This window comes from Perissodus microlepis, chromosome 3 (assembly GCF_051167445.1).
Source record: "Perissodus microlepis isolate ML-2025 ecotype Zambia chromosome 3, ASM5116744v1, whole genome shotgun sequence".
Classification (NCBI taxonomy): domain Eukaryota; kingdom Metazoa; phylum Chordata; class Actinopteri; order Cichliformes; family Cichlidae; genus Perissodus; species Perissodus microlepis.
Genome location: NC_140463.1, coordinates 15449437 through 15593615, shown reverse-complemented (window position 1 = coordinate 15593615; position 144179 = coordinate 15449437). Strand labels below are relative to the sequence as shown.

The window sequence follows — 144179 nt, the reverse complement described above, 5'->3', positions numbered from 1 at the left end:
TAAAAACTACATTAAAAAAAAAACAAAAAAAACTCCAAGCCACTTCTTACAGAATTTGTCACAGATTTGCTGTGTGGCAGGCAGGATGTGGACCAAAATACAGGACTCGAACGCAAAAGGTTAACCCAGTGGTTCCCAAACTTTTTTTGCTGGGCCCCCTTTGTTTTACAAGAAAAATGTTCGCGCCCCCCCCCCCCCCCTCCCTCCCGCGCGTGCACACGCACAAACATCCTCCTACCACACACACCCTTATTTTGCTCCATTTCGGTTTATTTCACACCTCAAACATTTAGTAAACAATTAAGCAAATACAAGTAATCTGCAATAAATTACAGGTAGTAATAAAATAAACTACTAACTCTTTTATGCTACATCCACACCTACATGAGTATTTTTGACAACGCAGCTGTTTCGTCCACACGTAAACGGCGTTTCGAATCACCGAAAACGGAGAAATTTTTTAAAACTCCTTTTTTGCGTCACAGGTATGTGCCTTTTTTCACGTCACGCTGTGCGCCACGTTATTGTTTACATGAGATGAATTGCAGAATGGCAGATAGAGACAAAATACTGTTAATCTGACTATCCTCAGGTTTTACACGCTTACATATACACACACAGTTACTGTCCCTCCATTTAGAAAGGCAGAGGCATCACGGTGTGATTATTTTACGTGTAGTTGTTTTTTTCCTGTGTAATAATATTCAACATTGCTATCAATACACTTTCAAAAAATGCCTCTGTGTGCAAAATGGGTTGAAAAACATAAACAACTGTGAGATACTGTTAGTCCGTGATTTAGACAGGGGGAACAAATCGTGGCAGGATCAGCCTGATATTATTTGTATCCTGCTGTAACTTTACTGTATAAAGAGCTAACATCTCCAAAATGTCAGGAGTAGTTAGTCATTACAACAAGTGTTTGTGAACTAAAACTCAAGAATGTGGGATACTGTTTGACCGTGATTTGAAGAGCCCAGCGAAAACCAATTCTGCAGGGGAGACCTACCTTGGCACTTGTGCAGGTGAAACCAAAGGGCAGATATGCTTCACCATATTTTCTAGTCTTTTTCTAAGAACGAAGTTGGTTTGGAAACATATTCAGCTATGCTTCATCTCCTGCTTTGCGTTTCTGTGGCCACCCCGTGCTAGCAGTGTCCAAGCATTTTGTTTTTTTCTCCCCCTTTTCATAACGCGCCCCCCTGCAATGGCTCTGCGCCCCCCCCTAGGGGACACACAAGGTCTGGGCTAACCTAAAGCAGCAGTTTTATTTCCTGGAAAACATCCTTCATAATATAAAATAAAGAAAAGAAACCAAAACCTAGAGCATAAAACTAAAGACAACACTGGGAAACTGGAAATGTGTAAAGCCCAGAAGCACAAGGAAACACACAGCCCTTGGAGTGGCGATGGTACAACATGACAAAGAGCAAACACAGGGCTTAAACACACAAGGGAGTAAAGAAGGAATGGGAAACAAGAGGGAAATACAGCTGGGACTAATTAGACATAATGAGACAAGGGGAGGCAAAGCTAGATACACTGAGGCTACGTCCACACGTACACGGGTATTTTTGAAAACGTTTGGGCCTTTCATCCACACATAAATGGCGTTTTGGGTCACTGAAAACAGATTTTTAAAAACCCCTGCCAGGGTGGAGTTTTTCAAAAACTCAGTTTTTACCTTTAGGTATGGACGAGGGAAACTGAGATTTACCCATGCAGCATCAAAGGTTTGTGTGCCTTTTTGATGTCACACCCCATATGGAAAAGAAATAGGAAAAACTTAAAAGACTTGCATCAACTTTAGCTTGCTTCATATAGTGAATCATATAAGGCTTATATGATTTACTCATGAAAGTGGCCACTTTCATATATTGTTTAAGTAAATATCCAAAACATACAAGTTTCATTTATATAATTTTTCAAGGGATCTTAAATCTGTTTTCATTTTTGTATGCTTTTCATGCAAGCTTCACACAAGACAGATACAAACTTTATAAGATTTACATATAGCATTTCCATATGGGACTGTGCACCACGTTATTGTTTACATCAGATAAATTTCTAATACTGTTGCCCTTAATCTTACAGTTAATCTGGAGTTTTTACACAGTTACACACACACACACACGCAGTTACTGTCCCTCCATTTAGAAAGACAGAGGCGACAGAGTGAACTTCGGACGTGACTTCTACATTCATCACAGACGCCGTCACAACCGAAATCCCGACGTCGGTTTTGAGTAAATTTAGTTGTGTGTGTTTTTCTTTTTTTTAAAATTTATGTATGCTGTATGTTGCTCATTCCTAAATTGAGAGTCTACATCAACTAAAGTACTGTCTTTAGTTATTAACATTTGAAATTTTGAAGGCACTTGAAAAGTAAAACAAAATTAGCTGCCTCCAGAGAAACAAAAACTTTTCAGAAGTACGGAAAGGTTTTGTGAGGGTACAAAAGCCTCTTTACTCTTTCACTCCCAGGCTCCCAGACTTGTACCAGCGTTTTTTACCAGCTGTAGACATGAGAGGGAAGCCTGGTTAAATCCAATCAACAGAGAATTACAATAATCCAGACAAGAGGTGATAAATCAGGGGTCTTGAACGCCAGTCCTCGAGGGCCAGTGTCCTGAAACTTTTCCATGTGTCCTTGTTGCAGCACACCTGAATACAATTAGTAGGTCATTAGGCAAGACTCTATAGAACTTGGCTGCATGCTAAGGTGGCTACCCCTAACCTTACTCAAGTAAATTTAAGTGTTTGGAAAAAAAAAAGAAAAAAAAAAAAAAAGTACTTTTATTGCACCATGCTCATTTACTCATGAGCTGCTGTAACAATCAAATGGCTGAATTGCCTCCTCAGCATGCAGTGAAATTCTATAGAGTCTAGCTAATGACCTACTAATTATATTAATGGGTCTTTAAAAAAAAAAAAAAAAAATGTACGGCCAAATAAGAAAAGTCAAAGGCTGGAGGCACTGAATTTAAAAAGCATGATCTCAGTCTTTTTTTCATTAACATTTTGAAAATATAGTGCCATCCATGCCCTGATCTCATTGAGACAATCAAGGAGAGGCTGAACACAACCACTATGCTTTAAAGCAGGGGTGTCAAACTCCAGTCCTGGAGGGCTGAAACTTTTCCATGTGTCCCTGCTGCAGCACACCTGAATAAAATTAGAAGGTCATTATTAAGACTATAGAATTTGACTGCATGCTGAAGTGGCAACCTCTAACCTTACTCGAGTAAATTCAAGAAAAAATGTACTAAAAGTACTTTCATTGCACCATGTTCATTCAATCATTTTTGTAAAATCTTTTTCTTGACAAGATTTAATTTTATTTTGAGCTATGATTTTTCACTATGTCCTTTTAACTTAGTGCAGTCATTTAAAGCAATTTGATGTCTTCTGATTTCTAACAGTTGTTCACCCATTTCAACTTGCATTGTGGACACTAGTGCAGTTTTAATGGCTTCACAACACAACCTCAACGCTTGATACTGAATTTTATCCAAGTTATTTAACAATGTTTTAGCCGCTGAACCATAATCCAGAACTGATCTAATGAGACCTATATATAAAGCTTTTAATGCTGCCCGATCTGCACCCCACTTGCTGCCTTTTAAACATCTTAAAATATTCAAAACCTTTTTACATTTCTCAGTTATTTCGCCAATATGCGTTTTCCATGTAAGCCTTTTATCAAACCAGGTACCTAATATTTAAAGCAATCAACCTTTTCTATTTCATTCCCATACAATTTTAATTTTATTTTCCTTTTCTAAAACCACTCTGATAATATTTGATCTTGCCATTAGTTTCTAAGGAGTAAATTAATCTTTCATTCATCATTTTTTCATAACTTTAACATCTCATTTACAGAAAGTAATCAATCTATATCTTTCAGCTAAGCTTGAATCGTTTCCTGGTTTACAGATGGGAATAACAGCTTCTTTCCACTGATTAGGTAGCAATATTTTCTTAAATCATTTACTATTATACTCTTACTAAAGTTACTTAAGTTTTTAATCATGCAATACTTTCTTTCTTTCATGCATTATTTACCTCTGCTATTAAAAAGATTATATTTATCAGTCCTTCGTGTTCACTCGTATCTTGTAGGGCTTCCAGATTTTTTGGGGTTTTTTTGTGCTTTTCCCCTGATTTCTGCATTATTTAAATTTTCTATGCTGTGAACTTTTGCAAATGTTCTTGCCAATAGTTCAGCTTTACTTTTATTATCAACTATTATTCTTTCATTATTGGATAACCATATACTTTCCTATTAACAGACATTTTTGATAGTTGTCCAGACTCTCTCCAAAGGTGTTGATCTCTCCAAAGTGTTACAGTATTTCGTCTAATATTCCCTCTAGCTGATTTAAATATTCCTCTAACAACTTCTTCCGGTTTCCTTTTATAACACATTAGAATTTTACTGGTGAACTAGTGTGTGTTTTTGGGTTAAGCTATACTCCTTAAATTATAGTTTTCTGTTAGTTCCTGGTTTTTATTGATTTTTTTCTGTGCTTCATGTTCCCTCTGTTCCAGAGTCTGTCACGTTTCCATGTCTCTGTCTCCTTGTGAATGTAATGATCACTACCAACTGTACTCTAACTCTTGTTAGGAAATCAGTTTCACCCCGGTTCGTTTTATTCCTCGAAGCTTCCAGAGACGGCACCGGACTCAGTAGTCATTTCACAAAACCTTTATTCATCTTCATTTAAGCATGCATTCTTCTAGAAGGGAAGACTTGCCAGGCCGGTGTCCCTCTGCAAAATCTTTACTCCTTTGTCTGTGAAACACAGTTTTGTAGGAGCGACCCTATCATACAACCCCCATGGTGTGCTGCAAACTCTGTGTCTATGTGCACGAGCATGTGAGTGCCTGTGTGTGCGCGTACCCGTATGTCTATGTGAGTGCACATGAGTGAGTGTGCGTAACAGTTAAAGCACTATGTGCGTATATCTCTATGTACGTGCCTTCCTGAGGGTCATAAAAGTCCATCTCCCTTCCAAACCAAAGTTATTTAGTTACAAACTTTGAGACTCCCACCCAGGCATGCCCTGAGGAATTTCCACTCAACATTAACCTCTCTGTCTCATTTTCACAGTTCAAACTGGGGGAGGGTCTCCTAGAAATCTACTCCTAAGTTTATGACACACTCAGGCCTTTATTACATCAAGGGCAGTATCTCTATAATAATTCTACATTCTAACACATTTCTAAACTCTAAAATAGGTATGCATATCTTCACTCTTTCCATGTGCTTCTACTTGCCAAACATTGTGAAACCACTGTAATTTCAAGACATGACTCCGTACTTCTTACCAAATCCACCCTTGTACCAGATCCATCGTTTAAAATGACTAAATCCTTCTCCTCAATATTCTCAACACTTGAACATAATGACACCAATGGGAAAGTTGTAGTGTGCATTAAAGTCACCACACCAAACTATTTTCTCTCTCCAATCCCTAAGAATTCCACTTTTCCTCTTCATCAAATTTTTACATGGATTATAAAAATTTATTTTGCTGCTTCCTTCCTTAGACCATACCTACACAATCATTACTTCTAATTCTACTGCAATGGTTAGTTGGGGGCCACTTGCTTAACACATGTTTCTTGTATACATATAACATGTGGTTTTGAATTTAATGCACAAATAAATCCCTTAAGCTCTTGTCAGTTTGCAGTTAAGCTCCTGGCGTTCCATTGAAGAATTAGCATGTGTTGTTTTTAAAGTGCTATACAAATAAATTATGGTATAGTATAATGCTTTAGCCAGAGCGGGGTAGAAGACAGGCTGTCTTCGGTCTCCTCAGTGGGTAGAGGTGTTGCCGGGCCATCTTATCAGACAGGAGCTAAATGGACATCCATTCCAGATGGAATTGTCTGCTTTTGTAGGACTACTTTAGTCCTATTTCAGTTCTTTGGTCTTTGTAACATAAAGGTCACGGTTTTTCTTGGAACGTGATGTCACCAGATGTTGGATCTTCTCTCTGTAGGCGGTCTCAAAGTATCCTTGTGCCACTAAGGCAAATATAATAATGTGTAGTGAGTAAGAATGTCCACATCCATGACTAAACTTGACAAAACCACATATGTTGTTCAACTGAATTGGCTTACATGATATTTTTTTTGGAGTGCACTGGCATACAGGAATCTGGGTGGGAGGGTGGGGAAACATCAATGTACTTTAGTTACCTTTAAGGTCCCCATTATGGGTTAAGCTCTAATAAAGATCCCATCATCCAATCAAACATTATAAGGTCCCGAAGAGTCGCAAAGATGTTCAATAGCCAGTAATTTAAATATAATGGTCCACTGCTAATCTCCCGCCTGGCTCCTTGAGTTGCTTGATCTCTGTCATTGGCCTCCGGAATATCCCCCTTAACAACTTGACCTCCTCAACTGGCCATTAGGTTGGCATCTCAGAAGAGCACTCTCCCTGCTGCTGGTCACCAAGTCCTCTGGTGACTGTTTTTATTTTTTGGTTCTAATTTTCCAAAATACTGGTAAAACTCTGAGGAAAACATATCAGGTGGTATTTTGCAAGGAAGTAATTTAACAATTTTTTATAGAGGCAGAAATTTCTAAAGACTTCTACAAGGTGCTAATTCTCATTCCCACAGCTTCACACTAGGATGTGAACCGGTCCGGTGTGAGCTAGAGACGATCATCTGATGGAGCCACCAGAACCACATCATCTTCAAAAAGCAGAGATGAGATTCTGCGGCCACCAAAGTGGCGATGCCTCGAGGCCTGAGTCCAACACCCACTGGAAACAAGCCCAACTTAGTGCCGGCAATGCAGACCAAGCTCTTGCAAAAGTTGTACTGGGATCGAATGTTCTGTAACAACAAGCAATTCACCCCATACTCCTACAGCACCCCCCACAGGAGACTCTGGGGGAAACAGTTCAATGCCTTCTCCAAATTCACAAAACACACGTAGAGTGATTGGGCAAACTCTCACAACCCTCCAAGAGCTGGAAAAAGATAAAGAGTCGGTACAGTGTTACACGACCAGGAAAAAAACCTATTGTTCCTCCTATGTCCGAGGTTCGACTAACAGATGAACTTTCCAGCATCCTGGCATAGACGTTCCCAAGGAGGCTAAGGGAATATGATCCTTCTGGAGCAAGAGCACACATTTCAGGCCCCTTCTTAAAGATGGGAAAAGTGGGGCATGTTTGGGAGTAATCTCCTTGTGACACATTGAGAAAGGTTAGATGCACACATTACATCTGCCTCCAGGAAACAGTACAGCTTTTTTTTTTTTTAATACATTTGATTGTTTGGGGTATAGCTAGCTTCCACGCTCCTTATTCCTGAAACTCCATCCCTGGGAGGAAGAGTAGGTAAATGGGCAAATTCCAAGTTTGACCTTAAGAAAAATAATATATTTTGGTGTGTTTTTGTTGGTGAGAGTTTTTCCAAACAATTTACAAACTTTTTTTAATACTGTGACAGAAGGACCCACACACATACCTTAAGCATATGCCCTCTCCATGCTTTAAGGAAGCTGTAGTGATAAATCTGTGTGACTTCTCCCCTGATCATACATGCAATACTTCCCAATTTTTCTGGGACAATCCTGAATTTCAGTGCCCCTCCTGAAAATCTCCCAGAGCCACCATTCTCCCAAATTTCTCCCAATTTTTCCACCTGGACAACAAAATTGAAAAACCATATCCCAGAATTCATAGCCTGGCCCAGCCAATTCCAGTTTCCAACAATGGTGGCAGCTACTTAATTTTAATATTACTCTTTCTGGGTCACAAAATAAACTTTTAACATATTTTCAGGCGAGTATGTAGCTGTGTAAACAGCAAACTCCCAGCACATCGTTTTCAAACCCCCGCAGTCTTTCACTACTCAGGTTAAACATGATATACAAGTCACTTAGATAACTTAAAACACTGAAAAAAACCAAACAATAACATTTTTATTTGTTCTTGAGTAAATCGGTTCCTCCTTGGTTTTCACACAGGTGAATAAACGTCAAACAACGAACTTTTTAAACAGAAGTGTGAGATGGTTGAGAATTTACGCCAGCGTCCTGTTATATTTTAGATAGCAAGGAGCAGACGGCTGAGTTCATATTCATAAAAGTATGATATTCATCCAAAATATGCTAGTTCATAGCTCATTGCTTCCCCCCCCCAAAAAAGAACTAATTGATTCTTTTTTTTTTTTTTAAAAAAAAAAAAAAAAAAAAAAAAAAAAAAAAGTTTTTATACCTAATAGCATTATTTTATTTTTAAGCCATTAAAAAAAGTTTTTTACTTTTTATGCTTATAAAAACGCCATCTGGTGGTGGGTCAGCGCGTGTGTCTGCGCGGGGCGCACGCCCGCGCCTGTTTGTCTGTGCGCGCTTGGGCGCGCGCCTGTGTCTGGGACCGTGCTTGTGTGTTTAAATATGTGTTAAACCAGAGTAAAAGTGCTTAGTTAAACTTGTGCTTTTGTAACGTTCAGTATGGCCAGACATACAGGTTTGCATGCCTCGGGGGAAAACTTTATTTCAATTTATTTGCATTTGCTTAATCTGAACAAAGAGATTTAGAATCAGAATCACGAAAAACTACCACAAGCATAAGCGCACCACAGCTCCCAACATAAAACACTTTTTTTTTTTTTTCCCAGAAACTCTTTTCTCCAAAAAACGCACAACAAAAAAAAAAAAAAAAAACCCTAGAATAACTCTATAAAATCTCTCGCGGTTTCCCACCCCAACCCTTAGGCAAATGAGCAGGAAAAAACCTCAGTATTTCTCCAAAAACGCACAAAAAAACCCCTAGAATAACTTGTAGGGAACCCTCCTATACCCAAAAACCTTTTATTCAAAAACAGGGGAAAAATCCTGAAAAATCCTTAGTCTTTTTTTCTTCAGAACGATCCCTCTTACTAGCTCCGTCTCAAATTCAGCGCACAGCCTAAGTTCTACCTCGCTCTTACTCGCATAGAACTGCAGCCAGCGCACAATTTTTTCCCTTGTTAATCGCACCGCGGCTCAGCTCCGGAATGCTTGCTTACCTCGGTCGAAATTTGCACCGGAGACCAACTCCGCCTTACTTCGCCCCGCTGCCAATCACATAACAAAGGGGCGGCTCCCCTCGCACCCCGGTTGGCCAATCGGATCCAGGTCCGATTTACCTTCTCAGCGATAGGTTTATTCTCTTGCTGGCATTCAGAATAAATAATCTAACATTTCAGCTTAAATTTAACTTTTTTTTTCTCTCAGAAAAAAACATTAAGTTTTCTCTTTTGTTCACATACAACATGGCCGCCAGACCTACCAACCTCACTGTGGTCTCTCAGACCCCCGTAACCAGCTACAGAGCCTCCGCCACGCCGGCAGAACTCAGACGATTGCATCTTTGCAGAGTGCAGCCAGCAGCTGCTAACCGGTTGGAGGAAAGATTCCGTCTCAACACTGGGGGGGTTTGGGGTTATGCTTTCAGCCTCCCAGAGAGCAAAATCTATTTCTACCAGCTCAAAGCGGGTGAAAGTTTTGGTCCACTCACACCGCGGATTGCTTTTACTTGCTCTGACTGGGCTATTCTGACCCTCATCACGACCCCTGAAATCCAGAGGAGCCTGCGGGAAATGAGCGAACCAGGGACCAGCAGACGCATCCGGTTTTCAAAGAGGCCCACGCGTTTCCACCATTCAACCAAGAACCCAATTAGCACCGGTCTTTAAACATGGTGAGAAAAACCGTGACATACACCCAGTGGGAGACCAACACCACTCCGTTTTGCAGGTGGATCTGCAGAGCTAGTCGTCAAACAACCGATGATTCTCACAGATGATTTTATGTTGGACCTTACAAACACCCACTCCGGTGTTTTCAACACATTGCTTCGGATTCCCACTCAGGACTGGTTGAAGATGGTGGGTGAGAAGAATGCAAGAATATTAGAGCTTTTTAAGATGAGTAAAAGTACAATTGAGTTGGTCCTGGTTGGAAATAACCCGCAACGCTCTACATAGCCCCCTGCCTCCTCCTCACCCTGTCCTTTTAAAAACTGCAACCGCTCTCTCCTCCACATCGTCTAAAAACAACCATGACTCACCACAGCTTCGGAACCCTCTGTGCTCTTTCTCCATCATCCCTCCGACCATCAGCTGCTTCTACGCCACCCTCGAGCCCTCCGATGGATCTTGCTACTCCACCACCGAGTCCACTGATGGAGAGCCCCCATCAGGCCTCAGCGTCTCCGGCCTCATCACCTCAAGGATGGAACTCGCCCAGCCACCCCCAACTAGCCGCTCTTGGCTGGCAATCAGCGGAGCAGACCCCCTCAAACACCGCAGTCTCCGGTGCATCGCTGTGGGCTTTGGGCGACCCTGTGTGCCGGGCTCTTTTCTGAGAGTCTGAAGACAATGACCCCCACCCCGGCAAGAGCCGCGGACAGCCTTCGCCCGTGTACAACGATGAGGCCGCGACTCTACTCCCCACCACTGTTTTTGAACTTATAAAATTAACTCTCAAGTACCTTATTAACTCGCTGCTCCAGAAACATAGACAGGATGTCTGTCAAGGACGTGAGGTCTCCCACCCCTCACAGAAACTACATTCTTGCCTTTTCCCGCTGGAAAAATATTACTTTTTCAAGTACTATGATGAACTCTGCAAAAGATTATGGAATGGACATTTCACCAACACATTATTACAAATTTTACGGTTAGAGGGTTTTTCACCACCAGCGGCGTGGCCCAAGCGTATCTCTTTGAACTCAGAGATGTCCGCGATATAGAGACCGCGCTGCAAGAAATTGACGCAAGCGTTACAGAAGTTACCCGGACCATAATTGATAAAGTACTAGACGAGAATTACTCCCTTTGGCTCTCCTAGTAATCGTTTTTTTCTTCTCTTGCCATTTTTCTTAAGAGCGCGGCCTTCAAATTCGGCTTCCAACGGATGGAGGATAGAGCATGGAGTAACCACAGCCGCCGCCGCCCCAGGAGCCGCAGCTGCCGCCCCAGCAAGGGATGAAGAAGAAAACCCGCCGGAGTCGACGGGGCAAAAACAGAGCTCCTATTTCAAGCGATGCTGTGCAAACAGCTGCAGCTGCTCCGCCCCGTAGCAGCGAAGAAGAAAAGAAAAATTAAAGAAGTTTTAAAAAACATTGCCAAAGAAGTAAATGAGCTGGCAGAAATAATTAATTAAAATATGAAAAATACAAAAAAAAACAAAAAAAAAAACAGAAGTTACCCGGACCATAATTGATAAAGTACTAGACGAGAATTACTCCCTTTCGCAATAGGGGAGAGAAGAAAAAACGAATACTAGGAGAGCCATTTTTCTTAAGAGCGCGGCCTTCAAATTCGGCTTCCAACGGATGGAGGATAGAGCATGGAGCAACCACAGCCGCCCCAGGAGCCGCCGCCCCAGCAAGGGATAAAGAAGAAAACCCGCCGGAGTCGAAGGGGCAAAAACAGAGTTCCTATTTCAAGCGATGCTGTGCAAACAGCTGCAGCTGCTCCGCCCCGTAGCAGCGAAGAAGATAAAAAACATTGCCAAAGAAGTAAATGAGCTGGCAGAAATAATTAATTAAAATATGAAAAATACAAAAAAACAAAAAAAAAAACAGAAGTTACCCGGACCATAATTGATAAAGTACTAGACGAGAATTACTCCCTTTGGCTCTCTTAGTAATCGTTTTTTCTTCTCTCCCCTATTGCCATTTTTCTTAACATGTTTTATTTTTCTTGTTTTTAGCTTTGTTGTTTTTCTCTGTTTGTTTTTCTTACTTTTGAGTTTTTTGTTTTTTACTCGCTCATGTGTATTGTTTTTCATTACATCAAATAAAACCTGTTTGGAAAAGCATTGCAAGAATCAATCTCATTACTACGGTACGGTATTATGAAACGCAGGCTGGTAACGGCCTGCCCAGCTTTTCAGGCGCGCCTATTGCTAGATGCTATTCCTCGCGCCTGGACGAGGAATAGCATCTATTTTCTCAAAACTGTTTAGATTTGTAACCTCGTTCATAAAGCGGGGTGTGAGCATCGCAAAACCTCATCTGAAAGCTGCTGTCAAAGGCTTTGCTTCAGATGTTGTCACCTCCTCACTCTCAAATTTGACTTGTTTGAACACACCAGAACAACAAGAGGGCTCGGGGTTGAGCATAATTTCACGCAGACCCTTAAAACAGCCTCCAGGTCGGAGGCTGACAGAGTTTAAAAAGCGGAGGAAAACGGTCAAAAAGAGACAGACTGGGAAAACCGTCAGACGGACAGGACACAAGTCTAAAGCTGATATATTCTAAAAACAACAACTAAGAAACAAACAGCAATGTCTTTACTTCACGAGAGATCAAGCGAATTGGATCTGTTTACAGCACCGCTAACGCAGTTTTCGATCGAGGACAAATGTTATTCAGAAATTCTACCAGTAACAGCGCTCACAGATCGGGGACCTCTGGAATTTTATGTGCCTGGAAATGGGTTGCATTACCTGGACTTAAATGACACACTGCTGAGTTTAAGGTTAAAAATAACAAACCCAGATGGTAGCGACATTGAAGCGGACGCTAATGTTGGAATTATAAATGACCCTTTAAACACCATTTTCTCGCAATGTGACGTCACATTGGGCGACAGACTGATTTCACAAGCCAGCTCAACTCACCCCTATAGGGGTATAATAGAGACATATTTAAATTACTCAGAAGAAAAGTCTGAAAACTCAATTTAGTGCAGGTCTGTTTTACAAAGATACTGCTGGCCCACACGATTCCCATGTCGTGAATAACGGGCCGAACAGAGGATTAGTCTGGTGGGCCGTTTACAGTGAACGTTCGCGAGAGTTCCACGTCATGGGCCCGTTACATTCTGATATTTTTTTCTGCGAAAGATTATTACTCAATAACGTAGATTTGAGGGTTAAGCTCACGAGAGCCAACGATGCTTTCACCCTCATGGCGCCTCAAAATGCCAATTACCATCTCAATATTCTCGGGGCGTCATTGTTCATAAGGAAAGTCACAGTGTCCCCCGCTGTGCGCATAGGCCACGCGTCTGCTCTCATGCAAGCGAATGCATTGTATCCCATATCCCAGATTAATGTAAAAACATTTTCAATACCCGAGAATTCACGGATATCACATCATGAGAATCTGTTTCTGGGCTCACTTCCCCGTTACTAAGTCATAGTCATGGTTATCCATGAGGCTTTTACAGGTCGATATGATTTATGCCCTTTCAATTTCCAGCATAACAATCTAGAGTTTTTGGCTTTGTGTCATGAGAGTAAGCAAATGCCAGCCAAAGCGTTTCAACCCAATTTTGCTGAGAATCACTCCGTAAGAGAGTTTTACAGCCTGTACACTGCTACCGGGAGAAACCTGAACGATCTGTCCTTGTGCATTGACAGACAGGAGTTTGAACAAGGGTATACATCGTCATCTGAAGGATTCATATTGAACACAAACAGTCAGGCCTTGTCACCGGTGATAAATGGCAACTTGAGACTTCAAATGCGCTTCAGAGTCCCTCTACCTCACACAACCACATTGATCGTTTATGCTTGTTATGATTCCATTCTCGAGATCAATTCCAAAAGACAAGTTTTGGTTGATTATTACTGTGGTTTCACCTTTTTTTTTTTTTTTTTATTGACTTATGAACAATCACCAATTGGACAGTATTATGAGACTGCTAGTGGGCGATAGTTTTTTTTTTTGGAGTATATGCAGAAGATGAATTATTAACATTACTCAAATGCTCGTTTAAACGGCCTACATATATGATCATAAATACAGATCCAAGGAACAAACCTGGAACTCACTGGCTGGCTATTTCTTTAGATGAAGATGAAGGTGCTACTTTTTATGATTCGTTTGGATTCCCACCAGATTATCCTTTTTACCCCAAAAGCATTGTAACGTTTTTGAAAAAGCATGCTAAACGAGTATCTTTCCATCAAAGACAGCTACAAGCCACACTGTCTACAGTGGGCAGCATTGTATATTTTTTCTAGCCCAGAAATCGCGTGGAAAGACTTATGATGATGTACTTGCTTTATATAGCTCTAATCAAAACAAAAATGATAGCATGGTCTCGTGTTTTGTAAAATGATTTATCAGATGTGTATTAATATGTAAAGCTAGCAATTTTAATCAAACTTCGTGTTCTCTGAAAGCTTTTAATGATTGTCATTTGCGCTAAAAAATTATTTCAATAAAACTAAAAAACGTTTCTGGGGAAAAAAGTGGTGTATTGTGCTTTTTTGTTAAATAAAAACATGAGACAATTAACTTTAAAAAACAAAACAAACTTAATAACGTTTTATTTTTGGTTTTTGATTACATCAGAAATTTAACCATGTGGGTGATAAGGCAAATGTCTTTTCTTCTTTTTTTTCTTAACAATAACATCATCCTCAGATGATGTGTGGTATTCTCCTGTTTCTCTTGAATCTTTTAACTCTGCTATTTCCCTTCTGGCCGACAAGTTTGTAATAGTGGACAGGGGTATTTTTAGATCCGCCAACGTTCTTACAAGCGAGCTCCAGCCTGTTGGTTTCACACTTGCCCGTGAATTTGCTAAAAACTTCATCAAGTCGAGCATATGACTTCCTGGTATTGGGTTTTGTCTATGCATCAATTCGCCGTCCTCAGTCCATCCGATGTGACCTTTTCATGCTAATATTCTACGCATTAGATATTCAGTGTTTCTCTTTGAACGTGGATTTATGTGGGTTAAAACATCGTCTAAAACCTTATTCACACTTCCCATCTTCCCCCCCTCCTCGCTTTCTTCCTGCTGGTAGTCATCTGATCTCTCACTCTGCCCACCTTCATGCTCTGCGGGGAGCCTTAGTGTTATTTGTTTGCTTTCATCTGATTTCTGTCTCTCAAGTACGAGGTACTTTTGTAAAAGCATGTTATACTTTTTAATTTTCTCATCGGGGTTAGACCTTGAGTCACCAATACACGTCCCATTTGACTATCCAGTTCATCCTCGGCCTTGTCTCTGATATTTACTCGAGAAGCATTTGCATGTGTTTCATTTAAGCGTTTGATCTGCTCAGGCGAGATCAGATACATTTTCGTTTCAACTTCTTATGTTGGCATTGTGTGATTGAAATATTTCCTTTTAAAAGATTCATACAAATCTCGCAAACAGACTGAATAAAATCAGGTGAGCATTCTTCTAAAATAACCGTACGAATTTTAGGGGAGCTTGTGGTTAGTGTTTTCAGCAAAGCAAATTTTCTTCTCAATCTTACAGACATTGTTTCTCTTAATTTTTCCTGGGTAAGAAAACACACAGCTGTTCTGAGGGTAGTATCCCTGTTCTCAGTCTTAGTTGCTCTGGACAGGTGGGGGTTAAATCTATCAATAAATATCCGTGTGGCTCTCTCGTTGCCTCTTCAAAACTCTCCAAGAAGTATTGCACACGTCCTGGGCATATTTGTCTAGCTAGTGTATTAACTTGTAATTTATCAAGAGGGTTTTTAAATAACACCATATAAGTACTGTTCAGACTGATCGTCCTGCTATGTTTACCTTGTAAAAACACGTTTTGACTCAACATCATCACACTCATATTTTTATGCTGTCTGTATTGAGTGAAAATCCAGACCACTTCTGGATGATTAGCTGCTTGAAAAATAACATCATCCAGTACAATGAGATGACTTTGGTGTGAGGGAAACAAGCTCTTATCTTCAAAAGATTCAGGGAGACCTTCAATGAATTTAATGCTTTTATTTTTCTCTTGAAGCTCAGAATACAGAGGCTGAAAGGATGTATAAACCCACACAACATTGTCAATAAGGTTGTTCAAAACATTTACACAGTTTTCCAATACAGATTTCACAAAAAAGGTCTTTCCCGAGCCACTTGGCCCAACAACCATACAGGAAAATGGCACATGAAGTCTGGGATCAAACTCGATTAAAGCAGGCTGAAACATTTTTTAAAAACCAAACAAAAAACAAAAATAATCAATAACCAAAGGGTTAAGTCAGACCTCCTGGCAGCAATCTACGCTTGTCATAAACAACCCGGAAGTTTTTGGGGAATGATGAATTTTCTAGTGAAAAGCCTGCTTTATTACGGACGATACTGTGGTGAGGGGCCTCAAGTGTAGACCCTCCTTCACAGTTATCAATGTAATTGTCAACAAGGTTCTTTACAGATTCAAAGTTGACCCTTTCGCAGACATGTGTTTGTGTGATACCTTTTGCTTTCAAAACAACTTTACCTTTTCTGGTCATGTAGCCATAACTTTTAGGTCCAGCTGCTACAAACTCTGTAATGAAATCATCCTGATCTAACTCATTTGTTAGATCGCCTAAATATCTACCCAATTCTAGTTCAGATTGATTTTGTTTGGTGAGATAAACAACACTATCAGTATCATAGTAAATAGCTCTTTCCTGCAACGGATCCAAGTAACTGTAGAGTTTCATACGCCCATATGAAGTAGTGAATGTAGTAGTGAAATGAAGTAGTGAAAGTGCTGCAATGAAGATGTTATCTGTGAAGTTTGGGAGTGGAGTACAGAGGTCACCATAACACCATTGAACAAGAGCCACATCATCACTGACAAAAGAGAAATAGCTCACTTTGTATTTTTGAGAGAACATGAGGTTAAAGAATTCCTCGGGGGTCACTCACGAGTTTGTCTGTGTGAGATTATTTCTCTGACCAAATTTTCCCCAAAAGGAGTTTAAACACAGTTTGGCCATTTGTCTTTTAACAGGGTTTAGTTTTATGTTTTCAGGGTATAAAGTGATGCCTTGCTTAGCCTGGTAGTCTTTAATTTAAAGCCGTTTAGCCTCCTCAGTTACAGCATCTGACGGGTAGCCTGAAGCTTCTTGTTTTGTGAGCAGGAAATATGTACATTGTCTGTGAATATTGTGTTACTCTGTTTCTCAAAGTGCCATACCTCGGTGATTCGACTTATTTGATAGCCCTTTTCTAATGCCAGGTTAAATTCAGGAGTGGTCCACACCCCTCTGAGAGCTCTCTCCTCGTTGCTATGGTTACACGCCCCCTCTTGGTTGTTCATTTCAGCACAAGTGCGACAGAGTGAAGAGAGGCTTACCTGATTTTGTTTTATAGGGTAAAACGGAAAAATAGAGCCCTCTGGGTGGGTAAACAACCGCTTTGATAAACCCAAAGTAGTTTTTACGGTCCTGAAAATCTCGAAAGATTATTTGAGGATGACCTAAGGGGTAACTACAGGTGCTATTTACAAATGGATACAGCGAGGTGACATCCACATAACTGATTTTCTCACCAGGCCCAGTACTACAACGCAGCTGTGCTGGGCTTGTACGGCCTCCAAAGAGGGCATGGCGAGGGTTCAAAGGCTGTGGTGGATCATAACGTCTGAGAAAGCTGATTACACTCTCATCAGTACGTTTTAACTCTGTCCACTCATGCTCCCAGATTATAACAAGACACACATTATGCTCAGCTCTCAATCTAGCGAACCTGTCTTGAGTGGCGCTGTTTATGTGTGCAAAAGAGGAGCCTAGCAGGGGATTAATATCGGTTTGATTCGAAAAACATTTAACACACCCGTGGAAGTAGCAGCCCAAAAATTCCCAAACATATGTTTTACCCATAATATGACCATACCCATCGACATAAAAACTACTGAGCTGTTTTTCTCCTTGATTGAGCGCATGTCTGATAAAAACACCTTGTGTGTACGAGAGATATTCGAGCCATTGAATTGAGGATGAGGAAAATGATTTGACCTGATTACGGTAATTTACAGGGCATGGTAATGCTAAAGAATTCGCTGGCATGAAGTTTGTTAAATAAGTTTTCAGGCACGCGCTTGCAAGCGTGCTGCGGCTGAAAGGATCTACTCCTGTCTCTTCAATAAACCCGTTTCTGAACAATGTGTTGAGCTAGAATTTCAACATAGTTTTCACAGTATAAAAGGGCCTCTTTCATGAAATTAAAGGTGCCGGAGCTGACTGAATGATGCCATTCGTAAAATTCCTGCCTGCCTTGGGTCGTCATCCGTTCCAGACTATAAGCGGAGGGGGGAGGGTAAGGGCCTGAATAAGTTAGGTTTTGTTTCGAACTGAAACAATGGGGAAAAAAAAAGCCTTTAATGCTGTCTGAAAAACCCATTGCTTTCGGTATAGCTGTCAGTGGCATAGGGAGAAAGCAGGAGGAGTCAATATAGCGCTGATTAAAGTCTGGGTCTGTAAAGCTGATCACTTTCGAGCCTTGCATGATCAAGTTTGGTTTTAAACCTTGCTTAACCATAACCCTGAGAATAATGTACGCGTCAAACCCCTTAGCATTATTAGCGGGGCGTCTAAAATGTGCGAGAAATTTTTCAGCACAATCCTCACTCTGACAGCTCCAAGATTTACCATCTGATGTTTTTGTACAGACCAGAAAAGGAGCGTGTTCGCCGTGATAGTTTACAAACATTTCAAAATCATAAAAAATCTACTTGTTATGTTTTGTTTCGCGTTCTAAAACCTGCATGTAGCACTCATGTGTTTGATGATCACTAGAGATTTCTTGGCGACAGATTTGGCATTTGTGAGGTTTTTCGTTTGCTGCTAAACAATAAAGCCGCGAACACTTGACACATTTTTCATAGAGCTCGCAGTTGCTGGCGGATCTTTGACGCCTCTCAATGACTTTTTTATGGCTCTCGAAACAATGCGGAGACCTACAGGTGCGATTACAATCATCACAAACAATAGGAAATGTTGGCCGCAGTCAGGCTGCATACAGACTGAGCAGCGAGCAGGGCAGAAATGGGATAACACATGGTTAAACCCTGTGTAACAATGATTACAGACATAGTCTGTCCCCAAAAATCCTTTTAGATTTTTGATAGCGCAGTAATGATTCTCAAATAAAAATAAACAGGGTTTTTTCACTAGTTGCTGTACTAGTTTGAAATTTACAAAGGCTGTGATCATGCTCGTTACGGTAAAATACTATAATTTTACATCCGAGTAACCTTTCAAAATGTAATTATTTGATTAAAGCCCACAGGCGTTTGATCATTTAGAACAGCTTTTTGTTGAATTTCTCTAGCGAATGCTTCTGCTTGATAGTCATTAAAAGTGGGGTGCAGAAGGTGGGCAAGACTTATAGCAAAACATAACTTATTCGCTGGGTTATGGACCACGTATAAAAAACGCCTTTTCTTTTTCACAATTTCGCTGTTGAGTATGTGTCTAAGCAATCTCTTTCCACTACTGTTTGGGGGTCTAACGATCTGAGCTACGAGCTCAAGCGAGCCATCACACACCAGCGACCAGTTTGACTGTACCGCTCTCAAGAATACATTTTCAAATTCACTCAAATCACGATTGTCCCGTAAAATGGCTGAAACATTATTCTGTAGGTGTTGTCCTATCAGCTCTAACTGTACAACATCGCCTGGACCTGCACGGGAGAAAACCCTGCTTGATATTTCACGGGCACTCGCTATTACGCCTTGGTAATAATGTGCATAATCGGGGATATCGTTTGGAGGCGGGAAATTCAAAATCTGCCTAATTTGAAGATTATTAAATTTATTTCTAACAACTAAAGAGGGTTGCGGTGAATTATCAGCGCAACTCTGGTCTGGATTACCACCTTGTTGAAAGGAGTGATCGCGATCATTGTTTACTGGGTTAAGTGGCTTGTTAGCAGACACATTGTATGGGGAAAAGCTGGACGATTGTTGTTGATGAGGCTCATTGAAACAGGTTAACAACTGTAGGGGTGGGCTGTGGTTGAGTGGCTCATTAGCAGAATATAAGTTTTTTGGGTATAGGGGGGTTCCCTGTGCGTTTTTTGGAGAAATACGGAGGTTTTTTCCTGCTTATTTGCCTAAGGGTTGGGGTGGGAAACTGCGAGAGATTTTATCGAGTTATTTTAGGGTTTTTTTGTTGTGCGTCTTTGGAGAAGAGGTTTTTTTCCCAGTAAGGTTTTTATGTTGGGAGCCGCGGTGCGCTTATGCTTGTGGTAGTTTTTCGGGGATTGCGAGAGTTTTTTGTGATTCTGAGTTTGATTCTAAATCTTTGTTCGGATTAAACAAATGCAAATAAATTGAAATAAAGTTTTCCCCCGAGGCATGCAGCCTGTATGTCTGGCCATACTGAACGTTACAAAAGCACAAGTTTAACTAAGCACTTTTACTCTGGTTTAACACATTTTTAAACACACAAGCACGGACCCGAGACACACGCGCTGTCCCACCACCAGATGGCGTTTTTTTAAGCATAAAAAGTAAAAAACTTTTAATGGCTTAAAAATAAAATAATGCTATTAGATAAAAAGTTTTTTTTAAAATAATCAATTAGTTCTTTTTTTTGGGGGGGGGGGGAGAGCAATGAGCTATGAACTAGCATATTTTGATGAATATCATGTTTTTGTTACTTCCTTTATTACTTCCTAGGGTCACAAATCATTTTATTGGGGCCACAAATCACTCTGTTTGACATAAGGGGCCTAATATCTCTCTCGCACATATTACTATAAAACTGTTCCTTATGTTCTACGGGTCAACTTAAAATTTACATTTAAAAAAAATAAATAGACAAATGGACATAACAACTAGGAAAGATTTCTCTGTTCTGTAAAAAGAAGAGTGTAAAAAATAATTTTTCAAGAAACTAACTAAAAATGCTGATTCTACATTTTGGTCTAAACAATGGGAAGATGAATTTTACTTTAGTCATGGTATCTCAAGGTCAGCAGGGGTCGCCGTCCTCCTGGAAAAACTCCCATGCTCAGATTATATTGCATATGGCAGACGAACATGGTCACTGGCTAATCCTGATTCTAACCACTGACAGTCAAACATGTACCATAAGAAAGAGATACGGATATAATGATATAAGAGAGATTCAGAAACTATTGGGACTTACTGCCTTCCATTTAGACAGTCTCAAAACCTTACATTCAACCAACAATATATTCAGTAGGGGGGTGATCGTCAATCGGGGGTCACTAAAATCAATATTGAATCTGTGTGTAACTTTGCCAAAACAATGTTGGACTCTGTAGTTTTCTCTGGTCCCCTCCCCAATTGGACCAGGAAATTGCTGTCTGTCTAAGTGGTGTCCAAAAAATGATGTGGGGCAGCCCTGTGTGGGGAAACATTGCCAACCCCACACCAATTGAAGAATTTTTTTTTTTAAATTAAAAAAAAAAAAAAAAAAAAAGAAACAGACAAGAAGACTATTCGTAAAATCTATAACGCAGTCTCATCAATGAGTAAGCATAATTCCCCAGGGATGAGGGGAAGGTGGGAGGCAGAAATACATGGAAAAGATACCAGATGATAACTGGTGGGGAAATATGTACTGAAGCATACCAGACCACTAATTCAAACACATAGACAGAGTTTAAATGGAAATTATCACCAGATTCTGCAGAACACCAGAAATAACTGCAAAGGGCCCAACACATCTGAGTTCACGCTGGAGCAACTGTGGGACACTCTGCCAACCAAACCTGTACATTTTGGCGCAGCCCTAAACTCTTGTGTATTCTAGAGGCAGATATTTGATGCTCTCAAAGAATATAATATATGGATCCAAAAAGTGTATGATGTCTATCTCATGGAACAAATTGCATATTGACTCAGACTACAGAAACCTTTTTTTTGAGAAACTGTGGGGACCCATGCTAACCTATTCTTAAAACAACATAACCTGGATCTAGCAGTTTTATCCAACTACAGACCAATTTCTAAATTGCCTTTTCTTTCTAAAGTCCTAGAGAAAGTTGTCCTTCTCCAGCTCCAGACCTTTCTAGATAAAAATGGCATTAGTGAAGTATTTCAGTCTGGTTTTAAAATGGACCACAGCACTGAAACTGCTCTTTTAAAAGTTTTTAAATTACCTTTTAACTTTTACTGACTTGGGAGATTCTGCCATTTTAATACTATTAGACCTCAGTGCCGCCTTTGATACCATAGATCATAGGATTCTTATCGCTCGGCTTGAGCACTGTGACAGAATCAAAGGGACTGCACTGGAGTGGTTTAAATCTTACCCATCTAACCGAAGTTTTTCAGTTAGATTGGGGGATGCATCATCCTCAAAAACTCAAAAGCCTCACTTTCTTGTGGTGTCCCCCAGGGGTCCATTCTTGGTCCCTATGGGTTTGATTTTTAAAAAGCATGGCATCTCATTCCATTGTTATGCAGACGACTCAGATTTACCTGCCACTGAAACAAATCTGTGAGTCCTCTGAAGGTTTTGCTAGATTGTTTGGAGGATGTTAAGGCATGGATGGCTTTAAACTTCCTTAACCTAAATTAACAGAAAACAGAGGTGATTGTGTTTGGTTCCTGTGACCACTGCGGCTTTGGCCCTTTAGAAATTTATAAAAAACCCTTTGCGAGGAACCTAGGAGTGATTTTTGACTCTAATCTAACGTTTGATAAACAGATTAATGCTGTAATCTTCGACTACTTGCTAAAGTAAAGCCATTTCTCAGTTTTAGAGACTTTGAGAGAGCCTTCATTTCATCTCTCCTCGACTACTGTAATAGTCTTTACTCTGGTGTTAGTCTTTCATCAGTTAGCCGTCTACAGCTGGTCCAAAAATGCTGCATCACGGTTACTAACTGGCACATGTGAGACCACATAACCCCCATACCGGACTCATTACACTGGCTGCCAGTTAGTTTCAGAATTAATTTTAAGATTTTATTATTTGTTTTTAAGGCATTGCACGGGTTAGCACCCTCATACCTTTCTGATCTTTTAAATTGGTACATTCCTGCAAGATCACTGAGGTCTGCGGATCAATTGCTCCTGGCTTTGCCGAGGTCCAGATTAAAGCACAGAGGAGATCGGAGGAGCCTTTGCTGCGACTGCTCCTAAACTGTGGAATGAACTGCCCCTTCACATCAGGACCTCCCAAACATTGGACACTTTTAAAACCCGTCTGAAAACCCACTTATATTCCGTGGCTTTTAAATCAGAATGAGTTTGTATTACTTTTATGATTCTTTTTCTTAACTTTTATCATATCTCCCCATGTTTTTATTTCTTTTAATTATCTTAATTGTACAACACCTTGGTCAACGGTTGTTGTTTTAAATGTGCTATATAAATAAATTTGACATTGACTTTGACTACTCTTAAAATAAGGTGGAGTTCCTAATTGTATTAGTAAGAGCTCTCTTACTCAACTCACACTTATTTATGGATGGCACGGAATAAGGAGACAAAAAAAACAAAAAACAAAAAAAACAAAACGCCTTATACGAGGTCAGAGAGTGCTTATGTATAATTTTCTTTTATATGCATGTATCCTTGCTTTCTGTAACTTTCTGTCCCTGGACATTCATACCTGCTGTGTGTAGTTCTGATACGACTATATGCTTGTACATATGGGCACAGTTGTATAGAAGCAGTGTGGGATGTATCACTGCTGATTTAAAAAAAAAAAAAAAAAAAAAATCAAAAATTGAGTTAAACAAACAACAGCCCTGAAAACTATTCCTGTGCGTTGTGCAGCCACATGTGTATGTAGAGAAGCTCAAAAACATACTTTTAAGGACCCTATCCTTCTCAGAGGAGGACTTTAAGAGCAGTGGCCTCCTGCCGAAAAGCCTTGTGCAGCAGTGTACCCTTCATCCTGTACATGCTCAAAAGAATTTTTAGTTTTTGGTGATTTTTGAGGTTCAAGTTTTTCCCTCCTTTTATAGGCCTTTAGTCCACTGCCATCATAAGCACCACAAAAGCTGTAACACAACACAAGGTTCAATAAAATGTCATCTTTGTGACATTTGGATCCAGCTATATGGGGATAATCAGTTCTCACTCCAAACCTTTGGCCTGTTACCCGTTTCATGTTTGCTTCTTGCTGTAAAATATTGAAAGATAGAACACCCCTTACATAATCTGCCCTGTTCAAGCTTGTTAGGATTTAGTGATTACCAGCAAAACAATGCTCAGCCCCTACTTAATTGTACTTAAAGGCTCCTTGCCTTTTTATTTTGCTGATGAAATTAATTTTGTCTGTAGTTTATTAGAACGGCAAAGTAATTCATCACATTTGCTATGTGTTGATACATGCATTCAGTTAACTAGTTAGTCCTGTACCAAGTTAAATATCTAAAAATGTATCCTCTGTGCTTGCTATGGTATGATTGACTCTTTATTACCTTATGGTAAATAACACACTCTTGGCAAAAAGCAGTGGAAGAATTCCAGATTACAAGTTTTTAAGTTCAACATGCAAGTGACGACCTTTGACCTTCATCTGGCTTAATTTAATTGTCAGAGAAACTCATGTGCTCTTAATGCAGCTGAGTACATTCAGTGATTAAAACAAGCTGTGCAGGTCTGAGATCAGCAGTTTCCTGAAACACCAAACTGAGTTACTGTCCCTGCTGATATATAGTGACACAGTTACATGCATGACTAATCCCTTTGACTTTTTGTCTTTAGGTCTTTGTTTATCTATAAACAGTTGCAGCTTTCACTGACAGCACATGTGGTTCTTAAACTTTGTGCTGTTTTCATCACTTAATTTTGCAGTCAGCATGTGAACACGTTGGAAGATCTGTCTGCTGTCACTGGAGAGTGCTGAGGTTTTCAACATGAACAGGCCATCAGCGGGACCAGCTTCTGGTGTCCCTGCCCTGGTTCCAAAAAAAAAAAAAAAAAAAAAAAAAAAAAATTACCCATCTTGGGTTTATGTGCACTTTACATCATTGGGACATTTGGATGTTTCAGCGTAGTTTCACGTTCTTCAGGCTGGCCAAATGTGTCAGTCTTTGTTTGTTTTTTGTGTTTCATGTGACTGTCTTGGCTTTTATACTTGTCTTTGTCTCCTCCCACTTTTGTATTTTCAGCTTTTGTTTAAACTTTCTTCCTTTGTCTTTCAACTTGTTTTTGTTGTCTTACTTTTTACTTGTTTTATGTTTCTATTCATAGCGAGAGTCCCATATGAGGTGCCGTAAGGGACATTATTACTGAAATTTTAGCTCTCACGCACACACACACACACACACACACACACACACACACACACACACACACACACACACACACACACACAACTGAAATTTTAGCTCTCACGCACACACACAACTGAAACGCTCTCACACACTCCACTGAAACCAGAGGCATTTCCGCTGAACAGGAAGTTGTTTCCTGACAAGGAAACTGATGGAAAAAGTGGTATATTTCAAAACACTACAAGGATGTCTACTCAGCAACCTGCTAGTACAGCAGTCCCCAACCTTTTTTGTGCCACGTAAACGATATAAAAATAAAAAAAACGATAAATACCATGAAAACCATAAATTTCAAACTCAAGCCTCAACTCTTGCGACCCGGTACCAAACGACTCACAGACCGGTACTGGTCCAGGACCTGGGGGTTGGGGACGGCTGGTCCTTGTTTAATAAAATAGTATACAGGATTAGACTTTATTTTGAAATGTGATTTTGCGGTAAATAAAATCCCCATAAAGATATCAAACTTTCCAAAACAGACTTTGCATTTTTGGGAAAATGAGATTTACCCACAGCCTCTCCCCATAATTCAACCTTATGGAATAATAGGGTAATAACACTTAATCAAAAATCAATTTTCGAGAGTGACTGGTTTGAACAAAAAGATTATATTCATAACAGATTTGTTGGATGATAATGGTGTCATTCTAAGTTACACAGACTTTTCAGAAAAATATTGTCTAAACTGTTCTCAAAGTGAATATAACAAATTTTTGTGAACTGGTCCCACTGCCTCTGCTTCATTTGATTAAAATTTTTATGATATACAATAATTTCTCATCAGTGCTCCCAAATTTATTGCTAGGGCAATGTCAGCTGTTTGATAAAAATGCAATAAGAAATGTGTTATTAGTTTCTTCAAAGACAAAATATTTCATAGTTACAACAGAATGGTTACATTGCATGGTTCTAATTTAGTTATTTCATATACACTGGATAAAGCATACTAAAAATTTATGAAATAGCCTATTCTAGCTAAAGTTAAAGAAACACACTTTAAACAAAATTAATCCTGTGGCAGAATTTCTAAAAAAAAAAAAAAAAAAAAAAAAAGAGATTTGGCTTTGAGGTGGATCAGTGTTCTTTTTGTACTGATGAAAATGAAACCCTAGAACATCTTTTTTTTCCTATGCCCTATCACACAATGTATTTGGTGCAACTTAAAAAATTGGATTTCCCTAAATATTAATGATGTGCCAGTATTTGAATTACATCATAATTTTTTTTTATATGGATCATCTAGCATTGGGTGTCTCAGACATTAACATCATCATACTTTTGAGTAAATATCATATCCATTGTGCTAAATGGAGGAACGCTAAGCCTTCTCTCTGGTTTTATTGATGATTTTAAGATATTTTTTTCTTTGCTAAAAAAGACAAAAAGCACATATGCCAAAAAAATAACCAGGATAATGCCCGTCTCCTGCTATTCTAAATTTTGACTTATGCTGAGGCTAATATATTGTTAAGTAATGCAGCTGTCTCACTAAGGTCCAGAATCGATTTGTTCCACGATTCGATTGAATTCGATTCGATTCAATTCAATTCAATTCGATTTGATTCTGGGAAATTTTGACAGTCAGAAATATTATAATTCAGATCAGTACATTTACATATTTTTGTATCTAAAAAAAGGAAGCTGACACATGCAAGACTTTATCAAAGGTATAAGCGTCACAGCAGATGCCTTTGTGTAAAAGTAGCTGAAGATAAAACACAGAAAAACATGAAGGTGATTTTTCCTGGCCTGGGATTTTATAAAAAATATTCTGCAGTACATCAAAAACGAAACAAAACCATTAATCAACATATGAACGTTACCTCTGACGTTCCAGCGGTTTTATTAGAGACACGGCTAAGCGTTTTGCATTTTGCATAATTTTAAAAAGTTTAAATTTGTTCAGTATTGAACGGCAGAAATTAGGTTTTCTTTTCGGAAGTATGTAAAATGGAAAAAAAAAAAAAAAAAAACAAACATCGGCCGACAGCGCTGTAAACAACGGTAGACTTGTGCGTAACAAGCAAGCGAATAATGCAGAAAACAGATTTTTAGACGGGAAACTGTTCTTGAAGGGGGGAGAGAGAGAGAGAGAGAGAGAGAGAGAGAGAGAGAGAGAGAGAGAGAGAGAGAGAGAGAGAGAGAGAGAGAGAGAGAGAGAGAGAGAGAGAGAGATGTACATGAAGTGTGATTTTATTGTGGTGGAAGAAAAACAGTAAACGTCAGAGGGAATTCATGACGATGTTTATGTGAAGCTCAGTTTGGATCTTCTTTTGCTGCTGGTTCGGAGAGAGATAAAACTAACAGCTTTAGAATCGGCGCAAAAACGGCGTGAAAACAAAGCCGGACCCTCGACAGATCAGAATCAGCGAGCTGTCGGCTTTCAGCCCCGACCGTTTCCGTGCCGTCGGGTGAGAAAGGCGACATCTCACTGATTCTGATCCGCGGGTCCGCGCTGTGTGTTTACGTCTTTGTGCAGAATCCGTGTACCTGCTCGCATTTACTGTCTTAGCTGTTTGGTGGTTGTTGAAATTTTGTGAGGTTTCACCTGAGATTCTGGCATTTCGGGCAAAAGAAATTTATATTAAAAAAAAAAAATCGATTCAGGATTTTAATGAATCGATTTTAATCGATTATAAAAACCCACCCCTAACTAGCAGGTTGCTGAGTAGACATCTGTGTAGTGGTTTGTTTGAAATCTACCACTTTTTCCTTCAGTTTCCTTGTCAAGAATTAACTTCCTGTTCAACTGAAACGCCTTCCTGTTCAACTGAAACGCCTTCCTGTTCAACTGAAACGCCTTCCTGTTCAACTGAAACGCCTTCCTGTTCAACTGAAACGCCTTCCTGTTCAACTGAAACGCCTTGGTTTTTCAGTAGTGTGCGTGAGAGCTAAAATTTCAGTAGTGTGCGTGAGAGCTAAAATTTCAGTAGTGTGCGTGAGAGCTAAAATTTCAGTTGTGTGCGTGAGAGCGTTTCAGTTGTGTGTCTGAGAGCTAAAATTTCAGTAGTGTGTGTGAGAGCGTTTCAGTAGTGTGTCTGAGAGCTAAAATTTCAGTAGTGTGTGTGAGAGCGTTTCAGTAATAATGTCCCTTACGGCACCTCATAGTCCCACCCTAAAGCCTTATCCAGTATGTGATTTGTGCATTCTAGGTACCCCTCCTGAAGTATGGGCCCAAGCCTATTGAAAAAAAACAAACAAACAAACAAACAAACACAAAAAAAAAAAAAAAAAACATGATAATTGGCTCACCGGTTTTCTTTTCCTAACCTTAATTCCTATTGCCTTTCCTGTTTTTGTCTGTTGCTGAACTCATTAAATACAATTTTTGCAACAAACCTGTAATAATTTGAATTTACAAACATAACGAACTACCTTTCTGTATTTCTATTGTTCCAATATCTCAATAAGAAGTTATATAGTTACTACACCCTGCTGTGGGCTGTTATCACTGCTGTGTTGACTCTGCAGTTTTGGGTGTTGGAATTTCTTTACTGGAAGGTGAAACTAGGTATAACATGTTATGTTTGAAACAAAAATAAAATGTTTATAATGAAAATCCTTATTAGTTAATACAGCTAAATACTGACCAATTCAAAAAAAGAACAATGTGGTGTTATCTAAAATCTCAAGAAAAAGTGAGGTTCTTACTCACTTGCCTACCACACATCAGTTTTCCAGCTTCTCTTACCTTAAGTTACCAATAGTAGAAATCATGTTCATCAGTGCTGTTTGTGCTGATGGAATCTAGTTGTATGAGATTCAGTTTTAATTTTCTCATTACGACATGAAACTGCACACCTTCATACACATCACACATAACTGTAGTATGCACAGTATTAGCATTGAGTGGGATAATTTGTAAATAAGGAGCAGTTGTAAGAACATATTTTGTAGTTGTTACAATAAAAGGCTTTACAGCTGTTCTGTTTGACGTTCACATCATCTCTGGCATTTTCTTTTAGACACTGAACCCGCTAATAATTTGAGCCTCGAGGCAAACAAAGTCACAAACACACAGACACAAAAAGGTAAGATGAGTTCTGTGAACGTGTTGGTCTGCAGTCCTCTGAGGCTGCTACATGTGGTATTTATACCTAAAGAGCAATCTGCCGTTAGACCAAAATTGACCTGTGGTAACAGCTAGTGATAATTCTTAAAATAACACTCTAAAATAAATTGTTTCTGTTTCTTTTCCAGATAACGATGAACCCTTGCCTCACACTTTACACTCTACTTTCACTGACAATACTCTTTAGCCTCTTTAATATTGTGACTATTCATATTTTAAATTCTTTACTATTTTATATGAAGTTTCACACTAATTTTCAGGAGGTTTTAAGGGTTTTTGTTGATTTGAAAAGGTGAGAAAGCATTGTGAGACTACTTCATTCGTATTTTAACAACCTGAGAACACTGGTCTCCAGCCAGCCTCCACTTTGTTTTGCGTTCCCTGTGTATTCTGAGTATTATGGCAAGAGACGTAGAAACCTGATTTCAAAATGAAAGCCAACTTTAAATGAATTTTAAGGCATGTTAATTACATCTAATAGTGCCCTCTCAATATCAAGGCCATCTTATTTGGGGATTTCAAAGTAAAATCCCTCTGAATTTTCTTTTTTTGAAGAACTCTTTCAATGACTTCACAATGCTCTTAAAATGTAAATTGCCATTTCTATAGAATAATTGCAGCTTATATCGACAGTATACAACCACAGAAAGGCAAAATCAGACTGACTTGATATTGACATGGTATCACTAAGTAATGGCCCTTTCAAATTGCCCACCCATTGTTTTTCAATGATTTCAGAATGCTCTAAAAAGGAAAATTGCAGTTTCCACAGCATACCTTTACTCTTGATCAACAGTATACAACCTCACATTCATACCATCAAGTCATTTTGATTTTGCCTTTCAAAGTAATGGCCCGTTGAAGTTGCCGACTTAAGACCCAGTCTTTTAAATCCATTTCCCCCCTTTCTGTTACCTACATATGTTTTGATGTGCAATGTTATCATTTTGACTCACATCTTCAAGGTCCTTTCATTTCTAAAGTTTTTTGTTTTTCATTTTTATTGTGTTAAAGTATTCCCCAGAATCACAAAAAAGAAAATAATTAACTTTAAAATTAGTACAGATTTGGAGAATAAACCCAACCTGGGAGTCTATTGTCTTAGGTAGTCAGGGAGATAATTGAGTGTTTTCCTCTGAGGTGGGGCTGGGTGTGCTGCTAATATGGGCTCCTGTCTGGATGGGCCCGGGCCCCCTGCCCTTGGTGGATTCCATGGAACAGGGGTGCCTACTGGGGTCAGCGGGGAGCTGGCCCCATGGAGAGTGTACTTTGCCTTGACATCCCTCCCCATCTCCCTCCTTCTTCCCACTCCATCCCACCACCACACATGCAGGGCCTTGGGGTGCAGGGGAGGCATTCCTCCTATGTCCCCTTCTGACCACCTGTGCCAACCTAGATAACATTACTCACACTCTCATAATATATACACGTAGAGCCTTGGGGCTGGGCAGACTGAACAGCGTCCACGGGATGGTCTGTGTATTCAACCTCACCTCTGTTGCCGGTTCCCACCCCTCAATTCTAAATACATGTAGACTATGAGGTTTCTCGGGAGGGGCTGTGCTGACACCAATATTTATCATTTACTGTTACTTATACTTATCTAGGTTGTGGCTGTGGTCTCCCTACTGCATTGTTCTCTTTTGCTTGTTTTCTGTTTTTTCTTCCAGCAGGTAATCCAGGGAATTTCATTGTGTTTTCTCACTGTCCGTCATCCACTCTGTTTTTTCCCCTCTCTCCTTTTGTTGAACACCTCTTGTCTATGTCTTTACCTTCCTATCAAGCATTCGTGGCTGTTCCATTGATAATAACTGAAAATGTAAATATTAAAATAGAGTTATTAAATAAATACTTCCATTGGGCATTTTCTTCGTCGTCAGACAAGAAGTCTGATTGCTACAGTGCCGAACGGTACAGGGAAGAGAAAACTTTAAAAAAAAAAAAAAAAAAAAAAAAGAACAAAGTACACAAGCCTATACCACCCACTACTGGACATTACAATTACTGTATTTTTCAGGCTATAAGCCACTACTTTTTTTCTCCACACTGAAGACTGTGGCCTATACTAAGGGACGGCTAATGCATGTTTTTTTTTTTTTTTTTTTCTTCATGCTGCCAAAAACATTGCCTGGTAACTGCAGAGCAATAAAATTGATAAGTAGTTCACAGAGGTCCAAGGAAATTGTGCAATAAATCCATTGCACTTTTACAATTTTTGTAAATCAGTAATTTGTACTCGTCCTCCTCAACATGGAAAACACTCGAAGAAAAGCATCATGCAGCTTTTAAGTTAAAAGCAATCAATCTGGTGGTTCAAGAAGGAAATCTAGTTGCTGCACGTTGTCTTGGCATAAATTAATCGATGGGGAGCCAGTGGAGACGCCAGCGTGAAGAACTGAGTCAATGCAAAAAGACAACAAAAGCTTTCACAGGTAATCATAGCAGATAGCCCAACCATGAAAACTTTCATGAAGACTGGGTGAACACTCAGAGAGAAGGTGGCTGCGATGTTACAGTGCAGATCAGACTGAAGGCTAAAGCAATTGCTACCGAAGTGAAAATTGAAGATTTTAGAGGTGGGCCATCGTGGTGTTTTTGATATGAGACGAAAAGGCCTGTCCGTCGGGGCACGCACAACTTTGTGTCCCGACTACGAGGAAAAACTTGCTAACGTCTGCACATTGACTCAAACAAAGATAGTGGAGAATTCCATTGAGCCAAATGATATTATAAATATGGATGAGTACCTTTGACGTTTGACCTGCCTCACTCTGACTGTTAATAAAAACTCGTCCATCACATTGAAAACAAGTGGCCATGAGAAACGCATTTTACGTGTGTTCTGAGCTGCACAGCATCCAGACTAAAGCTTCCACCAACTGTGATTTTTAAGTGGCTGACAATGTCAAAGGAAAAATATCACCACGATTTCTTTTGGGTAAGTCAATAAGCAAGGCTGGATGATGGAGAGCCTAATGAAGGATTGGCTCAGAGTGTTACGCCAAGCATCCTGACGGATTTCACGTGTTTCATTTTATTTTGAAAAATCTCAACCGGACCTTTAGCTTTATTGCGAAAGGTTGGCGGAGCCACATGATTGTTGTTGCCAACGACAACGTATAAAAGCAGTTGCTTGCCTGTCCGTAGTGTGGTTGTTTTAAATATATGAGAAAGAACTTTAAGAAAATAAGTCACTACAGTGACCATCAAACCAATGAAACAATATTGCCGTAAACAGTTTATTTTGCATGAAACAAACGATAGCAAAATAGACGATAGATGTTTTTATATCGTCATCCGATATATATCGTCATATCGAACAGCCCTAATTGAACTCCACCGTGACAGCTGGTGACACAAATCTGAAGGCTAGACCGTCCCATTTCACAGCCTCGCACTTTTGGCCTTCTCAGTCTTAGGCTACGTTCACACTGCAGGTCTAAATGCTCAATTCCGATTTTTTGGATCAAATCCGATTTTGTCTGCTTGTTCACACTTAAAATAAAATGTGACAGCAAGCGCGCTCTAGTGTGAACCCTCAAAGCGGCCCGCATGCACATGGCGTCTGTCTTGTGTCAGTGACGTAAAAGACTGATTTAATGCGACATGACCAGTCAAACAGCAATCGCTTTCTAAAACATCAGATATGTATCGGATTCAGTACCGCATACGAAAGTGTCCCAAATCGGATTTGAGCCGTTCACACTTTCATACCATGATCGAATATGGGTCGCATAGGGTCAAAAAAGTCAGATTTGATGCGCTTTTGCCTGCAGTGTGAACGTAACCCTAGAAGCACCCGTCCCATGTAAACCAAAGGTTGGGCCCTCCGAAGGATGCGGCCTGGGAACTCAGACATAACTGATGTTTAATGACAGTTCTCAACATAAATTATTGCAATATATTCCTAACTAAAATCACTTGCTTAAAATACCTTAGTATTTCAAGCATATTTACAGATATTATAGTATATATGCAAAAAGAAAGAAAAAAGTCTCTTCACAAATTTCTCTTTTTTAGTCTAACAGCAACTTGTCTGATGATGTCCCACTTAAACCTACTTTTTTCTTTTTGTTTGTTTTTTAAGAAAGGAAAGAATGGACAAATCTAAAAAAAGAGAGATCACAAAGGATACATGGGACTAGTGGACCAGTCTTATTTCAGATGGACTGGACAGTTTCCATATTGTTCTTTTGCTTTCAAAAAGGCATAGAGTCAAGGCTTTAGACTCAAAAAGAAAGGGCCCTTTCTTCTAGTGTCTGGGTTATGCAGGTTCGAGGATTGTCCAGACACTGTTGATGATGAGGAAGATCTGAAGGCGGCAGTCAATTGCTAAGATCTGGAATGTGTGCACAACCACTACGAACTGAAAAGAAGACCAGTAAGAGTTGATAAGAGAGATCAGATTGGCTGTGAGTTGGAACTTCATTACTGCACCCCGATTGCGCAACATCATCATCATCATCCAATTTGCTCAAGTCTTGAGAATCATATCATTGAAAATACGAAAGAAAAGTCAGCTTCATCACAATGAGATTATTTGTCTCCAGGTAGTGGTAGAAAACAAGAAAAAACAACCCAAATGACGTATTACAAAAAGTGATGTTACACCCAAAAGGTGTTCTTTTATGGTTTTCAAGGAGCATTGAAATTTTTCAGAGCCGATGTCAGGAGGACATAGTTTATTTGGATGCTACAGGCAGTATCATCAAAAAAGGAAGGGTTCGCCTCCTTTCTATGTTCATGAACTTCTAGTAAGGAATCCACAGAAAACATGCTCTCCCCTACCAGTGGCTAAATATTTGACAAGCGACCATATCACTGCCTCTGTCACATATTTTCTGGAGGCACTTATGACCGATGTTACAAGGGCCTTTGGGCACAAAGCCATGCATTCACCTGTAATGCTCATTTGTGATGGATCAATGGCCCTAATAGCTGTTTAGCATTTTCCCCAAAAAAAAAAAAAATCTGTCAGACAGAATAAATCATTACTACAACACCGCTTCTGGGAAAGGAAACAAGACTTTGAGGCTCCAATTCTTCATAGATGTCCTAGTCATGTCATGAAGAATGCCAAGGAGATTTGTAAAAAGTATAATCCTGTTATTAGTGTTTGCGTGGGGTTTTTTTGGCTTGTGATATGTGACATGGCATCTCATTTTTCAATTTGGGGAAACTTTTTGCATTATTATTACGGTTTTGGAAAAGCTTAAAGATAATTTCTTCTTAAACTGAACTAACATCTCACAATACACACGGTTGGACTCTTCACTACTGCGACTTCCTTAAAAGACCTCACTGACATGGTTCGAAGTGCTGCAGCTGTTTTTGCAAGTCCTTATATTGGTGAGAATGCTGAAAAACATTTTCACAACCTGCAGTTATGGAGGCGGACATCCATTGTTGATGTTCATGCTAGTCTGTTTTATTTGTTAACAAGAGAATCAGGTTTTCTAGCCTGCTCATTTGGGGGTTGCGGTCTGGGGTGGCTTGGGCTGCATCAACCTCAGGTTTACGTTATGGTTTAACACTGACCTTTTCAAGCAAGTTAAACTTAAAAAAAAACAAAACACCACAGGCACAGACGCTCACATATTCTCTCTCTGTCAGGGCTGTTATGGAAGTCAGGAAAGGACCCAAAATGCAGACTCAATGTAGAGGTAAAATTTGAACTCAAAATGGCAGTTTTATTGCTGGACACAAGAAAGAACTAAACTGGACTAGAACCATAAACTAGGCAGGCAGGCAGAACACACAGACTTGTATGAGGGAGAGTGCAGCACTGACAAAGAGAAACATGGGGCTTAAATAAACTGAGGGATAATGAGGGAATGAGACACAGAAGGAGAGCACAGCTGGGAGTAATTAGGCCAGATGAGACAAGAAAAGCAAAACTACATACCCTGACATGAGACACGGACCTTCAAAGTAAAACAGAAAACACACCAACTGAACTCTAGACATGTAAACTTAACAGAGACCGGGGAGACAAAATATAGAGACATGAAACGTGGGACCGAAAGGCACAGAATAGACACGAGATGGAACATTTGACAAAACCTAAGAACTAAAACCTTAACAGCCATAGCTGAACCCTAGGATAATAATGATAACAACAACAATAATCAAAACAGCACAAAGTACGCAGAACATAAACCATAATATAAAATAATACCAAAACACAAGAGCTCAAAATGCTGGATCACAAATACCCAGAACCGTGACACTCTCTCTCACACAGACATACACACAGCAAAACTTGATTTGTTTTTGTGTACCAACGTCTGTTTTGTCCTTTTGGTGCTGGATATCATTTGAGTGTTTTGTTACAGATGCAGATACATATACTTCGTGTTTTTCCCAACACCCCCCATTATTGTCTTTTTTTTCCATGGGTGCCTTTTTTTTTTTTCCTTTTCCTCTACTTTCTTCTGATATCTTTCTAAAATTTGCTGATGGCTTGGCTGATTGTGACCTACATCTGTTTTCACACCTTGGCTCGTGTGATTAGGTAGAGGATCATTAGGGGGTCCATTGTGCCCCCTGGGGGGTTACTCCCACAGAGCTTAAATCTGGGACTCTCCACCATTTGATCCTAGAACTGAAGAAGCTTCTCGGATGAGAGGTTAAACGTCTACAAGCAAAATAAAGAATAATTACACATTTTAAAAAAATGACAACGACAAGCCCTATCACTAATTTGTGTACCTGGGTATGTAGTGTAGTGTTTTATTGTGAAATAAAATAAAAGTCAGCCACACTCAGGAATACATTAAAATTAGATTCTCAAAATCAGTCTTCAGATTAGACTTATGGTTTCTATTTATGATAAAACTGCATTATACACCACAGATACCGGAAGGCCACGGCAGCACATTAACACCCCCCCCCAAAAAAAAAGTTATAGCAACTGTATGTTTATTTTCTGTGGGTATAGTATTTTGTTGTTGTTCCTCTCAGATGTTTTGGGTCAGCTAAGGGGATCACGACCCCGGGAATGTCCCTGCGCTGGAGGCAGCCACACCTGCTGCTTGTTATCTGCAGCAGATTACACTCACCAGGGGTTAAGAGTGTGGTTGAGCTCCAGTTAGCGCTGGATCCTTGAGTCAAAACTAGAGATGGCACGATACCACTTTTTTTATGTCCGATACCGATATCATAAATTTGGATATCTGCCGATACCGATATGAATCCGATATAGTGTGTTTTTAATCCATAAAACTTATTTTTTAATATCTTGCTGCTTTTTGTATAAGTTCATACTCAAGTTAAAAAACAAAACAAAACACTAAAGCTATTCTGTTATACCTGTATGCAAAAAATACACTGCACCCAAAATATTTCATAGTTCAGCAAAACTGATCAATCTAATAAACTTAAACCTGCACCATCCTCCCTATTCTGGTATTTTAAAGAGTAAGCAACCTAACTAATAGGGCTCTAAAACTCCCAGCAAAAAAAAAAAAAAAAAAAAAATAGGGAACCACCCCCCACCCTCCACCTCATGATGCTTAATCGACGTAATCAACTTTAATTTGATGCAGTGTGAAAAAAATGCACAGAAATCAATTAATTTTGAAGAATAATTAAATAGATTCAACATCTTTCTTCAACAGAACTGTAGACTGCACAGAGATCATCCCTTCCCAAAGGAAAAAGTAGTATAGCTTACTAGGGTATATTAGACTTAATAGTTACTATATACAGTAATGGACTTCTATACATTTTACATCAGATTAAAACTTTGGGTGTAAGATTCAGATAATTATTTATTAAAAGCTAGACATTTTAAATGAGAATAAGAAAGAAAAGTATGTCTCTGTGCCCCCTTTTCCCTGTTCATGCCCTATCGGCCCCCCTGGCAAAACTTTGCTCGATCCGCCCCTGCACAGTTACCAGCCGTCAGCTGCGTAGAAAAAGATCCTGGTGTAGAAAGTAATATTAAATAAATTCTAACAACAGCTTATCAAGCTTAAACGTGCTGATGTTGTTCAGCCGCTGGTTTCCTCTTTCTGGCACGAAGTGGGCCAAAAACAAAGAAGAGAGACAGACTCGCGACAGAAAAGCCGATCAGCTGATCATTGATCAGTTTCATGATTGAAGTAGCAGCAGGAGAGGGAGGGAGAGAGAAGAGGCAGTCGCTCCATATATCGGTTGTTAAGCTTAACGCTGGAATGCTTTACAAACATTCAGAGATGAACTTACACACTTGCTTTACTTCTCTCTGGGATCACTTCCTCGGAGATGAAATGCGGGATTGCTAGCAAGGCTACAAATACACACAGCCGCTCTATCACGTGACACATACTGCTGCAACGTGCTATGGTTATGAGCCGAGTTACGCCATGTAGCAAGTTTTGTGAGGTTCTTTTCTGATATTTAATGGATCGGATTACATTTTTTATTTCCCTCCGATATCCGATCCAGTAATTTACGTCAGTATCGGACCGATACCGATACGTAATATCGGATCGGTCCATCTCTAGTCAAAACTAATCAGTACAGCTGTGGATTATCATTGGTGTTGTGAAAGTAACTTCACTGACTTGGGATTGCCTTTGACATGTGTGTTCTGGTGTTTCACCAGGAATCCGGAGTGGAGTGTGTTTTTCACGGAGCTGAGCCACGGTGGGGAACAGGGTTTTTTTTTTTTTTTACAAGCAGCCACTTATCTGTTCACCTTTTATGGACAGGGCGTTTTATAAGGCACAATTGCACTTTATGCTGTGGTCTAATCTATAGAAAGTTGTATACAGTCTGACATATGCACGAATTGGCCTTCAAACAAGTATCTGCCTAATTTATTTTGATCCTGTATTTTAGTTTTTGACACAAGTAGCAACTGTGTTCATTGACAAAGCCACCAGCTACTATTCCAAAATTCTGTTCTGAGGATCAGGACATTCAATGATCAACATTTAATGACGAACTGGGTGAGTTGGACAGTATTTGAATTTCTGAAAAATGTGCATTAGTCTTTGAATATAACTGTTGTTTTTGCTTTGTTTGTATTTTTGTGTTGTTTTTTTTTTAATAGATACAATATGACACATGTCAAAGGTGGTATAATGAACAGTGCCTTGACACGACTAACGATGACTTTAAGAAAGCAAGGGATGAAGCGTGGATTTCTCCTGTGCTGTTAAACCAGAGACGGATGTTTGCATCATAATCTCTGAAGATGTACTCTGTTGTCTCCAGCAACGTAATAATTTGAACAGCATAGTATGGTATAACGTTTTAACACTACTGCCAATTTCCGTGACATTTTCATTTACCCTATGTGCACCTTTAATGTTATCGTCACTGCACCTTTGGGACTTTAAAAATGTACTCTCCTGCTATTGAGCTGTTACTTTTTTGGTTTTCCAAGTTAAGTGGAGTTACCGGTGTTAAAATTAAAATTATTATATTTCATAACAGGAGAAATACAAGGAAAAATTTTTGAAAACTGCCATGGTCCTGGGTCGGTGACCCAGCGCTTTTAGTTTATTATCATTTTCTAGTTTATTATGATGATGATGATTATTATTGTTTGAGTTCTATGTGTTATATTCGGTCTGCCTCTGAGTCTGTGTCTGTGTCTCTGTCTGTCTATGGTGTCACCCCGTCTGTTTGTGAATCTGTCTTAGTTCTGTGTCTTGTTTGGTTCCCCGTGTCTGAGTTTCCTGTTTTATTGTGAAGGTCTCTGTCTGATGTGAGTGTGTTCAGTTTACGTTTCCCCTGTCCCGTCAGCTCTGATTCCTCCCAGCTGTGTTGCCCTCCTGTCTCTCATCCCCTGATTACTGGTGTGTGTATTTAAGCCCTGTGTGTTCTCCTGCCTGTTGCTGGTTCGTCTGCGTTACTCTGTGTTCCTCGGTGTCCTGCTCTTCGGCTGCCTCGCATCTCTTTGTTGTATGCTCCCGGGTCTGTTATTTTAGTTCTCCCAGTTTAGGTGTCTTCAGTTATTTTGTCATGCCCCACTGCTCGTTTGCCACTACACCACCTTGTAAATAAACTTCACTAGCATTTTCATCCATTGCTTGCATCTTGGGTCCTCCTTCCTCCACACCACACGGCTCGCCTCCTCAGCCGTGACAAAAACATTGTCTTGATTCTTTTAAGACAATAATACTATTTCAGTAAATTTTAATAACCAAAATCAGACTGACTTGAAATTGACATGATATCAGTGTTGTCATGGTCCCCGTGCCTTGCTGGCTGACTCTGTGTTAGGTGATATGTTTTGTTTTTGTTTTCGCTCTATTCAATTCAATTCAGTTTTATTTATATAGTGTCAAATCACAACAACAGTCGCCTCAAGGTGCTTTATATTGTACAGTAGATCCTACAATAATAGATACAGGAAAAAAAACCCAACAAGCATATGACCCCCTATGAGCAAGCACTTTTAACAGGAAGAAACCTCCGGCAGAACCAGGCTCAGGGAGAGGCGGCCATTGCTGCGACCGGTTGGGGTGAAAGAAGGAAAACAGAATAAAGACATGCTGTGGAAGAGAGACAGAGATTAATAACAGGTGTGATTCAATGCAGAGAGGTCTATTAACACATAGTGAGTGAGAAAGGTGACTGGAAAGGGAAAAACTCAATGCATCATGGGAATCCCCCGGCAGCCTATGTCTATTGCAGCATAACTAAGGGCGGATTCAGGGTCACCTGATCCAGCCCTAACTATATGCTTTAGCAAAAAGGAAAGTTTTAAGCCTAATCTTAAAAGTAGAGATAGTGTCTGTCTCCCGAATCCAAACTGGCTCATATGGAAAAGATATATATTGTGGCGAGCTCAGACAAGGAGGAGACGGAGGTATCGTTTGGTCTTGCTTCCCGTGAGCTAGCCAGGGAGCACAGCCGTTTATTCACATTTGCAGAAGAACACTGCCGCTAGCTAACTGCTCAGCGCGGCGACAACAACAACAACACAGGGCGCCCTCTGACCCCCGGAAGGACACACCGTCGCAGCGAGAGGGCGTCACCTGTCACTATGGCAACATAAAAAAACATAACTGTACAAACAGAACCCCGAACAGCCCTGACCCACTACATAGCCCCCACCTAAGGGGTCAGTCATCCCCGACGACCCCATTACCCCACACAAAGTCCTGCAAATGTCCAGGTGCCTTCTTTTGGCGCACCGGCCGGTCACGACCGGCGGGGGAAAAGTCACTTGGGTCAGAACATGGAGTGCCACCATCATCCCCTGCTCCGGCGTCTGCTGGAGCGAGCGGTCGGTACGGTGAGAGCCTGTCCCGGTGCAACACCACCATGCGCCCCGGGCCCGGCATGCGGATACGGTACACCACGTCTGTTAGCTGCTCCACGACCTCTGCCGGCCCTTGCCAGTGACTGCAGAGTTTGGGGGACACTCCTCTCTTGCGAACCGGGCAGTACACCCAAACCTTGTCGCCAGGCATGAAAACCCCCCCTCGGCACTTGGTGTCGTAGGCTCTTTTCTGTCGTACTCCGGTGCTGGCCTGGGCCTGGCGGGTGTAGACATGAACCACCTGCAGCCGCTCCCTGAGCCTCCTGTAGTAGTCCATCTCTGGCCCACCATCAATCTCCGGCTCGGGGGGGGACCCGAACACCAGATCCACAGGCGTCCGGAGCTCCCGTCCAAACATCAGAGCGGCAGGTGTGCACTGGCTGGACTCCTGCACCGCAGTCCGATACGACCAAAGGACCAGGGGCAGAGGTCGGTCCCAATCTCGCTCGTGGCGGCTGGTGAGAATGGCGAGCTGGGTGGCCAGCGTGCGGTTGAAGCGCTCAACCAAGCCATCGCTTTGTGGGTGGAGCGGTGTGGTTCTCGTCTTCTCCACCCCCAGTCGCCGGCAGATCTCCCCGAAGACCTTCGATTCAAAGTTACGCCCCTGGTCACTGTGGAGCTCAGCCGGGACCCCAAAACGGGTGAACATCTCTTCCACCAGCTTCTCGGCCGTCGTCGTTGCGCTCTGGTCCGGCACCGCGTAGGCCTCTGGCCACTTCGTGAAATAGTCCATAGCCACCAACACATACCGGTTCCCTGACTCTGTGACGGGGAAAGGCCCTAGGACGTCCACTCCCACTCTTTCCATTGGGGCCCCCACCAGGTACTGCTGAAGGGGGGCAGTGGAGCGTTGAGTTGGGCCCTTCTGTGCCGTGCAGGTGTCACAGCAGTGCACATGGAGTTCCACATCCCGTCGACAGCCAGGCCAGTAGAACCGTCCCCTGAGGCGGCGGAGAGTTTTGGCGTTCCCATAGTGTCCTGCCCCCACCGAGCCATGGACCAGCTCAAGCACCTGCGACCGCAGCGACCGAGGCACCAACAGCTGCAGGAGATCTCTGCCCTGACCGGGGGCCCGCCATCTCCGGTACAGGAGGCCGTCGTGGGTCTCCAGATTGTTGTGCTGGGAGTAGTAGGCCTTCACCTCGGGCTCCTGTCCCGACACCCCCGTCCAGGCGGGGCGTTGCGCCGCCTCCAGCCAGGCCCCCACCTGAACCAACGTCGCGTCGGCCTCCTGCTCCCGCTTCAGCTGCTGCGTTGTCAATGGGAGCCACCCCCCTCCGCCGGCTGTGGCCTGAGCAGTAGCCACCCCCAGCACCTCCTGGGCCCGCTCTTCCTGTCGCAGGCAGTAGCGGCACTCGACGGCTACGCAGGGCCGTCTGGAGAGGGCATCAGCGTTGCCATGCTGTCGACCTGGCCGATGCTGGATCTCGAAGTCATAGCCCTGAAGGACCTCCAGCCAGCGGGCCACCTGCCCTTCTGGGTGTTTGAAGTTCAGGAGCCAAGTCAGAGATGCATGGTCAGTGCGCAGGAGGAACCGGCAGCCGTGCAGATATGGCTGGAAGTGCCGCACTGCTAGCACTACGGCCAGCAGCTCCCGCTGGGTCACGCAGTAGTTCCTCTCGGCTCGCCCCAAGGCACGACTGAAGTACGCCACCACCCGTTCTCCAGCCTCGTCCTGCTGGGAAAGGACCGCCCCGACCCCTACATTGCTAGCATCAGTGTCCACAATGAAAGGTTGCCGGGCGTCGGGGTAGGCCAGGACTGGGGCTCTGGTGAGGGCCTCCTTCAGCTGTTCAAAAGCCGCAGCACAGGCATCCCCCCAGCCAAACAGCTGTCCCTTGTCAGTCAGGCGGTGGAGGGGACTGGCCATTGTCGCGAACCCTTTGATGAACCGACGGTAGTAGGAGGCTAGGCCCAGGAAGCTCCGCAGTTCTTGGACGTTCGAGGGAGTCGGCCAGTCCCGGACCGCAGCCACTTTTGCGGGGTCAGTGGCGACACCTCGAGCGCTGATCACATGGCCCAAAAACGTGGTCTCTCTCGCCAACAGCCGCAGCCCAGCTCGTCGGATGGCACTCAAGACCTCGCTCAGGTGAGACAGTGCACTGTCGAAGTCGCCACCGTGCACCAACAGGTCATCCAGGTACACAACGCAGCGGCTACGAGGGATATCCACGAGCACCCTCTCCATCAGCCTCTCAAACGTCGCTGGCGCATTGCAGAGCCCAAATGGCATGACCCTGAACTGCCACAGCCCCTGTCCAATGGTGAATGCAGTCTTAGGCCTTGCGTCGGGGGCTAGCTCCACCTGCCAGTAACCGCTGCGTAGGTCGAGGGAGCTGAACCAACTGGAGCCGGTAACGTAATCTAGGGCCTCGTCCATCCGCGGCAGCGGGTACGAGTCCTTCTTGGTGACTGCATTGAGACGGCGAAAGTCCACGCAGAACCTCGGGCTGCCATCCTTCTTCCCCACCAGAACCACGGGTGCCGCCCATGGGCTATTGGACGGCTCGATCACCCCAGCCGCAGCCATCTCACGGATCTTCTCTTCCGCTACCTGCCGTTTCGAGAGGGGCAGCCAGTGTGGGCGCAGACGGATGGGCTGAGCAGAGCCGGTGTCGATGGTGTGCTGGACCAGACTCGTCTGCCTGCAGTCTTTGTCACTGGCGGCAAAGATGTCCACATTCTCGTCCAGGAGGCACCTCAACCGCTGGCGCTGGTCGACGTTGAGGCCTACGCTGCTGCGCTGCCAAAGGTCATCAACAGCCTCGATGGTCTCGGTCGAAGGAGGTTTGTCAGGCTGAGAGGCTGAGGCTGAGGCGAGTGGAGATGACCCGGAGCCACCGGCATCTGAAATCTGCTGAGCGGCAGCTGCCCGACGCCTGTCTCATCTGGTCCCCGCTCCCTGCTTTTGGCCGCGCTGGAGAGCAAAAGTCTCTGCGCCAAGAGTGATAGCCAGCTTTGCGGTGTCGACACAGGCCCCCCAGCGGCTCAGCAGATCCAGGCCAATGATGCACTGGTCTTGAATGTCGGCGAGCCAGAAGTCGTGCACCAGCTCTAGATCCTTCACTCGGATCCGCAACGGTTTCTTTCCCCGCATAACAGTTTTCTCCCCCGTCACTGTCATCAGCTGGGTGTCTGTGGGCAACCAACCCTTCACCAGTGGCCCGGATGTTTCAGGGAGCACGCCAGGTCGTATCAGGGAAATGGTAGACCCCGTGTCCACCAGGGCCTGGCATGGCTGGTCCTTAACACAGCAGCTCAGGTGGAGTCCCTTGAGGTGCCCAACTCGGCCCACCACTGTGCATCGTCCTTGGAGGGGGGCAGGAAGCTGGAGCGGTGGTCCCCTCGCTACACCGCTCCCTCCTCGTTTCCCTGAGGCTGCGTAGTTCCGGTCTTCGGGGCTGGTGCTGGGCAGTCACGCGCCACGTGGCCAGGCTCATCGCACCGGTAGCAGCGGTCGGTTGGTCGACGAGGACGCCTCCGGGGCACCAAGGGTTGCAGCTGGGACATCTCGGCGACCTCCCCCTCCTCGTCGCAGTCTGCGGCTCTGATTTGGGGGTAGTTTGGGGGGGGCACCTGCTGGTTAGGTCGCGAGGTGAGCACCGGCTCGGCCCTTTCAGCCTCAAGGAGCGCCTCACGGAGGGTCTGAGGCATGGCCAGGCGGACGTGTTGGCGTAGTCGCTCTGGGAAAAGTCCTCGCAGAAAAGCATGCAGGCTTGTACAATGGTTGTAACCGCCACGATGCTTTCGACCAAAACATGCGCAGCTTGATGACATCATCAACATGCGCTATCGCGGTAGAGCGATATAGTCAAAATCTCTATCGTTGGCCAAATTTATATCGTTTCTATCGTATATCGTTTATATCGCCCACCCCTAGATATATATAAATCTTATAAAGTTTGTATCTGTCTTGTGTGAAAATTGTATGAAAAGCATACAAGAGTGAAAACAGATATAAGATCCCTTGAAAAATTATATAAATGAAACTTGTATGTTTTGGATACTTACTAAAACAATATATGAAAGTAATGAGAAAGTGGCCACTTTCATGAGTAAAACATATAAGCCTTATATGATTCACTATATGAAGTAGGCCACATCTTATGCAAGTTTTTACTATTTCTTTTCCATATGGGGGAAGCCGGTTCCATAGAAGAGGGGCCTGAAAACTGAAGGCTCTGCCTCCCATTCTACTTTTTAAATACTCTAGGAACAACAAGTAGGCCTGCAGTGTGAGAGCGAAGTGCTCTAATAGGGTGATATGGTACTTCAAGGTCATTAAGATAAGATGGGGCCTGATTATTTAAGACCTTGTATGTGAGGAGCAGGATTTGGAATTAAATTCTGGATTTAACAGGGAGCCAATGAAGGAGAATGAAGGCCAATACAGGAGAAATATGCTCTCTCTTTCTAGTCCCTGTCAGTACTCTTGCTGCAGCATTTTGGATTAACTGAACGCTTTTCAGGGACTTTTTAGGACATCCTGATATTAATGAATTACAGTAGTCCAGCCTAGAGTAATAAATATGAACTAGTTTTTCAAAGTTGCACAGGGTTTAATTTCTCAGTTTTACAGGATGTTTCTAATTTTAGAGATATCATGCAAAATCATTTAAACCCCATGTAGAAGCCTGTTTTATATTTTTTTTGATGACAGGAAAAACTTACACATACATGCACAAATGCAGTTTAGTGTCTTCTGTTGTGTTTTTTAAATTTTATTTTCCTTATTTCCTTATTTATGGGAACACAGGGCAAGTATAAGATTGGTATATCTGAATAGTACTCTTTTTGTGCCTGACATAAGTGGCAAACAGAAAATAATTGGGTGATCAAAGAAGTGAGGTAGTAAATATCTACAAATATATCAAAGCTCCTGTATAGATTTTCATTCATGTATATTAAAACTAATTATTATTGCAAAAAGAACAAAACCTAAAAATTTCAGATGACCAGCTGTTGGATTTAACACTTCATTTCCTCAATACAAAATACATTTGTGGTCAGATGTTTGGGCTACATCTTATATGTTTATATGTTAATTTTTGTATGTTATACGTTCCTACAGTATATCATAGAAACATATAAAAACAGTTATCTATAGAAAAACTGAAGCAGCAAATTGAATGAAACACAGAATTTGTGTCAGTAAAAAAGCTTGCCACACCATTATTTTAGTATTGCAGTGCGATAATATAAATATTAATAATAAAACAATAAAGAATATTAAAAGAGCAGAGATGGAAAAATTCATAAACATATGATTGTGCACCCAAACTGCCTTAAGTCATCTATGTTTAGTGTTTGCTTTAATATAGCCTAATTAAGTAATCACATAAAATAAATCATAACATATTTATGTTGTCTTCATCTGTAATTAGTTGTCCTGTAAAGATGGCGCCGGTGTGTATGGCAGGCCGTCCTCGTCTGCGCCTTGGCTTAGTACTCCTTATTGTTTTGTTTTTGGTTTTATGCTCACTAGGTGGCTGTGCACTAATAACTTATGACAGACATGCTTTTGAATCTCCGATTCTCTTACTCCCACCATCCGGATCCATGTTGGACTCTGGGTGACGCCACCCCTCTATGGCCAGACTCCCTCGCCAGTATGTCCTGCCTACCTCTCTCCAACTTGAACAGGAAACGTTACAGGAAACGGGGTAAAAGGAGTGGTTTTTGCGTCCGTTTTAAGGCTTACCTCAAAGCCAAGGTTACGGATTATCCATTTGCAAGCCGAGATATTCTACGCTTCATCCCCTCCTTCAGAGGCCGCCCTGATGCTAAACTGCTGAGCTATCGGTGGATCTGCCCCGCTGGTTTTCAAACCTACCCAGCCCTTCCAGTGGCTTGCCTCCCTGTTCGGTCCTGGATAACGTCCTCCGGTCGTGGCGTCCATCACAACAACCTCAGCGTCCTGCGACATGCCACCGCTGGTGACCTAGCTCCTCGGACACAGATGGCTTTATTTAATGTCAGCTCGCTGGCGAACAAGGCTTTTCTTTTAAATGACTTTTTCCTCGCCGCGGGACTGGGCGTTTTACTCCTGACGGAGACGTGGACTTCTCCCGGTGAGTTCATCCCCTTCTCTGAGCTTCTCCCCCCAGACTGTGTCTTTTTTAGCTCGCCGAGGCTCACTGGTGGCTTAGCTTCGGTTTTTAAAAACAAACATAAAGTTCGGCTGCTACCCTCCCCTACCTACCCTAGCTTTGAAGCACAGCTACTGGAGATGACTGGCTCTTTGACTACTCTGTGTGTTGTGGTCTATCGTCCGCCTAAATACAACAAGACTTTCATCTCTGAATTCGCTGACTTTTTAGGATCTGTTCTTTTTAAATATGGCTGTGTTCTTATTTCTGGCGATTTTAATATACATGTCTGCTGTAAGAACGACCCATTGGCTAAAGATTTTCTTGCATTAACTGACTCTTTTAACCTCACTCAGTGGGTTAATGAACCAACCCATGCTAAAGGCCATACCCTTGACCTGGTCTTCTCATATGGCTTGGACATCTGCATCAAGGATATAAACAATGCTGGGTTCTCTGACCACTCCCCAGTCATCTTTGATGTTGACTTAGGTAATACTGAATTGCACCTTGAGGCCCTCCTTCGCCCTATGCGTACAGTTAATGCTGAAACTGTGGCAAATTTTTCTGCTTCTTTTTTTAATTCTGCATCCACTACGTTTGATTGTTTTACCTCTCATATGGTTGAGGACTTTGCCAACACCTTGTTAACCATATGCTCCTCTATCCTTGACACTGTTGCACCTATTAAAATGAAGCGCCCTAGAACTTATTCTCAATGTTGGTTAAACAACTCTACACACGCCTTACGACGTGTGTGTCGACGCGATGAGAGGAGGTGGAGAAAAGATAAACTCCAGGTATCTTATGAAATCCTACGTACCAGCCGCTCAAAATTCCAAACTGCTGCCAAAATGGCCAAAGCGGCTTTTCTATCAAAAATTATCCTAGCCAATGGTCACAACCCCCGAACGCTATTTAAAATTTTTAATTCTGTGGTCAATCCCTGCCGTGTTATGCCGCTGGCGTGCTGTCCGGCTCTTTGCGAACAATTTTTAAATCACTTTTTAGATAAAGTTTCATCTCTTAAGTCTTCACTTCCTTTAATGTCAAGCCCTGTTTTTACCCCTGGTTGTTCGTCTACTTTCCATCAGTTTGAGCCCGTGTCACTTCTTACTCTCAAGCGTTTAGTTGAACAGCTGAACAATACTAATCCTATACATGATACCCTCCCATCTCGTATAGTTAAGGACTGCTTCGATGTAATTGGACCCAGTATTTTATCGCTATTGAATTCTTCCTTACTCCCTGGCTGCGTCCCGTCAGCTTTTAATCATGCTATAGTTCAGCCTGTTCTTAAAAAAAGGAACCTTGATTATAATGATTATGTGAATTACAGGCCGATCTCTAAGCTCCCGTTCCTGTCCAAAATCCTTGAGAAGATAGTTCTTTTACAACTCCAGGCGTACCTGGATGAGAACGACATTAATGATAAATTCCAGTCTGCCTTCAAACCACATCATAGCACCGAAACAGCGTTGCTTAGAGTCCTTAACGATCTTCTTCTAATTGCTGCTAATGGACGCTCTGCGGTCCTAGTTTTATTGGATTTATCCTCGGCCTTCGATATGGTAGATCACAACATCTTATTAGCGAGGCTTGAGCATACTGTAGGCATTAAAGGTGTTGCCCTTGATTGGTTTAAATCACACCTCTCCAATAGGTTCTTCTCTGTCAACCTGGGCACTTGCTCTTCCTCCGCTGCACCTGTCTGCTGTGGCGTGCCTCAAGGATCTGTGTTAGGCCCTATTCTTTTCTCACTGTATATGCTCCCTCTAAGTGCAATCTTTGAGAAATACCGCACCGCTTTCCACTGCTATGCTGACGATATACAGATCTACTTTGAACTAAATGATGATCTTGCTTTGTCCTTGCACTTTTTCCAAGACTGCATGCGCGAGGTCAAAGAATGGCTCCTAGCAAACTCTCTTATCCTAAATGATAAGAAAACTGAAATCGTGGTATTTGGCAGCAACGTTCCTCGTGGCCAACTTCGTGATGCTTTTGGTTCCCTTACCAGCTCCCTTTCTGACACTGTTAGCAATCTGGGCGTGTTGCTTGACAGCTCGTTCAAACTCGATAAACAAGTGTCTGCTGTAGTTAGATCTAGTTTCTACCAACTCCGTCTCATCTCTAAGGCTAGGCAGTATGTTCTGCATAAGGACCTGGAAAAGCTCATCCACGCCTTTGTGACCTCAAGGCTGGATTACTGCAACTCACTTTATTTTGGTCTTCATTCTGCCCTCCTTCATAGACTGCAGACAGTCCAAAATGCTGCAGCACGCATTCTGACCAGAACTGGGAAGTTTGCCTGTATCACTCCTGTTCTAGCTGACCTGCATTGGCTACCCATAAAAAACCGCATCCAATTTAAAATACTGCTGCTTACGTTTAAAATTACCAACAACACAGCACCGAGCTACCTTAAGGAACTCCTTAAATCGTATGTTCCTGCCAGAGCATTAAGATCATCTACTCAGGTACTCTTGGTGCAGCCTAGATCTCGGCTGAAGTCTAGAGGTGACCGGGCGTTTGCCCTGGCTGCACCAGAGTTGTGGAATAACCTTCCTATTGTGATCCGGGCGTCTGATTCCATCCAATCTTTTAAATCACGGTTAAAAACCTATTTGTTTAATCTCGCCTTTCCTGCTTGTTAATGCTCGCACCTGACTCTTAGACTTACTCTATTTTTCCTTATACATATTTTTTATGGCTTGTGCTTTTATTATGTTTTTATTTCAATATGCATTTTATATTACCCCTGTGTATTAGTGGCATTGACCTGTGAGTATATTTGATACTTTGCTAAGGCCTTATAATACTCGTGTTACTTCTCTGTCTCTTATGTTAAGCACTTTGGTATACCGCTGGTTTTTAAATGTGCTCTATAAATAAAGATTGTTGTTGTTGTTGTATGTCTTGTGTGCAGTAACAGTGGCTCTTCCTTCTGACAGTTCAAGAGATAGGTTGACAAAAAAAAAAATCCCCCACACGTAGCTGTGGCTTCTATGCCGCACAGAAAAAGGGAAGTACTACCCTGTCATGTTTTACTTTTATTCAGTCAAATAGTGAGGCCCATGTGAGGTACAATATGGAGCTCTGCATCAAACTGAGTGAGTACTGATCCTCATTTGCATCTGAATCAACATTCAAATAAAATCCATGGATGTGTGTGTCTGTTAAGCGGTTTGTTAATGCTTTTTTCAGAAGTCACATTTATTTATAAAGTACAGTGCATGTGAATTTACACTGAGTGATTAATACGATTTTTATATGGTGCAAGTGTTAATTCTGTTGCCTTAAAGAAACCAGATCATTTGGTAATTTTAAATTGCTTCTGCTGAACGCTGTCAGCTGGACACTGAACTAAAAGTATATAAAAGCCAGACTAGTATTATTACTTTTATTATTAGCAGCAGTAGTATTAGTATTTTTTGCTGTTGAGATTCCATGTCTTACATATAAAGACATCGGTAATGTGTCATTTTTTTTGTCTCTACAGTGGTGAAAATGCTGTTGCTGCTCATAGCTCAAGACCAGAAATATTGTATGTATGCTAAAGAATGTAAGACAAACTTTTGTTAACTGAATACACTTGCTGGTCACTTTATTAGGTACACTTTGCTTGTGCCTGGTTGAATGTAATGACAAACCTGTTGAATCGGTGATGCCTCGGTGTGAGTGCCATCATGACACTGCACATTAAACCCGATTTTCATTCCAACCTTTACTGCCTTCAAGCTGGGAAAATGTAACGGTCAGAAAAACAATACCAACATAAATTGCTATTATACTATTTGTATTGTTACTTTAAGGGTGCTATCATGAAATCAAGGGGTGCTTGAAAAAAATGTCTATCTATGATAAATCTGTGACTCACAACAACCCATTTGGCACCATGCCACATTCAAAGTCTCTCAGATCATTTTTGTTTTCTATTCTAATTGTTGATTTGACTGATTAGCCATTTTGTTAAAGAGCAGTTGAACATACGTCCCTAATAAAGTGACCGGTTAGTGTATATAACAATTACAAATACTAGACATGGCTTATCTTTCTATTTCCTAAGAAAATGATTTGGAAAAAAAAGTATATTGTACTTTTATTGTACTGTACTTGCAAGTGGGTGGTCCCTATTAAATTCACTTTTTTTGAAGAGTAGATATCAATCTCTTCATCTAGTCATTTTTTTATTTAATTTTATCCATTTACTTGTTTTTGTGTGTGTGCAGCAGAAGGAGCTTATCTTCATGTTCATCCAAACAGACTTCAGTTCTTTGAATATGACTCCATCTCATTAAACTGCTCGGGGTTTCATGGCCCAGCAGAATGGAGAGTGATCAAAAAGCTTGGCTTAAATTCTACTCAGTGGGAAACATCAACAAGAACCTTGTACATTAAACCTTCCTTTAAGTCACACAGTGGAGAATACTGGTGTGAAAATGAAGATGGAGAGAAAAGCATGACTGTCAGCATCACCATCACTAGTATGTTTACTAACCACTAACTTCACATTTTTCCAAAATTTCAACATGCTACTAAGACTCAAAAATCAAGATGGACTTGAGTTAAATGTGTTTTTACAGCCATCTTAACTTTAGTCAGGGGGGATGTCAATGTATTCATTTTATTATAAATGTTCTTGTTTTTTGAGGAGGCGATGTGATCCTGGAGATTCCCGCTTTTCCTTTTATGGAGGGAGACAATGTCACTTTGGGCTGTAGAAAAAAAGGAATGCCTTCCAATCTTCCAGCTGATTTTTACAAGGACGGTCACTACTTGGAAACTGGATATGCAGGAAAGATAACCATTCCCCATGTTTCCAAGTCTAATGAAGGACTGTACGAGTGCAGCTTTCCTGAATCTCAAGGGAAATCACCAGAGAGTTGGATGGCTGTGACAGGTGAGCTATGACATTTTTTTAGCACAATGGATGCATAATATTTTCAAATAAACTATACAGTTCTGCATTTGAGCAAATGCAATGCACAAATATACACGCAATAGTCTCTTTGCTATATTCTAAACTTTGTGTAGTGGTGCTAGAAGAAAATTAAAGTTTTAAACAGGTCTCTGCAGTCTCTGCTTGCATGTAAGAATATAAAATATCAGGCATACTAAGGAAATGCTTGAACTGAATGTTATTCAAGAATAAAGCCACACTTTGGGGTTTGTAAAGCTCTAGTTTTGTAAGGCACAGTGTTGCTTTGCGCAATATCAGCATCAGCCTTCAAACATAATTATAATTTTCACTCTTTCATGTCCTACTATATAATGTTCAGATTTAGCATAGATTATCATTGAGTAAGTGGAGATAATATTTCATCATTATTATTATTTTTTTTAACATAAGTCAGATAACTAATGTAACTAGGACAATGTTAACTTGAAGAAAGGTGTATTTAGCACATAGAGGGTGGAAAAGGTGAGTAAAGAAGAAATACTCAATGCATCATGGGAATCCCCCAGTAGCGTAGACCTATTGTAGTGTAAATAAAGGTGGATTCAGGAGCAACTGATCCAGCCCAGATCTTAAGTCTAATCTTAAAAGTAGAGAGGCTGTCTCCCCAACCTAAACTGGAAGTTGGTTCCACAAAATAGGGGACTGAAAACTGAAGGCTCTCCCTCCCCTTCTACTTTTAAATACTCTAGAAACAACAAGTAAGCCTTTAGTCCGAGAGGGAAACGCTCTAATGAGGATTTTTTAAGGACATCTTGATAATAATGAATTGCAGTACTCCAGTATAGAAGTAATAAATGCATGAACAAGTTTTTCAGCGTCACAATCCTATCTCCAGAATTATTAGAATGAATCGTCTGCTGACCATGACTGTGCAAAAGGTCATTGCAGTTTTTTTTTTGAGTTATTGATTTAGTTGATCTAGTGAGAAACTAACACTGTCTTCACTCACGTCAAGGGAATATAGATTAGATTGTTATCCATTTCATCATCTTGAAATACTTAACAAAAATTAACAAAATACTATATTGTATATTTATTGTGTTAGCAGCACATGTTGCTCCCACACCTCAGGAGACAATACCTCAAGATGATCAAGAGACTGAACAGAAGAGCTCTCCATCCAGGTCCACTGGACTCTCCATCATATTGCCTGCTATGTTGATCATTTTGGCTGTGGATGTGATAATAGTGGCTGGACTACATTACTGCCAGAAACATGCAGGTTTCTTTCTTTCTATATTTGCACTTATAATAACAATAGATTAATATGTTCAGTAGCAAAACAAGGCAGAAAGAGAAATAATTTTTGGAATTATTAAATGGATGTTTATTGAAGTAAGATTACTGGTTACTAATTTTTGATTCTAAAATTCAGCAAGATGTGCCAGTTTCCTTTTTGTTCTTTAACTTTTTATTTATTGTTCTTCTTTTTATTTTATTTTGTTCCACCTAGTAGCAAGCTCTTTCGCTGTCATGTCAGTAACAGGTGAGTAGTTTATAAATTCAAGATTCAAGGTCTTTATTGTCACAATATACAGCGTACCAAAATGCCGTTTCACCACAAACCCCCCATTTTGCATTTATGAGAATATAAAAAATAGACAGTGTTGGGGAATACATTACGTTACGTATTTAAAATACAAAATATGAGTAAGTCTATTCAGTTTAAAAAGGTGGTATTCAGAATACAGTTACTTTGTTGAAATAAAGGGATTACATGGCGGTCTTTTCTTGTTTCATATGTTAGGCTATGCCCTCTCTATTTTTGGTAATTCCACGCCGGTGGAAACCCAAACAAAACATGCATTAAGAGCCTCTAATACCTAATGTCTCAATCTCGTGGCCCATGTCACCCCTAGTTGCGGCCCGCATAATGATGTGAAGAAATTTTTTTTTTATTATTATTTAATATGAAGGCAATAGGCAGAGTGTTACAGGCATAGCCCTAAAGAATGTAGCCTCATGGGCAGTGAAGTCCAGTTGTAAGTAATTATTAAGACTCGACTGTACACTGTGTTCGTGTTTTACTCCGAAACAATACATTCCGTTGGAGCAGCCTTTCAACGCCTCTCTCTGTCTCTCACTGGCAAAGTTGACCCAGACAACAAAGTAAAGCTAGTTTTTGGCTACGAGCCCGACACAGAACCCAACGCATTAGCCAGAGGTCCCTTTACTACGGTTCAGAGCCGCGGACCTGTTTTATATATGTGCCGAATAGATTTCTATACGAGATCGCTGCAAAAAGAGCAGCCTTACCTAATGTCCACCCTACTGTTACTCATTTTATATTAAGATTTAAAGATCTAATTGGTATTGGTATGGCGAGTAGCCTTCAGTAATAGTAATAAATCACACAGCAATATGACATTCATGTAGTTGTAAAAACCATGATAATATATTAAGTAATCCAAAGTTTTCAGAATATGTTACTCTCATTGAGTAACGGAATACGTTACAAAATACATTTTGGAGCATGTATTCTGCAATCTGTAGTGGAATACATTTTAAAAGTAACCTTCTCAACACTGAAAATATATCTAGAAACTAGATATATTAAACTAGAAATGACAAATAAATAACAACTTGCTAAATTTAAGTAAAATTAAAACAATAAAAAGATACTGCCACTAACTATATCTATGTACAATAAACACAGACAGAACAACAGACAATACAACGTGCTCATGTGCAATTGCAGTAAAGTGAGATGATTGTGCAGTAGGTATTGAATACCAGGTTCAGGTTATGGTCAGGTTTTAGTAGAGAAGACAAGCCTAAGACATGTGCAAGGTGTAAAATTTGTAAATATAGCATAATGTAGATGTGTTCAGTGACCATGTGACTGAGGTGTGCGAATAAGCATATTGTTCCAAGGTCCAGTTTGTAATAGATTTGTGGAAGTTTGTGTTGTTTTTGAGTCTTTTTGGTGAGTATTGTAAAAGTGTTTGTAAGAGTGTTTATGTTTATAGAACTCAAATAGAACTTAAGTAAAAATATAATAATCTTATACTCATCTCTCCTGCATAGTTTTGAGTCTCAGTGAACTAATTGTAAAATTAGGAGGCTGTAACACAGTATCACCAAGATAGCGTTTTTATGTGAGAATTTATTTCAAATAGACTAATGAGTAAGTTATCTTTCTGTCACCACACACTACTTATTTCAAAACTTTTTTTATCTGTTTCAGTGTATAAAAATGTTCAGGTAACTCATCTACAAATGGATACCTACAACAATGAGACAAAACAGAAAAAGAAATGAGGTACTCATTTTACATTTTATTATTATTATTATTATTGTTACTTTATTTAGGAAAACCATATAGGAAAACTATATATTTTTCTATAACTTAATAGAACTATAATAGAAAAATATATATCTTAAAATATGATGATAATCATGATATCATAATTTATAGTGTTCTGTATTTGACATATATTTATATTTTTGATTTGCTTGATTGTTCACTGACAATGGGACACAAAGGGCATTATATTAGTGCTGAAATAGACACGAACCTATTCAGTGTGTACCCCACTTGCTGGGGAAGTGCAATTAGTAAGATAGCTCCTCCAGATGATGATTGTTATGAATTGACAATGAATAAAAAAAATTACATTAAATTAAAATATCCAGTGCCAAGTCAAGTCAGTTCATTTATAAGCACAAAAAAACAATACTGACCAAAATACTGTTCAACTATATCATGAAAGCAATAATAACAACACAATACACATAACCACAAGAAAAAACTAAAAAGAAATGTGAAGGCAAATTTAGGAAGGAAGGAAAGGAAAATTAGTGTTGAAACAGATTTTGAAAAGTGTTACTGAGTGTTGGTGAGGTCCTAATAGGAGGCCAGGCTGTTCCAAAGTTTACGGGAAGCTAGAACAAAGATACAAATTCCTCTTTTCTTTAACTTCTTGGTACAACCAGAAGCAATTTAATGACTGAAACAAATAAAATATTACAATCAAATCCAAAACGCACAGGCATTTGGATTTGGATTTTATGTTTTATCCTAAGAGCCTCAGTGGGTAAAAACTAGCTCTGACATCAGCATTTTCTTTCTTAAATGTAAAGATATTGTCAATAACCACCCACCACGCTTATTACCAAATGTGTTTTTCAGAGGGTCAAGATCACCTTTGAAGCAGGAATCTACACTTAATAAAAGATCACTGAACATGATTAAAAGTGCTGATTCTGCACTATGATGTGCTTCTAAACCATTCTGAAATGATCCATCCAAGTGATGGTTGAATAGATTTCTGATTTTGATGATTTTCATGTTGCTTTAGCATTTACTTTCATCTATTCAAGATTCGTTGCTCTTAAGCCATCAGCTTAGAAGTAAGAGCTACGTGTATCTTACAACATTTATTTTTGTTGTTGTTAAACAACCTTGTTCTCCCTCTATTTGTTAATACCCCATTAGAGATGTTTTTTATAAGACACTGCATGCTATCACTTTTCAATATGGACACTGTCGTCAGCTGCTATTACAAGTGCTCTCAATACAGATGAGTTTGAGTTGAACATGTTTACTGGCAGATGTCTGACATGAAAAAAAAGAAAGAAGAAAGAAGTGATTAAAGATTAAGTTTATCTAAAATTCCACCGTAGCAAAACATAACAAAGCCATGTGTGTTTTAGTTAAAAGGTATTCAATAATTATTTAGCATTTTAATTTTAGAAACTCTCTGACTCTTGCATACAAAAGACAGGGCATGCACTTAACAGAGTCCAACAAATAATAAGTGAATATTATAGTAGACTCAATTTGCAAAGGTCAACTTTAAGTGCTATGTAACTACAGCAAAGAGTCATTTTTATTATGTTAATTGCTATTGGTGTTATTAGGTGTTATCTTCATATATTATACTGGCAGCTGCATTTATGTTTGACTCTTTGACTTCAGTTACAATACATGTGACTTCTGGAAGAGCAGTTGCATAACTTTTTGTAACTTCTATGGCCAGTTTTCTTATATTGGGCATGTAATACACTGTCCTGTATAAACTTGTTTTTTTAGTCTCTTTATTTGTGCCTGTATTATGTGGATCTATTAGTTTTACATTTAGAAGACATGTACATGTATTAATTAGAAACATAATAAAAATAGATTTTCAGATTCAGTTATACAATGGAATATGGAAAACAGCATATTTGTCAGATATATTTATGAATTTATGACATATCAAGACTAAAACAAACAAAAAAGAAACCTTGAAAAACATTTAGAATTACTATTCTTAAAATGTTTCAACATTTCAAACTTATATTTGCCTTCCTATTACAGCTTAAATTTTTGTTTTTTAAGGTAGTGGTTTATTATAGTTTAGCAGTTATACCACAATACAGTTTTACTTTATATGCTGGTAGATACTGTGGTTATCGTGAATATAACCGTTGGATGTTCACTTAACCTGAAGTAGACATGCAATGTGACAGATATAACTGTGGCTTAAGACATTAGAATATATATAGAATGCAATTTAGAGTTCCAATTTAGAGGACCTTTAGAGGTCACCTGCCCTCTAAATACAATAAATAAAAATACAACTTGTTTTTATAATAAAAGAAAAAGAGAAATATATCTATAAGATAACATCATGTATCCACGTGTGTTCATTAGCAGCTGATCTGCAGCAGTGGATTTCTCAGTCTGTCTTGACTCTGGACACTTGCAGTTTTTACACATGGAAATCACATGTGTGCTAAGATGCAGGATTAGAACACAGGTTTAATCCGAATAAACTACTATTTTTCTGCTCGTTTCTCCTTATAAAAAACGTCCATTTAGCTCAACACCACCACCAGGTTAGGCAGCAAAATAACTGAATTAACATTATCATTAGTGTAAATGATCCTGATGTTTGTGGAGGACTGTAAAAGTGATATTCAGCTGAGCATCATGGCCCTCCTGTCCTCCACAGCTTTCTGCCAGTGTTTAGACAGCATGAACGGTGTGCATTCTAAAGTAGAGGCTTTTATAGCAAGTAGAACGTGAGTTCTATTTGACGGACTGACTGACGATGAGAACACAGCTGAACATAATCTGACACATAGGAAGTAGAACATGTGGAAAATAAACAGTGAACATGAATGAACTGAAAACACTGGGTCACAACCCAGGAACCCTGACATTACTCTTCGTCATGCTGTTTGAGCATTGCTGTTTCAGCCATTTTTGCAAAAAAATTATCCACCACCACACTTCCGCATCAGGTTTGTCAAATTAGTGACTGATTTGTTTATTCTTTTAGCTTTTGCTGCATTTTTCTATTTGTTTTCTTTCTTTGTAATCTTTTTTCGATTTCTGTTGTGTTTTGTGGTGTTTTTAATTTGATGGTGTTTTCTTAAGTTGCACTCCTTTTGGCCTCTCAGGACCACTGTAACTTTTGCTATTTTTTGTTAAGTGCCATGGTTGGTTTACTTTGCCTTAGGATTGTGTGTCCAGAGTCAAGAGAGACTGAGAAATCCATCAAGGCGAGAGGTGCCCAGACACAAGGTTTTTCTACTCTTGATGATACACCAGGACAAATTCAACAGTGTGAGGAAGAGGAGAGGAAGAAGTGCCAGCTCAGAGATATATAGAAGGCTGTTAGAAAAGTTTAAAATAATTAGCAACGGTTAAATAAATAAATTAGCACTGGGCAGTGAAAAGGTATACATTTAAAAAGTTAAAGTGTGTAAGTACTCACACCAAAATATCCCTGAAAATAAACGTCAAGCATATTAACTTCAGTTTTATGTTTCTTCAGTTAAACATGAAATATTTTTGCTTTATCTATGTGTTTGTTTCATATTGCTGTTTATATGTTTTATATATTTTGTGATAAGTTCATCTGCTGCATTACATCGTATTTTATAAGCATGTTATACATCTGTATCATGCTCTGTTAGGCCCATTCAGCCATTTAAGGATCAGATATCTTTTCCATCTGACCTAAGAAAATTATATGTCATGATTTTCTCACCCAATAAAGGGATACAGGCTATTCTTCATTTTATCAGCAGCTTACTCGTTTATAAACAAGAAGGCCCAGAGGTAGCACTGACGGTTGCCAGAATACTTTATAGTATGTAACTTTATTTGTTGTGTTTATGAAATGTATAGTTTTCTTTTTTGAAGAACCTTTTGATGTAATGTGATGTGCATTATGTGTCGAGTCATGACTGAATGGCTGAACTGCAGCACAGAAATAAATGAGATCTTATCTGGACAAGATGCTAACTTTGATTTCTTCTGTATTACAGCACAGTTTTTTAAAAAAAACTGCCTTCAGAAAATGTCATCAGAAAAATGCAAAAAGATATGAAATTTTTTTTATTCAGTTAAGCCTTTTCACCAAAAGAGCAAATGGCTCTTGCTAGAGATTTAAGCAAACAAGCTGAAAAAAAAGAAAGCTCAAACTTTACCTTCATGTATTTCCAAAACCTCACATCTAAAGTTGCATTCATCTTATTTAACTCTACTCAAATAAAAAATATTGTTAGGTTAATATACAGTACATCTATAATATGTGTGTGTGTATGTTTGTTTTAGCACCTGAGTTGTTTTTTTAAGTATTTTTTGTATTTAAATGTTTAAGGTTTCCTGGTTGGACTCTAAATTTGATTTCTTATGAATAGTTTCTTTCTGTTTCTTTATCTCTGACAGTTGCAAAATTATGTTTTCCTTCTGTTTCTCTGCTATTGTTTTTATGTTTCTCATTTTATTACATGCTTGCTGTGTCCTAATCAGATGTCTTTCAATGTTTGTTTCCATCTCTTCATATGCTGCTCTTTGCTGTGGTAATCTGTTTTTGCTTTTAGTTATAATGCTTTTCAGATCCATGTATCCCCTTGCTCTGTCCTTTTCTGTGTTCTTATCCACTTCCAGAAACTGCGTGCCCAGGTTCTCCACCTCAGATGCAAATGTATTGCTTTGATCTCCGAGTTCTTTTTTCACTTCTTTCAGGTCAATCTGTTGTTTCATCAGTATATTAATCAGCTCCCCCATGTCTTTCAGTTCTTCATCTTTCTTCTGTAATTCTTCAGACTTCTTGCTTTCTGCCACGAGCAGCTCTTCTACTTTCTGTCTCTTTCTTTCTGTGTAAACGCATAAATAGTTATTTTGTTGAAATTGGCAGAAAAAAATGTGTCACATAATTTAATTAAAACATTTCTAATATGGTTTGAAGGACGATTATGGACATTAAATAAAGAATATTAGAAATTACCCTTCAACAAAACAGATTTTTTTGACATTTCATTGCTATAAAATTCTGGGCCATGCGTCTAGGATCAGGGGCTTTTTAAATGAATTCCATCTATCATGATACAGTAGGTACACTGGAAAGGTCACTAATGCTTATTCACATTAAATTGTTAAGAGTTACCAGAGTTAGATACCTTTAGATCTGTTTTGTCTCCATTTCCACACAGAAATAGCTGCTGCAGTTAATATGAAACAAATTGCTAAGATAATGCTGACACGGTCAGCAGGAAAATGTGGAACTGCAACACAATCACCTGAAATGAAAAAGACAAGGGAATTACATTTATACAAAAATCTGTTTCCCCAAAATTCTGGGACTCTATAAATAATGTCTAAAAAATCAAATAAGAGAAAAAAACATTTCTTGTCTTTCATATCTGAGTTAATAAAAATGATGCCAGAAGCAATTGTATAAGTGTATGGAATCAGAGGAGGTTGTTTCCTGTAGATTTGAAATTAAAAAATATATTTTTCATATTCTTAACGAACATACGAATTGGGGCAACTGAGACTTAGGAGGGTCGTCTACCAATCACAATGTTGGTTGCTCAATCCCTGGCTACTCCAGTCTACATGTCAAAGTGTCCTTTTTGCCTCCACCCATTAGGAGTGTGAGCGTGTGTGCAAGTGTGAAACAAAGTGCTTTGCTGCATCTTAAAAAATTGTTTGCATGAAAGTGTGTTTGGGTGAAGGAGCCTAGTAGTAAAAGGAGCTCTGAGTGCTCAAATATACTAGAAAAGTGTTTTTTTCTTGATCCTTTTCACTACAGATTAACAACAATTTTTAATGCAGTGATGGTTTTCCTAGTTTCCTACGTGTATTGCATGTCTTGTTTATTGCCTGATGCATTATATAATTATATAATTTCTGTATGGTTTTGTTATTTCATGTTAAGTTAAATTTTGGAGAGGCTTGGGCTTATTTAGTAAATTCTTTTTTGTGTTCCCATTCTGTTCATCCAGTCTTGTCTTTGTATGTTTGTCTGCACATTTAGCTATATTTAGTTTTATTTTGGTAACTGCTGTATTCTGTGTGTTGTGTTCTTTTCACATCCGTCTACCTCCGTATGTCTGTAGTGCTCAGTCTGTCTCCATCTGTTCAATGTTGTGTCATGCTAGCTGTGTGTTCCCAGGCTTTGTATTCCCCGTGCTTCCAGGCCTACCCAGAGCTCTATTGTTCTGTATTCCCTAACCCACTCTCTGGTTTTGGACTTTATATATTCTTCAGATTTTCCCGCACCTGTTCGAGTTTGATTCCTGCCTTCAGCATTCTGGATTGGGGTCATCCTTGAACTGGTACACATAACATAGGGTCTTCAGATCACAGCCAATATTTCAGAGTGGAAAAAAACAAAACAAAAAACAAAACAAAACAACAAAAAAAACACCCCTTCCATAGAGAGGTATTTTGGTATTTTTTAAAAAACAAATATGTCCAAACATCCACTGTCAGATGTTCCACTGGGATCTTTTTAAATTATAGAGATTTTTAAATATTGTTGCTTGTGTCCATTTGGGAACATCTTTTTTCAGTTTTAAGATTTGATAATGATCTTTTTAGTGCAATCAATTAACTATAGCATTTTTAAAAAATCAAATTTTGTTTTTATTTATATTTCTAAAGATTAAAAGAAATACAATTTACCTGAAACATGTATGTGTGTCTCTCTGCTCTGTTTCATATCCCTTTGCTGAACTCTGCACGTGAAGCTGTTTTTGTGTCTCTTCTCCACAGTCACTCTGCTGCTGACAGTATAGAGGTCATCAGGACCTCTGAGGGTCTCTGTAGGTCCAGCAGAGAGGAGGTTTCCCTCACCGTCCAACCACAGCAGCTCAGGCTCTGGATACCAGCCTGCAGACTCACACTGTAACACCACCCTGCTGGTGTTTATGTTGATTCCTGATATTGTTGGTAATGAAAGAGAGCCTGAGGATGCCAAAGAGAAGAATGTGTTCTTACAGAGCACAGTGTTTCTGGTCAATTATATCAGCAATAAAAATGTTTTAATCAGTTTGGATAAAGGTTTCCTCCAAGCGTACTGTGCAGAGTTATATGTTCTAACAATAACTTCCGCAAATTTATTTCGAGCTGGAAAAATAAAGGTTTCTTGAACTGTTACTAGAAAATGTCACAGTTCAAGAAACTGCCATGGTGCTATTGCCAATTTCACACAAAGTCATAGTGTACACAGCTCTATTAGGATGAAGATGAAAAACTAAGATAAATTATTTTCAAAATTATTCAAAACCTGTGTGGGATTAACTTTCTTATTTCCTGCTATATAATGCAAAAATCAAATGATACATGCACTGTTGTAGTTGGTAAAGGACAAAGAGACTGGTGTGTGATAAAATAATGAAAAAAACCAGCAAAGACTGGATAAAGTTGATTACTTAAAACAGCTTTATATTAACTGCAACCGTTTCATGTAACTACACAGCCAAATGCTCCTCACAGCATATAAAGAGACATATTTATAAGGATCACTTTACTGTGTGTTAAAGTTTTTCCTTTAATTTGTCATCAATTTGTATCTCACAGTGTACTGAAAAATGTCCACTTACCAACAAGAAGTTCAATGATAGATTCTTTGTGCTCTGAGGGAAAATAGCATCTATATCTGCCATTATCAGAGTGTTTGACTCTAGTGAGTTTCAGTGAAAGGTCTCCCTGCTTCAGTTTCTCAGTGGACAGTGATGTCCTTCCTTTGTAAGATGGGTTTTGATTAACTAGATGGTTTTGGCCCTCGTACCACACATGGACAAATCTGGGATCCAGGTCAGGTCTCCCCCACTCCAGAATCTTAGAAACAGCGTCTGATGGAGGTTCTAGGTGGCATGGTAAGATGATGTCCTCACCAACTAATGTGATTATTGTTTGAGTTGGTGTTACTGTCTCAGACTGACCTGAAAAGCACAGGACAAAGTTTGTATCTTACAGTCACATTAATGTTTGTGGATTCTTTGCAGCTGACTCTTGATTGTTTCATTTAATCTGATGTATATGTGAAAAATCATGAAATATCTTCAAACCTTGTTTAACTATATTGAGTTTAAAGTACTGACATTAGTTGATGAGGTTTGTGTAGAAATTACCTGTCCGATTTATCAGAAGGAGCAGGATCACAGTGTGGTGAAAAAACAAAGAACATAACTGAGGTTTCAAGATGAGTTGACCACATTGGGGAAACATCCTGGTTCTCTGGAAATAGAAAGAAAAGAACCACGGAAGAAGAACATACTTCAAACCTGATTACACAGAGTGAGTTAACCTTAAATTACTTAGATGTCAAGTTTGTATATTCAATGGTAAGCATTCTGTCAAAGATCACTTCAAAATTCAGTGAATTATCATAATTTAAATTGTGCATACACTTCCTAGATCCATAGACCATATTATATCAGTAGAGACAGCTCCCCTAAAATACAATCAACAGTCAAATTAGTCAAATGTATTTGTGCTATTCTGGTTACTACTGTAAGTGTGTACATATAAATAAGTACCACATTGAAATGAGTAGTAAAACAATAAAAAGTAAAATAAGGTCTGTGAGATCACTTGTTTAAAAAAATGCTAATTTGCTAATTACTTCTCTTAAGTCAGCAACAATTTACAACATAAAACAGATCATTCCACATAACTTAGTGATAGGATCGAACGGGAGCAGGTCTAGAAAAAAAACCCCAAAACTGCTCAATGTGTGATATTCCGTGCAATATCCTCAGTTGGCAGCAAATGTTGTATCATAAGACCCTTAGTATCCAGTATCTAGCTAATATGTTATCATGGTATTGTAGCTATACAATGGCACATAGATGCACAGGTTTTTCTTGTCTTACGGCTCCACTTTTAATTGCTTTTTTTGGGGTCACAGCTCTAGGCCTTTTATTCTGTTGTTAGTGCCAAATGCAATTTAAAATCAGCAGGGAAACACTAATTATCTTAATTGCAACATTTCCCAACAGTGTTATTTCCATTCCTATTTGAGGTTTGTGAGAAAATATGTTGCAACCACAGATCTTCCCCTTGGTGCAATCTTTTTTCCCCTTTTCATTTGGTCTTTTTTTCTTGCTGTGTGTGAGTGTGGTGTCTTGTGATAATTATACACTTGATCACAAAGTCCAGCACTGGTGATACATTAACAGCAAAAAGTAAAGGCAGATTAAGACAAGCAAGTAAAAAGAGAGCCGAACTGCTGCCCAATTAAGAAAAAAACTGGTTGAGTGTTGTTTTTACAATGGCTAACAGAAGAAACACAATTTAATGAAAGCTTAGTGAACAAATACTCGAACAACAGTATAAATCAAGAGAACTAGTTTTAAATTTACGTTTATCAAATTAGAACTACAACAAAAGAAGTACAGTTAAGATTAAAATAGAATCATATTTACGTAACTTTATACACTTACCAGTTGTTTCTCTGAGTGAGTTTGCACCTACGTTCAAAATGCTACACAGGATCTTCGGCTGTGCTGAACTTGAAAAGTGGAAGTGTGTGCTTTGACCGTCTGTGTGATCTTTGGTACAAGGAACTGCTCGCTCCAACTATCATAAAATCACAGCCTTTGATATACAATTGTATTTTACAGCTCTCTGATTACAGATGATACAGTCGGGGTTAATGGACATCTGACAGTTTACACTGATTCAGAACAAGGAGAAAAATTTCATGAAACTCTTCCTAATGTGAAAACTTCACGGACTGCTGATAGCCGACATGCATGCCGGCATCTGGATTCCAAGCCTTTCTATCTTCGTTATTGCTGCACGTTGCTAGGTCAACCAGTCAGACAAATGGGTAGGGGTAATGATGTTACGTCTGACACTGAAGCTCTGAGGCATGTGTAAATGGGGCGTGTCCAAATGAAGCCTGTGTCGAGGTCTGTATCATTCTTTAGAATATCAAGTAACCAAAGATAAACAAGACCCGTTATCTGACTCAAGCAGTTCAGAAGATGTAACCAATATATTAGTTTAACAAAGAATAACTGCTATGGCCCAGGTCATGATGTTGTGTGTTGTTTGTGCTCCTCACACCTGAGGGTGGCGTTATTCGTTCTCTTTGTTTGTACCTATGTAAGTTCCAGGTGGAGCCATACCATTGGCTGAGGATGTAATGAGGCTTTGAACTGGCTGAAGGAGGTTTGGGCCTTGCTGCTGCAGTTTAGGCTTGTGTGTAAAGCTCAGGAGGTGTGTGCTAGCCTCTCAGTGGACCAAAGCTTGGATTATGATGTGGTTCGTGCTACAGTATTGCTTGCTTTTGAATTGGTGCCTGAAGCGTACTGACAGAAATTCTGACATTGTGGGAAAAGGGACAACCAGATATATATGAAGTTTGCACGTGAGAAACGGTTGCTTTTTGATAAATGGTGTCAGGCTAGCAAGTCAAAGATTTTGCGCAGCTGAGGTATCTAGTGCTTTTGGGGGATTTTAAGAAATGCTTGCTAGAGCATGTGGTATTTAATTTAAATGAACAAAAAGTTGAGTCTCTTGCAAACGCTGCTGTCTTGGCAGATGAATTTGGCCTAACTCACAGGAGTGTTTTTTTTTAAAAATCTCCAATGCATCAGGACCCTAAGGTTTCCCCTGGTGTGGGGAGGACATGGTCAGTTCTCAAGAACATACATGCTCCAATCCAGAAATTTGTATTAGATATTGGACACAGATGGTGAACTGCTGTCAGACCCTGAATAAATTGTGAAACGTGTCTGTGATTACTTGGGTCCAAAACTCGATGTTCCAGAAGAATATGTAGCCGCCTCTAATCTCTCAGTGGCACCATTAAGACGGCAGGACAGCAGGGCCTCTTCCCCATAAGAAAACTCTCCTCCACCACTAGCAGGAGAATGAATAGTGAATATCTTAAGGCTACTGCTTGTACAGATATCATGGCTGGCTCACACAAGCTTACTCTGCCACTGCCACAGGCCATGTGAGTTTACAGCCCCTCCCACCAGAGTTTACTCCCCAGTTGACTGTCGTGAAACAGGCATAAATCAGTGACATTGTAAAACTTGCAATTATTGTAGGGCACGTTCTAACAAAACAACCAATAGATGTAACTGAATATCACATAATATCAAAAGACTAACTTAACACTGGGTTAAAACGACACAGATTTTTACTTTGCTCCGTTTTTGCATGAAATGGATCTGAGAAGATGTTGAGGGTGATAGTATTTTGAGATGCTGTCACCCAATAATAACATACGTCTTGAATCAGTCTCAGAGAGGATGGCTAGTTGGGGATATGTGTGTGTGTGTGTGTGTGTGTGTGTGTGTGTGTGTGTGTGTGTGTGTGTGTATATTTATATTACACAGGACCACAGGTTTATTGTCAGCTCAGAGTAAAATCTAGTCTCCATGTGTCTGTGGGCATTAATACAACTGTCAGATTGTCAGTTCCATTTACTGCATATTACACACTGATCGATGATCATTTGTCCTATTATTATCAATCACACTGACTGAAAAATGTTTATCACAGTTGGATCTTGGAGACGATGTAAATATTTGACAGAACATGAGGTGGAAATGACTTTATAAATTTAAACTGGAGTTTAAATTGATGAAAAGAAGAAAAATCGGGTAAAAATTCGTACTTGTAAGTTGAAACTTACACGCAGCCAGGAAACGTGAGTTTTACACATAGTTTTTTTGCTCGGTATATGTAAGCAGACCTTACCAAAAAAAAAAAAATGTAACTTGTGTAAATATTTTTTACAAACACAAATCTTTTTTACACGCACACAAATTCTAATTTATAGATGCAAAAACATCATATTTTCATATATTTTCATTTGACGGTTACAAAACTCACAACTACACATTCTGATTTACAAGTACAAAATATTTATGACCACAATTTGAGCCCATACACATGGGAACCTCAAAGAGGCTGCCAGGAAAGCTGTAACAGTGAAATACCTGCAGAGAGTCAGGTAAGACCTGAAGAGTCAGCTGAATAGGAAGAACAAGATCCAGACAATCAACACCTACACACTGTATCTCACCCGTGATCAGGTACTCAGGTGGGATAATAAGCTGGCCAAAGGCAGAGATAAAAACCACTGACATCAAGACAAGGAAGCTCTTTACCATCCATGGGGTTACAGTTACACTTTACAGTTTAGAGTAAAACCATACATATTTAATCCCTGTAATATTCTGGATATTTATAATCTGTATATTTGTATATATTAGAGCTATTTCTTATATTTTGTATCTTTGTTATATATTGTATTATTTAATTTCTGTCTGTTACTGTTCTTATTATCTTGGAGCAGGTGTATGCACATAGTTTAATTAAGGATTAATAAACTATTCTTATTCTAATTCCTATTCACCCCAAATCCATCACCCTGAGTCTGTACGCTAAACCAAAGAAAGGTGACCGTGCATTAATGAGTGGCAGAACCACCGTCCAGGATGAGACAACAAACATCCATGAGTACATCAGGAAGATGGACACAACAGATGATGTGCTTAGTGAATACCTCAGGTAGCAGACACCTGAGAAAGAAGGGGAGAAGGGGATGAGATGAGCCATCATGGAAGGACAGGCTGGCGGTACGTACCATCAGCAGATACAAGAAGTACTTTTCAAACCTCTCTACATGAGGTTTGAGAATTTTTCTAAATGTTTAAAGTTTCCTGATTTTGCTCTAAATTAAGTGTCTTCTTAATCTCATCTTTCTGTTTCTGTAACTCTGCCAGTTGTTTCTCGACTTCCGGTTTTCTTTGGGTCATGTTATCATGTATGTGCTGTGTTCTAAGCAGACGGATTTCAATGTTTGCTTGCAGCTCTGAATTTGCTGCATTTTTCTCTATTAATTTGTATTTGCTTTTTGTTATTATTTCTTTCAGATCCATGTATCCCTTTGCTCTGTCACTTTCTGTGTTCTTATCCACTGACTGAAGCTTGTTTTCAATATCCTCCACCTCACCATCCACCATATCCCTTTGTTGTTTGAGTACATTTTTTACTTTCTTCAGTTCATTTTCCTGTTCAATGAGTATATTAACCAGCTCCTCCAGGTCTTTCAGCTCTTCCTCTTTCTGCTGTAGTTCTTCAGACTTCTTGTTTTCTGCCAACAGCTGCTCTTTCTCTTTCTCCTCTGCTTCATCCTTAGTTTGCCTCTTTTTCTCTGCATAAGTACAGAGTTAGTTATGTAAAAGTTGTCTGATGAAAAGGTGTTACACACACCTTGATTAAGTTGTTAATCAAGGGGATTTTAGTTGTTAAAAACTTGAGTTAGTACAGATTTGGTGACACCTAGCAGATAGACCAATATGGTTACCTTTGATTTTGTTTTGTCTCCATATCCACATAACAATGACTGTTGTACAAGTACAAATGAGAAAAACTGCCAAAATAATACTGACACGGAGGGCAGAAGAAGGTGGAACTGCAACACAATCACCTAAAATTAAAAAGACAAGATAATTAAATTCATAATAACTTCCAAAAATGCTCAGACATGCATTCAAATTGTAAATAAAACAGATAATCATTTTATGAGACACTTAGAGCCTATACTTTAAAAGAAATACCAGAAAGAGAACCTGTTGAAACATGAAGGACCTTCCCTGACAAAGACGGCAGCTGATGGCAGCCGATGTTACTCCAAAACCAGTATGTATCATTATGTACCGACTGGCTGGCTTTCACAGATGTCCAAGCTACCACATACATCACTTTACATTACTTTGGACTGTGTGCTGAAAACAGCAGTACAGTTTCCCACGTCTCTTCAATCTATGTTTATTGAGCTCAGATGTTATTTCGATGCAGAAATGAACTGTGTTGACTGAAAATGGTTTTCAGAGTTGTTTCAGACCACAAAAATAATTTTCTCTTCAAAATCTAGACAATTTTTAAGGCACTGCTACTTTGGCCTCTTCCTGCAAGAGAGTTGCTCTCTCCCTCGCTCTCTGTTCCAGGTTTCTACACCTGATTGACACAGCTGAGCAGCATCAAGATCACTTGTGGAGCAGCATAATCCCCCCAGCAGCAAGTGTGTTACTCTCTTTGTCTTTTGGCTACTGAGTCCTGGGAAACATTAGTGCTGTTCTTGCTTTCTTTGATTTGTGCTTTGGAAGCCAATTTTACGATTTAGTCATGGTATTTAGAAGTTAGTGGACGTTTGGTAGGGGTTCTCTGCCATTTCTTTTTTATGTGAACCTTGGAGTTTTTGTTTGTTGTTTTGGCCTTGGAGACCCTGGAGATTAATTTGCTTCCTTTTCCACTCCTACTTAATTTAATCATGTAAAGCTGTAAGAATTTTTAAAAACCGCTAAATAAATTTTGACACACACTTTATTGTTTGTAGTCTGAGCTTATAAACAGCTTGTGCTATTGCCCTTGTATTACACCTCTCATGCCCCATACAGACAAAGTCAGTTTGTAACAGTTTGAATTTATCATTATATCAATTATCCAGTATTGTTCTTTCAGTTTAAGAAAATAGAAATGTTTCTTATATCAAATTTTAAATGAATTTAGATTTGCATTTAATTTCTTTGCAAATTTCAGAAGAAAACATTACCTGAAACATGCATCTGTGTCTCTCTGCTCTGGTTGATATCCCTTTGTTGGACTATACAGTTGACAGTATTTCTGTGTCTCTTCTCCACAGTCACTCTGCTGCTGACAGTATAGAGGTCATCAGGACCTCTGAGGGTCTCTGTAGGTCCAGCAGAGTGGCTGTTTCCATCACTGTCCATCCACAGCAACTCAGGCTCTGGATACCAGCCTGCAGACTTACACTGTAAAGCGACTGCACTCCTGTTTATGTTGACTTCTGCTACTGTAGGTAAGGAAAGTGAACCTGAGGATGGCAAAGATGAGACGTGTTAATGCATTCACAGAACAGTGTATTTGATTAATGATATCAGCAGTAAAACATGTCTTAATCAGTGCGGAAAAAACTTTGACTGCTTTTTTCAAAGCTGACCAATACTTCACTTCCTCTAATTGTAACATACTTGGTAACTCAACCACAACGTGAGAACAGCCATGTGATGTTCCAATAATTTACTCCTGCCAATAGTTTACCTCCAGCACGCTTTTTCACTTCAGCTGTTACTGGAGACGAAAACAAAACATGTTCCAGTGTAGTTGATAAAGTGTAGCGATACTGGGGTGTGATAAAAGAAAAATGAGCAAGGAGTTGGGCCACCAAGCACCATCTGAACGTATCTGACGTAAACTAGAGGAATAAACACCTTCAGTTATTACACCAAATAACACATACTGTCATTTGGTGTTTTGATGATGGTTGTGGAGATCCCTGTCTAACTCAATGGTAAGAAATCTTCCATAGGTGTTCATTTTTGTCTCAGGATAGAAACGTGTAATCACTTAATAAAGGTGATCACATATAAAACAGCTTCATATTAACAGTGACCCTTCCCTGTAAATGCACAATTGGATTCAAACCCTTGCATCCAGACATTCCCAACAGCATAATAAAGGCATTGGATTTCCTAACTACAGGGACAATTATTTGTCATTCATCTGTATCTTGCAGTGTAATGAAAAATGTCTACTTACCAACAAGAAGTTCAATAGTAGATTCTTTGGACTCTGAGGGAAAAAAGCATCTGTATCTGCCATTATCAGAGTGTTTTACTCTAGAGAGTTTCAGTGAAAGGTCTCCCTGCTTCAGTTTCTCAGTGGACAGTGATGTCCTTCCTTTGTAAGATGGGTTTTGATTAACCAGATGGTCTTGACCCTCAAACCACACATGGACAAATCTGGGATCCAGGTCAGGTCTCCCCCACTCCAGAATCTTAGACACAGCATCTGTCGCAGGGTCCAAGTAGCATGGTAAGATGACATCCTCACCAACTACTGTGATTATTTTTTGAGAAGATGTTACTGTCTCAGACTGACCTGAAAGGGCAGGACAAAGTTTTCGTATCTTACAGTCATGTTTATCTAATGTTCTTAGATTATCTGCAGCTTAAGCTTGACTGCTCAGTTTCATTTATATTTTTGTACACCTAACAAATTATAAAATATACACCGTCCATCCATTCGCTTCCGCTTAACCACCACCACTAACCACCATGACACCGTGCTGCCCTAAAATATACACAGACCTCCAAAAATGACATATTTTGTGTAGCGTATTTACTTTAGCTGATAACGTTTGTATAGATGTTACCTGTCCTTATATCTGTCAGAAGGAGTAGGATCACAGTGTGGTGAAAAAAAAAAGTGCATGGTTGACGTTTCAAAGTGGGTTGACCACACTGGGAATTCATCCTGGAGTTCTGGATAAAGAATACAAAGCCCCAAAATTTGAATTACTTAAAAGTATATCATGACTTTAAGACAGCAAAAAGCATAAACAAGTAAAAATATCAGCTGAGATCACCAATAACAGGTGAACAGAAAAATACTGATCATCTTGTAAAATTTAGCCAATGGCATGAAACAAAATACCAATTTGAATACTGATGTAGACTGTGCACTAAAAAAATGCTTTTATTGCAAAGCTAATTATTTTGTTTCCCCTTTTTTTCTGCCACAGACCTTCCTTTGGCAATCTGTGTTTTTGATCAGCAAAACAAATATACTTTAAACCAGATTATACTGGGTAAGTTTATGATAAAAAAACAAAAAAAACTTACCAATACTGCCATTTTGAAAAAGACTGCCATTTTGTGTTAGTTATACGCTTGATCACAAAGTCCAGCACAGCCTGGTAATACATTAACACCAAAAATAAAGGTGGACTAAGACAAGGAAGAAGAAAAGTGTTTAGGTTCTGACATTAAACTACTTCCTGTTTAAGAAAAGAAAGCTTTACTGGTTGGCTGCTATTTTTATGATGGCTAACAGAAGAAAAACTTAAAATATAGTATTTTATATATAATGAAAACTTAGCTAACAAATAAAGTTAACACAGTTTATAAAACAAGAAAACGTGTTTGCAATTTATCTACACAATAAAGAACTACAATAAAGAACCACCATTAGAACTAAAATAAAACTGTATTTAAGTAACATCACACACTTACCGGTTGTTTCTCTGAGTGAGTTTGCACCTGTGTTCAACACGCTACACAGAATCTTCGGCTGTGCTGAACGTGAATAAGGCAAGTGTGTACTTTGACCGCCTGCGTACTCTTTAGTGGAAGGATCTGCTCCAACTATCATAAAATCACAGGCTATGATGTATAATTGTATTTGACAACGGTTGTTCAGCAACACATTTACACTGATTCAGCATGAGAAAGATAATGAGACACCTGATGAAACTTCACTAACACTAAAGTTTTGTTACATATACAGATTTTCCACTGATGTTAAAAAACATAATAATGTAATAAAAACAATGTTGTTTTTTTTATTAAAGGCACAATAAAAATGTATGTGTGGCCATTTCATTTCAATGTCAAGCTCATGATGATGAATGTGCTTGTGTGTGACATGTTCACTGCATTCTTTTTTTGTGTGTTTTTGCTGTTGTTTCTATGTGTCATGGAAAATATTATTCAGTCATTACTGGTGTATGATCTGGTGTATGGTTTTGTCTGCTGTTAAACCCATGCAGTTCATCCACAATGACACAAAGTCACCATGCTGGAGGAATAATCAAAGACTCTTAGGTGCAGTGGCTGGATAGTGAAGCTGTAGGCCTGGTTTATCTGTTCTTTCATTTCTTTCATGGGCCAGTATGGATCAATTCCTCTAGCTCCCTGGACCCTTTTCACTCCTGGCTGCTACCTGTTGCTTGGATCAGGCAGTTTTGCCCCCGTGCCCCTGCCTTCTATACTTGTGCTGGCAAGGAGTGAATCTCCAGAACCTGTGGCCTCTGGTGCGTGCTCCTCTCATTACTGTTGGTTTGGACCTGGCTCCAATCAGGATGGGTCTGGTGAAGGCTGTTAGGGTGAGATTGTAGAATTGTCATTTGTACTTAGAAACATATAATCATTTATGCTTAGAGGTATATAATCATTTGTAGATTGATAGAATGTCTCATCCTAGGAGGTCTGCTAAAACCCTGTGTACCATGAAAAGGGGAGTACGTTCACTCCCTTTCCAGAGTGTTTTGGCATACCTCACATACCTCCTAGGGTCATGAGAGAGGTTGTATCTTCTCTTTCTGATATATGGTATGGCAAATACATCTGTATCTGCTTAAGTATAAGAGCCTTTTGTTTTAGGTGAACTGCTGGACTCGCGGTCACATTTTGACCCACATACACATACACACATAAACACATAAACACACACACACACACACATACACACAGACAGGTATTCTCTGTTCACACACATGCCTGTTTAAGATTCCATATGTTAATGAAACTATGCATATTCATGTAACCACAATAAAAGGAGCGGGAAACTGGCTGAGAGTCCGATGGAGGTCAAGTGGGCGGGACAATGCTTGACCTCAGTCAAGCCTCCCTCGCGTGAGATCACACAAAGAGTTCTGCCTGGTGTCTTTTGTTTTGCTAGTTGCAGTTGGTTGTCTCTGTTGTTCCAGCAATAGGTTTGTGCCTAGACAAACCTAACAAAGGCCAAATCTATAAGGAACAAAACGTTTATCCTTAATGATTTCGTAACTTCCCATATATTGGGTTTTCTCTCTAAACTGTGTGACTTCTTGTATTTAATTCCATGTGGTCTTCAGGTCACAGTGGAGATTTAGCAACCTTTTTCTACTATAAATAGTACCTATTTTCTCTGTCCCTGACTCGCTCACCAATTGCTGTACGCATTTGGGCCTTTGGTCACCTGACTTCCCAGCTGTTACAGGTAGGACTCACATACAAGTCGCTGCTGCCTCTGCCTGAATTGGCTACACTTTTGTTGATTGGTGTTACTAATGTTTTTGTAGAGATCACCTGCGCATTATTTCCCTGAAGCCTTCCATCGATTGCTGGTATGTTATGTTTTTTTTTTGTGCCATTCATTTATTATTTTACTTGGTATTAAACAAGTGTGTTCATAGGTTGTAGCTGCAATTAGGTGACACCGTTTGATTGGTATGCAGCTTCGATTTGTTACGATCTCAGCCTTACTTCTATTGTCTTTTGCTGTAGATGCTAATTGTATGATGCATTGCAGGAAGCCTGGGCCTGATTGGGCGGAGGATAGCTTTATAGTGGGGCTGCTACTACTACACTGTTAGACTTTTCATCGCCACTTTACGGTAACATACTGGCGTCACTGTTGCCAGCGTCATACCGTGACGCCGTGTTACGGTAGCTTACCGTTCTGCAGGATGATACCGTTTTTTGCTGGTGTGGTATAATACTCTTGGACAAATTATGGTAACGCACCGTAGCCTTTTTTACGGTATCTCACTGGCGACAGTGACGCCAGTGAGATACCGTTATGTCGTTATGTCATAAATTACGTTAACAAAGTAACATCATACTGTGATTAAGAAATTGGTATACTACCGTTTATTCACGGTATGTCACTGTAAGCCCGCTGCAAGGTAATAAACTGCAATATATTAACCAGTAACTTACCGTTATCACGCATCATCAGTACCAAAAATATTCATCTCTGCTAGAGGATACCGTGTCCCAACAGGCGGTCATTTACTGTTTAACAGGTCGTAATTTACCGTAATTTCAGTTAACAGTAACATACTGTAAGAGACTGGAGGGTTCCAAAAAAATTGGATGGATGGATGGATGGATAGATAGACACACACACACAAAATATAATTTATGTGCTTTACACCACTTTATTTCAATTCTGATTTTTCCCTGCTGAAATACACATTTCCAAAATCAAAAACTGAAAAGAACTGAAAACATATTTTCATTGAGGAAGCACTTGTTTTTACTAAACCATGTAATCCATTATTTTCTCAGATGGTTGTACAAACAATAACGATATTATGTCATATCCATATCATGGCAGACAACATATGCTCAAGTGTTGGGTTTTCTTAGTTATATTTTGTAGGGTCTTAAACCTACAATGTGAAGTGCCTTGGCATTCATTTTGTTGGCACCATACAAATAAACTGAATTGTAATGAATATAATATCAAGCCCCACACTTCTGCCTTTATATACACTTTGTCCAAAATTCTGGCTCACACCACCAAATCAATGCACAAAACAGGGTCCACAATGACATGGATGAGCGTGTGTGGTGTGAAGGAACTTGACTGACCTGCACTGAACCCTGATCTTGTTCACTGATTTGTAGGGTGAGCCAATACATGTGACAATTAAAGTGTAAGTAGCTGAAATCATTTTTAACAAACGGGTAAAAGAAGGAAAAAAAATCAAAACTGTTGCACTCAAAAAACCTATTGGACAGAGACAGCATCTTGCAAGAGTTGCAAGAGAGCTTGTCTTCATTGTTGTTCGTCTTGTGTAAATGTCCAGAAAGCATGGGCCATGGATCATCTGTGGAGACACAGGTAACAACACATTGGTCACTTAAATTATACAAGAAATTCACTAAAAATGGCAAAAACAGTTACCTAATTTGAAGTTCTCCACTCAAATTCAATAAGGCGCTGGAGGAAAGTTGTGACATGAGGGTTAATGTGAACAACCTTTCGCTTCACAGTGGTCCCAGTCCTTCTGCTTGTCCCAACCTTGGAGGTACATTTTGTTCCCTCTTCAGGGTTTATCCTTACAAAAATCCTTGCACACACTGACTCCTGGTATTCCAGGTTCAATACATAGAATGAACCAAAGAAGACTGACATTGCATCAGCAAAGATGTTCTCTTTGTCCAGCTCAACAATTACACGCCCCTCTGCACTCACCATCCAGCAGGTGGCGGTCATTGAACTTTGTCCTTAAATGTATAGGGGCAACATGTTGTCATTATGCAACATAAAATAATTTCAATACAATAGTCATAAAGCAAATAGCTATGTACAGTTAATTATTAATGGCCTTATGTACATAAGTCCATTTTAACATATTATAATTGTACATAATTGGGAATTATTCTGCACATTAAACACACCTAACAAAGAGTCAGCCCAGTTAAATTACCGGAGATGAATCAACTGTATGGTTATTTTGGAGTTTATAGTTTGTGCTGCTGTTAAACTTTACAGTATTGACTTCAGTATTTCTGCTGTTGGTGTAGCTAGACTACAGTGTTGATCGGTAATATGTAATGTGAAATTTGATATTCTTACTTTGCTGGATTCACTGAGACACATGTCCAACAACCTTGGTTTATAAAGGAAATTACAGAAATTTGAGCTAACAAAACAGAGACTAGATACCTGTGTCCACGAAAAGCTCCTGTGCCAAACAGAAATTTTAATATGGTGTAATCAGCTCTATTTCATGAATGACTTCTTACCAAGCATAATCAACCTTGGGGTGCTTGGCAGGCTTTTAACATGCAAACTGAACAATATAAATGTGCACTGAAGCCACAAAATTTAGAAATACACATAGTTGCAAAAAGTTCAGTGACCAATTACCTTTCCTAAATGACAAAAAATAAGAGTATTGTCAATTGGGACCAATTCCCAGTTTTTACATGATCAAAATTATTCACAAAAGGCTTCAGTAAACAGAAAATGTGTGCCGACAAGAGAACAGTGCAGAAAAATGAAGATATTTGAGCTCGACGCTTTAATGGGTTTAACATGACTTAGTCAGCACTCCGCACCGTACAGGTAGTACAAGCACACCTGAAAACACTGACCAGCTAACAGCTTTAAGCATTTGGGCGCAACCTCGGTAGTTCACCGATTCACCTGTTGCAAACGTCCAAGTTTCTATCAAGTCTCATAAATCCATTGGCAACTATTACCTAACTAGTCTTCTGAGTCTCCACATTCATAGATATTGACATTTTGTCTTAGCATTTGAATGAAAATATCCTGGTAGGGTAGCTTAAAAGTCAAAACAAACAGTAATAAGAACGCATTTCGGACTTCTCTCGAATAAGTGAAAAAAACACTTACCTTCAGACTGATTAGCAGGTTCCGATCCAACTTTAATGTGTCCCATGTCAGTCCGTTTTAGGGAAAAGTGTAAAGTGCTTTCATTTAATTTTGAGATACTCCCGCATGGACGAGCAATTTCGAGTCTAGCAGAGTTATCACGAATAGCATATGATCTTCAGATATAATCCAATCAACCTTGCATTTAACCCGATTGAACATCCAGTTACCTCTGACTACCTCTAAGTTGCACATGTTAACGGTCTCATCATCACTCTGTGCTGCAGCGAACTGGATCTATGGCACAGAATAGTTGATGATCATGTTGTTCTCCTGCTTTGCAGCTTTGTTTGAGTCTGAATTGCAGCTTAAACGTGCAAAACTAAGAGAAGCAGATCAATATTTTCTTCTTGTTGTTATTTAATGGTGGTTGGCAACCAGCGAAAGGAGCATTAACCACCTCGAGCAATATTTTCTATCCCCATTGTTGTTTTGAAAGTGAATACCCGACGTGTGCGTCATACGTCACGTTGTACGTCAGGTGAAGGTGTGGTGTCGGCTATCGCACCTGTCACATTAAAAAGCTTTAAAAACGTAACAATCGCTTTAAAAACATAACCCAACGCGCTAAACTGTGATAATGTGTTACATTATCACGTATATCCAGGACATCTCTTCTGAACCAAGACGAAGTGGTGCTACAAAGGAATTATTTCTTCAGGAGAGTGCATTTAATAGCAGTCTGGCCTGCAACAAAATGCACCGCTAAAAATACAGTTTCTGATGTCCCAGAATTTATTAATTTTGAGAGTGAAGTTGTAGGACTGATGCTGGTTAGTGGTGTAGGTTTCATGGATGTGACACCTTAACTTGTGTAAAATGATGACCAGAGCATATTATTAGGTTAGTTCACTGTAGTTAAGCAGAGGTGTCTTAAAAAGTACCATCTTATACAAAACAAATGAAGGTCCAGTATAAGAAAGAATAAGAAGAGAAAAAAAGGAACAGCCTGCTAAATGAAGTCATTTTTAAACATTACTCTAAATGTAGGCATTAGTTTTTGTTGCTGGCCATACAAAAAATAAGTATACTTCAATTATATTTCCCAAGTATACCTTACCTAGTACGTATACTTATAATGCTTCTTGGGACTATATTGACCGCCGTTTTAGTACATAACAGTATTCTTGAAATTAACTTTTAGATGTACTCTTTGTTCACCATAATTGTACTAGCATAATGTCATAATGTCTACAAGAGCATAATTAAAATATAGACTCTATCACAATACTAACCTTACAAGTATACTATTAATTAATAGTATTAATAATGTTTCATATTGTTTGAATAAACAAATACATTTATTAATATATGAGGTTCCATTCAGTTCAAGGAATTAAATTTTAGTGTGGCTGCAACTTACTCCTTAAGTTAAAAATTGTGCTGTATATTGTTGTTTATATGTTATACTACTTTCACAGTGAATCGCATTTTACAGTAATACATTCTGAATGAGGATTTAAGTAATTACTCTTAGATCTACAGTAGAAAACAACAGAAATCCGGATGGTGTAATAGTATAATCTCAGTAACATCACCAATTGTTACATTTGCTGTATTTTACAGCTGTTTCCATGAGTACGGTGAGTTACCGTAAAAATAATGTAATCTCATGGAATTTTCCCACAATTACATGCAAATTACAGTACTAAACTGCAAACATCCTTTAGAGTTTTTTACTGTTGATTTTGCATTACTAAGCTATGGAAATTACTGCAAAGGCTAACAGTGTACTCTGGGCAACATTTACAGAAGTGCTGCTGCTTTGCCTTTTTGGATTCCTTTTTTTGCCTTGTGTCCATTTTTGCTTTTTTGTGTTCTTTTTGAAGGTTACATTTATTTTGGTTTTGTACATTTGGTTTCCCAATATTTTCATTTGTCGATTATTTTTTACATTTTTAAAAACATTTTTTTGTCTGTGTCACACCACTGTAAGACGGAGGCAGTTTTTCTAGTTGCAGATCACTATTTTTTTTGTGTTTTGGTTTTTGTTTGAATACATTAACACAGTTTGTTTATTTTATTCAGAAGTAGGAGGCTTAAAGTGGAAGGGACTGGGTGCCTTGGTGGTGGGACCTTCTGTGTGCTGTGCTCATTTATGCACCCTTGGTTTTAGCTGCGTCATAATGTGAGTGTGTGTATGAAGGTGAGCTGCACGTATGAGTTGGTGATTTTTCTAGATCTGCCCTCATCTGGCATGCCAGTCACCCACTGGTAAGGCACAGCTCTGAATTTTACAGCACATGTACAACCGATTCATTGGCTCTTTCCATCAGGCAGGCTCCTTCACTTTCTGATTCGAAATCTTGTTAGAAAGACATTTTTAATCTCTGGCCTTCAAAGTGTAATATGTTGACTAACTTCTACAGCTCTTACGTTTAATTCAATTTAAATAATTTCAATTTAATTCAATCTATTTAGTGCCAAATCACCTTGAGTTGCCTCAATGTATTTGCATTATAAGGTAACGAGCCTACAATATTAGAGAGAAAATCCCAACAATCAGATAACTCCCAATGAGCAAGTACTTCATAGCTTTTAACCAGAGAAAACTACCAGCAGAACCAAGGGCAGCCATATGCTGCAACCAGTCATGAATGAGAAAAGAGAGACAAGACAAAAGACACACTGTGGAGCAGTAAGCCAGAAATTAATATTAACTAATGATTAATTGACGAGTAATGTATAAACTAGGGCTGGGTATCGATTTAATTCTGATTCATGAGGTCCCGATTCGATTAGATTTGAATCGAGGAAATTTTGCCCTAGACAGTCAGAAATATTATAATTCTGATCATTTATCAGTACATATCCATATTTTTATATCTATAAATAGAAAGCTGACACTTGTGAGACTTTATCAGAGGTGTAAGTATCACAGCAGATGCCTTTGTGTCAAAGTAACTGATGACAGAAACAGAACAACATGAAGGAGATTTTCCTGGCCTGGCTTTTTATAGCGGATAACCTTAAAAATATTCTGCAGTGGAACAAAAACTGAAGGAAACCATGCTGCTGAAGTGAAACAGAGCAACGTTAGAGAGGTTTAATTAGAGACACAGCTAAGCGTTTTGCAATTTGCAAGTTTTGCAAGTTAAAATTTCTTTATTATTGAACAGCAGAAATGAGGCTTTTTTGTCAGAATTTAGTTAAATAAAAAAAAAAAAACTGCAGCTGACAGCGCTGTAAATAACGGTAGACTGGCGGGTAATAAGCAAGTGAATAATGCAGAAAACAGAGATTTTTAGACGGAAAATTGTTCTTGAAGTACACTGAGCGAGAGAGAGAGAGCTGTGCAGGAAGTGTGATTTTTATCGTGGTGGAAGCAAAACAGGAAAAGTAAGAGGGAATTCATGACCATGTTTATGTGAATAAGATGAATAAGACCAGGAGAGAAAGAAAGAAGTGAAACAATACAAAAATTATCGAATACAATAAATAACAGCAAAGCAGAAAATAAATCTTTTCTGATGTATTAATCATATATTTTAATGTATTAATCACATACTTTAATCATATCACTTTAGTAATAGTAATAGTACTTTCTCACTCCTGACACCAGTTGTATGCAATTGTATGTGGAATTTTATCACAAGTGGGCCCTAAGTTTTATTCCACCTTCACAGTGGACCCATTGTAGACTTCCTGCTCTTTGGGAGGTGGCACCAAGCAGAAAACAAGGTCATAATTCTCTCTGTGAGGGAAGAGGTTTTAAGGATGGGGCTGATGGTATAGCCCCCTGTGAGATGAGCTAACATGTAAGAGCTTTGGAATGTCTTTGTCTGTCTCTGTATATAAACAGGCGGCCACAATTCAGAGATTATCCTAGCGTTCTGGCTGGGATGCTTGTCTCCACATTGCAATGTGTTTACATATATAAACACACACACACACATATATACATATATATATATATATATATATATATATATATATATATAGGGAGAGACAGAGAGAGAGAGAAAATAGAGAAAATATACAGGGAGTGCAGAATTATTAGGCAAATGAGTATTTTGTCCACATCATCCTCTTCATGCATGTTGTCTTACTCCAAGCTGTATATGCTCGAAAGCCTACTACCAATTAAGCATATTAGGTGATGTGCATCTCTGTAATGAGAAGGGGTGTGGTCTAATGACATCAACACCCTATATCAGGTGTGCATAATTATTAGGCAACTTCCTTTCCTTTGGCAAAATGGGTCAAAAGAAGGACTTGACAGGCTCAGAAAAGTCAAAAATAGTGAGATATCTTGCAGAGGGATGCAGCAGTCTCAAAATTGCAAAGCTTCTGAAGCGTGATCATCGAACAATCAAGCGTTTCATTCAAAATAGTCAACAGGGTCGCAAGAAGCGTGTGGAAAAACCAAGGCGCAAAATAACTGCCCATGAACTGAGAAAAGTCAAGCGTGCAGCTGCCAAGATGCCACTTGCCACCAGTTTGGCCATATTTCAGAGCTGCAACATCACTGGAGTGCCCAAAAGCACAAGGTGTGCAATACTCAGAGACATGGCCAAGGTAAGAAAGGCTGAAAGACGACCACCACTGAACAAGACACACAAGCTGAAACGTCAAGACTGGGCCAAGAAATATCTCAAGACTGATTTTTCTAAGGTTTTATGGACTGATGAAATGAGAGTGAGTCTTGATGGGCCAGATGGATGGGCCCGTGGCTGGATTGGTAAAGGGCAGAGAGCTCCAGTCCGACTCAGACGCCAGCAAGGTGGAGGTGGAGTACTGGTTTGGGCTGGTATCATCAAAGATGAGCTTGTGGGGCCTTTTCGGGTTGAGGATGGAGTCAAGCTCAACTCCCAGTCCTACTGCCAGTTTCTGGAAGACACCTTCTTCAAGCAGTGGTACAGGAAGAAGTCTGCATCCTTCAAGAAAAACATGATTTTCATGCAGGACAATGCTCCATCACACGCGTCCAAGTACTCCACAGCGTGGCTGGCAAGAAAGGGTATAAAAGAAGAAAAACTAATGACATGGCCACCTTGTTCACCTGATCTGGACCCCATTGAGAACCTGTGGTCCATCATCAAATGTGAGATTTACAAGGAGGGAAAACAGTACACCTCTCTGAACAGTGTCTGGGAGGCTGTGGTTGCTGCTGCACGCAATGTTGATGGTGAACAGATCAAAACACTGACAGAATCCATGGCTGGCAGGCTTTTGAGTGTCCTTGCAAAGAAAGGTGGCTATATTGGTCGCTGATTTGTTTTTGTTTTGTCTTTGAATGTCAGAAATGTATATTTGTGAATGTGGAGATGTTATATTGGTTTCACTGGTAAAAATAAATAATTGAAATGGGTATATATTTGTTTTTTGTTAAGTTGCCTAATAATTATGCACAGTAATAGTCACCTGCACACACAGATATCCCCCTAAAATAGCTAAAACTAAAAACAAACTAAAAACTACTTCCAAAAACATTCAGCTTTGATATTAATGAGTTTTTTGGGTTCATTGAGAACATGGTTGTTGTTCAATAATAAAATTATTCCTCAAAAATACAACTTGCCTAATAATTCTGCACTCCCTGTAGGAACAATTGAGTATGAAATGACAAAGCTTGTGGACAGACTCTAAAACCTATAGTTTCTTGCATTCAACAGGCTAAACTTTGAGGATTAAATGAATGCTGATACTCTTTTCCAGAGTACTGTTTGGTTAGTGCATACTAACCGACTAAAGCTGGGCATACAATGTGCGATTTTTTCAGTCACGTTATTCAGCTCCTGCTCAAACTGTACGATTGAATTTCAGGGGTTAGAAGTTCATAGGTCACGATGCAGGGTCTCACACTATACGGCCCGATGCTTTGATGAGCTCACACTGTGCGTCCATAAAATGAAGCCAGATCACACGCTGCACTGCCGTGCTACTCTGTTTTTTCACTTCCATTTCGGTGTTTGTGCGTGCGCAGTGTGAGAGGTTTTGTTGATACCCTCACGGCGGGCGACAGGATTTCAAACAGGTTTGATTTTCTTATGACCAAATGACTGATGATCAGGAGCTGGTCGTGGGGTGTTAATTGCTTCTTAGCACGAACACGTAGCAGCTCGTTCAGCAGTAGACTTTTACACCCACAGTGTAGGAAGGAGCACTACCGCAGGTCATTATTACCAGCAGCTGTCAGACTCTATAATGCAGCTTAACATTCTTTTGGTCATCTTACTCAGTGGCGGTCCTAGCCTGTTTGGCAACCCCTCCCCATTTCTTCTTGGTAGGTCTTAAAGGGTTAAGACCTACCAAAGAACCAAGTCCGCCAGAGCTTATATTATATTTTTACATGCTGTAGTGCCATTTTTGGGAGCATTTCAAGTTGCTATACATCAATACAACTGTTGTAGCCCATATTTTAATAATATGTATGCATTAAGTCCATAGTAACTACATTAATTGCAAAAAAGTGCAATAAACTACAAAAAAATTGAAAATTGTTTTTGTTTTTTTTACATAAATTTCTACTTGGAGAAATTTAAGAGGCTTATCCCTCAAAACTTTAAAAACAAAAAAGTTGCAAAAAATAGTTTACACCAACAGGAAATTTATTTTGAGTGTCTTCATAGTTTTATTTTTGAGATACAGCAATTTTTATATACTGCAGAAAAAACGAAAAACAATCCTATGATGCAAATCTGCAAAGAAAACAGCATGTGCATCAAAATAAACTATTTCCAGCAGCGCAATTTGAGTTCTAAGCATCTCAGAAACTATTCAGAAAAGCATAAAGTCAAACATGACTTATAAAAAATCCAGTATAGGCTTTTAAGGCCTACAAATAAAAAGAACTACATTTTCCACGAAAATGACGTCACTTCCGGTTTCGGCCAGGAAATGGCGGACATGCGATCGTTTGTGCTGAAGTTTGTTTCAATGTGAGAAGTGTTACGAACAGCTGATTGGATTGGCAAAGCATGTTTCTGGAATATTATGTTTTTGTTGCTGCAAGTGCTTTTTATGCAGTTTTTGCAAAGCTATATGTGGAAGGAAACTGTGACCTAGGACAAGCTGATGGCATAAGATGTAAGTACAACTCCTCCGATTTCATATGCAAAAAAAATTATTGCGCTAGCTTACGTGGTTCCGGTTCTACAGGGATTTAAAAATAGTTATGCAAAACGGAGCGTGCCAGCTCTGACTGGCTTTAAAGGGTTAAAGGGTTAAGGACAATCCCTTCACATGGCACAGAAGAGGCTGGAGTGCAGAGAAACTGGTAGAGATGCAGTTATACAGTCTAACTGGGCCCCACAAACTATCAGATAAAGAGAATAAATAAATTAAATTGCTGCACATTTTGCAGACTAACAGTTTAAAATTATTTAAAACATAAAAAATATATTTTTATAACAATAAATGTAAAGAGTCAAATAGAAGTCTTTCTAAAGTTATTTAATGATATTTATATTATGAAAAGCAGATTTTTGACATTTTAAGTTTTTCCCGTTGTCAGATAAAATAAACACACACAAAACAAAAGCAAACAACAAGAACACAAAGCTGGAAAACCCACCCGATTGACCAAAATCAACTAAAAATACTCCCACACAACAGAAACTCCTCTATTCCTCGCTGGCTCCAAATCTCTCAGTAGAAATATCAGTGGTTCGCTATCTGTCACCATCAAAACACTCCACAAATCCCGCGAATGGTTCACCTGCTTATAAACCATTGAATCAGACACCGAAACAGTTAGGCTCTAAATGAAGCTTCGGATGTCACTGATCACGTGACTCTGGCCAAACGAATCAAGCTTCGACACAGTGCTTCTGAGGCAGTGTGTTGATTTTTTTGACACATACACCGGAGCTTCAGCTTCAAGCGAGCCATCACTAATTAGCCCTTGATGAAAACTTTTAAAGGTTCTCACAGATTTTTCTTTTATATAACTTGTGTATAAAAGAATGCAACGAAAAAGGCAGCAAGCGATATAGTTCCTCCTACGTGGGTTCTAAAAAAAAAAAAAAAAAAAAAAAGTAAAATTGATGTAATATTACAGAGATCATCACAATGCTCTTACATGAGAAATAAATAAATAAATAATTTATTTAAAATAAATAAATAATTTGTTTATTTGTTAGTGTCTATAGTTATACAATGTGTGAGCAGCTGCTTTACTAAAGAACAGTGTGTATATACTATCTGTTGTACTATATATTTTGTCTCAGTACCCTGTTTTCCACCACTAGAAGTTACTACAAATGAAAAAAATATGATAAAAATAAAAACTAATAAAATAAAAGACACAAAGAAAAAAAATACAATTAATGAAGAGTATAACCATTAAGGCTGTCTGACATTTAACCACATCAGACTGCCAGGGATAATATTTAATCTGAGAATGAAAAGTATATTGCAGCAAAAGCACACTTTCATTTTCACTCTCTTTATCAGGACTAACCTTTAATCATAATAACAAATAAAGTAAATGAACACACCAGAGATAACATATATTTGTTTACAACTTCTTTAAATAAAACTTAAGATATTTGTAAAACCACCTTATGCACTTTTTACTTTCACTTCTGCTTTTTAAAAACAACTTGGTTAGGTTTCAGTAATCACAGTGGTGTCATCGTCCCTGTGCCTCTCCGGCTGGCTCATGTTGGCCACAGGTTTATTTTGTTTTATCTCTCTCTCTCCTGCTTGCCTGGGCGGAGCTCACTGTGGGCTCTCGCTCTTGGCCCATGCACCTGCGGTGATTACAACACCTGTCACTGATCTGCTAGCGTTCCCTTTACCTGTTTAACGCTGTGGCACGAAGCAGTCGGCACTGGATTGTTGAAGCTCCCGTGTTCGTGCTCTCAGCTCTCCTTCTAAAAAGACTCTCGGTGTTTATTGGCGTATTGAATCTAATCGAGCTCTCTGTTTTTAGATCTCCCTGGAACTGGTGGTGGACCTTTACCTGTGATCCCTGAGCGTGTCGGCATAAGTGGGAATCGGAGGGAGAGTGGGTGAGGAGAAGTGAGTCTTCGAGAGAAGAGGCGTGGCGGAAATTGGACTGTGTGAAAAGCGAGCATGGATTCCCTCCCTTCCATCCCCTGGAGCCCTGGACCCCTTCCCCTCTCACTGTATATACATATCACTGTGGTTTCACTTTGCGTCAATAAATTGTCATCCTTTTGCTTGCCAGAACGCTGTCTGCGCTTGAATCCATCCGTTAGCCATGACAAGTGCTTTGCTCTAAAACATTTCAATTAACTGGATCTCCTCCATGCCTGCTTCATGTCCTGGGGTGCAGGCCTATGGCTCCCCACTCCTTCTATTAGACAGGTGCACACTGGTGTTTACACCTGAACACCTCATAGACAAAAAATATTGTGGTTGGCTGCTGCTTCTAAACATATCGTGCCTTGTGTGCTGCTCAGTAACATTCAATATTTGTTAATCACTGTTATTTATGATGGGGGGTTGGGGGAGGAAGAAAGTATAAAAGACAAACTATAGCAGAGAGGTAGAGATTAATAATAACTAATGATTGAATGATGAGCAGTATAGAGATATAGAGAGAGTGAAAAGAAGTGAGTGAAGAAGAAATGCTCAGTGCATGAGCCAATGAAAAGAAGCCAGTATGGAAGAAATATGCTCTGTCTTTCTCTGTCAGTATTCATGCTGCAACATTTTAGATCAGCTGAATGTTTTTTAGGGAATCTTTAGAACAACCTGATCATATTGGTTTATAATGACCCAGCCTCAAAATAATAAATACACCAACTATTGTCAGCATCACTCTGCAACAGGATTTTTGTAATTTTACAAAAATAAAAAAAAAAAAACAATGTAATTTTGCTCTCTGGCCTCTGTTTGTCTTTTATTTTTGGTTTTATAGTACAGTATGTTGATGAGTCCTGTTTAAGTGTTATGGTAAATGAAGAGCAAAGAAGATGTTTATTCTGTTTCTGTTAAACTCCATACATGCATACAAAGAAATGTATTAAATGATTAGCAGAGTATCATTGAAAGGTAATCACAACACAAAACATATGGTAATTCATAAAGGAACAAAATCAAATTTGTATGTAGAGCAAATAAAAAAGCATAAAACCCAGAAATCACCATTAAAATATCACACACATGCATACATACATACAATGTATTTTGTCCTGTTTTTATTTCATGTGTTACTTAGTTTGATTAAAAACACGATTTTAAGATATTTGTTTATTCAAATAAGTTGAGTAATATGGATTAATCCAGAGATAGAAAAAAAAACAAAAAAACTCTTTCTGACTGAAAAAATCTTCTCTGAAATATATTTACTGGGGTTTGTCTTTGTTCACTTTCTCATTTTTGTTTTTCATGTACTATATTTACATATTTTTAATCAACTTATTTTTTAACCAACTTTAACTTTTTTTAAACCCACGGTGTGGGACGGAGAGATTTCGCAGGTCTTTCCTCCCCATTGCTGTGAGCCTCTACTACAAAGAGTTTTGCAGCTGATCAAACACACACAAACCCACACATGTGCAATAAGACTAAGTGCAATACTCTTTTCTGACAAAGTTGTATTTTTACTCAGTTGTATATAGCATTTGTATTCTATTTTTATCCTATTGTATATTTTATTTTATTCTATTGTATATAGTATTTTATTTTGTTATATTTTATTTTCTACAGTTGTGTACAGTATATTGTTCTTATTGTATTCCAGTGTTCTCTAATTTTTTCTATGTGACTTTGCACTGTCCACTTTCTGCTGTGACAAAACAACTTTCCCACGTGTGGGACTAATGAAGGTTATCTTATCTTATCTTATCTTATCTTTTAGTTACTACAGCTCTGCATGTCATCCCTGTATTTGAAAATTGGTACCAATACACCAAAATTTCCCATTCCTCGGGCATCCTCTCAACTCCCCAAGACTGTGTTAAATAAGCTGTTCAAAAAGCTGTCCTATAGTACTTCTTCCTTTCACTCAGCACACTCTAATCTTTATATGTTTATCCTAAAGTGAGTCAATATCTGTCTGTCTTTTGTAGATTAGTCTTGTTAGTAACTCATATAATTGCTTTTTTTTTTTTAAGAAATGTTTATTGTTGAATTTCTACTGTTGATTTTTACTTACTGAAAATTTTCTAATTAATGTTTATGTTGATAAATTTGGGTTTTAATATTCTATTTGATTTTCCTTTCCAAGCCACGTATAGCCACATATAGTTTATATGTTTATTTTTTTAAAATTAAGAATACCTATTAATTTTATTCTGCTTATCCAACTCAGGGTTGGGAAGTACTGAAGCCTAAATCAAATAACTAATACATGACTGAAGTACAGACTTTCAGTTTTAATTCTTAAAAAAATATGTAACAGTTTTGAAATTATAGTCATTTTTATAAACAGTCCATTGTTTCAAAAGGCTTGATATGAACTGGATAATTTAGTGATAAGCAATTTCAAAAAAGTTACATGGTTTATTAAAATAATCAAATTACAGCATTTACATTTATGTTAGACTACTTTTAATTAACTGCTTTAGCCCACTTACAATGAAAATGTAAAAAAAATCTAGTCATTGACCTGTGTAGTAAGTTAGCACTATTGGAAGTAAAAAATAACTTGAACTCCGATTTTGAAAACACAACACACACACACACACACACACACATATATATATATATATATATATATATATATATATGTATACATATGTATGTGTGTATATATATATATATATATATATATATATATATATATATATATACAGCCAGTCACTTACTGACTAACACTGCAAAACAGAATTGTTGAAGTTTTCATTTTAATTTCAATTCATTTTTTGTGCGCAACGCAGATTTTCTGTGCGCAGAGACCATGCCAGCAGTGCGCAATTGCACACATGCGCAGCTTAGAGGGAACATTGCTTGTGGGGTCTCATTTTAAAACCTAATAGGTATTATTGTCACTGAACAGTGTAGTAATTTTTGTGTGATAATCCGTTGTGTTTAGAACAACAGTGCAGTTCCCCTTGTTGGCTGGTAATATGGTGATGTTTCTTCCAAAAGGGCTTAAAATCTGGGACTCTCCACCAATTGGTCTTAGAACTGAAGAGTTTTCTCAGATGATCATCTTCAAGGAACTTAAAGAAGTCCAAGTACGTTTCTTTCCAAGCTCTTTAGATTATTTCATCTACAGACTTTTGAGCCCCTGAAAACAAGGCACTGTTTATAAGAATGACATGGAAATTTATTTTGTTAAACCATTTGAATCAAGGTTAAATTCTGCACTTAAATCACATGTTGGTTGTTTGGTTAAAAATCTACCGCAGTGTTATTGCTTGTTAGTAAAATAAACAGTCATGTAGCAAATGATTTCTTTCTCACTACTCTGTGTGAAAATGAACCATATCACTCTGACTTTCTACATGCTCAGTGACAATTAATCACATCCAAAAGCTACTTTTGTCTTCCTTTCTGTCATTCTGCTCATTATATCCCCTGTTTGTTGCAGCTGTTTCTCCATGTTCAGTTGTAGATTCTCAAGTTCTTCCTTTTTCTTCTCCAGTTTACGCTGAACACTTAATAGACTTTGTTTTTCCTCCAAGTATATTTCTGTTTTGTTAGTCTCTTTTTCTTTCTCACTCCTCGCTATGTTATTCTCTACCAGACAAAGCTTCTCTTTGTTATCTGCCAGCTCTTTATTTGTCTCCTCTAACAGTTTGAATTCCTCCTTCTGCTGGAGATGTCCCCTCTTCAGTTCCTTCATTAGAGCGATAAGCTCTGACAACATGTACGCTTCTTCTTCTTCATGGTAAAAAGAAACATTAAATTCAAGATAAATACAGATTAAAGCATTTAATAAAATAAAAGTTTTTTAAATTATTGTGTATTAGACATAGAATGCAGCAAATACAGAGAAAAGTCTGAAAATGGCAGAACAAAACTGAACATTATATTTGATACTTACTATTTCTTGACTTTTTGTATTTCAAGATTGTCCAGATAACTCCAAAACATAAAAGGCCAGAAGAGAAAAGGAAAACACTACTAAATGCAACATCAATGATATCGTAGGTGTAAATACATGGGGGGCAGACCGTACCTGAAATGGTAAAATACATAAATAATGGTTTAAAAAAATAATAATTAAGAGAACAGACTATCAAAATATATAATCAAAATTTAAATAAAAAGGCCAGCACAAAACAGAATACGTACCACTCTCCATTTGGGCATTTCTTGTGTCAGTTTGATCCTCCTCATCACTTTTGAAATTTATTGGCATAATCGCTGATCCTGGGGGGGGGGGATTCATTATGCGTCATGTTATTTATGAATGCAATAGGGATGCACCGATACCGGTATCCGATACCACATTTTCTAAAGTACTCGTACTCGTTAAAAGTCCCCCGATACCGGGGACCGATACCACGGTCTGAGACCTGTCTATGTTTGAGCGGTTAATCACAGGCACCGAGTGCCCGCCCCCAGGGCCCCGGCTGCAGCTCAGAGCGGGGAGAAGGCGAGGCGAGACATGTCAGCCGTGTGGAACTATTTCAAAGTGAACGAAGACGCGAAAACAAAGGCAGACTGCAAATTGTGCTCAGCGAAATTGTCCAGAGGAGGCTCAAAAGGTAGCGCATTTAACACAAGTAATTTAATCAAGCACCTAAAATCCCAACACGACAACAAGTACAAAGAGTTTACCCACGCTTATTTACCCACGCTTATTTACCCATGCTTATTAGCACAGAGGAGCATAGCTGATGCTATAGCAGTGGGACGGAAAATAGTTGGGCATTTTAAACATTCCGCCTTAACCTACTCCCGCCTCGAGGACATTCTGGGTCAACTCAACCAGCCAATAAAGAGACTGCAGCAGGACGTACAGACGCGCTGTACGTCACTTTTGCTCACTGAGCAAAAGTGAGTGCTGGGGGTGTATGTGTCCGAGCATGAACTCCCTGACTATTTCACCGCTCACCAATGGGCTCTTATGGAGACGACTGTTGCCATCCTCGCCCCCTTTGAGGAACTAACTAAAAAAGTGAGCAGCTACGACGCACTAGCCTCTGATGTCATCCCAGCTGTGACTGTGCTAGTGAGACTTCTAAACAGAGAAACAGATGAGGACCACGGCGTCAAGACAATGAAAGCAACCTTACTGGCAGCTGTCAAGAAGCGCTTCAGTGACGTCGAGACCAACCCACTGTACTTCATCTCCACCATACTTGACCCAAGGTAAAGTCTGTGTGCTATAGGTATTCAATGATAAACTACAGTACTAAATGTAAGATTATTTTACATCTGAAATATTATATATTTGTAACTAAAATACACAAATACAAATGTATGCAATATATATAATATGAAATACATTTCCCTTATTACTACCAGAAAGTCAAATGGCTGGCATTTGTCAATGAGTAAGTACTCGGTATCGGCGAGTATGGAAATGCAAGTACTCGTACTCATACTCGTTTTCCAAAAAAGTGGTATCGGTGCATCCCTAGAATGCAACAGTTCAGTGTCAGCGTAATGATGTTAAATATGGTCAGAATTTTATATGGTTTTCTTTTACGAGATGTTTGTATTTCAGCTCTATGCTGTTTTACTTGTGGCTGACTCCCTATGCTTTTTCTCTGATTTGTGTACTATGACACATTTTCTGTTAAAAAAAAAGAGTTGAGAGCCACTTCTGGGAAGCTTCTGCAGCATGCTGCAATATGTGTTCTTGAATCTCAAGTATTGTCTGACTAACTAAAATCACCTCTATCAGCAGAATCCCTGTCTTTCAGGAGCAAGTTTTTGTTATTAGAAGACCAATACAAGACCATCCAAGTTTTATCCCTGAACTGTGGAGACTGAAAATAACTACTTAACACTGTTATTATTATTAACACAGTTCTGATATATCTGATTCATTTTATAATGCTAAGATTAGAAAAACAATGAAGAAAGGTTGCTTGCTTCTACTGATACACAGTTAAAATGAGCAGAACTTCTGCAGCCAACAAATAGAAGAAACACTTGCATGTAAATTTGCAAGTTAATCCACTTATCATTATTACATACCATCTTTAAAGTACAGGGAGACTTCAGTATAAATGTTTGTAGTCTTTGGGACCTACAGACTACAGACTTTATTATATTGCACACACTAAAGCTTTCGAACTAAATTAATGGTGACACTCTTTCCCAGAGGTCTGACTGGTTAGCTGAAGGAGGCTTTATACGTATGGATATATCATCCTGAGGACAACCTCCTTCAGAACAATAACACTTCAACTGTTTCTTTAATTTTTTCTTCTGTAATTTGTACTTCACTTCCTCCAGTTTATAACACACTTGGTAACTCAACCACAAAATGGACTGAGAGCAGTCATATGTCCTTAAAGTAATTTACTTTTACAGTTTACCTCAAGCTGGGAAAACAAAGGTTTCTTCAACTTTTACTCTGACACGTAAATGTCATATTTACATGGTTTTAGCTGATCACTATAATATCTATTCCTGTTGACGAAATGTAAAAATAAAAAAAGGGTAGTTCAAAGTTCAAGGGTAAACATACTGGTGTATGATAAAATAAAGGGTCTTATCAAGATCATGCGCCACCAAGTATCAGGTGAATTGCTAAAAACTGCCTTGATGGAGATCAGAGGAATGAATATCTTCTGTTTACAAACCAAATAACAGATACTGCAGTTTGGTCCTTTGATGATCCATGTGGAGAGTACTCCCTAACTCTCTCATCAAAATTTTCCAGTAGGTGTTAAGGAAAGAAATATGCCATCACTGGACCTGCTTATGGACTTTTCCCTATAAGTGCACAATTTGATTAAAACCATGACAACCAAATGCTCCCCTTAGCATAACAGAGGCATTTGATCCCCTTACTGTAGGCTCAGCAGTTAATTTTTTTCCTTTCATTTGTCATCCACCTGTAGCTTATTGTAATTGAAAATGTGTACAAAAAAGTTCCCACTTACGAACAAGAAGTTCAACAGTAGATCTTTTGACCTCTGAAGGAAAATAGCATGTGTATGTGCCACTGTCAGAGTGTTTGACTCTAGAGAGTTTCAGTGAAAAGTCCCCTCGCCTCAGCTTTCCAGTGGACAGTGCTGTCCTTCCTTTGTAAGATGGGTTTTGATTAACAAGATGGTTTTGGCCCTCATTCCACACATGGACATATGTGGGATCCAGGTCAAGTCTCCTCCACTCTACACTCTTAGAGACAGCATCTGATGCAGGTTTCAGGTGGCATGGTAAGGTGACATCCTCACCAACAAATGTGATTATTGTTTGAGATGATGTGCCTGTCTGAGACTTTTTGAGGCGACTGAGGTCCTTCAACATCTGCCAGAAAATGCTCAGGATTTTCTATGAGTCTGTTGTGGCCAGTGCGATCCTCTATGCTGTTGCATGCTGGGGGAGCAGGCTGAGGGTCGCAGATGCCAACAGACTTAATAAACTAATCCGTAAGGCCAGTAATGTTGTGGGGATGGAGCTGGACTCCCTCAAGGTGGTGTCGGAGAGGCGGATGCTGTCCAAGATAAAGACAATGTTGGATAACACCTCCCACCCACTCCATGACATGCTGGTCAGTCACAGGAGCTCGTTCAGTGAGAGACTGAGATTACTGAAAAGCACCACTGAACGACACAGGAAATCTTTCCTGCCTGTGGCCATCTCCCTGTACAACGCATCCACTTAACACACTGGTTACTGCTACAACTACACGTTTCTTTTCCAGCTATTTATTAATGAGTGACTTATGTATATATATATATATATATATGTATATATTGTACTATTCTTAGTTAGCGTATTGTCTGTCTTGTCTTAATGTTGGTTTATCTTGGTTTATAATGGAGCACTGTAACAAAAAAATAATTTCCCCCAGGGATCAATAAAGTATTCTGATTCTGATTCTGATTCTGATGGTAGCTGGAATAGCAACATACCCAAGGATAAGCAGAAGAGCATGACTGATATGATGAAACTGGGATTTTGTTACACTTAATTATTGCAAACACAACTAAAACTATAACTGAAACTAATCAAAACCAAACTGAAACTAAGGATTTTCAAAAAAATAAAAACTAAACTAGCAAACAATTGGTAAAAACTAATTAAAACTGATATAAAATTGAAAATCTGAAGTCAAAACTAAGTAAAAATAAAAACTAATGAAAATTGCAAAACTATTAAAACCCTGGTCTTGACCTCAACCCGAAAGAACACCTTGGGGTTTGAATTAGGGTGCAGACTGAAAGCCAGATCTTTTTGTCCATTAGTGTCAGACCCCACAAATGTGTTTCTGTAAGAAGAGTCAAAACATTTCCATAAACACACTCCTAAACCTCTAGAAAGCCTTCCCTGAAGAGCGGAGATAGCTGCATAGAATGGGTCAACATTATTAGACACTATGGATTAAGAAAAGGATGTCACTCAAGTTCATATGTGTGTGAAAGCAGATGCGTGCATTCTTTTGGCAATTTTTTACACACATGACCTGCTATATGGTCCATTAAATGTTCATTTTTACATAAATTCAGGTTATAAGCAGGTGTGATATGAAATCCATTTATGATAGAACAAGTGTGATCTTCAAAAATAAACATGTAGCATTCAGATCATGTTGACAAATAAATATTTGCAGAGCAGAATTATGTGTGCTTATTCATTTACACATGATTTCAAAAGTGAAAACATAAAATAATCAAATAATAATCACCTAAACCTATGACTCGTTATACCACCCTTGCAGTATTTCCTTCTGGAGAGGAATCTTGACCCATTTTTCTTTGCAGAATTGCCAAATTTCTGTCATTTTTCATTATTTTGCACATGAACACCCTGTTTAAGATCTCTAAGTAATTCCACTTTTTCTCCTTTTGAGGATGATGGCTATATCATTGTTGCTGAGTCTCAAAGCTTTAGATGTGGCTTTGTAACCCTTTCCAGATTGTTAGATCTCAATGACTATGTTTCTCATGTGTTTCTTGTAGTGTGGTGTTGCTTTTTGAGAATTCTCATTCTACTTCACTTTATCAGTCATGTTTTATTTAACTGATTTCTTAATTCCTCAGCAATCACGCCTAGATGTGTCTAGTGAAAGTGAAGGGTTTTCTTTTGTTTTTTTTTTGGTGTTTACGCGTACATATACCAGTTTGGATTTTTCCAGACAAGCAGTTTGTTGGAATAGATGAGCAAAATGCCAAAACTGCTTTAATTGGTGTGGTCACACTTGTTGGTTATCAGTTAATCAAGTGCAAGAGCTGCAACTACAACAACATACAACTATGATTTGGTTACCAAATATGTTAAAAATACTTACCAAATAATAATAATAATTTCAAATGCAATATACACCATACTGTATTAGAAACCAGTAACTAAAACGCCAATTCATGGCAAAGTACCTCAGGAGGAAGAGCAGGTCATCAATCATCAAGTCGGGGGGCATGCCACATGTCCTTAGGCAAGATACCAAGATACCCCAGAAGTTTGGAAGTGTCTAAATGTTAGATGGAAAACACTTAGGCGCTTCTATGAAAGGTTGAATAAGGCATTCTGTATAAAGTGCTTTGGGTGTTCTGGGAGAGTCAAAAATTGCTTTTTGACTCTTTGAGTTCCCCACCCCGGTCTAGATGAAAGCTCAGCCTTCTGGTATGATGGGTGTCGTCTCAGTTTAGGGCGACGCCCGCCTGATCCCGAGGATCTGTGAGGGTTTGTTCAGTCGGATCTCGGAGGCCACTCGATGGGTCGAAGCTTCGTTTCACACAGAAGTCAGGTGAGAGACCGGTTCCAGCACCTGAGGGTCCAAAATGCTGGAAAGGCTGCTTTCACGTTTGTGCTTGTGCCCTCAGCTACCTGAAGCTCTACAACGAGAGGGTCAGAGACCTGCTGAGGAGGAAGTCCACTCAGACCTACAACCTGAGAGTCAGGGAGCACCCGAAAGGTGGGCCTTACGTAGCTGATGGAGGCCGGAAACATCAACCGCACCACCGCCAGCGCCGGCATGCACGATGTCAGCAGCCGCTCACACGCCATCTTCACCATCAACTTCACACAGGTCAGCGACGGTCACGGGTTCCACGTCGTCATAAGGAACAAAAAAGAATTTGTTCTTTTACCAAGTATAAAAGACATTTTCTTTATATTTATTTTTTCTCTGCCACAGGTGGAATATATCTATGTATTGAACCAAAGAGATTACAGTTATATACCAGTCACATGTTTGGACAGACTTTCTTATTCAATGTTGTGTGTTTTCTTTATTTTCATGACTATTTACAATGTAGATTCTCACTGAAGGTATCAAAACTATGAAGGAACACACACACAATTATGAAGTAAATGAAAAACTGTGAAATAAATCGAAACATGTTTTATATTTTAGACTCTTCAAAGTAGCCACCCGTTGCTGTGATTACTGCTTTGGACACTCTTGGCATTACTTGTGATTTCTGAGGCTGGTGACTCGGATGAATTTATCCTCAGCAGCAGAGGTGACTCCTGGTCTTCCTTTCCTGTGGGGGTCCTCATGCCTGCCAGTCAAATGAATGTGAAATACAACATGCTATGTTATCATACTGAAGGCAGCCGCTAGAAGATGGGGGACAGACACAGAGGGCATACATTCTCAGGTTGGCTGTGGCACTTAAACAATGCTTACTTGAAACTAAAAGACAAAGAAAATAATTCCGATAAGACAGGATGGATCCATGCTTCATGCTGTTTATGCCCAAATTTGACCACGAGATTCATCAAACCAGGTGATATTTTCACATGTTTTTTTTTTTACAGTTATGGCAATTATGAGGAAGGACATGTTTGGTCCGTGTAGCTGTATCGCAAGCTGAGTGACAGCAGAGGGCAGAAAAGGATCATTTTCTTTGTTCACATAACTGTGTGAGAAAGGAGAAAGAACTAATAAAGGATAACATTACTATTGTGTTTATGGCTCATCTCAGTGTCAGCAAGTCTGACACAAATCTACTAATCTGAAAGCTGGAGAGTCAGAGTCATTATAGCAGTAGTTCAATATAAAGAATATACTTTTGGTAGATTTAAGCTACTTAATATGTGTCAAAGTAAATGTGGACGATCTTTTAAAATAGAAAATTAAATAAAATATAAATGAACCATAATGTCATTTATGACATATTAAAAACATTTTAATAGTGATCATACACTGAACAAAAATACAAATGCAACACTATTGTGCTGTGTGATCAAAATGCATATTTCAGAGTGGCCTTTTGTTGTGGGCAGTCTAAGGCACACCTGTGCAATATGTCTATTTAGCACCTTGACATACCTACATACATACATGTGAGGCAAAGGAGAAGTTCTCACTAACACAGATTTAGACATTTTGTGATTTGTGAAGAATTTGTGATGAATATTTGAGAGTAATGGGGCTTTTGTGTATGTAGAAAATGTTTCACATCTTTGAGTTCAGCTCATGAAAAATGGGAGCAAAAATAAAAGTGTTGCGTTTATATTTTAGTTCAGTGTACATACATATATGGATGCACAGACACATATTACACACACACACACACACACACATCAATACCAATGGTATTGATGCAATGGCATTGTTATCGGATCGATACTAGCCTGGTGAGATCAATCCTTTACTTTAAGTTCTGCTCTTGTTTGCAATGCTGTGGTTTCGGCAAAGACGAAACAGCCTCTTGTGTTTAGATGTTGCGCCATTACGTGACATGACTGAGATGCTTTGGGGGTTGTTAAGTTGTTAACATATTATTTATATTTTCACCAGTTGTTGTTTTTGCTGTTGAGAATTTTAATTGCAATTTTTGTACTATAGTTTCTCAACAGTATTTGTTTGTTTTAATTTGTTTACTGGTTTGCCTGCACTTTTTATTTAAGATTTTTCTAAAAAATTTCATTTTCGATAAGAATTTTATATTCAATTACAAAACTTTGTCCTAATTATGTCTGGGGTTTTAACTATTTAATAATAAAAAAGGAAACATCACAAAAAACACTTAAGGTCATGAAAATTAATTGAGATTTAGCAATTTAATGACGCATCCGCCTCATTTATTCAAAAAGTATTGGTATCTGCAAAACTGGCCCGTATTTACTTGGTGTCACGGTTCTGGGTCATTCTGACCCAGCATTTTCAGTTCTTATGTTTTTGGTATTTCTTTGGATTATGATTTATATTCTGATTATTTAGTGTTACTGTTTTGATTATTGTTGTTATTGCAGGTTTAGTTTAGTGTCTAGTCTGTCTCTCTCTGTCTAGTCTGTGTCTTAGTAAAGTGTGTCTTGTTTCCTCATCTTGCTGTGTGTTCTGTCTGTCTGCCTGCCTAAGTTTACTTTTGGATTCTCAGTTTTGTTACTTTTTGAGTTCGCGTTTTGCCTCCGAGTGTCTGAACTTTTGGTCCTCCATATCACCACTTCTGCCTGCACGCAGCCTAAAAATGAAACTTGGTATCGATACTAATACCAAAATATGCAGTAATGCACACCACTAGTGTCAATTTTGAAGCAATATAATTATTGAGGTGTGATGCAATCGCTGATATAAAGTTCACATGATATTATGATAAGACAAGATAAGATAAGCTTTACTGGCATTGTTAACACAAGAATACAGTTTTTCTACTTGAATAAAAGAGTAACAAAAATATTTTCTATGCTATATTATGGCCCAGGTCACGATTTTGTGTACTATTTCGCTCCTCCACACCTGATGGTGGCATTATTTATTTTTTCTGCTTTTGTGACACCGGACCACTTCTTACATTATACTGTAATGCCATATAGGTTATGAAATGCTCCAACCAATTTCCTAAGGCTGATGAATAGAGTACTCTCTGGTGTCAGTAGCTGTAAAGTATACTCAGATAATATTGTAGTTTATTCATCAACATGGTCAGAGCACATGGACACTTTGCAGGAATTCTTCACCAGGTTAGAGAGTGCATGCTTGACTTTAAATCGTGTAAAATGTGAGTCTGGCAAAGCTGTGGTCAACTGTCTAGGAAAACAAGTAGGACCAGAGCAAGTGTACCCTTGTGTATGTGTGGCTACTACCCTGCCTTCTGCAAGTTGGGCATTGTTGGTTGTTCCTTTGGCTGATTTGTCAAGTCCTGCCAACACTTTTGTGTGAACCTCAGGATGTCAGGAGTCATTTGACTCAGCCAAAGCTCAACTGTGCAGTGCTCCAGTGGTGGCTGCTGCTGATTTTGCTTGTGCTTTCAAGCTAGAGGTGGATGCAAGTTCTTATGGTGCAGGTGCTGCACTTCTCCAGGAAGTTGCTCACCCAGTGTGCTGCTTTTCAAAGAAATTCAATACACATCAAAAGAATTGCAGCACAAATGAAAAGGAAACCTTAGCATTACTTTCAGCACTGCAACATTTCGAAGTGTATGTTAGTTCCAGCTCCACCCAGTTGTTGTTTATAGTGACCACAATCCCCTGGTGTTTCTGTCTCTAACAATCAGGGTCTCATGTATTGGTCCATATTGCTGCAAGATTTTAACCTTGTGTTGCAGGAATTGCTGTCTTGTGTGTGGCCGGGTGCAGTAAGGAGTGTACGTGATGTGTGTGAGCATGCGCGTGAAGGAAACGTGGGGAGCGGAAGGAAAAAAAAAAGGAAAAAAGAGAGAGTGTGTCATGGGTAGAGAGGGCGACCGGGAGCAGCATTCTAACGGGCTACAGCCTATGCAGTGTGTTTCGAAGTGTGCAGTACTGTTATTAAAGCCTCATCTCTTCAGTACTCTCCGGTGTCTCGGCTGATTTCTGTCTGCCTCACTACTCCACAAAAGTGAAGGGAGTTAACCTCGAAGGAGGACAAACTTCGGCCCTGGAGGAAGCATCTCCCCTTGCGTCTCCCGACCACGGTGAGGGGACTGACGGCGAGGAATGGTTAACACTTGATATTTATCATCGTATAATCATAGAGGGGCTGATAATATTGTGGCAGATGCACTATGCCATGTAGGAATTTAGGCCGAGCATTTCTTCAGGGGTAGAAATGTGGCTACTACATTTTATATCCAATACTTGATTTTAAATCGCGGGTGTTATGACTCAGGTCATAATTTTGTTTGTTTTCACTCCTGATGGTGGCATTGTTAATCTCTCTCTCTCTCTCTCTCTTTTTTTTTTTTTTTTGGTCGCTTATGTAAGTTCCAGGTGAAGGCTGGCCATCGGTTGAAGACTGAATGAAACGCCCTACAATTTAGGACCAGTGTAGCTCCACCTACTTCCTGCTTCCAACCAGGCAGTTATGTACTGTGTGTGATGAAGTTTCTGTATCTAGAAGAACTAGATTAGTTATTTTTTCTATGTATTGTACATATTGTAAATAGACTCTTTTGTTGATTGACCTGGTAACTGTTTTCATAGGAAGCTTATGGCTTTTAAAACCTTTCCTCCTGTTCAGGTTAGGGAGACAAATGAGAGGCCTGGATTTTCTTTGGGATTTTCATGATAGGAAAGTTGATTCGGTTTACTTTCTTGTATATTTTGTTTGTTGTTTTGGCCGTGCCCAGCCTGACGTTTCCTACCTTCAAAGATAAATAAAATATTTCATTTCATTTCAATTCATTTTATTTTGTTTCACACATGGTACAGCAGTAATTAATTTCCTATACACAAACCTTCCTTTCAATTAAAATAACACTGTATCCATGCATGAAAAGGAACAGGAAGAAGAATAAATTCTTATTAACACCTGCCCACTAGCTGTAATAATACAAGTAGGCACTTACAACCAAAATACACTCTGACACTATCCTACACACAGCTAAACAAAACAAAGAAAACAATATACTCAACAACAAGCAATACCACTAAATATAAAACTAAAAAGAATAATTCTTTCTACAGTTAACTCCTGTTATTTTCATCTTCTTCATATTGGTTTATCATTTTATTCTTACAGCACATTTTAAATTGAAAAAAATTTGTGCAACCCTTACGATTATTATGGAGAGAATTCCACATTTTTACACACATTTGCCTTTGTGTGGTCGAAGCAAACGGATGCTTAAAATACACTGAACAAAAATAGAAACACAACACTTTTGTTTTTGCTCTCATTTTTCATGAGCTGAACTTAAAGATGTGAAACATTTTCTACATACACAAAAGACCCATTACTATCAAATATTGTTCACAAATCTGTCTAAATCTGTGTTAGTGAGAACTTCTCGTTTGCCGAGATAATCCATCCCACCTCACAGGTGTGGCATGTCAAGGTGCTGATTAGAAAGCATTGATATCGCTCAGGTGCGCCTTAGACTGCCCACAATAAAAGGCCACTCTGAAATATGCAGCTTGATCACATAGCACAATGCCGCCACTTTTCATGTCTGATGTCTCCACAGTTCAGTTAGCAAGCATTTAGTTAGCACCAGCAACTGCGCAAACAGACATACAGCAAATAGTGAAGGTGTGGTAGAGAAAGCCGGTTGGTTAATACCAAGTATTCAGCAAAGGAGGAGGGAGGGGGGTTACATTACTAGATGATTAAACATGCAACTGTTTTGCTGGCAATAATTAAAATGATTAAAGAAAATTAACAAGCTATTTATGCAAGATAATTCATAATTTTATAAACTGGAATGATGAAATTATATTGGGGGGTTATATTGGCTGGATCTCATTATTGGGGGGATCATAACCCCCCTGGAAATTACGCACATGAACGGTGAACTTACTGCTCTGTTAACCATATGTTTTTGTAATAGAGAAGACATTTAAAACCTTCTACAGAAGATGTGTTTATTTTAGATTTTAAAAAAATATAAGTATCTAGCATATTAATACAAATGCATTTTTTCCCAATAAGAATGTGTATTTCAAAGAAAATGAGATTTAGAGATAGAATGACAGACCACTTATAATAAATTGATCACCTGAAATTCCTCATTTTACATTTTCTCACCAAAAGTGTTCTGTCAGTCCGATTGCTTGCTGGCAGTTTTGCTTGGCTCAACTACATGGAAGGTAAACCTTTGTTTCTTCTTTACTCTGAAATGATTCCAACCTAAAGGCTAAAGAAACTAACTCCACTGCATGATCACTTGACAACACAAATCAGCCAGCTGCTAATGCATGAGACACACCTGGCATGGTTAACCAAAGGGCAGAAGGTCTTGATCCCCAAGGATCCCAAGAAAAGACCAGTCCTGTGCACTCTTTGGAGTTACTAAAACAAATCCTATGTCTCTTGGAATGCTTGATTAAGGATCAGGAATTAAATTTGGGGATGTGGAAAACAACACTGGAGGCTAACTTCAAGCCAACTGTACAAGCCACCATAAATTGTGGGATTAACCAAGGAGATGCTTTCCCCCCACTGCTGTTCTGCATGGGCCTGAAACACCTGGCTATGGATATCAACTATGAAGTGGAACAATTGTAAGCTGCCTCCTCTGCATGGATGAATATAGAGAAGATGGCTGTATTCCACACTCAAAAAAGTAAAATTTGGTGGTTATTGCATTTACATGACTCTAACATGTAATTTGAACACAATGAATTTATGTTTCTAAGGTGAATGTAATAAAATCATATAAGATCTACATGAAATTTACCAACTTAGCACCTCTTAAATTTATTCTTGTTGATATGACATGATAAAATCTAACAAGAGTGGTTAGCTGCCTTAAAGACTCGTGATATCACAAGATCACGTGAGATTTTAAACAACAGGAGGCAGGAAAGCACATGGTTTGCTTCGCGGTCATCTTGGAAAGGTAAGAGTGAATCTGTCTTCATCCATCCAGATGAAAATACTTCATGTGCAAAGATATCATTAGTTTGCCTATTCTTTTCAGTGATATTTATTCACATTTGGGTTTTTTTGTTTGTTTGTTTTTAAATCTGTCTGTTTATGCCATTTTTGCTAGCTAACACGTTAGTACAACAATATAGCACAATGTCAAGCTAGCACAAGTATAAAAGCCTAATATGAAAGACATAGCTACTTCAAATGTAGATATTGTTTATAACTTAACCTCTGCAAATAAGCTAGTTGGGCTCTACCACAGAAACTGTTGTGATAAATACAAATTTATGTATGGGTTGTTTAAATGTGTAAGTTTGTAAGTTGCAGTTGTTGCACAGTAGTTTACTTAACAATTGATGTATGTTTTTAGTACACTGAGGAGGAAAGACCAAACATGAACTGATATTTTTTCTGTTTTTTAATCTTTTTGAAGTAAAATATTTGTCTACTTAATAAACTTAGAGACTTGCAGTGCCCTCCTGTTAAGATAACACATGTTTAATTGTGAAATGGTATTTTAGGTAAGGTGATCATTTTTAATTTGAAATTTGTGGGACTGATTTATCTAATCTGTTTCAGGACGCAGCTGCCATCCAACCCCATAAGTGACCGTTGATGAAAGGGATCATTGGCCATCATCAAGTTTGTGATTTGAATGTAGTTGGGCTAAAAACATTGAAAGGGTCTTAGTGATTGATTGAAATAAATGGTAAAGCAAATTCTTATTAAGATGCCAAATTACAATTATTTATTTTAATTTCTGAAGAGAATGTTATGCTTTAATTATTTTACTCCTGAGAGAATTCCAGTTTAAATTTGATTATAAAAATGTGAATAATTCATTTTGAAATTCTTTATTCTTCCGCTGCTACCACTCCCCACACTCTAGATGACTCCTCATCCCTTTCATCTTCTGGGAACTCATTTGATACAGACATATTGTCTTCTCCTGAATCTACGTCCTCAAGAGCCACTGCATGGCCCGATGTCTTCCCCATTCCCCGGTTCTCTTATGATACTCAACTACAGCTGGACAGGGCCAATGCTACTTTCAAAGAAACTGGAGCTTTGTTGAATCCTGATCATAAAATTAAGTCTGCCATTCTTGATGGTTTAGCTGAAACAATTGTTCAGTACAAGGTCTACCTCTCTGACAGGGAGTTTGATGAGGTCGCAGAAGCTCTTGTAACAACCCATCCATGTTTGAAAGAGCCTGGTTCAGTCACTGGATATGGCGGATGGAAAACAAGCTTGAAGTATAAACTTGCTAACTACCGAATTAAGCTTAGACAGCTTGGATGCCCTGAAGTTACTGTGAGTTCCTTAAAACATAAACCTGATGGCAAATGTACTCCTGCGTATGGCGTGAAGAAGCCAAAAAAAGCTGAGGTGAATTACTGCCCCAGTTATCCAGCTTATGAAACTGCAGAGACACTAGAAGAAATCAGAGTGGACCTCCTGTCAGAAGTTAAGAAAAAAAACAATGACCACAGGGTGGCTGCAATGATGGAGAAGACCTTTGCTCTCAGAAGGCAAGAGGTAGTACGTGAAGCACAGATGATCGCTGATTTCAAAATGAGGTGGCCAGCTCTCTTCCATGTGTGTGAGGTAATTGAAAGGGTTTAAAACAACAGAAATATTTTGCTTCCATTGGATTATTATATAAAAGTAACTTGTGACCACATGGGATTTACTGAAGGTCAGCTAAAGCAGCCTGTGTTAGCTCAGCTACAAATATGAATGCAGGAACCTAATATACAAGAAATTAATGGATTATGCATTCATATATATTGAACAGACTTGACTCACTTTTAAGTGGACTGAATAATGACAACACAATCCTCTGTTAATTATTTGTGGTTGTATTTTCCTTTGTTAAGTATCCTGGGGTTTTTTTGAAAGGTGCTGTGTAAATCTCAGTTATAAATGTATTCTTATTATTAGTCAAACTGAGTTTTGTCTGTTGGATTATTATTCTGCCTTTTGCAGGTGAGTGCAGAATTCAAGAGGATTACAACAATCCATTTGCAGTCCAAGTTCTTCTCCCAGCTGGATAGTTATTCGGCAAACCTTATAAAGATATATGCCAAGAAGGGTGGAGTACAAGGGAGAAAAATTAAGACCATCATGGCACCTGCAACCCAGGTATGACAAAATATATTTATACAAGCCCAATTGAAGAAAGTTTGGATATTGTGTAAAGTGTAACTAAAACCAAAATGCAGTGATTTGCATTTCAAAACCATCTTTTACTTACAAATAAACATAGAAATTTGGTGAGTTAGAAACATTTGTAAATGTTTTTGTTCTTGATTCTAATCTGCTGCTGAGTCATTTTTATTCTCCTTAAACTGCAGCTGAACTAACCAGTTAAATTTGTAATTGACCTAAAATATCTGTTCAGTGACATTGATTTCACTTTGATATGGAGACAAGCTAATGTGATTTCCATGTTTCCTTTATCAGGCTGCGTGATGGTAACCTTTAGTGTTCAAGTGAGTCCAGTTTAAATTGTCAGACTCTAATGTGCTGATATCACCTTACAAATAACCAACAGCACTTTAAGCAAATAATCTACTGGAACTACAATGTTTATTTTACTGCTCTGTTTATTAAAACATCAGATTTAACATTTGCTGCACCATTCATCACTAGTCCCTAAACAGCATGGGTGTTTTTTACTGTTATATTTTAGTCTTCTTTATAGATTGTTAATCCCTATCTGATAACGTCCCTAGAGTACATTTATAGGGATTATTTCATGGAACAAGAGTCATATGACCCGTGAAACGCTCCTTTAGATTGGTTAGATATTGCTAACACCACCCTTTTTATGGAAACAAGCCGGGGAAATCCTAGGTTAAGTTAATGAGTTCATAACCAACTTCGTGTGAGTGCATATCCTGATCACCAGTGTTAATCCAGATAAGGGAAAGATACCCTGGGTATGTTGAACTCGCTTCATAGGACAGGCCTCTGTTGCTCGACTTTTGGGAGAAGAATGTTGTCTCATTCTTGTCTGATACACGATTCTAGCTGCTCTACAGAGGCCTATACGAGGAAATGGGTTCAACAGCGAGTTTGAGAGTAAATACAGCAGAAAAAGAATGCAAACATAGGCTTAAACTACATACAAATTTGATATGAGGACAGCATGTACAGCAGCGGTCCCCAACCCATTTTTGCTCCACGGACCGGTTTATGTCTGACAATATTTAAGGTGTCACAAATAAATAAAACCAGTATCAATACCAAAAAAAGATAATTTATTCATAACACAGGCGGAAAGCTAAAAACCGATAAAAACTCTCAGCCTGGGGTCCTCTTTTGTCATATTTTTTTCATTTTATCACGTGCCAAATATTATGGGGTGGTCAGAGGTCTGTAGAGCTGCCAGGCCAGTTCATCAAATTCAAGATGAGCTAATATTTTTCTTAAAAATTATCAAATTTTCCCAGATTAAAAATTGAATATGTTTATTTGTAAATGACATGTAGTTTTGAGACTAGGAAATCATTGCATTCTGATTGTATGTAATTGGGGGTGGTATGTCATGATTAAATTCATAGACAAAGTAATAAATAATATTACAATGACAGATTTGTCTAAAATGCATAAAGACTATTCTATTCAGGGGTAAAGATTGCAAAACAATAGCCTCTATATTTCTCACAAAATGTTCTTTAACCCCACTACCAGGTTGTTGAAATGGATTTCGATATATATGTGTATGTATATATATTTCCATATATGTGTGTGTGTGTGTGTGTGTGTGTGTGTGTGTGTGTATGGGAACACAACTTGCTCTACTTCCTGAGCCACAGCCACCCCTAACTCAATATTTTAAAAGACAGGACTTTGTTGAGGTATTGAATTAGATTGTCTTGAGTCAGAAAAAAATATCAGACAGTCATTTTTGATTACATTTACATTATTATAAAGTTTGAATGAATAAAGCTTTTAGGTATTTTACATTAATTATCTCTCTCTCTTTTTTTTTTTTTAAATTGTCACAGGAAGTTGATAAAAGCATCGCCACTGCCATAGCAGAGACAGTCTTTGGAATCTGTGTCATTCAATCAGAGGGTGCGGAGCCTGGTGATGACCCTCAGGATGTTATGATTGTTCTAGAGGGGGTGGAAGTGATGAGTGAGTTGGGCAATGTAGCTTTTGCAATGGCAATGTTGCTTGGTCTGGTCTACTCACTAAACCTGAGCTACCCTCTGGAACTCAGGTACACCTTTGAGGTTCTGCAGAAGATTCTTATGGAGTTGGATGCACACAAACTATCCAACAAAGTACAGGTTCTCAAAACTCTTCTTTCTCGTAGAGAAATGTTGCCAATACAACAGCTACACCATGTATCTGGAACATGAACCAGAAAGAACTGCAGACAGATGATACAATGCATTTTTTATTCATTTTGAGATACACAAAATTGGTGATATTTGTTTTTCTGAAAGTGCATGTCTTTGACCTTCAAAATCACTTGATTCAGCTGTTCATTGTGGTTAAAAAAATGGTTTCCACCATCTCCACTACTTTTTTTTCAGTGATATAACTTGCATTTGATGTATTCTTCACACGTTATGTGAAATTTGCTATAAATACAATAAATTGGAGAAAACAAAAATATCTGTATGACAATTTTTTTTATTTAAGTTTTAGATATTGTAGTAGTGCAATGCATGTTATCCAGACTCTAGACTTTGTTAAATACTCCAAAAAAATTACTCTTTAAATGAACTTAAAATAATCATGGAAAGAATTTCCACATTATTAAATGGCTTTCTATTAGCATTAAACACTTGTGTTGGATTAACATAATTTGTATGAGTTGGTTCAACTCAATTAACTTAAGTTGGAACAAAATTTAGTACATTAGTTGGAGAAAACCTACTGAATTGAGTTGGAACAAAACCCTTAAAGTTCAATCAACACTATTATCTTATATTGGAGTCAAATGCAGTAAATATGTTGATTCATCAATAATTAATTAAGTTGGTCCAACTTGAGTACATTAAGTTGGAATTACAGAATTACAAAATGCTAAAATAAAGCAATTTAATCACGTGGAAATTCTTTCCATGATTTTTTTATGTTCATTTAAAGAGTTATTTTTTTGAGTGCAGGAGTGAACGAGACATTGGTTGATTTATGCACACGACTTGATTTTACAGCAGTGACATTCGAATTTTATTTGGACTGGAGAACTCTAGTCAGATGTTAACAAATAGAGGGGACTGCATTAACAGAATGTAAAATAGCAAACACTGAGGATAGCTAAAAATTACTCAGGAATCCCATACACCAATGGGAACCACGAAGAGAGCACTAGGATAAAAGGTGATTTTAAAGGGCAGGGGCTATCAATTTTGGCTGCATGTTATAAGTGTCTCTCTCTTGCTCAAAATGAATCTGTTTTTACATTTGTCTTCCCAGTAGACTGTGTTGACATCATACGTTGTCGCAGGTTTTAGTATACAGTTGCTTTATTTAATAGTGGACTCAACTGAGGATTTCCACTTAAATATAAGAATACTCTTTACCTCCTAATTGTTACAGTAACACAACATTTACAAAAGTATATAAAAAAGTGTTGGTTAAATAAAAGATCAAGGCTTAATTATAATACACCATTCTAAAATTAACTACATGTTACATAGCTTAGTCAGATTTGTTTGGAATTGCATCATGTAAAGGTGCCACCAGCTTACATGTTACGAGACCACTAGAGGTCTAGCTGAAAAAATACTAAGACTAACAGGCCTAATAATATAGTAATAGTCCTACTTTCCATTATGCCAGCAGCCAGTTTTTAAAAGCTCATACCTAACAAAGCACTAGTTAGTCTATCATACTTTTTTAAACACAAAGTTGTTGGAATATCATACATATCTGCCCTTTATCGACTGAAATAAGGTTCAAAATCTCTGACCCAAATAACAAAGTTTTAGGCGAAGATAATAAAACAGGGTCCCTTTGTGACACAGCCTGAGCCGAAGTTTATTTTTGCATTAGTGGTATCCATCAGTCACACAGTAGGAGGCGGGTCTAACCTACATTTTTTTTCAGTTATATTTCAGTCTAATTTTAATACAGTCAGTAGCGAGACACCATGGAGCTCACAGCTCTTTGCAAGAAACTGTGTGAGTACTTTTGTCTTCTTGTAAAATGTAGCAATTTATCCGTAAAACATTAAACAATTTACAGTTTGAATTACTTATAGGGAGGCAGGATTCCTGTTTTGATAATAATATGTTGTTTGATGGGGTTATTTACAGACATAATGCTTAGAATAAAAAGTCTAAGACACTTTTGTGTTTTCTTCATCTCTACAGTGACAGCTTTTTTGGTGTTGCTGGTTTTACAAATTGACTATAACTACACAGCACAGATGTAAGTTATCATCAACTTAAAAAAAACAAAAAAAACCTAAAAAGAGACATAAAGGCATAAAGGCATAAAGAAAAAAGAAAGAAAGAAAGTCATTAAAATATTATTATTCAGTGGTAAACAAGTTTTTAGGGTCAGTTGTCTACATATATGTGTTGTTGATTTCAAAATATCACTATATTGTCAAACGCATTTCTTTTTATTTTATTATCATTGTTATTTTTACATTTCAAATACAGCTTTTGCTCAGATTGTTCCCACTGGACTTCAGCTCTTTGAATATAGCTCCCTCTCAATTAATTGTGAGGGTCTTAATCCCAAAACTGGATGGACTGTAAAGAGGAGACGAAAGGGAGAAGTCAGTGCATGTGTCAGTAACTGGGTGACAACAACTACGTCTGTCTGCGCCATCAAACCTGTTTATCTCACAGAAAGTGGGGAATACTGGTGTGAGAATTGAAACGAGAGGAGCAACACTGTCAACGTCATAATCGCTGGTAATATGCATTTATGTAAAAAAAAATATATTTTTGTTAATTAGCTGCAATAAATCTAAGCTGAAATGTGAAGGTAAATTAAAGCATAGAGAAATTATAGTAAAACTAAAACAAGCGGGAGAAAAAAGGTGCTCTATCTGGACAGGTGTACTTTGCTGCCTTAATTCCTAATGGGATAGATTTCAACAAGGTGCTGGAAATATTCCTCAGAGACTTTGGTCCATAGTCAATTCAGTTCAATTCAATGTTATTTATAACACCAAGTCATAACTACAATTGTCCCAAGGCGTTTCTTATTGTAAGGTAAAGTGGATTTGTTTGATGTGAATGTGAAATTTCCATTCTGCAACATCCCAAAGGTGCTCTGCTGAATTTTTCGTAACAAAACCAGTCTAAAATGCTTTGTGACATGGTGTATTGTCCTGTTAGATGGATTCATCATACAAATAAAGGGATAGTCATCACCAATACAAAAAGTGTGCCAAGAAATTATTCCACACACTATTATACTGCGAGCAGCATGCTAAATTGCTGATACAAGTCAGGATGGATCCCTCTATCTAGATATCACAGCAGAAATTAAGAGTCATCAGATCAGTTCTAATTTTTGTGAGCCTGTGTAAATTGTGGCCTCACTTTTCCTCGTCTTAGCTGATAGGAGTCGCCCACGGAGAGGCTTCTCTTTCTGTAGCCCATCTGCTTCAAGGCTCAGTGTGTATTCAGAGATGGTCTTTTCTATAGCTTAATTGAAACAAGTAATTATTTGTGTTACTTTTGTTTCCCTAACCACTTGAATGAGTCTGGCCTTTCCCCTCTGACCTCTGGCATCAACAAGTCTTTTTTGGATCAGTCTCTGTAGACCCCAAAGATGGTTGTGTTGGTCATGACCCAAAGCATAGTCAAGCTCACTTAAATCACATTTTTCCCTATTCTGATGCTCAGTTTGAGCTTCAGGTAAACTTGGCCACTATCCAGTGCCTTTATACACTGAGTTGCTGTCTTGTGATTAACTGATAAGACATTTGCTTTAATGATGAACACATTAAACAAATTGACAACATTTTGTCATAACAGCTGACTCTCAGTAATGTGTGCTTATGTTTAAGCTGGAGCTGTCATCCTGGAAAGTCCTGTTGTTCCTGTGAAGGAGGGAGAAGTCGTGACTTTTATCTGTAGAAGTACTGTCACCTCTTCTGCCCACATAGCAGATTTCTTCAAAGATGACCGACACATCAACAGCAGCTCCACAGGCAAGATGACCATTACTAGAGTTTCTGAGTCTGATGAAGGGCTTTATAAGTGCAATATCTCAGAGTTTGGAGAATCTCGAGAGAGCTGGCTGGCAGTTTGAGGTGAGACGTGAAGATTTTTTACTTTTAGGCTCAATTAAAAAATAACCTTAAAAGTCACAGCAAAATTATAAGGCAGTAAAACTAAAAAATGTACTTCTCAAACATCAAATATTAAAAGAAAAATAAAAAAATAACAAACTATAATAATGAAATCAAATTTAGATTTAAATTTACAATTTTTTTTTCTAGATTTCAAATGTTCTAGGAAAAGGTTTACAAAATGCTTAAATTTGACAGCTATGCTGTTAAATAGTGTTTTGTATTTTAAAACACCTAATTTTAAAATATAAAATATGAACATCTTTCTTGATTATGTATAGAGTGTATATTCTCAAAATAAACTCCTTAAGTATAATATTTAGTGCCTATTCAAATACTTCTTTCCCTCTGCTATTTGTTTGGTTTTGTAAGTCTAAGAAGTATAAATTATACATGTTTTGTTTTCTTGCAGCCCTTCACAAAACACTCTGCTGCTGCTCATCGTGGGACTTCTTTACTGTGGAAATATATGAGTTACAAATAACTGACTCAAACTCACTTCACCAGAAAATTAAAATCATTTCTGGGGTTTCATATCTTACCAAATAGAAATAATCTAACAAGAAACTTTTGCTTTGCTTTGCTTCTTTATTTCTCTAATCTTCTCTAAGATAAAAGGTTATGGTTTCATAATTTCAGGTATTGGTTGAGGTAATTTTTTTTTCTGATCTTAGAGGAGCACATGTGACAGCTATTACTGTACATAATAAATAGCAAGAAGTTTCAGAGTGTCTGTTCAGTTACCACTTGCAGAAATTATCAAACAGTCACAAGTGAAATCAACCAAGCTACATCTGCTACAACTGTTTGTGTCATGGTCTGCCAGGGTGTGTGTGTGGAGGACCCAGGTGCGGACACAGGCAAGAAGATGGAATTAACTCAAACCAAAAGCTTTATTTGGGGTTTATACACATGAAACATAAATCAAGGCGAGAAACAAACTTGAGCAACAACTAGACTGTGAAGACTAAGACTAAATAAAGAAAACTTTGAATAAACTATGACACTGTAACCAGACTATGATGACCATTATGACTATGAATTAACTATGCGTTAACTATGATAACTATGACCATGTGACGAAGAACGAATGGAGACACACAGACTAAATACAATGGAGGCGACGAGGGAACGGGAAACACATGGGGACACAGCTGATACAAATTAGCGTGAGGACACCACAGGGGAAAGTGAAACTAAAACAATGAACACAGAACACAAAACCTCTTCAAAATAAAACAGGAACCATAAGACACAGACATGACATGAACTTGACAACAAGAAAACAAATGACAGACATGAAACCTGACAAGTAACTACATGAACCAACAAGGGAGACTAAATCTCAGGGGGTGATGACACAAAAGGGATCTGATAGCAGAGAACTAAAAACTGAACAACCTAGGGGCTTAAGATAACCAGATGATATTAACATAACTTCCATACTAATATAGGGAATCAATGATACATAATAAATTCAAAATGCTGGGTCGGAGACCCAGCCCGTGAAAGTTTGGGGGTGAAAGGAGAAAGACAGGACAAAAGGCATGCTGTGGAAGCGAGCCAGAGATTAGATTGATAACAAATAATAATTAATGGTGACTGGAAAAAAGATAAGTGAAGAAGAGACACTCAGTGTGTCATAGGAAGCCCCTAGCATCCTAGGCATAAGTAACATAAGGTTCAGGGTAATCTGATCCAGCCCTAAATATATACTTAGGGCCGATCATTCTTGCATTATTTTTTGTTTTATTATAAGTAATTGCAGTTCTCAGACATAAAGTAAAAAAAAAAAGTCACTGGACATATTACACCATAAATCAGTTCTAGCATTTTTTTTTGTCTGCAGTTATGACAATTATATTATTTTTGCTTTAGATTTCAAAACTGAAAATAATCTAATAATTAAATTCTGCAGAATAACCACATCAAATCATCTCCATAATACTTCAGGTATTTATGCACTCACAAACATAAAATTTATAAAATTATTTTAAATAATAGCAAATATATGATATTTCAGCAATTGTAATTCCAGCATTGCAAGCATATTTAGAAGTGTTGGAGGAAGAAACTGCTGACCTAATTATGCTGTATATCAGCTTGACGATGTGCTTGTATTATTAGAGTTTAATGTATGCATGAGTGTAAAATAAATAATGACATGGTAAGTGTGGAGAAAAAAAATGATCTGAGCAAAAAGTAAACACCGTTATATTGTTGATGGACAGTATACAATATAACAATAATCAAATCACTTAAACTATACTTATCTAAAAAACATATTCTGAGCTAATGCTGAGTTTGTTCTTATCTTTGGTGGAGAGACGTTGGAGAAAGGATGAGCGCAACTAGATCTGAAGATGCACTTATCCCCATGCTCTGAGTTAATGATAATCACCCAACAGGAAAGCAGCTGGGCATTGAGTGGAAGTATGATGTAACTCAAAATCCTTCTGAATTAACCATCTAACAGGCAAAACTGAGCAGATATTTTAGCAGATATAAATTCCAAAATCAATTCACACTTTGGACTTTTACCCTTTTTAGTGTCCCTGCTAGAATTTTCACCTCTTAGATCCAATTTTCTGAACTGCTCATCTCACAGAAGACAAAAGGGAAGAACCCAGAGTGGAGGCGGCCAGGGGGGACTTCAATCTCATTCTACCCCAGGTCTCATGACAATACAGACAACATATTTTCTTCTTCCTCTCACAGTGTAATTCTTACTTACACACAGACAAAAGATTTAAAGGATCACAAAAATGTTGATACATTTTATCATAACAAAATCTCCTATGATAAAATACAGTTAAACTGCATTTCTTGTTTAAATGTATATAGTATAAATTTAAAGCAAACAAATAAAGAAACATTAGACATCACATTGCAAAATGACAGCAAGAGGAAAAAACAGAAAAATCCATGTTTTATTTGTCGTGTTAATCTGTCCTGCGCTCAGGAAGAAAAGCAAAAAAACGGGTTAGGTTCATAACTGAAGACACAAGACGACAGTTTGTACGTGTGATTTTAGCAAGAAATATATTAAAGAAAAACTTACACACCTGTTCATTGTTTCTCGCTTGTTTCTCTGACAGTTTCTTCTAAATCTCTTTCATTTTCTTGTTTCTCTCTCAAGTGTTTAATAATTTGTTCCTTGTCTTTTTCTAGCTTTCCCTTTCTTTCTGTCATTTGGATTATAATGTTCTCTGTTTCCTCCATTAGCTTTTCTGTCATCTTTAACAGTTCTTCATGTACTTCTATTCTTTTTTCCAGGTCAGTTTTTTTATCTTCACGCTTATTCTTTTTTCTCTCTTTGTCAAGGAATGGGGTTTCTGTCTCCAACTTTTTCGTGATCTCTTTCATCCCTGTCTTGTCCTCCTGCAGTAGAGTGATGAGTTTTTCTCTCTGGTTCTTCAGAAATGTCTTCTGCTCCATCAGTTTTTCAGTGGTTTGTCTGACATGTTTTAAGTCTTCCTCCTTGTTCTGCAACTCCTCTTCAAGTCTTTTCTTTTCCTCACATTCTCTCTGTAATTTTCCCTCCATCTCTGTTTGATGAAGTTCATTTTCATCCTCATCATGTATGCTGATTTCTGTGTGAATAAAATTGCAGGAAAAAATTATTTGGAAAATAGGGACAACATATTAGTCATTTTTATGTGTTCACATGTGTTGACAGTATTAATTTACTATACCAGTAATCAAATATAAATGGAAATAAACAGTCTGAAGCATTACTATAGAGACTGACACTATGGTTACCACCCTACAACAATGTAGAGTCTAGAACAAAGTCTTCTTTTGAGAAGGACTGACTTTCAGATGTATTTCAAAATTCAGTGAAAATAGATGTTCAGAAATCACTAATGACAGATATTTAAAATAATATTAGATGTACTGAAACTGCTACGTGTGAATCAGAGAGGTTTGGCCAATTTTATTCAAAATCACACACATTCATGCATATCTAATTTTCACATTTAATTTTCTTTCACTGCTTTGTTTATATGAGTAAACGAGTGAGAACATGACATTTTGGTCGCAATTCCTACAACAAGGATAAAACACAAAAAGTTTTAATTTATATTGTTGCTATAACTATAATTTTACAGTGGGTGATTTCCTCAAATATTTTTACCTTTGCCCCCAAAATGTCTCAGTCACACTAGAGGAAAACAATAGCAAGACAACTTCCTCGTGTGGAATTTCTACACATTCAGCAGGTGGTTGTGGCAACCAGTTGGTCTTCTAGAGGTTGATGGTGTTCTATACTCCACTTTTGATCACAAGGCACTAGCACAGGTTGCTAATGGGATGCAAACTGCCAACAAATAATCACAGTCTGACTTGAAGTCCAGTTACTCTTCGACAGACGGGCAACCACTTGCCAATAATTAACACTTAGTTTATAAATGCAGACAGAGAGTCAAGATATTGCAATCAATCTCAGTCAGTCTGCACTGATGGGACCAACTCTGAAGGTCTTAACACATCTCTTTACAACACAGGACACAGGGTTATATTCGTTTATAAAAGTAAAGTTGCTGAGAGCCTCCAATTTTGCTAGTAAATCGCTGTAATTTCTGCAATCTCCACCACTGTTTTCCCTCGAGCGCCTTTAACATAACTGTTTATGTGTTTGTGTCATTTTTATTTGAATCATGTTTGTACTTCTTAGCCCTTAATTTTAAAGGCAGTTACACTAAAACAAGACATTAAAAAGGCCTAATGATAATTTGAGGTTGGGGTAAAAAGTGCTATGAAGTTTGGACTTACTGGCTTTCTTTTGTCCACATTTCCATATTAGGAATATTACTGTGCCGACGCTTATTAAACAGACAGCCAAGTTGATGATAATGTGAACAGCAGTATTAGACTGGACCATAAAGAGATCACCTGAAATATAAGGAGACAAAATGTTCTAGATTCTACTTTCTGTAACTGAAAATTAATGTGAGTGATATAAAAAAAGGCATTTCTACCTGAAACATGGATGTGTGCCTCTTTGATTTGACTGATATTCTTCTGTTGAACTTTGCAGGTGAAGCTGTAGCTCTGTCCTTTCTCCACAGTCACTTTACTGCTGACAGTATAGAGGCCATCAGAATCTCTGACAATCTTTGTAGGTTCAACAGAAATGGGTTTTCCCTCACTGTCCACCCACAACATCTGAGGCTCTGGATACCAGCCATTAGATTTACACTCTAACACCATTTCATTTTTGACATTGGTGAGTTCTATGACTGGTGAGGAAACTGAACCTGCAAAGAAAAGAATGAAAGACAAAATATTGAAATGTAGTTCCCAAAATATATATCTAAAAAAAAGATTCTTAAAATAGTTACAGTTTGCCCAAATTTCTCTCTTATTGACCTTAACTCAAATTGTCCTTTTAAGCTTATAGAGAGGCACAATGCTATGTGACATCAACTGTGCCAATCTAACTGGTCAAAACTCTAATAATCTTACTTATTTATTCCATTTTCTCTTTTCGAAGTTCCTGTATATAGACTGAAATTAACTTGTACCTATCCACTCAATATACATGTTGCTTAAAGTCTTTCTTCACATCTAAATTGCAAAGTGAAGAAATTAATCTAAATTAAATGAAACTTACCTACAGCAAGCGTCACCACAGTTTCTGCATTAAATTTAGGTAGAAGGCATTTGTATGTTCCTGCATCAGAGAGTTGTACTGTGGAGAGTTTCAATGAAACGTCTCCACACTGCAGTTTGTTGACAGAGAGTGATGTTCTTCCTGTGTACAAAGGATTCTGCTCAGTCAGAAGCTCCACACCCTCTCGCCTCACATAGACAGATCTAGGTTTGAGGTCAGTTCTGGACCAATCCACAGTCAGGTCAACAGCATCCACAGCAGGTTCCAGGTGGCATGGCAAAATGATGTCATCACCAATCATGGCCACTACTGGCTGAGTTGGACCAATCATTTGATGCTGACCTAACAAATTTAGGGACACAAACAAATTCTGCAGTTTAGTAATTGTGAAGATCAGTCTGAGCAAGATATGTAATTGATTTATTTAACTACATCAACATAAACTGGTGCTGTTACAGTGTGTGTTTCCATCGTCTGTGGAAGACTACAGGAAAGCACTTTAAATTGTGGATTTTATAATTGTTTGTGTGCAACTTACCACCACAAGTTTGTGTTAGAAAAAGGAGGACGGCAACAACATGATGCAAAACCAAGAGATGTTTATTCTTTATAGGACTCATTCTAGATGTCTGCAAAAAAAAAAAAAAAAAGGGGGGGGGGGGGGGGGCATAGCAACACACACTTTTTATATTAAGCCATTCTCTGATAGAAAAAAATGAAACAGTGAAAGACTGATTTGTAGACTGTCACGGTAATATCACATTTGAAAAAAGTATTTAATTATGTTAAATTTATTTGTAATCATTTGGAAATGTGCTCCTTTCCAGGAGTAACAGAAACAAGAGAGATCAAGAACATTGCAGGAAATCTGGACATTCAATTGAAAGACAAGCTGGGAATTGTTGACTTTTTCTTCTTAGCTCTTGATGAGAGCTACCATGTCATCTGGACACAGCCCAGTTACTCATCTTTGTGAAGTCATTATACTACAAGCAAAATAACAAAAGCACTTTTTACTAAATCAAAGGTCTCCCTTTTTTTCTCCTTTGTGCAATATTTTAGCAGATGTGCAATTTTCATAGCCCTTCCACCCTTATTTATTTATTATTTATTATATTTGAGTGTACATAATGTTTATGTATTTCTTTCTTCTTCTTTTGTATATTGTCTTTTATTTTCACACCTTGTGGTCTTGTTACATAATTTAATGGTGCAAGTAACTATACAATGACAATAAAAGTTCTACATCTAAGTCTGTGAAATTTAGCACAAAAGTAAGTTTTTGTTGATAAACAGTGATAAAACATTGGTGATTTTTTTCTGTCCCATTCCAACATCTACTCTTACCAGTAACTGCTTATAAAGAGATCAAAATAATAGAGTGATGAAAGTAGAGAGACAAGAGACACAAGTAACATTGAGTTCAGTATATCCACGAGGTCCTCCTCAACCAATAAGCTGTGTCTGTGCATAGGTCATGGTTTCTTTTGTCCTGTTTGCAATTAATAGACTTACTGTCTATAAAATGCTGATAGAAGATATGGATTTTATTTCAAATTGCAAACTCTCGAAGTAGCAACTAATAACAGCATGTAATTAAAAGTACACATTTTAAATATTTATGAATGTACAAGTATCCAGAAATAATAATTATGTTACTTTTGCGCTTGACGCTTACAGCACTCTTTGTGCCTCTGTTAACTGTTAATGCTAATGGGATCAATGTGATTTTATGTATTATAAGCACCTACTAGAAAACTGAGGCTAAGTAATCTAAATAAATACAGAAGGAAAAGATTACAGTTTAGCTTTCTATGGTAAAAGTCTACATACCTGTCGAACTGCTCAAAACACCATAGCTCAAAGAAAGTAGGTTGTAATAAAACTATGTGCACTCTCAACCCAACCCTCTGTTAAACAATAACGCGTGTTGACTTTATAGTTCCTGATATCAAAGGTCAGTTCTTTTCATAAAGTGAGGACGGGTTGGAATTTTGTTAAACTTTCAATTTGATTCATTTGTTCATTTAAGTCAAAGCTGTGTTTTAACATGATGAATGTGCTTCAACATCCTACATGCTGTGAATTCCTTGTTTAGGAGTTGTGAACAAGGACATTATGTCCGTGAAAGGTGTCAAATATAACTCACTGTGTATAGTGCATACAGTTTTCTTGGTGTGTGTATTTAAGAGCAGCACTTCAGTAATTGGATGACCCATTTCATCAAATGAAATGATAAGGGTGTAAAAAATTGTTACATGGTATATTTGCATTGGGTCTTTAAAATGTTTCTCTCTTCTGAGTGAAAGAGCTTCAGCTCTCTCACAGCATAACTGGCAATTTTAAATATTGGTGTGTAGTTTTTAAAGAGAAACACTGGAATATTTCTTTCTACACGTGCTGTCTGGTTACCTTTTAATGTGCTTGAATTTGCCTCATTCAGAGGACAAGCCAGGTACATATACACACTAACAACAGTTTTTCTTTTTGAATAAGAGGCCATGTTTTGGCTTAAGCACCACTTCAAACATACATCAAACACATCCGCTAAGATGATCTTTTTCACCCCATTAAATGATCAGTGCATATTTACAGATTTACATACATGCTCTCTCATACACACCCATTTCCCCCAACCCCCACCAACACACACACTATTGGGAAAATATATTTTCTAGCGCTTATTTGCCGTGTATTTTGTTTTATGCATTTAATAACAGGTCAGTATATTAAAGGCCACCTTTGAGTTATAAACTGTGTCATAGGTCATTAGATTGTTTAGCAAGACGGAAAATTGTGCAGAACAGGATGTCATAGACTATTAAAGGCCTCATATTAAGAACAACAGGAAACAGCAAGGAGAGAGGCAGTTAAGATAGATTTTTAAGTAATTGTAGAAGATCACCAAAAAAGGAATCATATCTAGCTGTCACTAACTGTAACTGATGGATGATAAATATACTCTGCTTACACATGAAGAGGCATGAACCCTGACATATAAAACTGTGTATCAAAGTGCTTCCTCTTTGAGATCCACCGGACCACGCTTTGGGCGGTGTCGTGTGGATGTCCCACATATATGTACTAAAATAAATTATTGTTGTTAACTGGACCTGTTCTGAGTATTGGTTGTTTGTTCTCAGCACATCAACAAAGAATCGGGACAACACACACACACACACACACACACACACACACACACGCACACACACACAAAGAGATCCATTTATCTCTTTCTCCCAAACACGGACATACATCACATATTCAAAGCCTGGATGTTTCAGATTCAAATGTATACATATTTCATATGTTCTGTTGTGTTTATCTTTTGTTGGTGAAGTTTTCCGTGTTGGTGCAGTTTGCATAATAAATGTGCTCATTGATGAATCAGATGTTGATCTAAAAATAGTTTCACACACACATCCATATAAATCACTCTTGGGACACCCTGGTGATCACACGGCTCCAGAATATAAGTGGCAAAAAGGCAAGAATTTCATGCATTAGCCTACAATGGAAAACAGTAAAAATGTAAAATATCACTACTTTTCTTTAAAAAATGCTGACATGAAATGAATGGGGCATTTTTGTGTTGAGAGAAACTATACAAAATAATAATAATCCAATCAAATCAATTTTGTTTCTGTTCTTTGACATGTCCAAGAATCTAATCACCCCCAATGTCTGCTGTACAGACTCCACTGATTCTTTTAAAAAGCAGCTGAAGACATTTTCATATAAAATCTTTTTCAACTAATTTGTTGTTTTTATGTTGCACGAATCAGCAGCAGTATCCCACATAGCAAAATTGATATGGCACAGATCTGGCCCACACAATGTGCTTACACATGGCCCACATAGCACAAAGAATGACAGCCCTTTGGTGGCCAGAGGTGGCAAACCAGATCTGTGGCAGACCAGATTCCTACTTGTTCTCCGACTCAAAATCAAAAGAAAAACAAAACAAACAAAAAAGAAACCAAACAAACAAATAAACATAAAGACTTACCACAGATAAAGACCCTAGACTCAGACACAGTGATCCAAACTAATCCAAAGTGTCGCTGTCAAAGTGAAATGAGTCACTGGAGCCGAGCAAGAAACAAAAACTGAGACAAATATCAACCAGTTACTGCTGGTAACAGACACTCCGGTTGGACCAGTTTCTAACGTTCATTGCTGCACATTCCTTTATGTTTATCAGATAAACACTGGGCATTACTAACACAGGGATGGCTGACCTTGATTGCATACGGCATCAGATCAGTTCAGATCATGTGTAAACCAAAGAGGAGCTCAAAATGGTTTTGTCATTGACCCAGCGTTTTGTGTTTGGCATTATGTTTATTATTATTAGCTGATCTGATGTTTAATTTCTTCATGGTTATCTTTATTAGTATGTAGGTTTCATTGTCAGGGTTTCCAGTTCTAGGTTTATTTCCTGTGTCGTTACCCTGGTGCTTTGTTTGTCTCCCTGAGTTTGTGTTTGTGAATTTCCTGTTTTACTTTGAAGGTCTGTGTCTGCGAGCGGGTCTATCCCATGCTTTGCCGTGAGACTGAGCTGGGCAGACATCTCCGAAATCATCGACGCACTTTTGTAAAGAGGCTCTATCTTGACAAACCGACCAGATATCTGAAGGTTAAACCACTACATTCTCGGCTAAAAAATATTAAAACTGTATTTGGTGACACACAAACAGGGTTTTTCAAAGTACAGTTCAGTTAGTTTCCACATGCCGGTTGTTTGTGTGCAGAAATGCCTTCGAAAAACGATGGCCACCAGGCCAAAGCAATGGTTTTGACTCGATCAGTGTTAACCCTGCCCCCTGAGTTTGATCGGTGAGGTTGACAGATAAAATTATTTCATGATGAGACCTGAAGGAGTGAAGTGTGCCAAAATTAATTAATTAAATACACCATTAATTAATTATTTAAATGTGGCAATAATTAATTAAATATTCCGATAGTTAATTAAATGTGTCAAAAATATTAATTTAATTAATTATTTCCCATTTTAATTATTTCCCATTTTAATTAATTATTTCCTATTTTTTTTTGCCATATTTAATTAATTATTTAATGGTGTATTTAATTAATTCATTATGTCAGTCCTGGCGTTCCATATGCTACAGCTGTATGTATGAATGTGTGTCTCTGTGCTCACAGTCCACCTCTCAGGAACCTGCAGTTCATTTTTAGTCTACTTTAAACAGACCTCACAAAAGGCTGATGTGGCAGGTTCAGTAGTCCGATTTAAGTATGATACCTTTGAACAGGGATTAATCTGGTACGTCGCTTCACTGCACTCTTATGTATTTTCCCCACACCTGAATAAAACATACTGATATTTACAAATAACAGATTCAGCTGATGCAGCCTGACTCAATCCTGATTCTGCGATTCTGCGATCTGGCTGCGATTAAACACTTTACTGGAAACTTTATTAACTAGTAACTTCATCAGTCATGACAGAAGCTAATATTTCTGTCCTAACATCGTTTAAACAGTAACAGCTTTACTCCAATATAAGCTAACGTTTACACCGTAACTTTAAGCTAGCACCATAAAGACGTAAAACACGTAATAATATCTACAAATGCATCTTAAAGCTGTTATATTAGCACTCTGTGTATTACTAAGATAACCACATTAACATTACTGACACTCGCTGACTTTTAATAGTCATTCTATAAATGCTGTCCGTTTAAATGGTCTTACCTGTAAACACTGCTGTATCCACCGGATTCCAGCCAGAGTGGATTCTGGAGTCTTCCCACGCTCCTGTTAGTGATCCTCCATCTGGATGGATGATAACAACCTTATGAACAAACTAGGAGGTAGACAAGGTCCCTCCTGGCCCATATCTATGGGAATGATTTCTGATAATAACACCCAATGTATTGACTGGTAGCATCCGAAGTGGGTGCATGGTAATATAAACCCAACAGATTTAAAACAATATCATGTCAGTTTCTTTTCTTTTCTTTTTTACATATCTTTTAGACATAATGCTCATATAAGAGGCTGTTCTAAAATAGACACAATTTGCAGTGTGGAGGCCAATCCCATTACCTAGAGTAGAAATGTAAGCACATAATTATACAGCATAGTTATCAAAGAAATCATGTTAGCAAGTGCTTAAGATTTATGTAGGTCTTAGCATATGAAAAACCATCAATACTGTAGTATTAGTAATGCCATTAGATCTTGATGAAAACTTTTACAAATTGTTACAAGTATGTTAAATATACATTACCTGAATACAACAGGATGCAAAGAAAAACCCAGGAAAAGATACATGTCCTTATTTTTGGCTTATGTAAAAACAAAAAAACAAAACAAAAAATGAAACAAAAAATGTAATTGATGTAGTATTACAGAGATCAGCAAAGTCTACTTAAATAAGAATAAAACTCTTTCTCCATACAGGTGATCCAGGTGTTTTGTTTGTTTGTTTGTTTGTTTTTTCCTTTCTTCCCCCCTTCTCACCGTCTCTTCTCCCCTTTGGTTTTCTTTCTCTCCCTCTCTTTCTTTCATTCTTTCTCCCTGTCCTGTCCCCCAGTCACGTCTGTCCCGTTTGTAGCAACCGAAAATAAAATAAATTCATAATTATAATAAAGGTCAATCAAATGGACCAATATGGCAAGGCCATGATGATCCACTTGGTAAAATAAACCCGCTTGGCATCTTTCTTGGCCTTAAGACAACAATTCTGATGGCTAAAGATCCAAACGGGACACACAAAAAAAAATAAAAAATAAAAAATAAGACACAGTGATGTGTTTAGGAGATCTTTCCTTTTTCTAAGGGATTATTTAGCTTGGATTTTTGAAGCATTCAGGAAATGTGTAAGCAGTCATTTTACTGTACAACGTATCTGCTATAAATTGCACTGTATACTTAATATCAATTATCTGTATTAATGCCGTTTTTCTAAAAACAATCACTGTGTACCACCATCAGAAACTAATACTAATATAGAAAGAGATAAATAAATACAAATAAATAAATAAATAAATTGTAAGATATTATGAATTGTTATGCATTGTTAGGTATTACTGTCATTGCAAATTATCATTAACAGGAATTTTATCAAATCATACGTACATACCATGGAGTGTGGCAGAATGTCAGCTCACCTCAGAGGAAAGTAAGTTGCCTGGTCAAAGTCTGTTTATAAAATCTTGCTATTGTGGAGGAATGTAAAGACAACAGGAGAGGTCTCAATATGTCTCACTCCAACTTCTTTATTCACAGCTTCACAACAACTCCACATACAAAAAGCGCCAAAACCTCCACCCCAGCACTTCCCTTGACCTTGGGTGTGAGTGGAGCCACCTGGTGGTCTGCCACACTATCTCTTGTAATTGCTATCACCCTAGAGTAATTATTTAATACAGATACATACCTAACCTATGACTTTTGCCTCAAAGTCAAATTCAAGAACTGCTGTAAGCTAATTAAAACGCACAAAAAGAAAAAGCACACAACCCCCCCAAACCCACATACACAAAAAGTAAAAAAAATGTAGGAAATTGGAAGGCTGTCTGTTGTTCAGTCCCATCAACATGCTGATAATATTTAATCTGAGACTGCTATAAATCAGATATGTTGCAGCAACAACATAGCTGTCTTTAATTTTAACTGTGTTTATTAGAATTGACCTTTAGACGTAGTAACAGGAGGTATATCAACACACCAGAGAGAGAATCTTTTAAGAAAATGTGGTAGATGTGGTCTTACGAGAATCATAAAAACGAAATGATCATAAAATTTATAAATGGGAGCAAAGAAGGAAAAGTAAATATAAAAGAAAAAAGGAAAAGAAAACTTGGCTGTGAAGGGGGTGGCACAACTTTTTTTTTGAGTCACATACTTTTTCCACATAGGTTTTGATAGATTTTTTTCTGTTAATAGATGAAATCATCACTTAAAACTGCAATTTATATTTACTCATGTTATCTTCGTCTATTGTGATTGATCTGAAACGTGTGACAAATCTGCAAAACAACAACAAAAAAAATCAGAGAGACAGCACTGTAAAAACATAAAAACTAGACTATTGAATAGAAAAATACGTAGAATATTAAGATGGGAGGATGAAGACGCACAGGAGCCGACAGCACTGGCGGCTTCCTAAACAGTAGAAAAGGGCCTGCGTGCCCAACCGTCGTCCCCTGATCGATAATGATAATGATGATGATGATGAAGCTTTATTTGTCACTTGCAGTTGCCTGCAGTGAAATTGGACCTCTTCCAATCATACACACATTACAAAAACATCACACCGGGGAGACAGGTCAGAACAGGTAGCATTAAAGAAAAACAGTGAAATGTACAACACAGTAGGGAAGAGGGGGAGAAAAAAAGAGAACTCTACTCAGACTGAGCTCCTTACAGGGGATCAGTATGAGAACAGAAAACAAAAACTCCTTAGTTGAAAAAGCACATAAATGTTCACACTGTAACACCATGAAAACCCATGACAACAGGGGTAGCTAAATGGGGTTAGAGTAAGCCAATGTAGACAGCAGCATCGGCTCCTGCGGAATCCAGGCGACCCGGCTTCTGCATCAGGTTGGGGCAAGCATCAGAATGCGGATGTATCTGATGGTAGATCTTTATTTGCAAGTCATTTACTGCAGTGCTGCTCTGATAATTGCTTAAATCTCTCCAGTAAAGTCTTTTTGCCTGATAATAGCTACACACATATTAGAGAAGCATGGCACACAACATCATGGTTAGATCATTGTATCTGCACAGCTGATGCTCAGGACTCATTAGAGTTTATGAGCATTAATTAGCATCTTGCTCTTACTGATCATGTGCCTGTATCTCTTTATCTGTAAATTTGGGCAGATTGCCTTCGATTAATAATATATTTGAGGGGAAAATTGGTCTAACCTGATTGAGGAGGATCTTCTGGTATATTCTGATAGGATTGAGCTACCAAAAATCCCCAACATGCGGCTGAGTTGTGTTCCTTGTATGAGAATATTGTGGAGTCCCTACTCATGTCGAGCAGCTCACTGCCTAAGACTAAAATGTATAAAGCTAAATGAGGCTGGAAGTTAGAGTGGGACGCAAACGTTTGGGCAACCTTGTAATAGTCATTATTTTCCTGTATAAATCGTTGGTTGTTATGATAAAAAATGTCAGTTAAATATATCATATAGGAGACACACACAGTGATATTTGAGAAGTGAAATGAAGTTTATTGGATTTACAGAAAGTGTGCAATAATTGTTTAAACAAAATCAGGCAGGTGCATTAATTTGGGCACCACAAAAAAAGAAATGAAATCAATATTTAGTAGATCCGCCTTTTGCATAAATTATAGCCTCTAAACGCTTCCTGTAGGTTCCAATGAGAGTCTGGATTGTGGTTGAAGGTATTTTGGACCATTCCTCTTTACCAAACAGCTCTAGTTCATTTAGGTTTGATGGCTTCCGAGCATGGACAGCTCTCTTTAACTCACACCACAGGTTTTCAATAATATTCAGGGCTGGGGACTGAGATGGCCATTCCAGAACGTTGTACTTGTTCCTCTGCATGAATGCCTTAGTGGATTTTGAGCAGTGTTTCGGGTCATTGTCTTGTTGAAAGATCCAGCCCCGGCGCAGCTTTAGCTTTGTCACTGATTCCTGGACATTGGTTTCCAGAATCTGATGATACTGAGTGGAATCCATGTGTCCCTCAACTCTGACAAGATTCCCAGTCCCTGCACTGGCCACCAGAGATGGGCCATAAAAAGTGACAAAAACATTAGTGTCCGTTGTGCGTGGGAAGAAAACTTCTTTTTACAGCGAAAAAAACCCCCTAAACTTCCAAGCAAGCACCGGGAGTGCGCTACCACGTAATAGGAAACTCACAGAGAAACTTGTGGATTCTTCAACTGACCGCTGCGGCACACCTGCACCAGGGTAAACCTCCGCCTACGCCGCTCCTGCTTTACAGGTGAAAATAGAGCAACATCACCGCTAGTCTTTGATGTTATTTATTTTCTGCTGTGTTTTACTTGCATCTATTTGAAAGAGTGAGTGTAAACACAAAATATATATATATATTATGTGCTGGAATGTGCAGAAAATAAGTTTAAATGTTAAACAAATTTCTTCCAGTCAGAGAATGTTGCATATAATTAAATTTTTGCTTGATGCATAAAGTTAAAAGGTTAAAACTAATAAAACAAGTTTTAAAAAGAGACTTTTCCATTTGATTAGATTTTGTATGATGGATTATGCAGAAAAAGTAGAATTGGGCTGAAAGATCTCTCGCTTTATCACCTATTCAGGTTGTAAATCGTGTTTTTAAAAAGTAACTAAGTAATTAATTACTTTTGAAAATAAGTAATCGGTAATTAGTTACCGATTACTTTTTTCAAGTAACTTGACCAACACTGCTGGCCACACAGCCCCACAGCATGACGGAACCACCACTGTATTTTACTGTAGATAGCAGTTTTTCTTGGAATGCTGTGTTCTTTTTCCTCCATGCATAACGCCCTTTGTTATGCCCAAATAACTCAATTTTAGTTTCATCAGTCCACAGCACCTCATTCCAGAATGAAGCTGGCTTGTCCAAATGTGCTTTAGCATACCTCAAGCGGCTCTGTTTGTGCTGTGGGCGGAGAAAAGGCTCCCTCTGCATCACTCTCGCATACAGCATCTCCTTGTGTAAAGTGCACCGAATGGTAGAACGATGCACAGTGACTCCATCTGCTGCAAGATGATGTTGCAGGTCTTTGGTGCTGGTCTGTGGGTTGATTATGACTGTTCTCACCATCCTTCGCCTCTGCTTATCTAAGATTTTCCTTGACCTGTCACTTCCGGCCTTAACTAGAACTGTGCCTGTGGTCTTCCATTTCGTCACTATGTTCCTCACAGTGGAAACTGACAGCTGAAATCTCTGAGATAGCTTTTTCTATACTTCCACTAAACCATGATGTTGAACAATCTTTGTTTTCAGGTCATTTGAGAGTTGTTTTGAAGCTTCCATGTAGCCACTCTTGAGAGAAGATGCAAAGAGGAGAAAAACTTGCAATTGGCCACCTGAAATACCCTTTCTCATGACTGGATTCACCTGTGTGTGTAGGTCAAGGGTCAATGACCTTACCAAACAAATTTTGTGTTCCAATAATTAGTGCTCAAGGTATTCAAATCAATAAAATGACAAGGGTGCCCAAATTTATGCACCTGCCTAATTTAGTTTAAGTAACTATTGCACACTTTCTGTAAATCCTATAAACTTCATTTCAAATATCATTGTGTTCATCTGCTATATGATATATTTAAATGAAATTTCTGATCCAAACAACCAATGATTTATGAAGGAAAATCATGAAAATTATCAGGGGTGCCCAAACTTTTGCATCCCACTGCATATGCTAATGAGCTTTAGAAGATCCTTTAAGGCTTGGGTGGAGTCAGGGCAGAGACGTTATGGCCCTCTATTTGAACACAGGAAAAGCACACATACTCATTTTAATTATGCTTTATGTTTTATTAAAATGAATGAATTTGGTGACTAATAAAGTAAATAGTTATTTCTGGAATTTTTTTTTTTTTTTTTAATGAATAGTGTTAAGAACTCTGTACCAGCTAATATTGATGGTGTTAGTGGCTCAGCGGAAATTACTCGAATATAGCAGAAACATTACTGTGATGTGTTTTATTTAGTTTGTGTTAAAACTGATAATAAAGAAGATGTTGTAGTGTTATCAAGAGTAATTTAAGACGCAATTAAAAACGTTTAAAGGTAGTAAGGCATGGGGGATGGATAAGATATCTGCTGAACATTTAGAATTTACTAGTAAAAAACTTTGTCCACTGCTTGAAACCCTTTGTTTCACAGGGTCATAGTCGATAGGATTTAATTCTTTTTGTCAAGCTGTTATTGATGCCTCCAAAGCGTTTGATCGTGTAAATCATGAAGAGTTATTCTGTAAGTTATACAACAAAGGGTTTCCCAAATCTTTGGTTAGAATTCTGTCCTTGTGGTATGCCCATCAGTCCATGCACATAAAATGGGGTAACCGTGTGTCTGCCCCCTTTTATGTGGGGAATAGGGTTATGTCTCCTCTTATGTTTAATGTTTACATGGATGATTTGTCAAAGCTGTTAGATGACTGTGTAAAAGGTTTTGATCAGTGGTTGTTAGTAGTTGTAGTAGGAGTGCTTTTTTAGAAAAAGTTCGTCTTTAACACGCTGTACAAGACGAAGCAACAGAAGAAAACGTGTTTTAAATTTAATGTTGGTGACACTGTACGAATATCAAAACTGAGAGGAGTGTTTCGAAAAGGATATGAGCAGACCTACACCGATGAGATCTTTACCGTCAAGGAACGCATAGGGAGACAGCCACCAGTGTACAGACTAGCAGACCTCGCAGGAGAGGTATTGAAAGGGACATTTTATGAGCCTGAGATACAACGTGTGGTTGTTGATTAAAACAAAACATTTAAAATTGAAAACATATTGGCTAGAAAAAAAGTGGGACGGAAAAAGGTGGCACTAGTGAAATGGCTAGGATGGCCCGCCTCTTTAACATTTGAGATTCCGAACAAGTCTTGCATAGTGAACTATTTCATGGACCTTTTTTTTTTGTATTATGCATCAAACTTATGCAAATCACTTAGAATTTATTTGAACAAATCTAGGGAGAAGCAGCTCCTTTTTAGCTTCTGTGATGCATATACTTCTCACGCCTTAAATTAGGGTTCTCAAAGTTAACATGTCTCATGTTACCATCTTGTATTTCTAAAACACAGCCTCAGCGTATGCCTTGTAGACTCTCAGATGGAAAACACCAATGATCTAGATATTCAGAAATTTCTTCAGGCCATATTTAACGTCTTAAGTTTTGTTGTTTTTATGTTTTACATAAAAAATTTCAAATTTTTATATTTTGAAATGAAAGCATCTGTGTTTATCTGTGCAATATGTCACCAATTTTTATTCAATAACCACAAAGTACACAAATACAAGATTAAATATTTTATTTATCAAAGATACATAATTACACATTGATACAATGAACAAAGTGTGTATAAAAATTACACACGGTGTATGAAAAACATTATAACATACAGATAAGTGTTTAATGATAATCTGACATACTTTTAAAGCATAAGAATAAGTTTTTAAAATCATATTCTTTGATGATCACATTACATGTATCACATTTTCAAAGCATGATATAGATTCGCACTATGTTAGCATATGAACTAAAGTAGGGGGATGATTTCTCTAACATTAGACAGGGCGCAACAACAAATAACGTATGCGTCTGGGGACATTGTTAGAAGCAGAAAATTAACGTAATTAAAACACATTTTGTAACACTTTTTCTGACTAAATGTAAATAAAAAAAGCCATCGTGCGATTTCAGGCTTTGTCAAGGGTTGTCGTGGCAATGGAGAAATAAAACTGTTCCGCTCATTCATGCAAGACAAAGAATTGCTTTAAGAACGCATATGGCTTCATAACTGGATGCCAAGACATCCCCGCAACCCATAAAGAGTAGTGGGCTGGGGGGGGGGGATAAAAAAAAAAAAAAGCACTCCTACTACTACTGTTGTTGATCAATGGTCATGAGAATTTGCATATTAATGATGAAGGATCTGACCTCCCAGCCCATTGTTCCTTTAGTGGCGCTAGTTTCAGTCATTATGCAAATGTACTGTTTATAAGATTGGGGAAAACTGCAGTCAGCTGAGACTGAAGAAGTCACTTGGGTGTGTCATCTGAAGGCTGTGTGCAGGCAGGAGTGGTGGTAACGAGGACCCAAAGTGCAGACTCATGGAGATGGAAGGTAAACTCAAACTTAGATTTATTGTAAAACAAAACCAAAAACTCAACTGAAAACTACAAAACCTGACAGGCAGAACACACAGTATGATAACACACTAGAAAGCAACATGGACAGATGAAAACACAGGGCTTAAATACACAGAGGGAGCAATCAGTGAATGAGAAACAGAAGGGAAACACAGCTGGGGCAAATCAGGGCTAACGAGACGAGGGAAGCAAAACCAGATACATTAACATAGGACACGGACTTTCAAAGTAAAACAGGAAACACAGACTGGGCTTACAGACACAGACTCACAAGCAGACACTGCAACAGAGGGAACAGAGACGTGGGACCAGGGCAGACACAGACACCGACTGGACACAGAACAGAGGGAGTATGGAAACCCAAACTTAAGAACTACAAAATCATAAACCAAGAAGAACCGGGGAAAACAGAAAATGCAAAACAGAAACCAAAACCTTCACATTAATAAACCAAGATGAGAACACAAATAATGGTACAAAACTGAAAACACTGGGTCAACGACCCAGGTACCCTAACAGGATGAGTGACGAAATGTTTCTGCCACTGAAAACGCTACGTACAGATGAACAGAATCAACCTTTTGGGATGTGTAACAGGTTGTGCAATTGGCAATACCACAGTTAACCATTTGATATACACAGATAATTTAGTAATCTTTTCCCCATAAAGTGCTGTCCTTCAACAATTATTGAGGGCCTGCTCTCAATATGATCTGGAGTTTGATATCCAATGCCAAGAAGAGTAATATTTTGATTGCCAGAAGTAAGGAGAACCAGAATTGAGTTATTCCTGAATTTTCTCTGGCAGGCTCTGTTCTTAAAGTGCAAACTGCTGTTAAATATTTAGGTCACTACATATATGATGATTTGTCTGATGATATGGACATCTATAGACAATGCCGGTTAATATATACCCAAGCTAATATGTTAAGTCAAAATTTTGGTATGTGCACTGTTCAAAGTGCAATCAGACAGGGGCCACCAGGTATAAGGACTCAGATGCAGACAGCACACAGAGACACAGACTGCCTGTGAAAGCAGTGCTTTATTTACAGAGTGAGAACTGTGGAAAACAATAATCACTAAACACTGTAAACCTAAACCATGCACAGGCGATAGTTAAGTACTTAAAGCAAGAGCAACACTATTAACTAAGCAATGCTATGAGCATTTACAGTTCTATGAACGCTATAACCACAAAGTCATTTACTATGAGGTGTGAGAGTCCAGAACAGAGCTAGTACAGAACCCGATACTGGGTGACTGCCGGTACAGGAACCCAGAAGTGGCTGGAAACAGGGAGGCTAAGCAGGGGACTGGAGCCAGGAGGCTCAGTGTCTCTGCAGCGAGAAAAAAGCCGTCAGGCGAGAATTCCAGGTGGGAAATCCAGGTGATAAACAGCAATACGTGCACAGTCTTACTTTCTCATAAGGTGGGGTGAAGCGTGGAGAGGGGCACGTGGCTCGGGTGAATAGTGAAGTTCAGAGCTGAGATTGCATATAGAAAAGAACAGAGTAGCCCTTCATTGTCATTGTACATGGACAACAAAATTGTGGGTGCTCCACACCAACTGTGTGTGAATAAAATATAAATAGTAGACATCAGGAATAGATAGTAAACATAAAAAATATACACAATCAAGAGTGATATATACAAAACAAGAGAAATATATACAAAAATAATAAAGGCACACATTAGACAACAAGATAGTTTCAAAGTGCTCAGAAGTAGTGCACATAGTCTTAGTCTGTGTCTGAAGTCTCTGTATGAGTTTCCTGAGTGATGGGGGTTACTCAAACAATGGCTCAGATTGGTGAGGTGGGTGGGCAAGAGTGGGGTGTGGGGGGATAGTGTTTACTGCCAGTCCGCATGGCCCAGGGGAAGGAGCTGTTTGTGAGTCTGGAGGTGTGGGACCTGATTGAGAGGTTAAACAGCCTGGTGAGGATTCCTGCCAGTTGGTCTGCGCTCTCAGTCTCGTCCTGACCTCATGTTTCTCAAGGGAGAGGGGGTGTGGTGGGTGAGGGGGAGTCGGGGAGGGGTGGTCTCAAACCGAGAAAGGAAGGCCCCCCTGCGAGTTTAAGGCTCCTGTCAGAAGTTAGGGGGTTCTGGCCTTTGTAGTTGATGAGGGCCTTCCACACCTGGTGGGGTTGCTATCACTGAGGATTCTCAGTGAACAGAATCAACTTTTTGGGAGCTGAAAGTTAAGTATTCATAAGCAAATGGGTTTTTACATACCGCTCTAAATGGTCTTTGAAACTACAGGGTGGGCCATTTATATGGATACACCGTAATAACATGGGAATGGTTGGTGATATTAAAGTCCTGTTTGTGGCACATTAGTATATGTGAGGGGGCAAACTCCTCAAGATGGGTGGTGACCATGGTGGCCATTTAGAAGTCGGCCATCTTGGATACAACTTTTGTTTTTCCAATAGGAAGAGGGCCATGTGACACATCAAACTTATTGGTAATGTCACAAGAAAAACAATGGTGTGCTTGGTTTCAACGTAACTTTATTCTTAGACTGCAGAGTCCTGGCCTGACGAGGTAGCTCTTCTGTGTTGTGCCATCCGCTTCGCCAGAGGTTGTTTGGTTTCCCCGATGTATAAATCCTGGTTTCAATGTAACTTTATTCTCTCATGAGTTATTTACAAGTTTCCCTTTGTTCCCCATAAAAGTTAATCATGTGGAGGAAAAAAAATCCCCCGAAGTCGAGGTAGCTTCTACACTGAACAGGAAAAAGGAAGTACTGCACCTTCGCATCTGTGATATTGTGCTTTTACTCAGTGATATGTTGAGACATGTGAGGGGTAACATGGAGGTCACAGGGCTGGGTGTGAAACAGAGTAAGTACTGATTCTTCTTTCCATCTCAATTCAATTTCAAAATCTTAAAATACAACAAAAACAGTCTTTGTCTACGTGTTTAACTACTGTAAAAATTTAAAGCACAGATTTCACGTGTTTGAATTATGAATTAGTGTGTGTGATTACATAATATATTACTGTTATCAAAACATGAATCCTACTTTTAGTCAGTGTTTACAATATGTATTTATTGAAAAAGTTGGAAAATGGTTGAAATATCTCACTAAAAGCTAAATTTGATATCGACTAGTTGTGTTGATCAAGGTTTTCTTTTTGTGTCTGCAGTGGTGATGATACTCTTTCTGCTCATAGCTGAAGATCAGAAATGGTGCTTTGTTCAGAAATGTAAGGAGAAATTTTGATATATAAATTGTAAAAAAAACGAGGATGTAGTTACTGTATGTATTTTCTATCCTGAGGTTCATAATTTGAACAATGGTGGTTGTCTTTGCTTTTTGTGTAACTTCATGTGACTTTTTCACTTCACTTTTCTTTGAACAGTGAATATCAACTGACTTTATTTTTTCTTTTCTTTTCTTTTCTTCTTCTTCTTTTTGGAATTATCTGTGTAGCAGAAGGAGCTTATCTTCATGTTCATCCAAACAGACTTCAGTTCTTTGAATATGACTCCATCTCATTAAACTGCTCGGGGTTTCATGGCCCAGCAGAATGGAGAGTGATCAAAAAGCTTGGTTTAAATTCTACTCAGTGGGAAACATCAACAAGAACTTTGTACATTAAACCTGCCTTTAAGTCACACAGTGGAGAATACTGGTGCGAAAATGAAGACGGAGAGAAAAGCAGCACTGTCAACATCACCATCACTAGTATGTTTAGTAACTGCCAATTTAAAAAATCCCAGTATTATGTCAAAATCTCAAGATTGCCTTCAGTTAAAAATATTTTTACAGTCATCTTCACTTTAGTCACATTCGCACATGGACTTTGTATTAAATGGAATTTGTATTTTTTTTTTTTTTTTTTTTTGGGGGGGGGGGGTGGGGGGATCACTGTATTCATCATTATAATTGTTGCTGTCTTTTTAATTTTTTTTTAGGTGGAGATGTGATCCTGGAGATTCCTGCTTTTCCTGTTATGGAGGGAGATAATGTTGCTTTGGGCTGCAAGAAAAAAAGAATACCTTCCAGTCTTGCAGCTGATTTTTATAAAGATGGCCACTACTTGGAAACTGGATATGTAGGAAAAATAACCATTCCCAATATTTCCAAGTCTAATGAAGGACTGTACAAGTGCATCTTTACTGAATCTCAAGGGAAATCACCAGAGAGTTGGCTGACTGTTGGGGGTGAGTAATAACCACATATTTGACGTATAATTGTGTATAAAAGAAAGAGCACACACATAGTACTTCCCCTCTTCTGCTCTTTTAGCTTTACGCAATAATTCGTCTAAAAATGTGATGCTAAAACAAAATTGCAATGTACCATATAAACCAAGGCTCACCAGGATTCATCTTCTAGTAAAAAAATCTTTAATTTATTGCCTGCATGACAATCTGGAAAACAAAAAGGTCAATTGAGACAAAACAAAAAGGTTGATTGTTTTGCCAAGATCTGTTTGACAAAATGACATTAATTATGAAACATTATAGTGTCACAGAATAAATACTAAGAGGTTTTGATAAGTGCTTTTTACTTGAATACTGCCATACTAATGCTTTTGTTGTGTTAGCAGTGAATATTCCTACTTCACCTCAAGAAACAATACCTACAGATAATGAAAGAACTCCTGAGGAGACACCCAACTCCACTGAGCCCTCAGTCTTGTTGCCGTCTGTCTTTACCATATTAGGTGTAGCTGTGCTGGTAGTTATTGGAGCACTTTACTGCCGGAAAAATAGAGGTATAGAAAAAATGATTTACTTTATTCTATATAGAATGCTTCCCTATAAAGGAATCCTTCTAAAACCCAACACATTTGGTAGTTCTCACACTTGATCTCTCTGTTTATTTATTTTTCTATCTAATAGCATGGGCTTTCTCTGGGACATCAGCACCAGGTGAGAATCACATGGTAAATGAACAGAAACCACACTGCATAACAATACTATTATATAAAATTACTAGTAGTAGTGATTACTCCTCTTGAAGCATAGTTGTAATTTCAAGTGAGGCATTAACTCAAGCCTCTAGACTTTATTGAAATTCTTTTTCCTGAAGTCTAATGAATACATCGACTGTAAAGATTACTATTTTTAAAGTATGTATCTTTTTATGTCTACTCTACTAATATTACTTTATATCTATACATGTGTATACATTGGTGTCTTATGTTTATTTGTTTCAGTGTATGAAGATGTTAGGGTACCTGATCTAATCATGGATAAATGTGATAATGACAGAAAAAACAACAAGAAAACAGGTACTTATTACATAATATCTTGTTTTATACCATAGTGTGGTTGAAAATAGCAATGAGCATACTATTGTAATGAATGTAGGTATTAGAGTATAATGTACGTAGCATAATGTAAAGTGGTGTGAAAATGGTTTGGCCCCCATCCTGAATTCCTATTTTTTTGTATGTTTGTCACACTTAAATGTTTCAGATCATCAAACAAATTTAAATATTAGACAAAGAAAATGTAATTAAACATGAAATGCAGTTTCTAAATGAAGGTGTTTAATATTAAGCTGGGGATCCAAACCTACATGCCCCCTGTGTGAAAAAGTGAACCACACACAGGCCTAATTACTGCCACACCTGTTCATGCCATGCCATGACATCATGTCGGTATCCAAGAAAATTCTGAAAGAAATGAGAAAAAATTTAACTGGCATCAATCAGACTGGAAAAGCTTAAGCCACATCTAAATCTGTGGGACTCCACCAAACCACAATGAGAGCCATTATAATGGCGAAAAAGTGCAGGCCTCACTTGTCTCAGTTACAGTCAGTGTTCATGACTCCACCATAAGAAAGAGACTGGGCAAAAATGTCCAAGTTGAAAAGCACTGCTGAGCAAAAGAAACTTAAAGTCTTCTCTCAATTTTGCCAGAAATCGTCTTGATTATCCCCAAGACTTTTGGACTCTGGAAAATACTCTTTGGACTGGCAAGACAAAAGTTGAACTTTTTAGAAAGTGTGTGTCCCATTACGTCTGGTGTAAAAGTAACACAATATTTCAGAAAAGGCACATCATAACAGCAGTAAAATATGGTGGTGGCTGTGTGATGGCCTGGGGCTGTTTTGCTGTCTTAGGACCTGGAAGACTTGCAATGATAAATTAAATTAATTAATTCTGGTGTCTACCAAAACATCCTGAAGGAGAATGTACAGCTAGCTGTTCATGACCTCAAGCTTAAGCCCACTTGAAGATTCTGCAGCAGGATAATGATCAAAAATAAATGAGTAAGTCCTCTCTGAATGGCTTGAGAAAAACAAAATGGAGACTCTGGAGTGGCCTAGTACAAGTCCTGACCTGATTCTGATGAGATGCTGTCTGACAAACATGCAAAAAAGGAGGAAATCAGGAAAGGGACAAACAGGTTTTTACACCACTGTATGTGTATAAAGCCGTTAATATCCATAATAATAATGTCTTAGCTCCATCTTACCATTAATCAAAGGATTTATTGCTTCTTGTGTTGAATTAAGAGGTAAAATGTATTTTTATATTGTTACAGAACATCAGAGAGCAAATGTAGCTGATTCAGACAGTGTTACATATGCTGCTGTCACAGTCAAACCAAAGATTGAGAGAGGTAACTTATTTGCATTAAGTTATTTTGTGTCGTTCGCTGACAGAAGCACAAAATATGTGAAATATGTTATATGGATGGATAATATATTTTTTCATTAATAAGGGCTAGATTTTATTTTATCTTTCTGTTGCACCCTTTAAAGTAGATTAAGATTTTTGCTTAATTCCAGTCACTGGTTTTCACTATTACGTATTTCACATCTATCGCATCTATTTTTTAAGATGTCCTGAGAGTAATAAAGTGAACCGACGATGTTATATCTCTGTTCAAACATGAGTGTTACTTATACCAGAATAGACATGCTGTCATTTGTAAATGCACTCACTGTGGTGAACTACTTATATTTCAATTTTAGTACAGATCATTTTGAGATGAGTGAGAAACATTGTGTGGCAGGAACTTCATTCTACATTAAAAGGAAACTGAAAGCACATAACCACAGAAACTATAATAGCCATGTTTAAGTAAGCTGATTCGTTGTTTTGTTTTGATACAGGTCATGTTCTCTGTCTGTGTGCTTAGTAATTACAGTGTATCTGTCTACATACTGCTTTAGTATTTAAGTGTATGTGGCTGATACATATAGTTTGTCATGTTCTTCTCTTATTTGTCAGTTTGTAAAAGGACAAATGAATCCAATCCAGAGAAAACAACATATGCTACTGTTGCAAATCATAGCAAAGACCGAGGTAATTTTCGCCTTACAGACTACAGCAACGGGACATTTGTAGACATCAAAGCAAGCCAAACAACATCACATATTTGTTTGTTTTCCAGGTCATTGACAGCAGAAAAATGCATCTGAATACAGAAAAAGTTAAGACATAAGTCTGAAGCTTTTTGAATTTTTTTTTCAAGTTTTATTGTTTTGTGGATGCATTACAATGTCCACCTTATACTGTTTCTTTTGGCTGTGTTGCAGTGCTACTGATTGTAAATCTAAGTCTTATTATTATTTCAGACATGACCATGTGACCCAGTTATGTATTTAGATGACATAAATCTTTGTTAATTAAACAAAATAGAAATACATATTTAAATGTTGGTTTTAATAATTGTTTTCAAATGCAGGCAAGCAGACTTTCAATCTAAATATTTGAGTTGTTAAATCACACCTTATCTTTGAAAAGGAAGAAGTTATTATCTTTTTTCTTTCTTTCTTTTTTCTTTTTTGTTACAAAAAATAGAATATCTATTGAGAGCATTTCAGACAATTGTTTTCCCATATGAGCTTCAGCTTAACACCAACAGGGCTTGTTTTAAAGGCAGCGGGTTATTATAGACTAAGAAGCTATACTGCAATGCTTTTTGTTTTAAGCGCTATTGCTGCTGTGGCTATAGCTAAAATTACCTGTAAATCTCCATTTGAACCGAAGCAGAGATGCAGTGTGACAGAGGGACTATACGGCCAAAACTATTCACCTATCCAGATCATTGAATTCAGGTGTTCCAATCAATCCAATTTAGGTGTTGCACTGTCACGTGACATGACTTAGAAGCTTTGGGGGTTGTTAAGTTGCTTACATATTAATTATATTTTAATTAATTATATTTTACACCAGTTGTTTTTGTTGTTTAGAATTTTAATTGTAATTTTAGTATTATAGTTTCTCAACAGTACTTGTTTGTTTTAATTTGTTTACTGGTTTGCTTGCACTTTAAGATTTTTCTTAAAAAAAATAAAAAATAAATAAATAATAAAAACTTGATAACCAAACCACCACGGCAAACATGATGGCATTTTCATGCTTCGCAGCATCATTTAGTCTTACAATAATTACACGGTTGCTGTAACACTACATTCAACGGCTGCAGTTCTCCCGCTGCCAGCCCTACACATCACCACCAACAACAACACAAGCAGAGCACAGGTTTTAAGCTGGAGAGGTGTGATTGTAGATGCCGTGCAGGTGAGTCCATCTCACCTGCACCGTGCCCCGGACCAGTATGATAACATGGCATGTTATCATATTGAAGGCATCCACCAGAAGATGGGGGATAGACATAGAGGGTTTAAGTTCTCAGGTTGGCTGTGGCGCTTAAACAATGCTCACTTGAAGCTAAAAGGCAAAGAAAATAATTCAGACAAGACAGGATGGATCCATGCTTCATGCTGTTTGCTGCATGCAAAATTTTGACCACGAGATCCATCAGACCAGGTGATATTTTTACAGTCTTTTTTTTTTTTTTTTTACAGTTATGGCAATTATGAGGAAGGACATGTTTGGTCCGTGTAGCTGTATCGCAAGCTGAGTGACAGCAGAGGGCAGAAAAGGATGATTTTCTTTGTTCACATAACTGTGTGAGAAAGGAGAAAGAACTAATAAAGGATAACATTACTATTGTGTTTATGGCTCATCTCAGTGTCAGTAAGACTAACACAAATCTACTAATCTGAAAGCTGGAGAGTCGGAGTCATTATAGCAGTAGTTCAATATAAAGAATATACTTTTGGTAGATTTAAGCTACTTAATATGTGTCAAAGTAAATGTGGACGGTCTAGTTATTGAAGGCTATTGAAAGAGCAAAACTAGTCTAAACTATACTAGTCTAAAACATAGTTTACAAAAAAGCATTTGCTTTACACTAGAAAAAGTTGGCAAAACAAACCTTTGCCAGAAGCTACACTCACAGTACATTACACCAAGTAGAATCACTGAGCAAGGTAACTTGTCATTAAAAATAACTATAATAACTATAATATATATATATATATATATATATATATATATATATATATATAGATAGATAGATAGATAGATAGATAGATAGATAGATATAGCTATATATGGCTACTTGTCCATAGTGTTCCATTTAGGTTTTGCCTGCTAGCATCACACACACACATACACTTTGATTTACAACATTATGAATGAAATGTATTTGCAAGCAGCCCGCCCCCCTCTCCTTTCGACAGGTTGTGTGTGAGACCTCAGCGCAGCAGCAAGCAGGATCACCGAGGGCCCTCGCGCTCACTTTTTGCATATTCAAATTTAAATTCAATTTTTTTTTTGTCAAACACACAACCATACACAGTACGACATGTGGTGAAATGCTTATTGCTGTGCAATGCCCGACGATTAAATGACAGTAAGAACTGGCAATAAGATTTACAGATTACTACAAAATTTACAGATTTTAACATAGAAATTTACAGTAAAAAGAAGCGCACAATGTATTGGACCATATTACTGGAGATGAGCCCTTCTTTGTAGGCAGTGGTGCGCGATCTAAGAGCATCACGGATGTTTTTATCCACCCACGGCTTCGGGTTGTGAAACATTCGGATGATAGTTCTTTCCACTGTGTCATCCACTAGTTTCCTGATAAATCCCACAACCGCTTCAGTAAACATGTGGATGTCATCAGAGCTGCGCTTAAACATGTCCCAGTCTCCGTCATCTAGTGTGTCCCGCCCCGTGCTGCCCCACCCCTCTCCTCCCTGTGAGGGAAGCAGCAGGTGCACCTCGCAAAAGGAGGGTGCTCTTAACCCCCGGAAATGGGCAATAGAAAACCAATCGGCGCCCATGCAATCACAAAAATGCTCTGGCATGATGTCGGGGCAGCATGGGTGCGTGCAAGCAACTTTTTTTTTGCCAATGACCATGATGCCACGCCCACCACGATGCCGCCCTGGGAAACAGCCCATGTCGCCCATATCAAAAACTGCCACTCCCTTAAATGATGGTTCCTCTTCTTGCTCCCCTTCTTGGGTTTCTGTTGCCTGAGGTATTCACTAAGTGCACTGTTGTGGCTGGATTTTGGTTGATGTCAGTGGTCTCCCATATATATATTACTGAACATTTGATAAAATGTTAAGTGTGTGGTGGATGCTGAATACATCACTTCAAAAACCCTAAACTGCTATTGTAGTTGATAATGACACAAAAACACACTCTACTTTGGATTAGCTGGATTGTTTAGATATTTAAGTAGGGGTGGATGAACATCAGCTCTTTGTAAGCATCTGCACAGAGAGCATGCTAACACTAAGCTAGTAAAAAACCCAGCTGAATGAATGCTGACCCCAGGGCAGCAGCCAGACCCTGAACTTCAAAAGGTAAAAAACAGATTAGCAGTCAGACTGCTAGGTTTCTACCTGTTCATGTTTCTAAAGTAGAATCACTGTACGATTGCTTTGAAGTCTCTTTGTGCTGTTTTTTTTTATCATTGTGTTGTGTTGTCAGTTTTGTGTTCATACCTAGATACTACAAGCCACAAGACTATTGGAGCAATGTCCATTGGACAAAATAGAGAAAAGCTGAAATATTTTCCAATAATACACAGCTCCATGTTTTGCATATCAGCATATCAGTTTTGCAACTTTGTACATCAGCACAAACACCTCATACAGACTGTCAAGCATGGTGATGAAATTCCTCATCATAGAGTCAAGTGTAAGGCCGTCACTCCGATAAGTAAAGCATGGCTGAAATTGGGTCATGCAATAGGACAAGGACACCAGTAACTCTACAACATAAAAACCTTAAACAAGCTATGCATAAAGAAATTCTCACAAACCTGAATGAAGTGAAGCAATGTTGCAAAGAAAGGTGGGCCAAGACTCTTCCACAACAATGCAAGACATGGATAATGTCATTCAGAAAACAATTACTTCATGCTATTGCTGGTAAGAACAGTTCTAACTACTGAAGCATGAGGTACACATTTTTTTCCACAAGAGTACATGAAGCTACCAACCAGTGCACTGGCTGGATTTACTAGAATAAAGCCTATAACTCCTGGAATGCATAGAACTGTACAAGAGCAACAGGACGCTAAGATTTGAAATTGAATAGGGATGTGGAAAACAAAACTTCTTTATTATTACTCCTCAGTTGTTTGTCTGTTAATAATATTTTTGCACAGACATGGTTTTAATTTACTGTCCATAACTGCCTTCATGTGAAAGCTACAGAGTCATCAGGGTCTGTTTTGAAGATTTAGTGGTTTAACCTTGTTCAGCTCAGTCTTCCTGTTCACACAACTGAAAACACTGTTTACAAGAACTGATGCAGTTTATAAGAAGACACTCTAAGGTTAGTGCTAACCACTGAGTGTGTATTTTCATTTAGGTCTGTCTAAAGTGTTTGCTTTAGTTCATAAAAGAAAATTTAAGCAAAGTGTGTCAATTTTGAAACAATAGAATTACTGAGACGTGATGCAATCACTGATATACAATTCACATGATATTACGATAAGACAAGATAATACAAGCTTGTCATTGTTAGCACAAGAATACAGTTATTCTACTTGAATAAAAGAGTAATAATAAATATCTTCTATGCTGTATTATGGCCCAGGTCATGATTTTGTGTATTGATTTCGCTCCTCCACACCTGATGGTGGCATTGTTTATTTTCTCTGTTTTTGTGACACCGGACCTCTTCTCACAGTATACTGTAACGTAGCCATATGGGTTATGAAATGCTGCAGCCAATGTCCTAAGGCTGATGAATAGAGTACTTTCTGGTGTCAGCAGCTGCAAAGTATACTCAGATAATATAGCTTGCCTCCACTAGTGTGTGAATGTGTGTGTGAATGGGTGGATGACTGAGTGTGTAAAGCGCTTTGGGGTCCCTAGGGGGGACTAGTAAAAGCGCTATACAAATACAGGCCATTTACCATTTACCATAATATTGTAGTTTATTCATCAACATGGTCAGAGCACATGGACACTTTGCAGGAATTCTTCACCAGGTTAGAGAGTGAATGCTTGACTTTAAATCGTGTAAAATGTGAGTCTGGCAAAGCTGTGGTCAACTGTCTAGGAAAACAAATAGGTCAAGAGCAAGTGTGCCCTTGTGTATGTGTGGCTACTACCCTGCCTTCGGCAAGTTGGGCCTTGTTAGTTGTTCCTTTGGCTGATTTGTCAAGTCCTGCCAACACTTTTGTGTGGACTTCTGGATGTCAGGAGTCATTTGACTCAGCCAAAGCCCGGCTGTGCAGTGCTCCAGTGGTGGCTGCCGCTGATTTTGCTTGTGCTTTCAAGCTAGAGGTGGATGCAAGTTCTTATGGTGCAGGTGCTGCACTTCTCCAGGAAGTTGCTCACCCAGTGTGCTGCTTTTCAAAGAAATTCAATACACATCAAAAGAATTGCAACACAAATGAAAAGGAAACCTTAGCATTACTTTTAGCACTGCAACATTTCCTGTCTCCCATGCGCAATAACAATCAGGGCCTCATGCATTGGTCCATATTGCTGCAAGATTTTAACCTTGATATTTATCATCATATAATCGTCGAGGGGCTGATAATATTGTGTCAGATGCGCTATGCCATGTAGGAATTTAGGTTGAGCATTTCTTCAGAGATAGAAATGCTTGATTTTAAATCGGGGGTGTTAAGACCCAGGTCATAATTTTGTTTATTGCTTTCACTCCTGATGGTGGCATTGTTAATTTTCTCTCTCTCTCTCTCTCTCTCTCTCTCTCTTTTTTCCTTATGAAAGTTCCAGGTGGAGGCTGGCCATCGGTTGAATGAAACTACCTGTAAATTAGGACCAGTGTAGCTCCGCCTACTTCGTGCAGAGTTATGTACTGTGTGTGATGAAGTTCCTGTATCTAGAAGAACTAGATTAGTTATTTTTATATATACTGTAAATATTATAAATAGACTCTTTTGTTGATTGATCTGGTAGCTGTTTTTGTAGGAAGCCTAAGGCTTTTAAAACCTATTCTCCTGTTTAGGTTAGGGAGACAAATGAGAGGCCTGTATTATTTTTTGGATTTTCACGAAAGGAAAGTTGTTTCGGTTTCCTTACTTGAATTTTTTGTGTGTTGTTTTGGCCATGCCCAGCCTGATGTTTCCTACCTTCAAAGATAAATAAAATATTCAGTTGCTGTAACCATATATGTTTTTGTAATAGAGAAGACATTTAAAAACCTTCTATAGAAAATAAGTTTAGTTAGATAAAAAAAATAATTATAAGTATCTAGCATATTAATACAAATGCATTTTTCCCAATAAGAATGTGTCTTTCAAAGAAAATGAGATTTAGAGATAGAATGACAGACCACTTATAATAAATTAATCACCTGAAATTCCTTATTTTACATTTTCTCACCAAAAGTGTTCTGTCAGTCCGATTGCTTGCTGACAGTTTTGCTCGGCTCCAATGGCGTTTCCAGCGGGGTGGCCGGCCTAACCAGACTGGCCACCCCAGGTGCCACCCCGAAGCTAAAACAATAAAATTCAATCAAATATCAAATGTACGATTATGTTTTACAGTGAAGCTCAGATATCCGAGTGTAAGTGAATGCATCATCGGCTTCTGCAGTATGAGCATCACTTAGCAAAGGAAGGAGAGCCAAGCACCAAACATGGCACCGGTAAGTAATATTAAGTTTGTTGAGTTTAGGAAACTTCAGTGAAATTAGAATACCAAGGAAAAAATAGCACTTAAAGAATTATTGCAACCTTCGAATATTTCAGACAGTAGGCTACTGGGGGGAGCTAGCATAAGAGTTATGAGTTATAAGATATAATCCAAGTTGTAACATTGCTGTATG

The 144179-nt window shown here is 38.6% G+C and overlaps 6 protein-coding genes and 1 long non-coding RNA gene across 7 annotated transcripts; 4 read left to right on the top strand and 3 right to left on the bottom strand.

Annotated features, from left to right (window-relative positions):
* Positions 1-48583: 48583 nt before the first annotated feature.
* LOC146390148 (low affinity immunoglobulin gamma Fc region receptor III-A-like) lies at positions 48584-54636 on the top strand. The gene is made up of 7 exons (XM_084923193.1): positions 48584-49525; positions 49915-49977; positions 50645-50899; positions 51067-51315; positions 52421-52597; positions 52829-52861; positions 54563-54636. The coding sequence occupies exons 1-7, from the start codon at positions 49504-49506 to the stop codon at positions 54634-54636; spliced, it is 873 nt and encodes a 290-aa protein (XP_084779319.1). The 5' UTR covers positions 48584-49503.
* Positions 54637-57391: 2755 nt separating this feature from the next.
* Positions 57392-66717, bottom strand: LOC146390147 (butyrophilin subfamily 2 member A2-like). The gene is made up of 5 exons (XM_084920778.1): positions 66654-66717; positions 62206-62547; positions 61286-61567; positions 59231-59472; positions 57392-57436 (listed from the first exon to the last, which is right to left on the bottom strand). Exons 1-5 carry the CDS (start codon positions 66715-66717, stop codon positions 57392-57394), a joined length of 975 nt encoding a protein of 324 aa, XP_084776904.1.
* Positions 66718-66982: 265 nt separating this feature from the next.
* On the bottom strand, positions 66983-89339 carry LOC146390146 (butyrophilin-like protein 9). The gene is made up of 6 exons (XM_084920766.1): positions 89192-89339; positions 75577-75609; positions 70196-70522; positions 69189-69470; positions 67533-67787; positions 66983-67152 (listed from the first exon to the last, which is right to left on the bottom strand). Exons 1-6 carry the CDS (start codon positions 89337-89339, stop codon positions 66983-66985), a joined length of 1215 nt encoding a protein of 404 aa, XP_084776892.1.
* Positions 89340-103841: 14502 nt separating this feature from the next.
* On the top strand, positions 103842-106714 carry LOC146390145 (uncharacterized). The gene is made up of 3 exons (XM_084920755.1): positions 103842-103946; positions 104328-104483; positions 106355-106714. Exons 1-3 carry the CDS (start codon positions 103842-103844, stop codon positions 106712-106714), a joined length of 621 nt encoding a protein of 206 aa, XP_084776881.1.
* Positions 106715-108451: 1737 nt separating this feature from the next.
* LOC146390144 (uncharacterized) lies at positions 108452-110577 on the top strand. Its single transcript, XR_014799799.1, has 3 exons — positions 108452-108487; positions 108974-109231; positions 110338-110577. It is a non-coding gene; the product is annotated as an uncharacterized LOC146390144 (long non-coding RNA).
* An 872-nt stretch (positions 110578-111449) lies between these two features.
* LOC146390143 (butyrophilin subfamily 3 member A2-like) lies at positions 111450-120335 on the bottom strand. Its single transcript, XM_084923192.1, has 6 exons — positions 120249-120335; positions 116778-116868; positions 116240-116581; positions 115605-115883; positions 115399-115518; positions 111450-114215 (listed from the first exon to the last, which is right to left on the bottom strand). Exons 2-6 carry the CDS (start codon positions 116857-116859, stop codon positions 113692-113694), a joined length of 1347 nt encoding a protein of 448 aa, XP_084779318.1. The 5' UTR covers positions 116860-116868; positions 120249-120335; the 3' UTR covers positions 111450-113691.
* Positions 120336-131946: 11611 nt separating this feature from the next.
* On the top strand, positions 131947-135281 carry LOC146390142 (low affinity immunoglobulin gamma Fc region receptor III-like). Its single transcript, XM_084920742.1, has 7 exons — positions 131947-132031; positions 133230-133289; positions 133517-133771; positions 134002-134250; positions 134637-134807; positions 134935-134978; positions 135252-135281. Exons 1-7 carry the CDS (start codon positions 131947-131949, stop codon positions 135279-135281), a joined length of 894 nt encoding a protein of 297 aa, XP_084776868.1.
* The last annotated feature ends 8898 nt before the right edge of the window (positions 135282-144179 follow it).

Coding starts and splice junctions, on each gene's coding strand:
- LOC146390148 (XM_084923193.1), top strand. CDS start 49,504: ATGGAGCTCTGCATCAAACTGA. Junction 49,526..49,914: donor GGAGCTCTGCATCAAACTGA/GTGAGTACTGAT, acceptor TTGTCTCTACAG/TGGTGAAAATGCTGTTGCTG. Junction 51,316..52,420: donor GAGTTGGATGGCTGTGACAG/GTGAGCTATGAC, acceptor TTATTGTGTTAG/CAGCACATGTTGCTCCCACA.
- LOC146390143 (XM_084923192.1), bottom strand. CDS start 116,859: ATGAGTCCTATAAAGAATAAACATCTCTTGGTTTTGCATCATGTTGTT. Junction 115,519..115,604: donor GGCACACATCCATGTTTCAG/GTAGAAATGCCT, acceptor CTTATATTTCAG/GTGATCTCTTTATGGTCCAG. Junction 114,216..115,398: donor ATGTGGACAAAAGAAAGCCA/GTAAGTCCAAAC, acceptor TTATTCACACAG/AAATCAGCATACATGATGAG.
- LOC146390142 (XM_084920742.1), top strand. CDS start 131,947: ATGGCCCAGGGGAAGGAGCTGTTTGTGAGTCTGGAGGTGTGGGACCTG. Junction 134,808..134,934: donor TTACTGCCGGAAAAATAGAG/GTATAGAAAAAA, acceptor TCTATCTAATAG/CATGGGCTTTCTCTGGGACA. Junction 134,979..135,251: donor CACCAGGTGAGAATCACATG/GTAAATGAACAG, acceptor TATTTGTTTCAG/TGTATGAAGATGTTAGGGTA.
- LOC146390147 (XM_084920778.1), bottom strand. CDS start 66,717: ATGTCAGTGGTTTTTATCTCTGCCTTTGGCCAGCTTATTATCCCACCT. Junction 59,473..61,285: donor GACACACATACATGTTTCAG/GTAAATTGTATT, acceptor GCGTTTACACAG/AAAGAAAGAGACAGAAAGTA. Junction 57,437..59,230: donor AGAACACAGAAAAGGACAGA/GCAAGGGGATAC, acceptor CCTATGTGTCAG/ATTATGTTCAGCTGTGTTCT.
- LOC146390146 (XM_084920766.1), bottom strand. CDS start 89,339: ATGTTGTCAGAGCTTATCGCTCTAATGAAGGAACTGAAGAGGGGACAT. Junction 69,471..70,195: donor TACTATTGAACTTCTTGTTG/GTAAGTAGACAT, acceptor TGCCATCCTCAG/GTTCACTTTCCTTACCTACA. Junction 67,788..69,188: donor GACACAGATGCATGTTTCAG/GTAATGTTTTCT, acceptor GTACTTATGCAG/AGAAAAAGAGGCAAACTAAG.
- LOC146390145 (XM_084920755.1), top strand. CDS start 103,842: ATGATGGAGAAGACCTTTGCTCTCAGAAGGCAAGAGGTAGTACGTGAA. Junction 103,947..104,327: donor CTCTCTTCCATGTGTGTGAG/GTAATTGAAAGG, acceptor TGCCTTTTGCAG/GTGAGTGCAGAATTCAAGAG. Junction 104,484..106,354: donor TCATGGCACCTGCAACCCAG/GTATGACAAAAT, acceptor AAATTGTCACAG/GAAGTTGATAAAAGCATCGC.